Source organism: Nyctibius grandis, chromosome 9 (assembly GCF_013368605.1).
Source record: "Nyctibius grandis isolate bNycGra1 chromosome 9, bNycGra1.pri, whole genome shotgun sequence".
Lineage (NCBI taxonomy): Eukaryota > Metazoa > Chordata > Aves > Nyctibiiformes > Nyctibiidae > Nyctibius > Nyctibius grandis.
The window spans coordinates 15,463,448-15,607,626 of NC_090666.1; the positions used below are offsets into that span (position 1 = coordinate 15,463,448).

General features: G+C 39.4%; 3 protein-coding genes and 1 long non-coding RNA gene across 22 annotated transcripts; 2 read left to right on the forward strand and 2 right to left on the reverse strand.

The window, feature by feature from the left end:
* Positions 1-473: 473 nt before the first annotated feature.
* Positions 474-43,576, forward strand: LOC137667328 (neurabin-2-like). Of its 7 annotated transcripts, none has more exons than XM_068408041.1 (19): positions 474-490; positions 1,221-3,092; positions 14,707-14,839; positions 15,330-15,450; positions 15,964-16,068; positions 16,247-16,367; positions 16,807-16,977; positions 18,817-18,870; positions 20,676-20,905; positions 22,544-22,640; positions 22,721-22,910; positions 23,802-23,953; positions 24,753-25,086; positions 27,893-27,983; positions 29,063-29,134; positions 29,711-29,906; positions 35,485-35,601; positions 40,463-40,651; positions 42,062-43,576. In XM_068408041.1, the coding sequence occupies exons 2-19, from the start codon at positions 1,476-1,478 to the stop codon at positions 42,227-42,229; spliced, it is 4,158 nt and encodes a 1,385-aa protein (XP_068264142.1). In that variant the 5' UTR covers positions 474-490; positions 1,221-1,475; the 3' UTR covers positions 42,230-43,576. The 7 variants fall into 7 exon arrangements, with proteins under 7 accessions (XP_068264142.1, XP_068264140.1, XP_068264143.1 ...); XM_068408039.1 differs by lacking the exon at positions 474-490 and adding an exon at positions 569-681; XM_068408042.1 differs by lacking the exon at positions 474-490 and adding an exon at positions 569-681 and having other exon boundaries at positions 27,896-27,983.
* A 599-nt stretch (positions 43,577-44,175) lies between these two features.
* Positions 44,176-59,043, reverse strand: PDK1 (pyruvate dehydrogenase kinase 1). 2 transcript variants are annotated; one of them, XM_068407830.1, is made up of 12 exons: positions 58,797-59,043; positions 55,421-55,562; positions 53,861-53,932; positions 53,036-53,220; positions 52,673-52,762; positions 52,299-52,376; positions 50,253-50,329; positions 49,439-49,537; positions 48,375-48,485; positions 47,069-47,182; positions 46,780-46,945; positions 44,176-45,005 (listed from the first exon to the last, which is right to left on the reverse strand). In XM_068407830.1, the coding sequence occupies exons 1-11, from the start codon at positions 58,912-58,914 to the stop codon at positions 46,805-46,807; spliced, it is 1,227 nt and encodes a 408-aa protein (XP_068263931.1). In that variant the 5' UTR covers positions 58,915-59,043; the 3' UTR covers positions 44,176-45,005; positions 46,780-46,804. The 2 variants fall into 2 exon arrangements, with proteins under 2 accessions (XP_068263931.1, XP_068263930.1); XM_068407829.1 differs by having other exon boundaries at positions 44,176-46,945.
* Positions 59,044-59,090: 47 nt separating this feature from the next.
* On the forward strand, positions 59,091-84,055 carry LOC137667241 (uncharacterized). 10 transcript variants are annotated; one of them, XR_011048773.1, is made up of 11 exons: positions 59,091-59,235; positions 62,172-62,301; positions 62,940-63,132; positions 65,706-65,762; positions 66,966-67,113; positions 68,959-69,056; positions 70,542-70,639; positions 73,909-73,996; positions 79,884-79,935; positions 82,699-82,744; positions 83,202-84,055. It is a non-coding gene; the product is annotated as an uncharacterized lncRNA (long non-coding RNA). The 10 variants fall into 10 exon arrangements; XR_011048769.1 differs by lacking the exons at positions 68,959-69,056; positions 70,542-70,639 and adding an exon at positions 60,508-60,611; XR_011048767.1 differs by lacking the exons at positions 68,959-69,056; positions 70,542-70,639 and adding an exon at positions 60,508-60,569.
* Positions 64,993-112,298, reverse strand: ITGA6 (integrin subunit alpha 6). Of its 3 annotated transcripts, none has more exons than XM_068407873.1 (26): positions 112,088-112,298; positions 91,044-91,171; positions 90,563-90,642; positions 88,477-88,732; positions 86,840-86,971; positions 85,441-85,557; positions 84,225-84,435; positions 83,570-83,763; positions 83,343-83,431; positions 82,482-82,609; positions 80,882-80,977; positions 80,313-80,374; positions 78,451-78,608; positions 77,402-77,557; positions 76,557-76,672; positions 75,250-75,439; positions 75,082-75,165; positions 74,800-74,879; positions 74,576-74,653; positions 74,369-74,471; positions 73,061-73,234; positions 71,436-71,534; positions 70,960-71,070; positions 70,778-70,876; positions 70,315-70,440; positions 64,993-67,017 (listed from the first exon to the last, which is right to left on the reverse strand). In XM_068407873.1, exons 1-26 carry the CDS (start codon positions 112,246-112,248, stop codon positions 66,859-66,861), a joined length of 3,387 nt encoding a protein of 1,128 aa, XP_068263974.1. In that variant the 5' UTR covers positions 112,249-112,298; the 3' UTR covers positions 64,993-66,858. The 3 variants fall into 3 exon arrangements, with proteins under 3 accessions (XP_068263974.1, XP_068263973.1, XP_068263972.1); XM_068407871.1 differs by lacking the exon at positions 85,441-85,557 and adding an exon at positions 68,725-68,854 and having other exon boundaries at positions 66,929-67,017; positions 112,088-112,272; XM_068407872.1 differs by lacking the exon at positions 85,441-85,557 and having other exon boundaries at positions 112,088-112,272.
* Between the last annotated feature and the right edge of the window lie 31,881 nt (positions 112,299-144,179).

Genomic DNA, 144,179 nt, shown 5'->3' on the forward strand with positions numbered 1-144,179 from the left:
CGGCGCTGCCGCGCCCCCCGCCCGGGCTTTGAAAACAGCGCGCACCTCCCCAGCGCCGGCAGCTCGGCGCTCACGTTTCTCCAGGGACCCGTGGCCCTCCCTCAGCGCTCACCGCCATCACTCGCCCCGGCGTCCCCAGTCGTTCCCCCGGCGGCGGGGCCGGTGAGCTACCCGCACCCACAGGCGCTGCGCCGCGCCGCCCCGCGCTCACGGCCGGCAGGGGGGACCGGGCAGCGGCGGGCGGCCCCGTGCCCGCTCGCCTCCCCGACATGGTATCACCCGAAACCCGTATCCCGCCATGGCGTGGTATATCCCGGCGCGGGAGGCGCTTCCCTCAGGCCGGGCGCGCCCGCCGCCGCCCCCCCAGCCCCTCTCTTCCCCCACGCTGAGAGGAACAAGGGCGCGCCCGCCGCTCCCTCTCTTTGTGTGCGGGCGAGGGAGCGCGCGCGGGCGGGCCCGAGACACGGCGCGGAGGAGGGCGCCGAGCAGCGTGAGAGCCAGCGAGCGGGGCGGGCGGGAGGTGGAGTGAGGAGCGCGGGGCGGCGGCGGAGGCAGCGGCGGGGAGGGGGTAGGGAAGCAGGGCAGCTGGCGGCGGCGGCGGATAATGATGGCGTGGTGTGTGCGGCCGCTGGGCGGCCGGGAGCGCTGAGGGGAAGCAGCCGGTGGGACCCCCGCCCCCAGGTAGGCTGGCTCGGAAAGTTTGGGGCGAGGTGCCGGGGCGGCTCCGCTGCGCGCCCCGCAGGCCCCGCGGCGCCGCCACGGGGAAGCCTCAACTTGGGGCCGAAACTTGCGTCTTCGTCCCTTCCGGGCAGCGCGGGGGCGCCCGGGCCCCTCCGGCCCGCCGAGCCGCAGTGCGTGCGGCGGGGTCCGGCCTGGGCCCAGCCTCCCCCGGGCCGCAGGAAGGGCCGGGCGCTGCCCCCTCCCCCGCCGTCCGGCCCGGGACAGCCGTTGGCGGGAGGGGCAGGCGCGCGGGCAGCCCGGCGCGGCGGGAGCTGCGCGGGGGGGTCCGCCCGCCGCCGCCGCCGCCACATCCCCCGTCGGAGCTGCCCGGTCGGTGCCCGGGCGGGCGGCGGGGAGCAGCTGGGGCCGCGCGTCCCGGCGGACACAATGGGCTTTATCCGGCGGGGAGGTCTCTGGCGGCGATTCCCGCCCCGAGTTTCGGATTCGTGTCACACGCCGGCGAGGCCCCGAGCTGATGAAAACTAACTGTCTCTCTGCAGATGGCTCTCCGGGTACCGCCATCCGCACTGGGGATAACACCCGGCGTGGCCACTTACGCGCTGTGATTTCTTCCTCTCCACGTCTACTCCCCTGCGCTCCATTTCAGGGCGAGCCGGGAGGCTGGCGGAGTGAAAGGCTGCTTTTCGGATCTTCTGTGGGATCTGCTCTGCCTGGTGTTGGAGGGTGGAAGCTTTGTGCCTGGGAGTCGTCCTTCCCATTCTTCTTAAGGAGTCGCAGGAGGTTTCTCTCTGACCATGATGAAAACCGAAGGCAAAGGGGAAAGAACTTTAAGAAGTGCTTCTCCACACCGAAATGCCTATAAATCTGATTTCCATGCTATCAAATGCTCTTTTGATGGCGTAAACAGTTCTGAAAACACTTCCAACAAAACAGGCTTGCATCAGAAGCTAAGCACCTCTTCCAATGGAGGGGGGAATGACCCACACAGTCGAGGCAGAGCTGCCACTTATGGCAATAGAGTACACAAGATCAAAAACATGTTTCTGCAAATGGGAGGCTCTTCTTCCACACCCTCTTGTGAAAGCAGTCCACCTGCTGAGACCAAATTAATCAGCCGGGCCACGGCAGCAGAGTACGGACCTTCTCCAGGTAGCCCATCTTTCCTCATTGTCCAAAAAAATAATCTTCTTAACACAAGTACCAGCCCCTGTGGCAGTCCTGTGGATTCATTGTCTGTGCTTTCTGCTGCTGACAAGGTCATCCGTAGCAATGATGAGGCAGACTTGGACAAAGTTGCTCTGGCAGAAAAATTTTCAGAGACCAGGAAACTATTTGAGAGAAATATAAAACAACGGAGCTCAGTGGACAGGTATTCCCCCAGCAAATGTGAAAGAAGTGAGGATAAGAGGAGACGCAGTTCAGCTTCTGATTGCAGCAATGTGGTGGACCAGTTCAGTTTTAATACAGAAGCGAGTCTTCCAGTTACGCTGGAGAAAGCTGAAAATCAAGGTAAAGAGGAATTGAAGCAACAACACCCCAATAGTGGTTCCAAGTCCTCCTTCCTGAATGCAGGGCCCATTTCTAGGAGGCTGGAAAGCTTTCTGGGTGACAGTGATACTGAAGAACCCAAAGAAATTTCCAAAAATGATAGTCCTCTGAATAAAGACCCTTTGAGAGGCCACCACAGTTTGGATTCTTCTGCTGTTGCTGAAGGATGTCCAGAGAAGTCTGTGTCCACCGAAGTGCCTGTGATCCTCAGAGGTGAGCTGAGTGAGGCACTTGGAAAAGACAAAAGAGAGCAACTGGTACTTGAGAGAAGCCTGTGGGATATGGGCAGTACGCCTGGTCAGGAGGCTCAGCGGAGATTGGATAGTGGTCTCTCCCGGGTTTCCCCCATGAAGGGGACTTGCGCAGAGCTGGTTGCACAAGATGAAACCTCAGGGCATGAAAAAGAAGGTTTGGAGAAAGATCACGTTGTTCAAGAGGATCTGCCGCTCAGACATCAAGTACAGGAAGGGAAGAGAAGTGACTGCTCCTTGGAGGTGGTAGAAGAGATTACGGAAAGCAGCGAGACCAGTCGGGAGGAAGAAAGAGATGGGATGTCTGTGAAAAATGGTTTAGTTACACGAGTTCAGGATGTTCTAGAGGAGGAAGGGGATACTGAAGAAGAGGAGCAAGTGATGGAAAAGCAGGGCAAGAACTTCAGTGCTTTTGGAATAGAAAATGCACCTTTTGATGATGACAGGGATACAGAGCCAGAAAACCAAGGGCCTGAAGGTAAAGAAATTTTGGAGGGAGAGGAGGAGGAGGAGTATGTGTATGACAGTGAATATGAGGAGTTTCCTGGACTTTCTGAAGAGGAAGATCCTGAGCCAGACCGAAAAGTCAAGTTCTCAACAGCTCCTATTAAAGTAAGTACATTTGCATTTTCTTTATTTTTTTTTTATTGTTTTGCAGTCAAAAATACCCAGGAAATACATTTTTGTGGTGTTTTTTTTCAAAGCTCTAAAAACCCTTTAAAAAGTGTAAGTTTATGGCTTTTATTCAAAACTGAGTAAGAGAGGAGTTATAACTTCTCTCTTGTTCAGAAAATTTATAAATTAGTCACAAGTGATTCTGAATTGCAGCAGCTTCATAAGATAGCATAGTGAAACATGTGAGACTACTGGATATTTTCAGTAACACTAAACTTTTAGTAATAGATACAAACACATGACCTTTAATACTTGCCTTGATTTGTTTAAAATCAAGGTATTAGGAAGGATTTTTTCAGTTTTACTTTTTGTACAAAAGTTTAAAAAAACCCAAAACAATAAAAACCCCTATAGCAAACCTTCAGAGTCAACTTCAGACTTGTTTTCAGAATTGTGAGAAAATATCAAATGACTGATTCCTGTTATTTAAGATTTTAGAATTCTCTCTAATAATACCCATATATATTTTGTTTGGTTTTTTTATACTGGCTTGGTGAAGATGCTGTAGGAGTGTAACATGAGCATTTTGGAGTTATGAAGTTGCAGAAGTAGAAGTTACAGGGTAGACTGGATAATGAGGAGCAGTGTAAGTTACAACACTAACAAAAAGATTTAGGTGTCTGATCTTCCCTCACCAAAACAACCCACAAAATACGTCATTCCACAGCTCAAACCGTGTTTACCCAGAGTCTTGTTGCACACTTCAGTTGTTCTAGTCCCTCTTAAAGTTTGGGAGGAGAATTGGGAGATGCAGACCAGGATGGAATGGAAAACTGTCCAGGCTTTCTCAAGCATACTTCTCTTCTTCTACTATTACATGAATTAAAAATATAATCTTTAATAAACAATTTTTACTCTTTGTTAGAGTCAGGACTCACTTTTACTGATCAGAGGGATGTAAAAATTCTGTTGACTCCTGTACTTCCTGCAGCGGGGAGCTGTAATTTCCCAGTTTGCTAAACAGATGCCAGTGCTGTACCCCAGAAAATGTTTCGGGTGTGGCAAAATATGAGTTTTGTTGCGTGTGGCTTTTTTATAGTCTCTCCATAGACAGGCTGACTATATGGCTTGCTCGTAGTTGATGCTGCTTTAGTGGTAACCTGGAGCACTGAAAGAGGGGAGTGCCGCTATTGGAAACTGCATAATGAGTCTGGTGAGGGCTGTGAGAGAGCCGGAGGGCCATCAGTCCATTTTCCCTCACATTTGTGCACCGAGTATCTGAGGAAAGTGCCATGTAGAGTCTACTGTGAATGTGTGTGCATTGAGTGACTGCTGGTTTCCTGCTGTAGGCAGGGTTTTAATGATCGTTGCTGAAATCCTACTGAAGCAGTGGCTGTAACAGACTTTTCCTGCCTTCTCTGTTATGTCTATGCCCCAGACTTAGGTCGAAGCATTAGCGGAAATCTCTGTGCCAACTGTAATGGAAGCTCTCGTGTAGACAAAACTCCGTTTTTGGTAACCAGCACTGTTCAATTACAGCTGCTTTTCTGAAAGCCACAGGAACCAACCTGTACCAGATTATCAATTACACGACTGAGAGATGAATGGTTAGTAGCAACTGTTAGCAGTTTTCCGTTAAAAATAACATAGTTCTTGCCATAGTGCCCCACTGGGGATTGGCAGAATAAACTGTACGTAATAGCAGTATGGTCAGTGAACTTGCTTTTTAAGGCCCTAAAATTGAAGCTTGTCATACTGGCCTTCCTTTATCCCTTTTCAGTGAAACTTTACTCATCTTTCTTGTAATGGGTGTAGGGATCTCTTTTTGTATGTCACTTTCAATAGCTTTTCCCCCCTCTGTTCCTCATGCCTAAGTAATGATTTCTTTCCCCTTGTCCACCTTTTTTTTCATATTTTCTATGATACGTAGTGGGAATGAGCCCTGGTATATGGTTTTTGGCTTTTGTGCTCTGTAAAATAAAGAATTCCAACTTTTTTTGCACTTCCCCAAAATCTTTTTTAGTAATGTACCTTTAATAGCTCATTAACTTTTTAGAAAATCCCACTTCTGCCTCACAGAAGATCTCTCTTGTTTGCCTTTATGCGTAGATTTTGGTGCATCTTAAATTGGAAGAGAAAAAAAAAATCCTGAGTGGTAGCAAAAGATTATTCCTGGTCCCCACCACAGCTTAGAGCAGTGCCATAGTGAGAAGTGTATCCTAGTAGCTTCTCTTTTCAGCTTTATTTAGACTAATAAGTTTGACTGAAATGTCAGTGTCATTCTAGACATCCATACCCACTAGAGGAGAAGGTCTGTGTTTCTCCTCCTCTGAGATGCACCTGAGAGAGGCCACGCTGGCCTTGGCATTTGTGCTGTTTTCCTTCTACACCTCTCTAGTGATTATGAAGAAACCATCTCTGTCTTTTGCAGTTGCTGTTTAGCAGGTGTCTGTGAAGAACCAGAGCTGGAGAATTCAAAACATTCAGCAGGTGTTTGGGCAAGAAAAAGCCCTTTCTCAGATCATCAAGGTTCTGCAGTGATGGAGCTCTGACCATTGTACTTGATGTACCCAAAAGGGAAGTTAGATATGTGTGTAGGTAATGGGTATAACTTACACACAGGCACCTTAAAAACAGTATTTATTCTGCAGCAGCAGAGAGCACTTGATTAATATCTCTGTGGGGAAGTTTCTAGTCAGTTCTAAAATTGGCAAGGCTTTTGACTAAAAGAAGGAGACTGAGGAGCTCCCAGGGGATGTATGAGGTAGCTAACACTGTTAGCGCTGCATCTGACCCATGCTAGAGATCCATAATTGTTGACATCTGTAGCAGGGCTTAAGAACATAATTTGATCTAATAATTTCAGGAAATATGGAACATAATTATGCAAATACTCCATTATTTTGTGTTACCCTGTGCCTGTGAAAATGAGTATAGATTAGACTTTTTAAAATAAACGTTTCAGTTGTGTAGAAGCTGGTGATAAATGACGTCTGGGAAGATTTCTTACTTGCTGTGGGTGAACTGCCACTTTAAGTCCTGCTGCTGTTTGATCTCTGCAGACCTTAAGGAACATGATGTCCAGTTGCTTGTTTTTCGTACAGTAGTGAAGAGAGTGATACCATACAGTTATTAGCAGAACTTCATGGACTGGGTTTGTGTAGTGGTACATGAGCTATTTTTAGTCTCGTGTTGCCACATATGAAGCCAGTAAGGAATGTAAAGCATGCTCAGCTGTCCAAGGTATTTGCAAGGGAACTGGATTTGTCTTTGTCTTGACGTTTTCTGGATAAACTGCATAAACAATCAGTATTATAGACACTGCAAGTAACATCAGGTGACTGTGTTGTCATCCCTTTATATTTCACTTTGCTTTTGTAATGTAGTTATTAAACTCAACTTTCAATTATGTGATTACCTTGAAAGACTTTAATTAACATAAATGTAATGACTGAGTGCTGTTTGACATTTGTAATTTTGAAAGTTTCCATTGGGGAAACAAATGCCTGTTTCCAAATTGACTTTGTGAGATGTTTTTACCTCTGGCTCTGTCAAACTTTGTCCTTGAAACCTTTAATAGCACTGTGACTAACTTCTGCAGTGATTTATGATCCTTAGAAATTCTGTAGCTCAGGTAAACTGAAAAGATAGTACAGCTGCTATTTGCTTCCATAAGTCTGTTTAATTAGCAGGGTTATCCAGTTTATGTTGCATGGGAGTGTCTGTTCCCAGCTTTTTGTGAATAATACTTTCTTTTAAGATGGTTGAGTCAAGAGCACAGTTTAAAAAAAAAAAACAAAACAAAAAACAAACCCCAAACCTTCATAAAGGCTTTACTTTTATATTCATCACAGTTGAGCAGAATTTTAAACTTATTTCTTAAATAAGGAAACTGAAAGCAGTTTTATAGCTTGTGTGTTGTCCTAACCAGCGAAGTACCAGCTGCTTCTGAGAGAATATGGAAATCCTTCATAATGTTGCCATTTGTCTTGCACATCGAAATAGAGCTGTTTTATGTATAGCTGGGACACAAACGGTGATCTTGTTCAGGCTGGCATACTCTTCAGTGTTTTCAGTACAGAACTGCTTACTGTGGAAGTTAATGAAGCAGTAAATGAAGATACGTTTAAATTAGATTTCCCATATAACTGCACATCTGTAAATGCTTACCACTTTTAGGAGATGCATAATTTCTCTAGGTCAGTGTATAGTCTCCTGAACACTGTTTCAACAAAATGTTGCAGAAGAGTGCTTCAGCTTCATACCTCCTCTGATGTTTGAACTGTGACTTCTATACTTAAGACATCATACACAGAAAGGGATACAAAATACGCTAACTGGTGGAAGACACCCAAACCCTGGAGTTTCTTCAGTAATTAGAGAACTGATGACTGCATAGATGGTTTGTCAGCCATTGGTCAAGCACTTCAGTAAAATACTTCTGTGGCATTAAGAAACAAGTATGTGACATGGATGTAGGCTGATCTAGGAAAACAGAGATTCAATTTGAGAGTAGGTTTAAACAGAGTTGACCTGTATGTGGGAAGTAATCTGCTTTTTTTTTTTGGTACAAATAATTTATTTCCATTGTGCTTTGTTTGGGATCTTTTGCAATGACAATTTGTTGTAACTCTGATTTTAATTGTTTTGCAGCTCTGTTTATCACTTGCATTAGCGTTACAATGTTTGTAACTTAATATCAAAACAACTTTTCGTCTTATTTTTATATCAAACTTACACTCTCCATGGTACTTTTCAGTGACTTTTCACAAAAAGTAACCCTGTTCTATTCTGCCTGCATCTGGGAGTATGGCATTTCCTACTGGCTAACTTAACAGTATGAAATGTTAAAAATGCGGACATTAACAGTAGGAAGAAGGTATATATTTTCACACGTGAAAATTTTGGGGTTGTCTGGTTTTTTTTTGAGGATTAAACTCTTACTGAAATTTCAATTTTCATAAAAATTAAATGTTTATTAAGCCTAAATGCATTTAATTCTGCGTGTAGATTTACCTGGTTTTAGAAAGTTCTGTATCTAGTATTTCTGATGCCTTTCTGGTCCTTGTTATCTTTTGATTCCGTGACCTTTGTTCAGCTCACCAGAAAGAAGCACTTCCAGTTCAAGCTTTCTTTGGCATTTTTTTTTTATCATACATCTTCTGTTTTGATTTTTAGGAAAGATTTGATATGTAAGTTTTACAATGGTAGATTGATTTGACATTTCAGGAGTCTTTGGATGAGAGTCCAGTGCCCAGGGTATGGGGCTGTGGAGCAGAAATCTAAAACCAGAACAGAAAAAGCAAAGAATTTATTTTTATATTCTGGTTCACTGCTGGAGCAGCTTGACTCTTTACATTAATATCCCAATGTATTTCTAACTGAATTATTCCCTGAATGCACTTATATGACATACTAGCTGCCCTATTTGTTGTACTTGATGGTGCTATAAAACTGTAGAGAAATAAGAGAACACTGAGGTTATGGATGTCAGGTGAGGTGACAGTGAGGATGACATTATCACCTGCCCGTCCTCATTCTTTTTCAGTCCCCTCAACTTCTAATTTCCTAGCAGTTTTACCTGGATTTGACAGGGAAAAGAGAGATATCTTTAACGGTATTTTTAAATTACTGCTTGGTTTGAGGAAAATTAGCTTCTGTATCAAAGTGGGTTGCAGATTCGTGCCCTCACTGACGGCAGGGCTGCGGCTTTAGTTTCAGTTACTTGTTCTTTTTGACTTCACGTTAGCTGATCACTATGCATGTCCAGCCAGTGCTGTTCTGCTCTGAGAATAGCTGTGGGGAAGAGGAGGGAGGAAAGGGAGTGACTAGGAGGCACTTGAGCGTTTCATGGGACATGTAGTCGGAAGAAACACTTAGGAGATGGTGAAGGTAGGCAAAGCTAAGCAGATTTATAGGAGACAAGTTCATTAGCTCAGCAGTTAAGCTGCTGAAAGATTCAGCATCTTTTTGATGATGATTGCTGTTATGAGCACCTGAGAATACTTAACATAGACTGATAAAGAATGAACAGGCAGTAGCTGAAACATGTTTCTAATTTACCTTGTGAGAGATGGGAAAAATAAAGTATCCCTTTTCATATAATTCTGACATAAAAGAGAGGGTGAACACTCAGAAGGGCATCAGTAAAAAGAAGTGCGCCTTTATTATCTGAGTATATATTTTGTAATCTTGAGACCATTGTTATTATTTTGAAGTTCCTCTTACCAATTTGCTTGCTATTTAGATTCAGTCAGGTCAAGACTTTTGTTTTGGTGAATACTACATAAATTCTTCCAGATTGCCAGGCTTAAATTGGTGGTATCAAGACACTTGTGAAGCTTATGGATGTTCGTAATTGAATTACTTTCTTTGTATATAAAGTCTTTCAGTAGCCAAGATTTTTTGGGGGGTTCCCCTTTATGTGGTATTGTGAGTAGTTTTTGCCTCTTCTGGTCATATGCTATTTATTTGGAGTCTTTGTAGTCTCTTTGTCAATCAGAGAGCAGTGACACCTCAACAGAGATGGTGGTGGAGTACAACTAGGTCACAGTGGAGCTCTACTTCCACGGAGGGAGAATGTGGATCGTCTCTCAACTTCTACTCTGAATGTTTGAAATTAAATAAAATCAGTGCACCGAATCTGAATGGATGCTTTTCTCCATCCTCAGTATTTCTTTCACTGGGATTTAAAAATGAAATACCTGAAAGTGAAAGAGTGTTTCTCCTCCTGGAATAGGTAGCATAACCTGACTGCAACAGATACCATGTTGTCTTTCTTGCTGCCTAGCTAGCTCCAGTGCCTTTGCTACTGCAGTGAAATACAGAACTAGAGAATAAATTTTACTGGTTTCATTGGGAATTAAGCAGAGAATAGTGAGACTGGTAAAAAACTGGTTTATTTATGATGAAATTATCTATATGAAATTGTACTGTAGATCTGAAGCAAGGTTGCACTTACATCTTTATGTAAACTGACTTGGTTGGGATTTTTGATTAAGTCATGCAGAGCTACAGGATCAAGTATGTAAGTGCGCGCAGCCTGCCTGTCTACCTGTTTGGTAACAGAAAACGCTACTTTTAGTGTAATGGCTTATAGTATTAACCTGTTTAACAGTTACCAACCATTCTGAATACTTTTTGCAGAAGAGTAAAAGTGTGTTTTAAAAAAAAAAGTAAGCAAGGTATTTCTGTTTGCTGATTAAAGGATTTGATAGCATGGATTGACTTAAATTAGGTATAGTCACTTTTCATTTAAAATGTAACAAGTAGTGGTAATAAAATACTAACTGTAGCTTTCAGCAACAGAGGGAAGAGTGGGTGGCGATAACAAGATGTCTACTTCAACTGAAGAGAGAGATTGTAAGAGTAAACTGTGTAAAGCGTACATTATACTTCAGTCCTACTTCAGTGCTACTGTTTCAAATGATTATTCATGTTTGCCTGGGCACTTCACGTTTTGCCGGGCTTTGCAAAGGTGATTAATTTGAAAAGCTGAAACTGTTCACTATTAGCTAATTTTCCCTGAGCCGTAACTTGTGTTTTGAATGTTTGGCTTTATTGAGGGTCAGTAAACTCGCGCGTTCAAGGTAGGAACTGTGTTTCAGAAGAAATGTGAACCGCGTGGTGTAGTCATGGCTCGGTGTGGTGCCCAGGCAGGGGTGTCAGTAACACTTCAGTGCCTCTCTCAGGTGCTAAGTGTGACTTTAGTGGCCTGTGCAGGTGAATTTTAAAGTGAGGTTGATATTGCTTCTGTTCGGATTAGTTGGGAGCCCTTCTGGGCAGTTACTGATTTCTTAATCTTACTGTTTTATTACTTTTGTAGTGTTCTACTTTTGATCAGGTGCAAACAAATCTACCTACTAGAAATGCACATGGGAGTGGAGGTCTTTGGACTGTGTTTTATAACTCTGTAGCAGTTTCATGCAAACAGGTGGTAAATCAGTGTTTACCCTCTAACAAAATTAATGTTCTGCTAAAACTAACATAGTTCTTAAGTAGAGCTTTTTATGTGCTGCTGAGATTAAGCAAGGTCGTCGTTGTTTTTCTGTGATAATGCTGTTTTCTGTGATAGCATTAAGATGATGTAATGGAGATTTTTAGTTCTGTGTGGTAACGGGAATTGAATGGTAGGATCTTTTAGACAGTAGGCTGCATTGGGTTTTTTGAGTGCTGATCTTGATGATGTTGATATTAGCATCTTCATAGAAGGAGGCAAAGTGAGTTTTGACTTCAAAAAGTGATTAATTTTCCTGGTGTGAAGAATGCAGTTTGTTCTGTCTCCAAATAAATGTATTTCCTGTCCAAGGACTAAGTATGTATTTGAAAATTTCTGGTTATGTATCTTAACAATTTAATTAAAATAATCCTTAAAAATTCAGCCCTCTGTTAGAACTCTTTTGATTCATATTCTTTTTGTTCATTCTGAAGAAAAGAGGTCTTGAGTGTAAAAAGAAATTATTTTTTCAGATAGCAGGGTTTTTCATCATTTATTAGCTTGACAGGATCCAGAAGTTATTAATGTTATGTTAACCTTCTGGATATATAACAAGCTATGGTAAAAGGCTTGTAAAATTCACATGGTTTCCACAGTAAAATTCATCTGGTTTCTCCTGTGTTGAGACAATAACTTGTGTTTGCTAAAGCTTATCTTTTAAAAATATCACTTGCACACTAATAATTTTACGATCTCTGGCTAGCAGTGGCTTCTAAATAGTAAGATTAGAATTTCTTTCGTCCCTAATGCGTTTGATTCAGTGACTAAACCCTGCCAGACACAGTGCAGGGATGAACTGTGTTTAGCTTTCTCATCAATCTTCTAAACTGTGTAACTTGTAACTTACATTATTTATTATCCACATTTTAACTGTGTTTAATATTACTTCTGCTACTTGGCAAGAAAAACTTGCTGAGCAGTTCTGTGTTTTCTATGTCAGTATCAACAATTTTACTGTTTCCGTCTCATAAAAGACAAATACTATATTATGATTCCACATGTACACAATAAAAATTTCTGTCCTTTGCCCTGGACTCTTTGGCCATAGTTGTCTTAGTGTGCTTTTGCTTTTGTTTTTGTTATTGAAGTGTTCGGCTGCTGGTTATATGTTGGTTTTGCTTTTCCTCTATTCTTTGTAAATTCATGTTTTTCCTCAATATTATCTTTCTGAAGTTGGGGAGGGGGTTTCTTACTATTTTGAAATGGGTCTATCTTGTCTTAATCGTGAGGTTATGGTTTCTAGAATATTACCTAAGTGTTCTTACACACTTGCTATCTGTCACTTTAAGAGAAAAGTATGATTTCTGTCTCTTAGGGGCATAGTCAGAATTGATTTCAGATAGTTTTTTCTTAAAAAGCTAGTGTGCATAAATATTAGTTATCTTCATTTGCGTAGATATGTTTGTGCTATTATTTTATGAGTAACAACTATAAACATCACTGGAGTCTAAGCCACCACTGATTTTAAATTCTGTGATCCACTCCCGGCAGATGATCAATTCCGATGATCAATTTTGTGTCAAAATGGGCAAATTCCATGAGACTCTCAAGTACAATACTATTACTTTCAAGCTGGGAAAATACTGAATAATTTTTAGAAATTCCAGAGATGCTTTAGTGCTGGCAGCCTAAGACTTGCAGCATATGTAATGCTGTTATGATGGTGCAACTTTGCTTCCCCCAGATTTCCAGTGCTTTATAAATGGTTGTGTAAGGAAGTGGTCATCCCTTTGCTAATGTAATTCTTCAGTAGGTAGTGACTACTTGTGTCATCTTCTGCTTTGTGAGTTAGACTGCTGAGTTATAAACAATCAAGAAAATACAGTTGTTTCTCCAAAATGAACTACTACCATTCTCCACATTTTGCTCTTTCATGATTTTTTTCATGCCCCAGTATTTGATTTGTTCTCAAGAACTCAAATATTCTCATTAACAAGTTATCATTTGTCCATTCATGAACTTCCTTTTTATTAGTAGTTTAAAATTAACCTTATTATAACTTGACTCTGTTTTCAGAGAAATTGATTATTCTGTTGGGTTGGAAAGGAACCAAACTAGACTGGTCTTGTTTCAAAGGGAGAATAGTGCTTCATGAAATGCTTCTGCTTCATATCCTAGTTACTGATTTGGGGGTGTGGGTAGTAATTTAAAGAACTTGGCCACCTTTTCCTGATAGTGATAGAATAAGGATACTTGAGACCATTTAGATGGTTTTCTTTGTCTATTTTGCAGATTTTTCTGTAAAGTTTGTGGAGGACAGATACTGTAAATGCAACCCTTGTTGTTGCCTACTGGTGTCTGTGTGATAGTCCAAAGGAGTTTGTTAGTTTGCTTACCTTTATGCAAGCTTAGAAAGAACAACTTTTCAGGAAGGTACTTTTATTGGGGGAAACATAAGACTCCCGAGAGTGGGTTGGTTTCTTCGCTTTCAGCCAAGTGGATCTAATCCTGCTTACTTACTGGACTACTATATGGCCATGTCATGTTTCTGGAGTAGCTGTATTGCAGGATTTGGCAAAGAGTTTGTGAAACTGTCCTCCAGCTGTAGTGAGGGGGTGAAGCAGCAAGCTCCCTGTGGGAAATACCGAGTTACATTAGTTGCATTTTGGTAATCTGTTTCAATGACCATTTTCCTGTGTCTGAGGCTACTGCCATGCAGAGCTAACACCATCTACTAGCGGATGTAAATTCACTGGGAAAATGTTAATTACAGCTAATTACAGTTAATTCTGTCTTATTTACATGACTGCAGTTACCTGTCTAGGTAGTCTTAGTGGGAAAATGCGAAAGTTGCAAAAACTTAGTAAGCCAGTGTAAATTGTGTCAGCACTGTATGTTCTTGATTAGGGAGATGGCTGCTGCAGCTGCAATCCGTAACTGTTTTCTGTCTTACAGTGATGTTGAGTAAAACACTAAGTGCCTGCAAAAACTTAAGCAGATAAACCTTGTTTTTCAGTTAAATGGGGGGTGGTGCATTATTTTTTCTTTTTTTTTTCCCTAACTTATGAATTTAAATACAATTAATGAACACAGTGATAAGTAAAATTAACCCTGTTACATGTAACTCATTCTTCCTTTCTAATTTCTGTCTTAAAAGATAAACAAACAACATGAATTATTTTTAACAGTTCAGAAATTCAGCTGGAGTGATTACTAAAAATAGTAATGTATGTAACAAGGCATTTCCTTTTCCTGGGAAACTGCATGATTCCCTTGCAAAATCAGAAAGCTATGTTTGAAGCACTGCAATTGGCAGATGGTGTGGGGGGAGGGAAGAAGAGAGGAAATAGGATTTGGGGGAATGTAGTCCTAAGAAAACAAAGTCACACTATATCAAAGAGGAGATGACTAATTTCCTTGACTGATTTCTTTTAACTATTTGGTGCGTTTACAACACAAAAACGTTTAAAGAATTGTTTTGAAACTTCTAAAATATTACTTCTGTGCAAGTTGGAAACTGTCTTACAGCAGCAGTATTTATTAAATTGATGGTTGTTTAGAAAATGAGATCTCTAAAAATACCACTTTAATTTCCTTACTGGTTTTCTTTCAAATATATCATGTTTGGAAGGGGGTGGGAAAGAACTAAAAAAAGTTTTCTGTTACCTTTCTTAGGTTTTCAGTACTTACTCAAATGAAGACTATGATAGACGTAATGAAGAAGTTGACCCTGTGGCAGCCTCAGCTGAGTATGAACTTGAGAAAAGGGTGGAAAAAATGGAAGTGTTTCCTGTGGAAATTGAAAAAGGTGCAAATCAAACCTTGAATATTTGCAAGAGATACTATACACATGAAAGAGAAAACAATTTTAAACTGTATTTTCCCTGAATGTAGGTTTTGAATTTTTGAATGTGTGTTCAGGCTTTCATTTGTGGCTAGTTCTGTTGAATTTAGTGAATGTTAACTGGACAGGCCTCTGCTAAGTGCAAATTGTCGTATTTAGTTGAAGTTAGGAAGGGTTACGTTACTGAGTGACAGATCCGCACCAAAATATATACAATTCATAAATCTTGCTGTCTCCTCCAGATACCATGAAGCTTTGAATCTAACAGGCAGTCATAACTACAGAACAAAAAGGCTTTAAGTAGTATCTAGATAGAAAATATCTTTTTTTTTTTTAAAGTGAATTTTCATATCTTTTGTATGGAAGGACTTGGAACACTCTGAAACAGCTCACTGGCTGCTAAGTGTTACATCTTGTGCTATGTGGCTGATGTTAGATTTTTTTAATCCCTTAGGTGACAGTGGTCTGGGCATCAGTATTATTGGAATGGGAGTTGGTGCTGATCAAGGACTGGAAAAACTAGGTATTTTTGTAAAAACAATAACAGATGGTGGAGCTGCTCAGAGAGATGGACGGTGAGTTTTTCATTGAATTGATTATGCTTTTTACAAATTTCTGACTGAGCCCAATTGCTTTTATTGGATATGCTAAATACTGTGAATAAAAGTACAGAAGCTGAATGCAGCTGAATAAATATTACATTCCTGCTTTATGTTAATTTTTTTAAAAACAGGGCGTTTATTTAATATAGGACATTTTTGCAAATTAAGCCTAGATCTGCTTACAGCATATATGAGAAAAGCTTAGAATGTGCCCATGTGTAAAAGTGCCACAAAATCATGTTGACACCCCAGGCCACCAATCACTGTGTAAACAGTATAAAAAATAGCAAGGCAAATACAGATTTTAATTGGTGATCTGCATAGTAGCTGAAGATCAGGGGACTGTTTTTAAGCAATGAATTTCTTGGACTCAGAATTTCTCATTATAAATACTAGTGAGTTTTAAGTGATACTTGGCATGTCAAAAAACTGTCAAGCTAAAATATTTTTGTTGAGCCGATAGCTAAACATGTATTTATTTTGCAGAATTCAAGTAAATGATCAGATTGTTGAGGTTGATGGCATAAGTTTAGTGGGAGTTACTCAGTTCTTTGCAGCCACTGTATTAAAGAACACCAAAGGCATAGTGAGGTACGTATGTTTTCTATGAAAATAATACTTTCTTTTGGTCATTTTTCATTAATGGAGAATACAAAACCGTAATTTGAAAGTTTTACAAAGACGTTGTTGAAGGCAACAGTATGGCAAACGAATCTCTTTGGCAGATCTTAAGCTTTTTGCTGCAAGGTAATTTGTTTTTTTTCTGTAGGTTTCTGATTGGGAGAGAGAAGCCAGGGACTCAGAGTGAAGTAGCCCGCCTCATTAGTGAGACCTTAGAGCAAGAGAGATGTCTGTATGAGCAGCACTATGCTCATGATGATACAGAGCAGGTAAAACATCATACATACTTACATATTTTTAAAAATGCATGATTACCACTACATGCAGTAACTTCTGCAAATGGAATAAATGTTTTTTGAATCAAATTGAAGCAAAAAAGGATAAAACAGGCAACTTGTTAAAAACAGAAAATACAAACTTTGTACATTACTGTTATCAAGGCACATGATTATCACTACTTGTTATACTTCCAATTTATCAATAATCCAAAAGATATCTTTAAGTATCAGCTGTGTGTGATTGTTTTGTGCATGGCTTACTTAGCTCTCTTTTGTGGAACTTTGATGAAGGAGTCTTTAAAACTTATCATAGGTATAAGAAACTAAAAAGGAATAGTAACTAGTTGAGAAAGTTTTGCAACTGTTTGGATTCCTTGATTGTGTGCTTGTGTTACTGCTGCTACCATAACGCAAAGTGTGTGTGTTACAGAATGTCATGATTCTCCCATTTTGCCAGGATGATGACTATGATGATGATGACGATACATATGAGTCACATTTGCATGGAAAGTCTGTAGAAGTTTTTGATCTTCCTGAAAATGAAGATATCGGTTTACCACTGGATATGGATTCGGCACAGTCTCTTCTTAAATTTAAAGAGGTGTGGTAGCAGTTTCTTAAATATTCTTTGTGATGCACTGGGGAGCATCTGAACCTTGTAAGATTTGGATATAATCTCCTTCATGTCCCCCTCATTGTGGTTTTGGGTTTGTTTTCCCAACATTGCCAATAAATCTCTCTGGTAAATGTCCCTTGAAATGTAGGTCTTCTGTAATTTTCTGATCCCAGCTTTCCTATACATATTTATATTAAATATTTTTTTGATTTAAATTAAATTTTAAAAAGCCCTAGGAAACAGACATTAGAACTCAATGTCACTTCCCTCCTTGTTTTGATGTCTGAACATTGCATTAAATAGATACGATGCTTCTCTTCATTCTTCTTTGGCCCATTGGACTTTGCATTTATTTGCTCTATAGTAGAATGGCTTTAGTTGCAGGGGTGGAGCATGGGGGATCAGATGCCTATTCTGAATGGTCTCGAGTGTTGTGGTTAGATCTTCTTCAGGAAGACAAGAAATACACATCTAATTTCTTGCTCTAGTCCCTGAGATCTTCTGGGAAATCTCTGTGTACATAAAAGCATTTGATTCTGTAGATAGCTGTGGTTTTGTCTTGGAGTGTTTTTTCAGGTGATCACTTTTGGGATTTTTCATGGTGTAGTTTCTGGAAGTAATGAATTTGTAAACCCAATAGGGTGTTCCAGACTGTGAATCCCAACTTAGCATAATTGGGAAATTGGGTTCTCTTTTCCCAAGGTTTTTATAAAGAAGTGTATTTGCTTTATTCAGGTCTGTGGAATTTAGTCAAGGATTTAAGTGGTTCAGTCTTTGGCATTTAGGTGTCTGGGCTTCTTTGGTAGATTTAAGTCCCTGTCATTTTCACTCTGGAGGAGAAAAATACACTGCCAAGAAACTGTTTCGTCAGATGCCATTTGTGCATACATCAGCTTATTTTTGTAAAGGATCAGTATTTTGCAGCCCTCCTTAAGTTTGCTGTCTTGATAACATTGATGATGTCATTGAGGAAGTTGAAATTTCAGGCTATTGATCACTAGAGAACATTTACAGTTTTTCTAGGTTAGGAAGCATAGCAGCAGGCTACAGCATCTTTTCATAAGCACTTTTACTTGGGATACAATTAAATTCTCAGCTAGAATCATTACTATGCTGTTATTAACATAATCTAAATAAAGGAGAGTCACAGATTCATTTGTTTGAATGTGTGTTTGGTGCACTGTGACTTGCCAAAAGAGAAAATATCTTCCCAGTGTTAAAAATGGAAAGTGAGATACAAGAACTAAATAATCGTTGTCAAAAATGTGCCGTTTGCGCTTGTATGTGTGCTGTTTTCTTAAAACATGGTAACATTTGGCTTAGGTGTAGCCTTTATCCATTTCTAATAATCCTATGAAGATTTGTGGTGTAAAGTACAAGGCTTAATTTTAAAACAAAGCCAGCACGTTTATTTGTAAGTGCTGATAAGTAAAAATACTAAATTTTCACTTGATCTGTGTACCAGTTGTCATCATAAGTGCATTGCTGACATTTCATTCTCCTGGCACATTGAAACATTATTTTAACCTCCTTGCTTTTCTTAAAGTATAGACAACAATGTGGGATTTTTAACTATAGGTGGCCATATATTCACTTCTCTAGCAAATAGAATACTGTGGAACTTTTTTGGGTTTCATTTGAGTTCAACTTTTTTTTAATAAAAGCTCGTGATCGCTTCTCCTGTAATTGACAAATAATTAAGTTGACTTTATGCTTCTATAAAAATGGTTTGAGGAAGAAGGGAATCATGGACAAATATTTAAAACTAGCATTTCAAATGTCATTTTGTGTGTGCTCATACAATTTTTTTTTTGTTTGTTGCAGCTACAATTAAAACATGCAGTAACAATAGCTGAAGTGAATCAACTGAAGGAGAAAGTAAGTTTTCAAAGAATCTTATTTGGTGGTGGGTGGGTGTTTTATTTTTTTAATTTCTAATTTCAAGAATAGGCTGAATGCAGAAGGCAGCAATCTGTTGTAGGCCTCAGGCTCTGTGTACTCTGTGTTACGCTAGACAGGCATTTCTAAGCTGAAGAGCTGTGCTCAGATTAAAAAACAAAACAAAACAAAAACAAACCCCCAAAAACCCAAACAAACCCAAAAAAACCACAAAAAAACAAACAAAAAAACCCTAACCCCAAAATCCCCCCTATGCCGTTCTAAAATGAATGCTTCAGTATTACTGCTTAGAGTACTCCACTACATTCAGTTCTACTCTATGAAACAAGCTCCCAAACAAATATGAGAACATTTTCAGTGGATAGAACTTGTCTTACTTGAGTATAGATTTGGCACTTACAGCCAATGGTTTGTGGCTGACTTTTTATTACCAGAAAGTTATTTCTGTTACTTCTTTCCCCTCTTTCCCTCCTCAAATTTCTGACCTGCTCTGGGGAGAGAGTTTTTTCCAGCTTTTTTTTTTGGTGAGGGTTGGTTCAACACTTCCGCTTTCTGTGAGAAAGGGTTTCTTGTTCTTCTTGCTGCTTTTTCCACTGATGGAAATCTGTGCATGGCCTTTTTCTAGCAATGTTTGTTGTAGGTGAGCAGTTTCTTTTATTCCATTGCCCTTCTGTGTTGCCTTGCTGAGAAATGTGTACCCTAGGACAAGTTGCAGCATGTCGCTGGGGGAGGGTAGCAAGTGGGGAAGGAATAGTGCTTCAAACTGCAATAATTTTGAGTAACAGTATCTATTGGGGTTTTTCTTGCGCTTTGCGAATGTTCAGAGTGCCAAGTGCAGAGAGGCAAGGCAGCCAAAACTTCTTTGTGTTCTTATGATAGTTCTGATTTTGATTGCCGACAGTGCTCCTTCTCCTTGCAGTATTCTTGAGATATGGCCCAACTGGATTGCTAAAAAGCTCTTTAAAAATGTTGGCATTAGTACAACTTACTGCCTTATTTTTAATTTAAGAAATTTTTGATCATTTCAACATTTCTGTTCCATCAGCAGGTGATATTAACTGGCTTCAAAAGCAGTGATTTCCTCAGTGTAAATGGTGTCCACAAAGAAGGAGGCATGGACAAACTAAATGGTATCCTGCCTGTTCACTCCTCCAAGGCCTGGAGAATTTCACATATTAACATTCCCTTTTATAACGTGGCTGCTGTCAAGCTGAAGGGGCCCCATTCCTTTCCTTTTTTGAGTGAATGGTGGTTTTATACATTAGTCTCAGGAAAGCAAATCATGGGTATATCATAATTTATTAGGAAGACCAATGTCTTATAAAGTACCATGGAAGATCAGCTAGTCTCATTAGCTTTATTCAAAAAGCTGTTGGTAATATAGTAGCAGGACAGAGAGCTTGTCTTATACAGGTTAAGATTCTGTATCTCCAGTTGCCTTTGAAGGTAATCAAAATAGGCCTCTCCAGAAGCATTAAGAGATGGTGAGATCTTGAACAAGTCAACATAAGCTAACAATAAAGGTCTTATTCATTTTATCTCTTTTAAAAGAAGCAATACTAATGAGGAAGTAGTAAAAGGCTCTTGGGCTTGAGTTCTAAACTTACTTGGATTAGCAAGGGTTGGAAGAGTTGATATGATTTCTTTAAAAGTTCAGTGTCTTGTTTTAACATGACTGATAAGTATTTAATTGTTATTAGCTATTCTCTACTTAAACATGTATAAACAACTTTTTTATTTCATCTTTTAGTTTAGATTAATTCCTTAAGTATTACTCTTTTCAGTTAAAAGTTGTTGAAGCAGAAAAAAATGAATGGAAACTGAGTCGAGCCCAGCTTCAGCAAAACTTAGACGAAAGCAAAGAGAAAATTAAGAAGTTAGAGACCTACTGGTTCGAGGCACAGAGTTTATGCAAAACAGTAAATGAACGTCTTAAGGAAACTCAAGAACAGTGTGATGCCCTTGAAAAGAAATACAACAAGGCCAAGAAATTGCTTAAAGATTACCAACAAAAGTAAGTACCCCAAAATACCAGGTCTCTTATTTCTTGCTTGTATGTTTTGTACACTATGGGGAAAACAAGCAGCAATACCTAGGGTTAGGATTTGCTTAACACACTTTCTTTTCATTTGTCAGAGTTTAGGGAAGAGGTGGGCTATGCATGCTGAGTTCTTACATACCTGAAATCACCAGCTTCTGGAAATGTTCTCAAAAAATTTTGCTGCTGCTTTTGATTCTAAGCTTAGGAAAAATTATTTAATATTTCAATAACAAATTTTTAAAACAACTTAGTTCAGAAACTATAATGCATCCCTACTTTTGGAAGAACTACTGGAAATTTGTCATGAGGTATTTGGTAATGCCTTTTGCTGTTTGTGAAAAACCCTCTAGCTTTGACCAACTTAAAGGTTCTAGATAGGGTAGACATCAAAGGATATATAGTAAGAGCCAGATACATGTGATTCAGTCTGAGTTAGGAGTTATATCTTGTAGGGGGAGTAAAAGGAATTCTGAGAAAAATTAATAAGAGTTTAGGATATGTATCTAGCTCATCAGAAAACAGTATCTTCAATCTGTTAACAGGTTGGGATTTTTTAGTAGAGGTAATATTGCTTATTAGATATACCTGTGTAAGACTTGAACACTGTTGTTATGCAGTTGTGTCTATTTGTTCTACCTTCTTTCCTCTTAGCTAAACAAGAGCTAATTGCAAAATACTCGTAGATAATACAGAACACAACTGTTGCTTTTCGTAGTTACTCTAAGCATATTCTCTTCTCCCCAATTTGCCCACATGCTACTTATTTTTAAGGGAGTTTGCATGATCTTTTGCTTCGTAGTCCCTGTCCAGAAATGTTACTTTTTACAGTGCATTTTTGTGCTGTTTGAGCTTTTTAAAGGTCTCCTTTCCCAAGCTTATCCACATGGAAGTTCAAATGTATGTTAAGATGACTGCTAACATGCTAGTTTCCGTTTCCTCACCATTTAGCAAATTCCCATTACTCCTTTGACTGTCCCTGAAGCTTTTGCGTTTTGTGTAGATGTTCTACACTTATTTTCTGGTTTTGTGTGTTATTCCATCTGACTTGTAGGAAAAAAACAGCTTTTATTATTGTTTCCTTCTTGTAATCATTGTTTCTTTTTGTAAAACCCAGCCATTGCAATTTCTGAACCAAGTAGAAACTTGAAATGAATTTATTTTCCTACAAAGAATTTTACCATGGCTCTTGGAAGGAAAAAACCTGTGTGTGCATGTATCTTTGTGGAAGACAGGAAGATGTAATGATTGGAGTTGTGCATGTATTTCACACTGTAAATGTATATGCAACTTGCCACTTTTAAATAAAGGTAGAGAGATGGTTGTAACTTAGTAGAAAAGTGTTGCGACACATCCTTTTTCAGCCCAGAGTAAATTATAGCGTCATATGTATTTCTTTTGAAGACAGCAGAAGCATATAAATACATAGATCATTTTGTGACGTTACAAGATTAATAAATCAGTTGTACCTTACAGACTGGTTTTTTTTTTTTCCAACATTTACTAACAGAATGCTTTTTAGTAACTGCAACTGTGCATATTTCTTTTTTATGTATTTTTTCTACATTTCTATTTATTACTGTTTTATGTATATGTATATATTTCTTTCACTAGAGAAACAGAATTTATGAAAAAAGAAGAGGATCATTCAAGGCTACTTGAAGAGAGAGACCAGAAATATGCAGAACAGCTGAAAATATATCAGGAAAAAGTAATGCAGTATTATATTTTGAAATAAACTCCTGCATTCTTGGAGAGTTGTATCTCACTTCTGAACTTTAATTCTTGCAGATTTCAGAGCTTGAAAGTAAATTAAAAGTATATGACAGAATGCCATATATGTTTGGAGGTGCCAGTTTATTGGAAGATGACTGTCAAAGTCCAGGCCAATATAATGAACAGTCAAAGATAAGAGAAGAAAATGAAAAAGAAACAGAATCAATAGAAGAAAGACTAAATTCTTCAGATATGTTAATTTCTGGTGAGTAGGTTGTAGGATCTTTGATTTGCATTTAACAAAAATTGGGAGGAGTTATATGTGTAATGTTTTTTTGTTGTTAAAACAAGTTAAGTGTTTGCTATTTCTTACTGACTGGGTAAGCATTTGACCGAGACAGTGTGGATATTTTTGTTTATGTCCCCCAACACTTTCAGTATTGTAGTAATGTATTTCTTAAATGCTGTAGGAAAGAGGAGGTAGATGGAGAGAGATCCATCTTCACTGTTCCTCAGATTCTCTATTAGAGAAACCAATATTGTTAGTGGGACTAAAACACTGAGATACATCAGTTAAAATCCTATGGATTTTAAGCTATGATCTACACCAAAATTTGCTATGATTTTTTTATTTGTCTTGTAATTTTATGCCCAGAATGTTACAAAATATTAGATAGTGGCTCAAATGAGAAGCATATTTTAAAAAGACTTGGTTGAGTAAAGAGTTTCTATCTTAGAATTATTCATAGAATGCTTTGGGTTGGAAGGGACCTTAGAAATCATCTAGTTCCAACCCCCCCGCCACCTTAAAGAACAAGGATAGGAAAGTACATTTTAGGCACAAATTCTCATCTATTTGAGAATAAAATTCAATTTTCAAGCCATAATACAATTCTATCCTGATGGATTCTTTTTTTTTTGGTTGAAGAAATTTGGTAGAAATATATTTCAAATTAATTAGAAATTGTTGTCACAATATGTTAAAATATTGTAGTATTATATAAAACAGTATTTTCATATAGTAATGATAAATCAGAATTATTCTACCTGTTAAACTTCTGAATGTTTTCCTGGACAGTGGGTTGGAGAACTTGCCCACCAGTTTTTCGGGTTTTGTTTTTGTTTTTGTTTTTAAAGAAGTACCTATTTGTTGCAGATTTTGATGCTTTTGTTGGGGATACTCCCAGATTAGACACCAGTGCCCACAAAGCAAAAGCTCAACTTGCTTTGAAAGTAAAACGCCAGCCACCTTCTCGATCAAAGCTGAAAGAATCTCTTGGCGCTGGACAACAGACTGCAAATCTACAGGTACCAATATTGGTAGATAATTATGCATTCAGGAGCCTGAATGTATGTTCAGTTTTGTGCTGTCCATGCTTCATTCAGACTGTGCCAAAGCATCATATTTTCATGCTGTATCAAGTGAAAAACCCTGTTCAGGTTCATACCACATATGTGATCTCTGATGTGTTCTTTGTGGCATGGTTAATTTGAAGTTAGCAAAGACATATGCAAGCTTGTTGTATTCTACTACTTACTGAAAGATTTTGATATAGTGACAGTGGTATGTTGTGAAATATTATTACCTATCTTATAATTCCTTCATCTAAAACAAGTTAATTACTGAATTTCTTCAAAAACTAAACACTTTTGAAATGCTTTATTATTCCATAAATAAACATTTAAGTCCACAAAAAGTATACCAGTAAAATGTTCTAGCACATTTCTGGAAAATGGTTGGAAAAATTGTGTATATAGCTGGTATATGAGGGAGCCTATCATAGAGGGAGAAGATTCAGCTACTTCAGTTGGACTGAAAAGTGGCTGGATTGAATTGGAATGGCCAAGATATACCAGAACATTTCTGACTTGGCTAGAGAAAGGTGATTTGGGATGTGCAGAAATATCTGTATAGGGGTGGATAAAGAAAAGCCTATAAAATCAGCTTCATGTGATTTAGATGGTATCTACAAGTCATTAAGTTCAAATTTTCTGAACTGAGGAGGTTTGTGTGTAGCATAGCGTATAATTACATCCTGGTAAATGATCAGATAGTAAATAATTATATGTCGTGCTTATCATAAAATAACTTTTGAATTTGTTGAAGGATGAGGATTCAGAAGATACTGTTCTCAACAGAGAACTTTCCACTGTGTACCTAACGAAGACCTTAGAAACAAGTGAAAAATTAACTCTCCCTCACTTGGATGACATAGATCAAAAGAGTGAAAAGCCTGAGCAAACAGAAAGCACAGAAAGTCCTCTAGAGTCAAGTCCTTCTGCTTCCACACACTCTTCTCCAGTACACAAACCAAACAATGAAAATAGCACAACCACCACTCATTCACCTCCTCCTGAAGAGATGGCTCCAAATTCTCCTCGAGGGTATCCCAAGAATGTTAAGCAAAGAGAAGCAAAAGGGAAAGGGAAAGAGACCAAGGGTAAGACTTAAGGGTTTATTATTATTTTAATCCTTTGGGGTTAAAGTATTACAGATTTTAGATATAAATGAGTATTGATCAATAAACTTATTTTGGGGGAAAATGAATTAATTACAAAACTAATTACCTGTTTTAACACCACTTGGTAACTCTTCAGGAAAGTTTGAAGTTAGCAAAAAAGTATGCAAGTTCATTGTACTCTATTTTTACTTACTGAGAGATTTTGATACAACAGTAGTATGTTCTGAAATACACTTACCTATTTTAATTCCTTCATCTGCAACAAGTTAGTTACCAAATTTCTACAAAAACTCAACATTTCTAAAATAACTTGTAGTGCCAAGAATCTAAAAGGTGCCTGCAGAATAAATGCTGTTTCAATTAAACCGTTACAGAAAGGAATAGGTCTAAGTCGGTTTGCAAAGCTCAAACCTATAAATCTAGAGAGTCTAAATGGTTGCCTTGACATAAGCTAGAGGGGAGCTAAGACATTGACTGTGGATAATCAGTAAAGGTCCTAACACATTTCTGCAAAACACTAGTCTCATAAGTGGCAATGTATCGGAGAGTAAGTTTGACTGATTCAGAATTCAGTGTTGGCTTTGTGCTTCCAGATATTATCGAGGTGTTTAAACAAGATACGGATTCTGAATGTTATGGGAATTACTGCATTATTCATCTTGCCCTCTTAGGATATTTCTCACTAGGAAAAGGTTAAAGGTATTATAATCAGTCTAGTTGCTACTAATCATTATTTGATAGAAATATTTGGCTTTTTTTCTTATGAATAATTGAAAAAGGGATTAGATAAAATATTTTAAATGCTTGATATTTCCTTTAGTCAGCTAGCACAATATATAAAGGCAGATTATACTTGCTGTCTTTTCTATACAGCACAGACAAAACCTTTATTTAATACCCTGAAAACAGGTTTTGTTTTATACTCTCCTCATTCTATGTGTTTCTATAAAGTCTTAAACAAAAATAGTCTCTACCCCATCTTCTGTTGGGTTGGTTTGTTTGTTTTTAAATCTTATCAAAACAAGTCCCTAATATATAAGTGATTTTTTTGCTTTCTTTTCTACAATTTTTTTGTGATGGCTGAAGCATTGCAAACATTTTTTTTAAATTGGCAGAGTCACTGGAAGAGCTAATTAATGCAGTACATCAAAGATGAGGATTAGTATTGAAAGCTTGCTCTTTGTAGGCAAAATGACACTAAATACTACTTTCTGCTAGATTGTTGCTTTCTAACCATGTTTAAATGTCTACCTCTTATTTCATTGAAATAATCCTTTCTATTACCTTCCCATCCATTCATGTATCAGTCTGTATTTTAACCTATTGTACTGCGTTTTAGAAATTACCTCTTTTCTTAAAATATTACCTCTGGGGAGAGAGGTGGAAACAAATGTCAATATTAAAATTCATTCTTCTGGTTTTGTATTTAAGTTGACAGGAGAAATAACCAGTTTAACTGGCGTTTATAATTTACAGGATGTTAACGTGTTTAGAAAGAGTGGTTAACTAATTAGATAAAGTTCTGATGTTGACCAGAAACTACTGATCAGATATGCCAAAAAAAGAAAAACTATCCTGGCTATTCAGCATGTAAGCTTTGAGATAACCATTATATGTTTCAGAAAGGATTATTAGCTGATGGGATGGTGGGGAGTTGTCCTCAGTTTTGTGTAGTAAACATGGTTTTGTTTTTTATGATCCTTGAATGCATCTGTGTACGTTACTTCATGTCAGGAGTTGTCTTGAAGGCAGAGCTTAAAACCTACTTTATCTCACAAAAAGCAGGCTACGTCTCTTTCATAGGCAGTTTGGTTATGAAACACCTGATTTGCAATACGAATCATATTTCATTTATTTAAAAAAAAATAGTAGCCTGAGAATTTAAAAGGAAGTACGTTCAGGACTTGCAGTAATCTGTCACAGTCCATTGGGAAGAGGTAATGTGATGCTTAAGTTTGTCACTTAATGTCACTTAATAATTGAGCAGTTGGAATTGAACATGCTCCCACTGGTGAAAAATTGGATCCTAGCAGGTTGTATTCCAGTTTTGAAAATACCACAATCTTGGAGGAGCTTCAAAGTCCCAATTATTTCTTTAGAATAGTCACAGTTTGTATACTGTTTCCAAGAAACTCAGCTTGTTAGGTTCTGTCTGCTCTCCAGGTACTGGCTATCATGTTAGTTAGGCACACTTTCTCGAGCTAGCACCTTGGATACCTAGCCTGTGTTCCAAGTAGCTAGTCTGAACCAGAAAAAATGCAAAAGGAACATCTTAAAATACTTCAAGTGTAATAAAGGATGATTAAATGCTGTTCTTGCTCAACTGTTGCTTTAAAACTGAATTTCTTTCATGCATCTTATACTGGTTATCTAGTTGGCGTATTTTGAAGCTGATGTTTTGCAAAAGAGAGAGGTACTTTCTTCTAAACCTATCTTAAACTATCTTTTGTTTGTACTTCACTGAAGCCAAATACTGTGGTAAGTTTTATCTTTCTGTAGACCATATAGAATTATTGTTTATCAAAAGCAATATTTTTGATCAGTCATAAGCAACTGTTGTGTTGCCATTTTTCAATGGCACAGCCAGAATGATGGGAAGATGGCATAGAGAATAACTTATGTTGATATGGCTGTAGACACTTCAGCTAGTATCTGCATGTGTGAATGTGAATTTTAAGTTACTCAAGTTTTAGTATCTTTCTTACTTGGAAGCATAATCATAAGTACTTGAAACTTGCAAGTATTTTTAGAATAACATTTTTATTTTTCACCCCTCTATGAAAAGCAGAAGAAAAGAAAAATGAAGACAGGACAGTAGAAACAAATGAAGGAACATCATCATCAGGGAAGTCCAAAAGGAGATTTCCAGATTTTGGGTAAGATTTTACTTGTGTTCATGTGGACATAAGTGGTTTTCAGTGTTACTCTTGGAGAACATCATGTTCTCTAAATAAAAAATGTTGAGGAAATCCAGTAACGCAACTTCATAGCAATACCATTGGACAGAGTCTTTTTCATTTTGAATTTGTAATATTGCATTCATGTTTCTACCACGTTTTTATTTTATTTACCTGTACTTTTTTCCCCTCAAAAACTGAAGAACCCCAAGAAATTCTTTATCTGAATACACAATTTCTCTGTGAATTAAATTGTAAATCCATGCATAGCTTTATGCCAAAATATTGTTGGAGCCTAGACTCTAATGTTACGTCCTGCTGGCATTACAATCTAAAATAGATAGCTGTCTTGCCTTAATTCCTTCTACAATAGAGGTGTCGTTACATAGGGTATGGCTATAGTAGCTGCTCACTGAACTGTCGATTGGAGGCGGGCAGCAGTCATGAGTGGATTTCTGAATTACAATTATAAGATAAGATTGCAAACAGGGGTGAAACAAAAGTGCAAGCTGCATATTATCAGGAAATGCAGTGTGGTAACTGAACTCCAGGGATTTGAGAGAAGAGTAGTTACATTTTGCAGTAAGCCTTGCTTCCTTGGAGGTATAAGCTTGTTGAAGCCAGCTAACATTGAAGACTCAGACTGGTACTGCAACAAATAAATCATAATATAAAAATGGTAACTTATTTCACACATAGAGAATGAAGTTAGTAACTTAGTTCAAGTCCCTCTACATTGCATATGAACATGTATATAGCAATAAAACTGTGTTCTTCCTCTTGGTTGTATCCACTATATGCTAAGTTTCTTGGGCATTTTCTGTGTTTATTTTGATTATATGTGGTCTTTGAAAGGTACTTTCAGAATTCTGTCACGGTTCTTAAATAAAATATGAATGACAGTACTTTTTTAATTGCATGCAAAATCATGCTCAGTGTAACAACATAAATGTGGCTTTTTGTAACTGTTGAAATCAATGTATAAACTAACTTGCTGATTAAAAAGTTGCACTGTGTAAATGTAAATGCTTTATGAAAATTGTGTTTTGTCACTTCAGTGGATTACGTAAATCTGGGGGCAAGGGCAAGAAACAAGAGAAAGAAAGTCTGAGATGTTCTCTGGATAGCAGGTAGTTGTTTTGTTTTATTTGTTTGATACATACATGCTTCATTCCTAAAATCTTTAACCTAAGAATTTCTTTAAAACTGTCATTACTGTTTGACCTTATAGTACATTCAAGTATAACAGTGGCAAAATTCTGGGAAGATTAATATAATGATGTGGAGATGAGATTCTGATCTCATGAAATAAGAAAAATATATAGAATAGTATAGAGGAAACAGTAAAGCAGGGTTACATTTTAAAGTGGCTCATAAGATTAACACATTGTACCCTATCTTAAATATAAAAACTGTATTTTGCTTAGGAAGATGAATGTTGAGTAAATTAAATCAGCAAATTATTTGAAATTGTTAAATTCTTATGTGAGATACTGCAAAAGCTCTTAAATTTTTGTTGTTCAATAACTCAAATTATTCTGCATGGATATTTAAAGGCAAGTATTATCAATTGTGGTGTGAAATGGGTAAAAATGAGTGGTATATTTTGAGTTTGTTGTTGTTTTAGGGGGAAGTTGTGTGTTTGGGGGTGGGGTGGGGTTTTTTTGCTGATGATGTTTAGACACTATTTGATCTACTTATTTCAGGGGTTCCCGAGAACTGTTGGATGACTCTGGCAACAATCTATCTGCATCAGATTCAGATTCCCCTGTTCCTACTTGCATGCCTTTCTCTTGGTTTGGAGACAGCCACAAAGAGCCTCAGATTTCTAGCACCAGCCTGCACGTTACTCAGAGCGGGCAGGACAGTTGGGAACACGGTCAAGAGAAGAACAGAAACAAGGTAAAGATGACTAATTTGTGCTTTGAATATTTAAGCGTTGCATCTTGGTAAAGTAAAAACATCAGTGCTTAGTATGTGGAAGCTTGATGACTTAGACCAGATCACCTCTTACAAATGTTGTTGCAGAAGTTTAAGACTTTACAGCCCTCACAAGCAGAAACTGTGAGTGTTCCCATTCCCTCCTGTTCAGTTGAAGCATCACTGGAGGCTATTCAGGCTGAAGTAGCATCTAAAGAACAATCACAGGGTGTGTTTTTTTCACTGGTTTATAACGCTAAAAGTAACACTAGCTTTAGGAAAGTATAGTTTTAAAAGCCAAATCTGTTTCCCTGTCTAATACAGTCTAATACTTGGAGGAAGTGCACATAAATAGAGGTCAGCTTCCCAGGCAGTTGGCCAACCAGTTCTTACCACGCTGGTATATAGGGGTGAAGTACCAGACAGGTGAAGATAGCATCCGGGTTTTCATTAACGAATTTAGTATTGAAAGCCAAGAGACACATCTGTAGAATGCTCTCTCTTCTAGGATACTGCTTCTGAGTAACTAATAATTTAAAGCCTTTTAACCAGTTCTTAATAGTGAGGCTACACAGTTCAGTCTATAACCATAAAGTTACCATCTTTACAGTTTAAACTATTTGAAAGAAATGGCTGTAAAAGTAAAGAAGTTTAATGTGTGTGCTGTCCAAATATTTTGTTAAAACCTATTTCAATGTAAGACTGTTACTAACGATCTTACTAACATACCTTCATTCTTGTTTCCTTTGGATTTTGTCAGATTCAAAATTATAGCTATTTGAGTAACCTCATAAGCTAGGTTTATTCTTGAGTTTCACACTTCTTCACTTTGGTTGTCTAAAATACCGTTTCACTTTTTCTTCTGTGTTATTCGAGAAAAATGAGTTACAAATCTAGATGAGAAACTTGCCAGGTTGTAGTCCATGAAGTCACTGATATTTTGTATAGATGGCACATAACAACAAGTTGGCTTTCCATGTTTCCAGATGCTTAATGCACTAAAATACTGTTATAATGCATTTTTTTCAATTACCTTCTGTTTTCTTTGAATTTACCATCCCTGTGACAGGAGTAAGCTCTTTGCATACATAGTTCGTAAAAGATACAGAAAGTGGTTTTGGAACCATACAATACCTTACTATAACACAGGAACTTAAGAAGAGTAGGAACTTTTTAATCTCTGAAGTAGAACACTTTACGAAATACTGCCCAGTGTGTGTCAGTCTGGTGTATTTACAGCTCCTGCATTGTTTGCTTCTGTTGAAGCATGTAGTGGCTAAAAGATGGTTCTGTAAATAATCCAAGGATCTTGGGATTACAAGGTCCGTGTTGAAGAGGATGTGCGTACACTTTGGTACAGTTTTTGATTAAATAGGAGTGCGTGGTTGATCTCTTAATAGGCTCTAGCAAAGCTGCCAAGAGATGTTTTCTGTATAGATAAACACTCAGTGGTTTAGCTTACAAAGTCATTGGTTCAGAAGAACCCGTTCACCCTCTCTTCATTCCTCCTTTCTGTCCGATTCAAATAATTTTTCTGAGCATAGTAAAAGTCCCACTGCTGCATTTCTACTATAAGCACCCCTTAATGTGTTTATATAGACACTTTTTTGGCAATCAAAAAGGTATAGATCTTACCAGACTGGGTGCTCTCTTCCTTTCCACATTGCCCTGAAATAATAGCCTTTTCTTCTCATCGTTGTATACTTTAGCCAAGTTGATTATCACTTTAACCTTCCAGCTGGTTTCTTGCCTACTGTTTTATTTTTTGTTTCCTTCCCATGCTCCATTATGTAATTGCTGCTTGCTGCTGTTTTCTTTTCCTTAGTGCCAGTAGCAAACCAGCAGCTGGAAGCATATGTAAGTGTTCAGCTATATTCCTGCTTTGTAAAATGGTAGAAAGCTGACCCTGTTAAAGAACAGATTCTGATACATTAATTGATCCTAAAATCATACTCAGCTTCTGTGAAGTCAGGCTGTTTTTACTTTGCAGTGTTTGAGGTCTTTTATAAAGATGGTAATGTGACTGTAGCTACTGCTTGGAATGACTAATCTTTGTAGATCTTAACCTGCAGTTGATCGTTAAGTTTGCACTACAATAACAAGGCTTTGGCTGGTAGACCTCGCTATGAAAAGACATGAAAACTGAGAAAGAAGTGTGCTTGACCACTCAGCAGTGAGTGTTGTTACTAAAACAACATAACAGCAGGGACAAAATCATCTTCCCAGAATTTAAGGAAAGAATACTCCTTTTTGTTGATGTTAACTCCATAATATTTATTGCTTTTATGTCTGTAGTATCCCATATGATCAGGGGAAAGCATTTCTTAAAGAGCAGGTAAAAGTAGCAACCCTGAAATAAGAACTTTGTCGTGTAAAAATCTTTAAATATTGTACTGAGTCTTTCGCATTGTGTATAATTTCTGTAGTTGTATTTTAATATTGAAGATGTAAGGAATGTAATTACATTTTAACTGTTTTCTGTTTCTGCAAAATTTGCCTCTTAAAATTACTGCACCTGGAAGGATTTTGTTTTCTTAAAATGATGCTGAAGTTAGTCTTAAACTTATAATTTGGCAAATTGAATCAACTTCTTGTTCTTGTGAAAACTAGAAACACAAGAACTAAAATCCTGTGAACTGAGTGTTTGCAGACTGTTTACCCTTATTTCTAAATTACACAGTTCTTAAATTAATTCCCTTACATAATCTGCCCCTTGATTTAATCCCATTCTCTGATACAATATAAACACATATATACTGTTCATATTCATTATTTTTCCAGAGCATTATTTAGCTTCTGTAAGCTTGTATGCAGTGTTTCATTTTTATTGCAAGGAAGAACACTGTGGTGTAAACTATTTATATCCTAGTGCCTTAAATCTTAGGAAGCATATCTATAAAACCTCTTCAAGAATCAAAAATCTTTGCAACTGGCTCTAAATCCTTAAAAGGAAATAACTGCTTCTTTAAACGGAATAGGAGCAGGGGGAGGAGAAAACATTACAACTGGTGCTGGGATGCTTTACTTTTGGCTATGTTTTCTTCATACTTTTTCTAAGGTCTCATTAAATATTTTGCTCAAATATTGCTCTGCAAAGGTAGAAAGAGTGAACTGAGTGTGGCTAAAAGCAAAGCTCCTAAATAGATTTTCAGTTTGGGTTGAAATTAATTTAAGAACAGGTTGATGGACAAAGTATTCTGTTGTTTCTGGTAATACCTTTTACATCTAAAAGACTGAAGAAGTCCCTAAAATATAATGTAATTAATAAAATAATCTCCGTGGTAAATAGAACACCATTTTTCAGTCCTGTACAGTACCACACTCCATGAAAAGGTAGCAGGAAAACTCAAGTTGTGGTTTGGGGTTTTTTTGTTTGTTGGGTTGTGGTGGTGGGGTTTTTTTCTTGCTGTTTTTTGGTTTTCTTTACTTTTTTTTTTTTAAGACTGGAAATGCATATCAGCAATTTAGAGTAAAAGGGAGTGCAAAGATCAAGTATCTGCCCCCAAAACAAAAATAGAATAATCTAGAAAATTTAGAGTTCAGGTTAAATTGAAATCAGAAAACAAATATGTAAGTGCTTAATGAAGACAACTGCAAAAATGTAGTTCTCTTATAGGAGCATAAGTTACTGAAAAAAAAGTCTTTAGCATCAGCTTAATTTAGGGTCTCTGATTATTTATGCATATAGGGATATGGTATGGCATCCTTACAAAGTATAGTTAGTTGATTAGAGATTTAGAGAAAATTAGAAAAAAATAATGTTAAATAATTGCATACTGTTCATAGGCAACAGGGAGTAGTGCTGAGAAACAAGTTTTAGAAAGGCAAAAGTAGGAGGCATGCTTTTGGCAGTATAATTTTTCACTCGCTAAAGTAAAATAACGTAGAGGTCAGGAACTGAGTTGGAAATTGAGGTAATCAAATTAGAAAATATTCTGGGAAGCACATACATTAGTCTCCTTTAGAAGGATTTTCTTACCAAACCTGCTGTGAAGTTTTCAGGTGCAGCATCTGGTTTTTTTCATAGTCTTCAGCTTGAGTCACAGGCTGCTCAGGTAACCTGCCTGAGGGTGTATAAATACTGGCTGCTGGATAAGTTTGAACCTAGATCCTGCTGCTTTCAGATGTTAAGGCAGGTGTACAGATCCAAAAGCTTCCTTTAAACACAGACTAAGTGTAATAACTGAATGAAGACAGTAAATGCTATGAAGATTTTACATTCTTTCAATATGATAGTTCTTACATTGGTCATATTTCTAACCTGAATTTTACTTTATGTGGGGTTTTTTTAATAGTATTTTATTAATTTATTAATAAATTTATCAAAATCTTTTATTTCAGAAGACTTTTCTATTTTGAAAATAATATATTCAAGCTGTCAAACTGCATAATTACTGTAGTTCACAGTGTTAAACCATTTTTGTAAAGACATCTGAGTAATTGTGTAACTTCTAAAATGTTCACCTTCATTATAGTGTTTTTACATTATTTTGTATTTTAAAGAAGATTTTACATAGCTTGATACAGTCCATTTATTTTGGAAGATATTCTAAAGATATTTTACATCTATGTGGTATTTTTCATATCAAGGTGATTTTTTCAGATGACAGGATTCTGTGCCCCAAATGCAGCCACCTCAAAATTGAATCTTGGAATCAGAGAGTAGTTTGGGTTGGAAGGGACCTCTAAAGGTCATCTAGTCCACACCCCCTGCAGTGAGCAGGGACATCTTCAACTAGATCAGGTTGCTCAGAGCCCCGTCCAACCTGACCTTGAATGTGTCCAGGGATGGTGCATCTACCACCTCTCTGGGCAACCTGTTTCTGTGTTTCACCACCCTCATCCAAGGTGTTAAAATGAACATCAATACAATACAATATCTCAAATCAGAATTTAAAGTTTTGGGAAAGCTTGTCCTTAGGCAAGCTCTGTATTCTTTATTCATGAACTAATTTAAATCTTGATCTGCAAGCTGCCAAAAGCTCCTTGCTATTCAAATTCTCAATTTATGTCAGGCAAAGAGAGCCTATATGTTTCGCTGTTGGCTACAGCGGTTCAGTAGTTCTTGTTTTCAGAAGCTTTCTAAGTTATGGGGGCACTTCAGTTAGGACTGATTTTTATCTCGCCAACAGAACAGCACCTTCTGAAGCACATTCATAGTGCTTGTGTAGGTTTCAGTTGAATACAGACTTGGCATGAATAATTCCACCAAATGAATCTTAAATTGCTTCTCCCCAAGTGTGGTGTGCCTGCTGAAAAAGTAACTGCACATATTTCCTTGTGTACTTAAACGCTGTTTCAGGTTATGACTGATTCTCCACACAAGGTGCTCTTACTGGTGATATTGCTTTAAATTTGTTACCGTGTTTTCAGATTCAGAAGTTTAACAAAAACAAGTTAAATGCTTGATGTAGTGAGTGCATTTCATATGTGATCTAAAGATAACTGAGTCATAGTATCTAAACTAATCTAACTAAAAATCAAAATTACGAGAATGTCACCTTATGACCTGCTTTTCCAAGGAGTGAGTTAATAAAACGTTATTTCCACTTGTTTGCAGAGTAGAATTGTCATAGATGATACATACCATAGCAAGCCAAGTTGTGAACTTTCAGGGTTAGTGACAGAACCAAATCTGTCAGGTCGTTCACACACTTTAACCTTCTCTTCAAATGAGGTGAGTTTCAAAGTGTGTATGTGTCTTGTTGATGTTGTTCACACTACAGCATGTTTAATAGAAACAGATTTGTGTAATGTGAAACTAGATGGCTGTTTCCGTATTTGAATGTTGAAGAGCACTGTAAAGAATCATAAGCTGTTTCTGAACTAAGGATATGGACTAGTAGATGCCATATCAGCCCTTGTGTTCTGATCCTAGTTATAGGAGAAAAATTGGAATGAACTCTCTCTGATCAAATTGCAGTTTTTAAATATAACACCTTTTTGTTCCACTAATTTAAAGCAATTTCCTGGGTGAATGAAAACTGCAGCCTTCACATCTGTGCAGGTTTGTTTTACCATAAGATTTCATCTAAATAAAAACAAACAAAAGGAAAAAAAAAGTCAGAATATAGTGGTTCTGATATGTAGGTAGAAACTGGATACCTGAAAGCCAGTGTTCATTGCCCTGGAGAACTAACTCCCTTGGCTACAGCTGAAACCTAGAGTTTACACTTTGGTAACATTCTGAGATACTGTCTCATTCAGTGTTTGACTGATGGGCATCTTTCTAAATTAAATTTATAGACTAGGAGGAGCTGAACACAGTCACCTTCCAGAAATGAGTTAGAGGGCTTACCAAACTAGTAGTGATAATGTTTGAAGAAAAAAATTAAATGGTGGTTCATGAATGTGGGGGCTTGTTAGTAGCTAGCTTAAACCAGGCTTTGATGAAAATCTTAAAATATTCCAGTAATATGTAGAAAGTCAGAACAGTCTTACAAACAATGTTATAAATATGAAATCACTAACAGAAAAATCTGGGGCATCAAAAATCACATAACTAGTTTATAGGTTTCAGTAGTGGGTTAATTTCTTGCAGATTTTTATCAGAGACTACAGTCATAGATACAATGAAACAGAGGAACTCCAGTTAGTATCTGTCATTTCAAGTAGTCCCTGCAGTTTTTGAATGGAATGGTTCATGAATGGAATATGTGTTTCTAAAACTTTCAAGCAGTATAAATCATAAGATTTTAACAAAGCTAAATATCTTCATGAATATTGTTCTTTGATCAGTGTTACAATTTTCAGTAAACTTCTGGTTCTAAAATTCAAATGAAAGTTGTCTATTACTAATTGTGCATATGTAAAGCGACAATTTAAGCCTTTTTTGTTGTAGATGAGTCAGATTCTAGTGTTCTCTCTAGTTCATATGTTGCTTATGCATATGACCAATGAAAGTTGTTGGTACCTTCTCAGTAATTACATTGATTATCAGGGTCTGTTCTGAGGATAATGATAAATAAACTCTGAGCTGGTTTCTCTTTTGGAAAGCAGTATGTGTGAAGAAAAATAGGTAGTTCTGGTTTTGTTTTTTTTTAATTAGTAGTACAATACATTATGGTCTAGGAAAAAATAAGTCACCAATCTTACAACAATTTTGGATATTTCAAATCCTTAACTTAAGCTCTTCACAAGTAGAATTGCTACCTGGTGCTTGCTGTTCAGATGGGTTCATAAATATCCAGGAGGGATCACACTAGCCAGTGTAACAACCCCTGCTTTCAGAGGAATGGGCTACTGCATGCTGCCCTACAAATCCTGGAACTGTTGGTAAACAGGAGATGGAAACACCTCTTAGAAATCTAGACAGGAGCAGCACTGAGGATCCTGCCTCTGCTGGCCAGGTACTCACAGGCAGCTTGGGGAAGTGACTGCGTGGTGAGAGTTACGTTGTTAGCAGCCAGCTAAGAGCAGCCAGTTACAGCCGAGGCACCTCCACTCACAGTTGGTTAGCAAGCTAGCTGGTAATCCCTCCTACCCTTCTAAAGTTTTTAATCTGTTAAATGGTGTGGTGGCATTGGTGTTTTCTTGTGTTTTGTATTTTTATCTTTAGAGCCTTCAGTATTTTGTTACTTGCTTTCTGAATCACTTGCGTTTTTATGCAGGAGCACATGGTTTTCTCATGCTTCCATACCTTATAAGTAGTTTTAGTTCTGCTTTCTGAATTTGCAGCTGATTTTGTGTGTGTGTGTGTGTGGTGGCTGTTTTAGGGACTGTAACCCTGATGTACAAACACCTTAGGACAGTCCTTCTGCCTCTGGAAGGACAGTAAACAATTGCAAAAAAAATTATGTAGAGCTGTTATTTAATGACCAATAAGCATTACTCAAAAATCAGTGTTCTTCATCTTATTCTTCTACACTTTCCACTTTCCTATTAATATTCTGAAAAAAATAGTTACAGATGTGCTTTTCCCTTGTGCAGTAGTGAAAAATTCAAATTATACAGGATTAAATATCTTCCTGTTCACCTTCACTTCTGTGAGGAGATGATGTCTAAGTGTTTTTAACACAGATTCAGGTTTTAGTACGACTTGTCTGGTTTTAAGGTTGCATCTTTATCGATATGAAGTAAGAGGAGTTTGTTAGCAACTGATGCTGAAAGCCTAGACTGGAATTAGTAGCTCAGTCTAGAGGACTCCTCCGTAGTACAGTCTGTTAGCTGCTCTAATCCGTGCTGGTTGGAGGAACTGGTGCAGAGAGCCCGCGAGAGTCTGTCGGGGGACTGCATTCCCCTGGCAAAATGAATGAACCTGGGCCTCTGTTTGACAGGAGTACACCTTCTTCAAGTATTTGTACTCTGAAATTACAGAAGCGAAGTTGTTGCTTGGCTAGCACATATTAAATAAAACTAGCGAGTGAGTTCCAACTGGAATAAAACATTTTACACATTTCTCGGTGTAAAGGAGATAGATATATGTACACACACAGAGCCCCCTTCCCTAAAGGATAAAAGTAAAATATAAAAAAAAAATATGTGGCAATACATATTTTGTTATTTCTTGCTGCTGATAGACCACACACAACTCTGAGATACAGGTCAAACTTGAAATGTAAAAAGTTTCCCCTTTTTTTATGTATTATTCATGAACACTTGCTAGGATGAGACAAAATAAGAAGTTACCAATGTATATTTTGTATTACAGTACCAGGTTGAGGAGTACTGTTATCTAAAATTATTTAAAATAAACGGGCATTTTGAAATTTCTTTAGTAATTTATACAATTAATCTTTTTCCCTGTACAAAGCATCTCAAGCTTGATAGCTTGGATAAAAAACTCACTGTGCCCCAGTTGTCTTGACACAGATGCTGTATAGAGCACTTCAAGCAAAACCTCTTCTAGAGCCCTTTGCTGTTGTTTTATGAAAATCATTATTCTTCTTTTGCACATCAGGAAGGTGGATGTGTTCACACTTGTTATATCTACATAAGCATTTTAATTTGGATTAGGAGTTCACTTTGAAGTAAAACTCCTGTTTGTCCCCACTTGCCTTACTTTAATGGATTGATCTTTGAAATCAAATCATATGTGCTTCAACAGTGTTCCTGGTGCCTTCCAGTTGCTAGTGGCCACTGAGTCTGTGTGACCAGACTAGAGCTATTCGGAAGTGAAAATCCTTTGAAATGCTTGTAGTGTGGATTTTAGGACCTCAGCACAAACTGTTCTGCTCTGCAAACTTTTTCCTATTTATCTGCACTACCTCCTAATGTAACCACTGTCCTTTGTTGCACAGACCAGGGAGAGCAAAACCATTTCTAATTACATGTAGTCCTCTGATACATTGGAAATTTAAAATTGTATTTCTTTCACCTCAGATGTGTGTTCCATGTTGTGCTCTCAGATCAGCTGACTGTATGATCGGATTGTGTGACAGACCTACATCTCACTATCTTTCACTTGCAATTGCCAGAATTATTTTGTAACATTCAACCAACTCTCCCAAATTTTCCATCCAAGGGAGCTGGATTTTGTGAGATCCCTCTGGTTGGGAGCTGTAGTTGTTCACCTGAAACTTACAGGGTCATGTCTCAAATCCATCACTAGAAAGATGCTTATTTCCATGTTTTCTGTTTACAAATGACATGTGTAAGGCTCGCTGGAAAAAGTGGGCATACTTTCCTCTCTTTCGCAAATAACCTTTGATAAGTAGTGGAAGCTGCATAGTGGAGCAGTCTGCAAGTCTAATGCACCTGTACTCAATCATGAGCTAGGGAGAGATCATTTTGGATAGTTAGTAAAACTTAGGTGACTCTGACATTACTGATTCAAGTATCGCACTAGAATTTCTTCCATACAGACATTGAGCTCTGTTTTATGTAGCTTTTCTTTTGTGATGGAGGAATAGAGTGCTTCAGGACGAACAGCAGTACCTTTTTCCCCTCAGAAGCCAGCTGAAACTGAAGTAGGGAGCTTCAAAAGCTCTGTGAGCTCTCAAAGTGTATTTTCAGTGGAAGGCTACTGAAACGGTCTTCTACTAGGCAGACCCTTTAAAATGTTGATATGATGGCATTAGATGAAAGAATAAACAGTCCTTTCTTTCTAGAAATGCACCAAATTTAGTAAAACTGTACATGGAACAGTCACCAGATTTACTGACCACTACAACTGTTTTTATTCTGGATTTCCTTCACTTAACAATAATCAATAATACAGTTGAAGTGCTACTTGATTCTTCTTGATGCTGTGTAAGGCAGTATCTAACATTAGGATTGAGCTACCTTAACCAACTGAGGAAGCTAGTTCATTGTTAGGTTACGCCAAATTTAAGCAAATGCTTTGCTATATAATTTCTTAGAGAAAACCATTTATGTTCTCTATTTCTGACTTAGTTTGTCTTGAATGTTGGAGTGTCTTTTTGTTATAGCAAACTCCTAGGCAAACTGACTATAAACTGTGATCTCAAGAACTTAAGTCCTTTTGGAGCTAGAGTATGTTTAAAAATGCATTTTGTTAATCGGACTCAATTGGCAACTGGAATTCAACATATAGTCAAGTACAACATTGCTTACCATGACTTTTCTCAATTGGTTAGGCATTAGATGATGAATTTACAACAACAGGAAAGCAAAATCAATGGCACAGTAGACCTATTTCTGAATGGACCACCCAGCAAGTATGCCACTGGTTAATGGGAATGAATATGGAGCAGTATATTACAGAGTTCACAGCTATGAACATAGATGGACAGCAGTTAATGCAGCTCGACAGTGAGAAATTAAAGGTATGTGAATATCTCAGGATAGATTTGTAACTGTATAAATTTCACTGCTTATTCAGACATATTTTTAACCTACAAAGTCTATTTTCCTGTTTTCATGGCTTTTTAAGGGATAGAGATTTGCTTTTGTAATACTTGGACCCTATACAGTTAGATGAGAATTTAGTAACTGATTGTACAATTAAAGACAAGCTGTTTTTAATCAGAAATATACCAAGTATTTCTTCCTGTTTGCTTCCTGAAGAAATGCATAAGTCCCCAAAGGGGCTTGATACATCTATCATCAATCTCAGCGTAAGGTCATATCAAAACAAGATCCAGCCAATTCAAATGTATAGAATTGCAGGATCCAGTTTTAGAAATCTGTTTCTTCCATATCTCTTCAAATGGGAAAGCTGAAATCCTATCTGGTGACCTTTTAAATGTATTTGGTTTTTTACTCCTGAAAAAATCTAATCTAAATCTTTCTTGTTAGCCTTTTCTTGCCATTTTACCTCTGGAAGCTGTATGGTATGTACCCCTTATAGTGCTAGTAAACTCTCCATTTTTCTTCCTCATTAGATTATGAGACTGCATTTTGGACAGGCAAGATGTGTGGTTAAAATAAGGTTCATTGGTCTATTCTGGCATAAGGCAAATTATTGTTAATGATCAATAGTAGGATTTGAGTGTTTTAGGGAGAAAAGTATCTAACTTCAGTCTCCGAACTTCAGTCTCCAAAATATACCTGCATTTTAGAATAGACATGCAACACTCAATGTCCTGTATTCTGTTACATAAGTATTTCCTTGGATACAGAGGAAATACCTGTAACTGGTCTGTCAAATGACTCTCTATTAGGGGAACTTGATGTTGATGCTTAAAGCTTAATTCACACCTAATGCCGTTCGGAGTTTCCTCTGGTGTGACCCAGTGCTGTGTGTAACTTGGAATCGGGTACTGCCACCTGCTGATCAAAAATCAAAGTGTACCGTTTACTTACTGAATACACTTTAAATATAATTAATATTTAAATTACTTAATACACTTCAAAATCCTTAATGTTAAAAATTAAAGAGTAGTTACTGAATATAAATTACTTTTGTATAAAAAGAGCTAGAAAAATATTTTGAGACTACTACTTACTATGCTATTTGCTGGAAATTCTCAGGTGTCTACATGTTTGTAAAATGCAACAAGCAGCTGTTACTTCACAACTGAACAAGAGTAGGCCCTTGTTTTCTTACTTACCTTGTTACCCAGATGATCATTTACAATGCTTTTGAGGACTTAGGTCCTTATTTTTCAAATAAACAGACTATCTTGCAGCAAAGGGAATAATACTTCCTTAAACTGTTCATGGACAAGCACTGTTGACAGTGCTCTTGGAAAAATTAATGACGAGGTATTTTTCTTTTTCCCCCCCTTGCAAAGGCTTTGGGAGTTTCCAGTCAAAATGACCGCTCAACAATAAAGAAAAAAATTAAGGATATTAGAAAAACACAAGAAAAACTGGAAAAGCAGAAGGAAAAGGTTCAAAAGAAGGAGAGAGAAGTTCGCAAGACTGGCAGAGTGGTAGCCACTCTTGAATCAAGCTGCTGAAGTCACCCTGTTTTATTTTAGCGCAGACTTGCTTCATCTTGAGGAAGTTCAGCAGATTTGTATATAATTGTACAATTGAGGGAGGAGGGAAAGTGCAACAGTTTAACATGGTAGGTGGTTTTTTACTTTTTAATTATGGTCCCTCCCTATTACAACCCAATAAAATGAAATAATGTTTTCAGTATTTTTATTCCTAGTTGACTCTGCCTGTACTAATAGACAATAATTTAACTTTCTGCCTTAAGTAATATTTGTGCTTCTAAGACCTCACATGCCCTTTTCATGGAAATTGATGTTTGTGAAAAGTAGAATACTGTATTAAAAACCATTCCAATATTAGTCAACTAGCATTTGATAGAGCTGAATCTGACAGAGGGACAATAGAAAAATCCTGCCAAAAAAGTCAGTCTGTGACAGTCTGTTTATCTGTTGCCACTAAAGATGTATAGTAAAAACTAAGTTTAAGAAAACAGTAATGTCAAATTAATTTAAGAAGAAAGCATGTATTTCAAATTTATGGATTATTTTGTTTAAATTCTTGTATTTCTGGGTTTTTCATTCAAAGTTCACTGTAGTAGCACATTGGTTTTTAATTCTCTGTGTTGCAATTTACTGAGAAAATAACAAGAAATATTAAGTAGTTTTCACAAGCTACATATACTAAGCATAATATTAAGTTTTCTGCACACTGCCCGTATGGTGTTGGGACAAGGTTTAAAGCTATAAATAAGATCTTTTTTAACCTATTTTTCCTAAATAATACATAGTTTTATAGATATATGCTATGAGTAAGATCAATTTGCAATACACGTATTTCTCTTTTCTACCTGCTACAAGATTTTTGCGGACCAAATTTATATATTTGCTAATTTTAAACTATACAGTTTTTCAAACTTAAAATACTGAGGGAAGAATTGTAGGAAAAATTATCACTGAAGCACTGGGTTTCTGCATTGTATTTAATGTTCGATTGTAGACTACAGATTATTTCTCTTTAAAGGAGGATTTGATTCTCGAATAGTTTAGAACATGAATTGGTGTTTTATATATTTACAAACTACTTTCTAGAGATACTACAACAGCACTTCCTTTAATTAGATTATTCCAGAAACATAGACTAGTTTAAATATCAATTCCACCATAGAATGGACTAGAACAAAACTTACATAATTTGTTTATGTGGACCAAGTTCTCCTTTAAATCTGTGGACTGTTTTTCATTTTAATTAAATGAATGAACTTCACTGTTGATGTTTCACAGTTGTTATTTTTTTGTATAAATGTCTTAGGAATTTCAGCAAAATGACTGTGTGGAAATGCTTCTGCACACTATGCATTTCCAAAATAAAGTTTGAAAATCTTGGTAATAATTACTTCTAAAAAGAGGTTCAATTTTCAGTTTTGTGCATTACAAAACAATTATCTGGTCAAGATTTAACTTATTTACTTTGTTTTCAGTAGCTTTGAGTTTGTACTCCAAACTTATAGACCTTGAGCCACAGAGGAATGCTGCCCTACTGATAGAAGGGAATGAGAAGTACAGAATGATCAAATGCTTAGGATCCCACACGTAAAACCACCCTGCGATTAATTCAGTCAAGGAAGTTTATTTCTCAGTTAAGTGCTTTCAGCTAGAAAAGATAATATTGATACAACCATGTTTTACCTTTTTCCTTTAAGCCTACTGAACTGAATGTTGCACCCTGTGAAGAGTTTGTTTCTCAGGAAGGAGACTAGTGGAAGTAATGGTTTCAAAGGTGTGCCTGTGTGCAGAGCTGTTGGAGTTAAATGGGGGCCATAGCAGGGATGATAAACTCACCTGGCACCTGAGCATAAGCACATTGATCATCACAGACCACAGCATTTAATATCTGTCAGATGCTTAACGAGAAGGCTGGCTCCATGGAACTAGCTTAATACCAAGACACAAAATCACCCAACTCAAAGTTTAATTTTTAAAAATAGTTTTAATGAATAAATGTAGTGATTCTTTCAAAAAAAAAACAGTTAACACAAACCAAGATTAATTTTGCAGTGCAAGACTGAGCTCATTTGCATACAAAATTATTAATTTCTGCATTTTGATAGCTGAGCTAGTATACTAATTTTCTACAGTGATTCACTTCAAATTAACCAGTATGCTAGCAAGGACTTCAGTACAGTAATGAAAATATTAAACACAAATTATCTTCTCAACTTCTATTTAAATCAGAAGTGATCAAAGACCAAACCTGTAAGTAGGGTTAAACATTGTAAACCAAATGTTACTACATTTGTGTTTTCACCACAATCATTCAGGGTGGCGGGTGAGCAGATAAGATACAAATATAATTGCATGGCGAGTTGTTCTAATCATCAGAATTCAAGTGGTAGCTAGCTGAGAGCATGAAAGAGGTTTTATTTCAATACCATATGAAATACTTCAACAGACTTTCTAGAAAACAAAGTGTATTAGCTTTTCTGCAGAAACATCTCTTGTAGTTCTCATATTACTAAAATCAGTTCACTTTAGTTAGTTAAACATTTAAAACTTAGTGCAAAAGCTAGAATGTTCAGCTTCAGAGTTGTTTTTAAAATCCCTTGCTGTAACTTTCAGCTTTATCTTAGCAAAAGCGACAGCTGCAAGCATTCCCTTTAACTTCTGTACAGGCTCCATTTTACCATATGTGGAATTTTTCACATACATCCTCTTGCAAGGTTGAAGAATAGAACAGCTATAGATTCTCCTCACTTGTAGCCATGCAGATTGAAAGGTATGCCAGTCACCACCTCACACCCTTGTAAAGAAGAAAAATAGGGCCCTCTCAAAGTGCCCGCAAGGTTGAGTGGAGCAGGTTAACTGTACTGTTCTGGTGGCAATTAAGCTAGATTAATCCTCCCTCTAGAGTGTCAGTTTAACTGCATATATAGCCCATTCTGTAAATCACTCCTGTTAAAGTGACCTACATGAGCTTGACCAGGGAATAAAACCATTTTATTGTTTTACAGAACTAGGCTAGGGAGATAGGTGATGATCTTTAATCTGGCTCAGCTACAGCTAGAATAGCACGACTTCAATTTCTAACATATCAGCTATTCCCTTCACTAGTGGTATCATCTCACCTTCTGCTCTGTGCAGAGCTAGTAAACTAGCAAAATTTAGGCTTATTCTTTCTGAGAGGGATTACGCATGTCTGCTACAGAACAAAAATCACAGAATTACACGCAATGAATTAACTGAGAAAAGAGTTACTCTCAGTGTCTTTAACTGCATCACTCCTAAAATGTTCAGGAATGACAGGGATCGAGGTGCAACACAGATGTGTATGATTTGAACAAAGCTGGTGCCATAGGTATTAAAAGAAGTTGAATCCTTTATTAAAATAAGGACTTTGTACGTGAAATGTAATACTCATTCCCCTCTCTATCTTTCCCAGTATGTTTTGACAGTTTGCCTTTGACTGATAAACACATTCTGCTTACCTTGTTTACGTTATAGTGTGACTTCCAGTTGCTACATAAACAAGGCCAGAAGCACATCATAAATACAAAGGTATTTTCAAAAACTGATAATTCCACTTTTTCTTAAATACTCCTGAGAAAGTAGTTTCTATTGGCAAAGTAATAGAGATGCCCTATTAAGGGCAAATTTTAAAAATCTGTTTATTAAAATAGTCTCCATTTACAGCTGTAACCTGACATACCAGAGTCTCAGATCTTACTAGGGCTAGAACATTGATACCGCGTTTTGGTATTACCTACAGAACTATAAGCAAATGCAAGACAGCGTATCTTTACTGTACACAAGCCAATACTATTTGCTAATTTACAATGATCATGGCAAGATGAGTTTTTCACATGTATTAAATATTCACATTACAACCAAAGACATATGACTGATACCACATACCTGAGATACATTATACCAACGGTAGCAGCTAGAACTGATTTTTTTTTTTTTTTTTTTTTAATCCCTACAGACCTAAGTGTGATTTCTACAGCTGCAAAAATCCTTGATGTAGGCAAGGTGTGTAGGCAACATCTCTAACTTTGCAAATTAGGCTTCAGCATGCTTAAGATAAAAGACTAGAAAGTGCCATACAGGTGCAAACGTATAGCAATGAGCTCCTCAATATTTCTTACATGAGTTTTTCATTAATCTGTAATATTGTATAATGGAAAAATGCTCTGGTGAGCTTTTTCAATAGTAGTTCTATTAAAATAATTTTGTAATTATACAAATTAATACATTTCTCTCCAGATATGAAATAGATTGCATTGGTCCCTAAAAAACCTGAAATCACTGCTCCCTTGATTTAGCTACTAAAAGTAGTCATAAACAGAAAGTGGAACAAATTAAGTGTGACCTTCTCACTTAAAATTTAAAAGTTAGGTACGGGTTTGGGGGTTTTCTCGGGTTTTGTTTCTTTTGTTTTTAATTCCAGAAAAGAGTAATTACATTAAACTTTATGTTACTCCACTTAAAATTATTTTTGCATATCAAATGTGGCTCAGCATCTTGGTGTAAATCAAGTCTTTTAATTTTTTAATTCCCTTTACAGATATACGTACTTCTTATGAACTGTTGAGAAAAAAGCTATATACTGCGAAAAGTGGTCATGTCCTTTGGCTCACTGCTTGGCACGCACCAATCATCTGCTTCATGGTTTGCTTTATAATGTTTCCAGGCTGCTTTGTTATATACAGGGAGTCTTTCAATTGATTCTGTTGATAAGGCCTGTAAGTAGAGAAAACCGTAGCTGACAATTCTTTTTAATCAAAATTATAGTAACAGAACAAGGAGTTCCATTAGCAGTTAGAGTTGCTGATAAATTAAAAATGGTAAAGTGTTACATCATACCTTTATGTAAATAACTGCATCTGTACCATAGCCTTCTAAGGAATACAGTTTCAGGTCTCCTTGGAAGTACTGTGCATACAGGCGTGATATGGGTAAGCCATAACCAAATCCAGCCTGATCCAGGACAAAAGGTGTATTTTCATTAATAGCATCAATCAGTGGTGGTTTTTGTTTTAACTTAATAGGTAAATAGACAAACTAAGCATGACATTTGACAGTAAGAGGAGGAGTTCAAATGTTACTATTATGCCCCCCTCCCCCCCCCCGCCGCCGAACTATTATACACCCCAGAAACGGAAGAATGCATGGATGATTGTGATTATGAGAAAACTGTTTTATTCCTTTGTCAGACAGGGCTGCTAGATAACACTTCTGGTATTATGGTAACTTTTTCAAGAAGACATGACACCATTAGAGAAAACTGTACTGAGTCTGTCTTATGCCTCATGGAGCTGCTAATCTTAAGAACACTGAGTACTTAAGTCAGATACATTTGATCATCAGTATATATAAAAAAGGTCCAAGAAGCAATGTCTATGAATTTGTAGCTTATACTGAAATTCTATCAAGCCCTGTCTACAGTAGCAGGACATAGGCCTTCAGTGGTAAGTATTTTTTTAATGTCTTTAACTTTAGAGGTAATCTCTCAATGAACATACACAATACTTCTCTGTAAAGATCTAGTGTTTAATGAGTTGCACAGTCATCTAGAGGCAGAATACTGTATACATTTATAAAACACATTTTGAATGATGCAATGTGAGAGAAAAAAATTCAGGAAAGCTGTTCAGAGCTTCTTACTCAGAGCTAAGGCTTTATTTCTTGTGCATCTATTAAGTTCACACACGACCAAAGTAGATTCTTCATACGCCATGTCCCACGTGTGTACCTTCATCCTTACCAGGGGATGGTACAACTGACTACACAGTACAAATGAAACTATGGACTTGATCTGAAATCATTGCTGTAATTATTTTTCCTTTCATTCAGTCACCACAAGAAGAATTCAGAGTCCTGTCCTTACTGCAGTACATGCAGCATAGCTAAGTGTTCTGCTTGAGGTAGCTGATCTTTATATTTGGTAGAGAAAAACAGAATCTTAAACAAGTTTAAATAATTTTTAGTATTTTAGGATTTTATGCAATTTTCCAGTTATTTTCAGAAAAATATTTGAATTAAGCTATAACATCCAAATGGTGATACTCATTGTTATCTATAAAATCAGTACTTCGTAGCTTTAGTTAAATGCTTTCTTTTGTGACAGTTAAACACATCCAAGATGACAAGGTATAAAAGATTCGCGTACCAAAGGTGTAGCTCGTGACGTCTCAACACGTGGACGTGGTGCTGTTGAATACATGTAGTTGAATAGTCTGTCAATTTTCCTCATAGGAACACCTCCACCACGATCACTCATCTGGAACAAGACGGAACGTGTAGCATTATGTCCTTGAACACATTTTTATAAAAGACAGCTTCTCTCAAACAATGACCCAGAGAAAGTTCAGGTAAAACATATATAAAGTTGTCCCTATTAAATTATGGGTTTTCTTAAATTCTCATCTCTAGCTACAGCAATGACCAGAGAGAGATGAATCCTTCCCCTTCATCCCTTATCTAAACCATTTAAATAAAATACTACTGTAAGAAGCCTTCATAATCTTTTGGAAGCAAGAAAATTCTACTTAAATTGTGCATTGGTTTTATCTTGTTCGTAACCCAATTTTGTCTGAAGTAAATATCTATACCTTTTAGCAAATGCCACGTTCTGTGTATTTTTATCTTTATTCCTCAGGAATGCTGCCAATTAAATACAATCTATTAAAACCTATTACCAAAGGAGTAAGTCAGAAGAGCTGTTTTACTACAGTTAGTTAGACCTATGAAAAAGCCAGTGCTTGCAGTTGGTCTTTGAAATCCAACATAGATGTTGCACGGAAAAAGAAGAAATCACTCTGCAAACTATTTCAGGGAGGTTTGATTTGCATGGAATATACAATGTTTATTTCCCTTTTTCAGTTGTTCCACACCTGTATAACTCTGTCATTTGCAGGTACAAAACGCTGATACTACAATTGTATAAAGATGCTACTTCATTTTTAGTCATGGTTGCTTATAAGCTAGGCAAGACATGAGTGCAACTAAAGCATGGAATTATATTGCAGAGCCTTCAGTGTGACTGTGCAACCTCCTCATGAATTTCCTACTGATGCAGTATGTGAAATTCCATAATGGTCTTGTTACTACTACATAATCATGCACAATCTATTGTTGGAATTGGATCACCAGCTAAAGTTAGTAATATACTACCTATGCCAGGGAAAAAAAACTAATCAAAATAACCTTCAAAATAATCCAAAAAGTGGGTACCTTCACAGTTAAATCCTCATTTCCCAATGTGATGTGTACATGAATTGGAGGATAAATGCATCGATCTGCATTATGTTCCATGGTGGCTCTCATTGCATTCTGCAATTTTAAAGTACAACTTAAATACTGTTCTTACCACTTTATATTTTATCTTAAAACATCAATTTAGGAAAGTTATTTTTATCACATATTTCAAAATCAGGACAAATGTATATTGTCTTAGAATATTTTTTTTAATATTTCTGGTTTAGTCAGTATCAGTATTTATATAGTTTATTAGAATACCTAGACTTCAAATATTTATTTTTTTTTAGAACAAACATTTGAATATTTTAATGTACAGTTTTATTTGTAGAATTCTTTATAATGCATAGTACATGCAATATGACACAAAGATCAAGAAAAGTCTAGGACTGAACTGCTTGAGGAAAGCTCTATAGGACCTGTTACACATTATAGCAGATTTGAAGATGTCCCAGAAATTGTGTATCTTATTCTCACTTGCTTTGTTAACTAATGTCTTTATACATTTTAAGATTTTTTGACAAAGCTGTCTACTCAGAAGGTGTGAGATGTATTCAGTGGCTAGGAAAGGAGATAGATCGATACATCTTCCAAAGCTGTTCATTTTCTATGCAGTTACTGTTTGTCTAAATAGTACAATTTAGGTATCTTCCTGCAGTCAAATAGTGAGAGGTTTGCCCTTGCAAAAACACACTGCTATCTAGAATTGGTTTAAAGAGTCAAACAAATACAATCTCACTAAACAAAGATGTATAAGAGAATTGTGTAATGGTACAGAGGTTTCACAGACCTTGAAAAGTTCGAAAACCATGTGATAGAGATGTGATGGCACGTACACCACTTGCATGGGCTGTCCTGGTGATTTAACTGGAGAAAAGAGAGTCTAGATAATTAAATAGCAAACTAGGTATCTTTTATTCATTCCCGCAGTAATTCAAAATGTATGTTTGTATTGTTGAGAGAATTTACAAGAGAAGGGAAATTTGAACAGAAATCTTTTGAAAACTTGTATGTTACTCAAAAGTCATACTCAAGATTTTCAAATGTGCTTGCTGTTTAGAAATTAATCTTAAAACCCGCTGTGGCATCACTGATTAGGGCATATAATGGTTGCTTTCTAATACCTATGAGGAGGTTATCATGAAGCTAGAGTCAGGCTCTTCAGGTGGTGGGAGAACAAGAAACAGCGAGTGTAAGATGAAATAACAGAGGTTCAGGCTGGGTATAGGGAAAAACTTTTTCACCGTGACGGTTAAGCATTCAAACAGATTGCCCAGAGATGTTACATAGTTGTCCTCCTTGGAGGACTGTAAGATCAAACTGGATAAAGCCCTGAGCAACCTGGTCTGACCTCACAGCTGTCCCTGCTTCTAGCAGGAGGTCAAGGTAGAAACCTCCTGAGGTGCCTCCCAACCTGAATTACCTTACGATCCTATAATGCACCAGAAAGTAACTACAGCACATCCTATTCTTGGATTAATTTAGAAAATGCTGATTTCTAACAAGAAACCTTAACAAAAATTATATAGACAATTCTGCCTATGAAACTGGTATAGTTTCCAAATCTTTTTAAAGAATAAATTCTAGAAAATATATTATGGGAACATGTTTGTTATATCAAAAATTAAGGAAAGGTTGTTCAGAAAATTCTGCTGGCTCTTAATAAGGTTCTTTCAGTTCAACAAATTAATGATTTCTCACCAGACTCTGTTAGTGACCAGTGCTTTATGAACATAAATATTGAAGACTAGTAATGTCAAAAGATCTAGAACAAATTATGTACCTAGCAAAACTAAAAGGGACGGAGAGGGAAATCACACTTTGAAATATGTCAGGTTCCTGTCCTCAAGTTAACCACTTCCCTCCACCTCCAGATCCCATGCCTACAGTTTAAATAATGATCTCCACTCAGCTGCTGGCAAGGAATGTGCATTTGGCCTGGGTCAGGTTTAACTCACCTTCACAATTCACTGAGCAAAAGGTCACTCCTTTTATAAAAACTGAACTATTTGTTCCGGCTTCTGGAGCACATGCAGTATTAAGAGAAGAATTAGCTAGCGTGACTGACTGATACAGAACGACAGGTTTTGTACAGTTGGAAGAAGAGATCTGGAATGTGTAGTCAAGGCCACACTTTCTTTGCCTTTAGCTTTATAGGCCAAGTTACTGTGGTTGCACTTTGGCTTTCACAATTACTTATAGAAGCAATTCTGATTGCTTGTGTTTGTAGGTCCGTCCGAACTTGGCGTTTAGTATCTTGAAAAGTACTGTAGTGAGTAGTGTCAGAAAGGCTCTTTAGCATTCAGCAGGACTATGAGGACAACAGCTGACCTCTGAGTTCATAGCAACACAGTTGTAAACTGTTTTTTCAAGTCACAGCCAATGCATTCAAATAATTTTTACCACGACTTAAGTGTACTATATCTAATTATAACTACAAGAACATGATAGCTGAATAAGCAAGAGAAATTAGAATAGAATGTTAAATATAAATCTTAAGCATCACAAGAAATGCAGAGAGGGTGAGATGCAATAGACAGCACAAGGTGAAGACATACAAGAAACTTAAGGTGGCTGCTAAAATCTGTTATATCAACAGCTGTAGTGTCAAAAACTTTTCTACTGGTTTCAGTTTTCTAATTAAAGGGAGGAATAGGGAAAGCTTTCTGCCAGGTTTTTAAAAAAAAAAAAAAAAAAAAACAAACACACAAACTATGACAGTAGATATAGAGAACACATTAACTATATGAAAAGTGGAAGGAGAACATTTCACCACCAGCTACTTTAGAAGAAGCCATCATTACATTCAAGAGTGCCTCATCCCATATTCACTCACCATTCAACTCTTCAAGGATGAGTTCTGGCGAGCTCATGTAATATAAATCACAAAGTCTCTTGGCGCTTTCATAGCCATCTATAATGAAAACACAGAAAGTTACATTTCCCCCTCCACTTTTTTTCTTTACAGTTTGCCAAAAACAAAAATTGAAAACACTGTGCACTGTCAGGGAGATTTTGTATTTTCTCACAAAAAAAAAAAAAAGGGGTTTATTGGGAAGAGTGACAAAACTGTATTACACTTTAAATGAAACCTTCTGCTCCGGGTAGGAAAGAACTAAACAGTATATGCATATCAAGATGTGTATTGGCTCTCAGTGTAGACATTCATGTAAGTTTTCAGTATTCTTGTTCTTTATCTGCTGAATTTACCTCTAATAACTTCAACAACATTGCAGCTAGGATCAATGCTTCCAATGTGTTTTGGATGAGCTGGATTAATTTCCCCACCAAACAGTAAAGCTGCAAAAAAAGAAAATATTATTTAATATCCAATATAATTTTATAATTTTAGTTTGTGTCCTCAATCTATAATTCCAATGTTCACCATACTTGAAAGCTTACTATTAATAAATATTTTAAGAATTGTATTATTAAGAATTAGTTTATAAATAGCAAGGCCAATAGTGTACTCCTAAGAAGCATTTAAGAACATATTAAGCACTTAAAAATGAAAGGAAAATATACTGACATAGCACAGGTATCGTTTCCCCTCCTTTCAACAATGGCACTTACAGTGTTGATTAAGGAGCATTCTAATTGAAATGCGACTCATGTAGAAACGGTCTAAAAAATACTGCACGTTCTGTGAGGTCACTGGATCAATGCCAAAGCTTTCCTTGTACTCTATTACTCCTTGAGCCATGGTAGGAATTACATCATTGTGTCGATTCCGGATTTTTATCACAGTATCTGTAAAACTAAAATGAATACATTGTTAGTATTTCACTTTCAAGTGAATTTAGAACTCTGACAAACAGAGCATCTGACTACAAAAATGAAGACCATTATGTACAGAAGTATCACAGGTCTGCTTACAGCAACAAGAAGACAGATCAGTCTTTATAGCATATTTCAAGTGACTAGCATTGAAACAATCAGTAATCAACCATTACTGATTATTTATAAAATTATTATTTCTTTATTATCTTGATTACTACCAAGAAAAAAAGAGAAAACTGTGCCAGCCATTTTCATGCAGATCATCCCATGCCAGTCAAATGGAAGTTAGGGTCAGCCAACGATGACCAAACCTACTCTACAGGTGAAAAGTTCCATACATCAGTTCCAACATGACAAGTAAGGAACTGGTAAACATTTGGTCAAGGTTACTGTATTCATAGCTTCTCCAGTGTAACAAAAAAAGCCCTGACCAGAATGATACAGCATAGAAGTGCTTTGTGTTTTAATGTACCCTCTTTTTAGGGACAGGGTGATGTTACTGCAATTCTTATGTAAAGATTTGAGATAGCTGAAATTTTTCTTAAGCTACTCTTTTTCTTGCCAGTCATTCTACATAATATTAACATAATATTAATACATATGACAGCAAATCCTTACCTGTGAATAGCCCCTGAATCTTCTGAACTTTTGTCTTTAAAGTCAAGGATCTCCTGAAGACTTTGGACATACCTTTAAATGAAAGAAACATGACAAAGAGCAATTCTAATATGCCTCCCCAGATCCCTTTGTTTAGCAATTTATGGTCTTCCAAGGCTGCTTGTTTCCAAATCATTGTATCTGATATATCCCATTGACCTATCCCCTGTGAGTTTTGTTAGGTCCTTTTGAATCTATTAATGGTGTTTTCTTCCAAAATATCCAGAGCAATGAATTCCACAATTTAATTAGAATGCATAAAAGATCTTCCTTGTGTTTTAAACCCAGTAGGTGATCTCTTATTTGCAGCCCCAGCTAGTTCCTGTTATTAGAAAATCTTCCCAGCTTGTTCATGATTTAAGTATTTCTGCTATCTCTTTCCTTAGATGTGTATTTTCCAAGCTGAAGAATTCTATTTGGTTTCTCCTCATGCAGAAATTGTTCCAACCCTCTGATTATCCCTCTTGGTCTTTTCTGTTCAGGATGGAATGACTAAAACTGTATGCAATTCAGAGGAATAATGGGCTAACACAGTGGTAAAATTATATTCCTCCCCATTTGTTACTTAGTTCCTAATATTTGCCTTCTTGCCCATCAACTGACATATTCAGAAAAATATCCCAAGTAGCATCAAAATTTCTTTTTCCATTGTAAGCAAGCATGCATACAGGGACAGGAGGTTCCTCTCTGTGCTTTGCTTTGCATTTGTGCAAGTGGAATTCATTTTCCATGTGATCAATGTCATTTAGTATCGTGAGAATTTAAGCATTCATGTTTCATTAAGAGCCTTCATCTTCATTGATAGCTCTTTTTATATTCAGTCATCTAATCAATCCCACTTACTCACTGGCAGATTTTCTGTTCTCTTAACTTTAAAAGCCTTTCCAGATAGCCATGTGCCTTTAGCAGTTACTAAGCAATCGCTTTGTTTTGTTTTCATCTTACAAAAGTTTATGCTTAAGTTCCTTACTTGAACACAAATTTTACTTTTCAAAGGATGTCCTTTTTTATGTTAATAGCCTGGTATCCTTTCTGTTGTTCTAATATTTTGGCTTTGGGAGCTTCCTATTGCTTTTTTTTTTTTTCATGTTTTCTACACCTTTACTCTCAGTCTGCAATAACCTGTCTTTTAAATGGTTTATACTATGTTTTGCAAGCATTTTGTGCATTAGGCTGCTTCTGTTGGTTTCTTCAACTACCTTCTTCATTTTAGGTAAGTTCTATATTAAACATTGTTCTGGCGGATTTTTGTTTTTACTGAATTCTCATACACGACTACCTGCAATACTTAATGATTCTTAATTCCCATGTGGGTTCTCTAATTGCTCCTAAAGGTTTTTTTTCCAAGTCTGTAAATTTAATTTCTGATTTATGTCACATTGGGATATTTACTCAGTCTAAATAAGCAATGTTCATGTAACAAGCACATGAAATGTTCTTTCTATAGAAGAGAATAAGTTGTTGCTCCAACTTGTGTATATGCAGGTCACCCTTAAAGGTATGAAATGATGCTGTTCTTACCAGCTCTGCACCAGCTGAACTGAAGGTGTTCTTAGGAGGTTGTCTGGAAGGAGGCTTATTTCCTTCATTATGTTTGCCAGTCTCACAGGCAACTCTTGTCGCAGAAACATAAATGAAGTCTTTTCACAAGCATTTTCAGACCCTAAGACCAAAATAAATATATGACAACATCAGAATAAAGTCAGTACTTATGGCAGAGAACTACACAAACTCTTACTTTCTGCATAAGAGGTCTGTGGTTTGGTTTTAAAGTTGACTCAGCCAGTCTGGTAAGCCAATGTTTCTTTCATGGCAGCAGCCCACTTATATTTCAAACTGTAAACTCACATTGAAACCTGCCAGCCCTGTTGTGATAACGAGAATCTTCAATATATAAAGAGTAAGTAGTGCAATAGTTGCAGACCCATACTACTAAACTTGAAATATCACTTCTATCCGTGTAAATTGTTCATTTTATTTGCAGCAAACACTGACTGGAACTAGCACTGATCAAACAGTATACGATTCGGAGCATGCTAGAGAGGCAAATTAAACTAGCACAGGAAACTATATATGGGAAGGATGCTTGAGAAAGTATCATGGTCCCGTACACGCTGCTTGATCACTGATCTTACTGCATTACCATAACTCATATTGGAACACTTTCAGAAAATAAATTCTGTAATATTTATCTCATTTTCAGCTAGATCTATTGTAGTTTAAACAGAAGACAGATGAATGAATTCACTTGAATACTGAGAGAGAAATGAAAGTAGGGCAGCTACTGTGCCTTAGTCATTATGATAGTAGTTCTCCCATACATTTGCTTTTTAAATTTTTTACATTTTTAAAAGGTAGAAGGTAAATTACTGCACCTGTTGACAACTGACCTGTTCTTTCATAAAGACAGGTGTTATCTGTGTGGGTGTCAATTAAATGTGGTTATTAAGATCAAGACCTAAATTTACTCCCACATGCCTGTGGAGCAGGTGAGAAAGGAGGGTGCGGAGTGGGGAAGAGGCTAAGAAATGCTGTACTTTATTCTCACCCAGACTTCTTTCTAGACTTCAAGAGTGTCATGTAAACAGCATCTGAACTTACTAACCTGTTCATCTGCTGCAGTGAAGTGCATAACTCTGGCTTGGTGTTTCACAACAGGTAACTCCTAAAAATTAACTCTGGTGTTTCTGCTCAGTTCACTCCTTCCATTTGGCAAGGGGGAGTTGGGGAAGAAGATTAAAGGAAGGGATATGGAAAAAAGAGGAAGCTGGGAGTGTTTTAAATAGGAAAAATCTTTACCAAATTGAAATGGAGTAGTTCAGTGTAATGCATCCACACAGAGACGTCATAAACTACACTGATGAGAGAATGTCAGTTAACTTAATAAAAAGTGAATAGCTTACAAGAAATTCCTCCCAGTGACACTTACCAGTATTATGCATTGTCTACATATGACCTCTGCCCTGAAACCTTTCATTCTTCTCCCTAGTCAGATTGCATTTCAGGCATGACTGCTACTGGCCCTTCCCTGTTCTCAGGTAAAATTCCATTAGTAAGTCAGATTGAAGGTATTAGAATGTAAAGATAATCTTCAAATGCCTCATACACTCAGCAAATGACATTCCAGAAATTAGTTTTGTATCTGGAAGCCATATCTTTGCAATCCTGGGTCAAATACGTAAGACAGCTTAGTGTAAGCAAGACTTCAGTGAATGGGCAAATGACTTTGTTCCCCTGTGCAGCTATGGTCTATGCAAAGAATGGATAAGACTCCTACAGAAAATACTGTGGTCTTATAACCCAAGGTATGACTGATGTATATGATCCAGACCTAAATTTGCTTATGGAATATTTCATTTGCTAGATTGAAACCTGGAGGAACTAGAAGCAGACTTTTTTTTTAAGTTAGCATTACCAAATTTTATGCTTTCCTCTTTGACTGCTCTCACTCTAGTGAAAGGAGCCAAAAAAATCCCCAGTGAAAACACCATCAGGTTATAATGGCTACAGAATGTCTTACAGACAAATACTGTCTCAGTGTTGCACTCTTTTTTTGCCTGTTATTAGTTTTTACTATCTGTTATTAAATCCTTAAGCAAAAGAAAGGGAAAAAAAAATCAAAACCCAGAAAGTTTTCCAGATTATCTTTTCCTTATGTTCAGGTACTAACAGCAAAAAAGTAGCCTAACTTCTGACAAGAGGAAATACTGTGCCTTGAAAAGATTTGAAGGTAAGCATTATTTTATTGGTATTTTAGTGGTAAAATAATACAGGTCAAAGTGAACTCTGAGTTACAAGGTTCTTCGCTTAAAACTATGGTAGCAACAGAATATATGGTGGGGTTCCTGTACAAATCTGGCATTTTAAATATTGGATAAGTTTTATTGCAATAGATGGATGAAGTGACAGCGGATAGTTAAGAGAAACTTTGTAAGTCTTCCTACTTATACAAAGTCTGGGGTTCTAGGGTTAGTTGTCAGGTATGTTTTACTTACAAAAGCATAAAAAGCAATACAACTATTAACTAGTTAAATGTTTTTATACATTTATGTAAACATTTATGCACTTGAGAGTGCCTTGGGTACAGAAACAGAAGGTATTATAGTATAGCTCCATCCCCAGGCTTTGAAAAGGTTTCTCTGTGTAGTCTTTGCTTTGAAGCTGAACAGAACAATTCCTGTGATCCCTCTTGTTTCCAGGCAGTTACTCAAACCTGGGAGCCTTATGAGTGGTTTTAGTGCGGAGTGTAAGACTGAGTATCCTGTTACCAATTTACTCATTTTCAAAGCTAGATTCCCAGTCCTCCAGGACGGCTCTTGGTGTTTGCGTCCTGCTCCTTCTCTCACCATCCTTTAAAACAACCTTTGGGTGAGGTGTTTTTTGTAGAGCAGAGACATGTGACTGAGAACCGATGATTGTTTCAGCTCCTCGGTGCCAGCTGAGGCTAAACGTTTGTGTTTGGTATACCTTAAAAGGTTGCGTGCTGATAGCTTGCAAAAGGCTTAACAAATCTCACCTGAGTCACTGCCCTAACAGTAACAATTGCCGTAACTACTCCCACCCTCTCCCCCAACACTGCAGGTTTTGCAGGAAAAAAAACAAAACAAAACAAAACAAACTACTTTTGGGATGCCAAGAACTGGAGTTTTCAGCAGAATTTCAACCTTGCCACAGTTCCAGTCTCGGGGAAGGAGCCAAGCGGGCTCCCTTCTTCCCGAAAGGAAATAGAGCCTTTTTCTGCCAGAACGGCCGGTATTCAGAAGCGATGAGGAACAGCGGGGGAAGGCGGCGGCACGAGCGTGGCGCGGGGCGGGGGGAGCGCGCGGCACCGCCGGAGCCGCCCCGCCCCGCTCCTCACAGGCACCTGCGGGGGGCAGCCCGGCGGGGGGGGACTCACCGAAGTCCAGGAACTGCTTCATGGAGAGCGGCGAGGGGGAGAAGCGCGAGTAGAAGTCCACCTGCTGCGGGATGCTGCCCGGGGAGGCGCCGCGCAGCAGGGCGCGCAGCAGCCTCATGGCGCGGCTCTCGTCGCCCCTCAGCCCGGCCCGGCCGCCATTTCCCGCTACGCCAGCTCCCCCGTCCCCTGCCCAGGCCGCGGCCTCCTCCGCCGCGCGGCCGGGAGGAGGTGCCCGAAGAGGTGGGTGTCTCCTCGCGGCCCAGCCCCACGCAGCGGCGACGGGGCGGAGGAGAGGGCGGCTCCGAGGGGACGGGGCGGGGGAGCAGCCCGGCCCCGCGGGCCGGGTCGCCCCTGAGGGGGCGCTCCGCTGCCCTTGTTCCTCGGTTGTTCGCCGGGAGGAGGCGGCGCTCCCTTCCCGGAGGAGCCCAGCCTCGGCCAGGTACGGTGGTGGTACTCAGGGGGGCAGGTGCCGCCGCCTTCCCGGCGAAGGGCTGTGGGGTGCTCGCCAGCCGGGGCGGGAAGCCGTGAGGGGACCGGAGGCAGCGGCGCCCCGGCGGAGGGGCGGTGACTGGGACCGGGGGGGACCCTGCAGCGGGCAGCGTGCGCGCTCCCGTAGCGAGGCCGAAAGGCGCCCACGGCCGTGGAAGGGTCTGAGAGGTTGGCCCGTTCGGTACCGGAGCGGGGCGGCCCCGCGCTCAGCCATGCTGCCGCTTCCCCTCGCCGCGGCCTGGGCCCGGCCTGGGGCGGGCGGGGGGAGCCGCGATGGCAGCGGGGACTCGGCTCCTGGCGTCGGTTACCCGCGGGGCTGAAACGGGAGGGGGCGGGACCCCCCAAAAACCGGCTTTGTTCGTACCGCTGCCGGCCGGCGTGAGGGCAGAGCCCCCGGGGGTTAGGCCCTGAGGGAGCAGCTGTGTGTTGTTAGCGCGCCTCGTGCCGGCTCCGCGGCGGGGTGGGAAGGGCCCTGCGGCCTCTGCCAGCCCTGCGCGCCCCGCGCCGGGTCACAGCGTCCGGGTGAGAAAAAACGGGGGGAGGGATAACTGCTGTTTCACTTATCGGGAAAAAGAGAAACAAAAAAAATACAGAGGAAAAACAGGGCTTCTGGCTTTACGGATATACCCCGGATTGGTCAGCAGTGAACACAATACATGTCTTTATTGGTACTCGGACTGTATGTGACACCAAATCACTTTACTGGCTGTTAGGATGCTAATGCAACGTGTGAGGTACCAAACAGTGGTATTTAGTAGTTTCTTGTCCTACTCGGGTGGAAACATCCAGAACATTAACAAAAAAGGCAGCTAAGAGTGTTTATAAGCATTTCTGATAAACTTACTGAAGTGTAGATACTGAATCCTGTAATTCAAAATTGGAGATACTACAGTACAATAGTGGATCTGGCCCTATATCTTTTGCTTCTTTTATTGGGGATACTTGTATTTGCCCCATAAACTTATCTTATGAAATCAAATTTTAAATGTTGCTTGGCTTTCTTTAAACGTGCCTTGTACCTGTGGCTTATCCATGCCCAGATAGCAGGGATGGATATCCATCCAATGGCCTCCATTAGAGTGGGAGTGTTTTGCTATTTCTATGACATTAATCTGTTCAGTGCTTTGGTGGATTGCTTGGAGCCTCCCAGTAGAGAAATGAAGATACCACAATGAGTTATGGGCTTTTTTCTTTTTTTTTTTTATGTCGCATTGAACTACAGAAAACATGGATTCAGTCTGCCTCCAGAGGCAATTTTCTGAGCAGTAACTGCACCAATAATATGTAAGAATGAAGCAGTAGTTCAGGATTAGACTGTTTCATCTGGTTTGTAATCAGAGCGTACCTCCGTCTTGTGCTGAAAAATGAATGGCTTGTTCTGTTCTGGCCAGGGAGTGGGGCTGACAGGGTGAACTAACAGCTTGTCTGTCTCTGCAAGTCTTCTACAAATATAGGTTACTGACAAGTTTTTGCTTTACTGCTGCTTGCAGGCCACCCCCAGAAGCACCAAATAGTAGCACATGCTACTCAAGTTTGTAATGGTTTGGGACTCTACTTACAAATTGCTGTGCTTAAAATCATTTTATAATGGCCTCTCAGTTGTGAGCCAGCACTAGTTTAAAGCAGTGCCTGCAAGCAGTAAGTTGGATATTTGTAAATTCTTGCAGTTTCTTATGATGGCTCTGGATTGGCTTCATCTTTTATGCCTGTATGTTACTGTCTTGATGTCTGATGTTTCAGCTCACAGGCATGCCTTAAAAACTGGCCTACTGCCTAATGTTATCTTTGGACATCAGTCCCCAGCCAGAAGATGTGGCAAAGGCTGTGAGAGGCTAAATAAATCATTGCACTTTGTAAGCTAGAGCTCATTCTCAATAATGTAAACAGTGAGCACTTATCTCAGGGGAAAAATCACGCAGGATGGGCAGTCACAGAAATAACTGTGGATAAGGAATTGTGGGTAATTCTTTAAATGCTGTGTTCGGAGCAGAACAAACCCTCTCTGTTTACCTAAAGGTGTTTTCTTGGTCTTGTTTAAACTGCTGATCCAATACTGATACATGTAAACATGTTCTGTTAAAGTATTGGAGAATATTTTGAATTTTCTTTCTCTCCCTGCCCCCTCAAATCCCGTTTTAAAACCTGTTTCTCTCATTGATGATCTTCTGGGGGCTTACTCTGATCTGATCCAGTGCGACTCTAGCTGGAGTTCTGGTGTGCCAATTTCTGTAAATTCTTAGCGCACCAAAAAGGAGAAATGTATTCTTTTCGTTATTTGGCATTTTTATACTCATATTCCTGCTTATTGGTGTTTCTGAAATTACAATACATCTGGATGAGTAATTTAAATGGGATAGAACAAATCACACTTCAAGATAATTGAAAACATAGCATTTAGTTTTAACCTGAGCAATTACATTTTAATTTTTGTTTTAAATTTAAAATTTAACGTGGCGTTTAAGGTTTAAGAAGGTACTTGGAAGCATAGCATTCTTGCAGGGTGTTCCATGGAAAGTTCTTGGTTTGTTAAGGTATAAATATCCCCTTACTGGAAGTCACCGTTGTTGGTTGCTGCGTGTACTAGTGCTTTCCCTGCCCCCCCCACCTTTATTTTCCTCCAAAATAGGTGCATCATAGATTAAGAAAAAAACCCTGAAGTTGCCACCTATGGCTATCCATAGAATGTCTGTCTTTTCTTTCAGTGGTTTATAATGCTTTGCTATGATGCCTGCACAGTCTCTGGTCCATCCGTGTCTCTCTTCAGCTTGTGTACTTAACTCTGCACAAAGGCTTGTCGTTGTTCTTAGTTTTTTGTCAGTAAAGTGCTATACTAGAAAATTTTCTTAGAGTTACATTGGTTTGATGTGTCTTTCGTCTCTTTTGTAGGAGTAGAAATAAAGATACAAAAATAGCAACAAAATTGATCCAAAATACGGAGAGGTTTCTGTATGAGTTACCAAATTGTAGTAGGATCAAGAAGGACATACAGATGGGCTTATGTATTTCCAGTGTATAAGTAAGTAAACTTTGGAGTTTGTGAATTTTTGCCATGTACAACTTTGTGACTCAGGATCAGAAGGCAGTTGGAGAAATGTTGTAATTATTATGGATGCCTTTTTTCCCATAGGAAAAATATACTACATAGCTACTGAAGCTGAGCACTAACTTTTTGTGGGAACAAGAACAGCGAAGTATCACCATCATGCTGATTAACTATTAGCTGTTGTCAGAGGTGGGATGCTGATTCAGGCGGATCTGTGGTCTAGTCCAGGATGGCTGGTTTTATGTTGTTCATCCTTGCTAAGCCGGAATCAATCCCCGGCTGTCTTGTGAGCTGGCTGGCAATGATACACTTCTCAGCTCTGTAACATTAACTGGTGGTGTTTCCCCCACACACACCCCTTCAAGAAACCACGCAATAGCTCACAAACATTTATTTTAATTAACTTACCAGTTGCATTTTTTTCATATGCTCCTACCAAAAGTATTTGACTTTTCTGTCCCTCCCCTGAAGACACTGAGATAGATTGAGAGAAAAGAGGAAATAAATAGCACTGTATATTGATGGGGGGGGTATATGTTGTTCTGCGATAGGTAACCAGCAGCAAGGACACCTCTGCTTGTTAAATACCGTTCTCTGCTTCTGTCTTCTAGGATCTTTGAGGCAGGTATGGCCCTGAAAAAGTGCTGCTTGCAAACAACAAATTTGCAGCCCTAGAAAATGAAGGAGGAAAGGGGTCTGTCTTTGAGCGTGGAAAATGCAAACTGCAGGTCCCCCACCCCTGTACAGTGACACTACTGCACCCTGGCTGGGGATTAAGGCTGATTTCTGTGGCGGTCTCTCAGGGTAAGGAGTTGTTACATTTTTTTTTCTCGCGAGGATCGTCATTAGGACTCCAGCAAGGCTTATGAGGTTGTAAAAGGTGTATAGTATTAATTATGAATCCATGGCCTAGGAAGACAAATGGACATTTAAAGATGTCAGAGGACTGGGGGTAAAAACTGAAGCAACTGCTTACACAGCCACCATAAGGAATACACTGCTCGCATTCTTGTCATGCATGGGTGCATTGTCTGGCCAGTCAGCCGAAGCATGGCCACACACCTCTCCTGGCTCAGGGCCCTGGCTACAGGGGCCTGTTTGTTTCACCACAGTTTGTTCTCCTGGGTTTTGCAAACCAACTGCTGACACTCTCACCTACTCTGTGCTGGGAGAACTCATTTCAGTTGTTTGTACATAAGCAGCTTTCTGTGTAGTCTGTTTATTTTAGTTCAGATACGCTGCTGCAGTGATGGTTAGCATTGTACCCTGGGTGCTCTGGGTGGGGATTGGAGTTTTAGTGCCACTTCAAAAGCTTCCCTTCACCTTATGTGCCAATGCCTGACATTTGCATCTGAGCACCCTCTTCTGTCTCTTCTTCCACATGTAACAACTTCTGCACAGGTGGTCATTGAAACTACGCTGTGATGGCCCTTTATATTGAAAGCTGCTCTCATAAGCTATGTCTCCTGTGCTGTGACAGTTAAACATATGTGAAGGTATTGCAGTTCACTAGCAGCCTCTTTATGTAATTTAGGCTAGATCTGAGAGAGAGTGTGTGTATTTTATATATACATATACGCATACCACACTCTCTCTATATAGCAACTATAGTACATTAGGTTTTATATGTGCAGGTATATACATAGGTACTATATACATACACTTATTATGTACTGTACTACTGTGTATATAGTATATACTGCATCTAGTACTGTATGTGTATAGTATATATGAGCATATATAAAACCTAATAGACTATATTGTACTATACTTCCTATGATCAGCTACTTAACTGTTCTCCCAGCCCATATTTTTGTCTTGTTGTGGACAAATGTTTGTGGGTGTAGTTATGTAAATAATTGTTTAATAAAAGCAGCCTGAGTCCACGTCATTGATGTGCTCTGAAAGATCTAGCAGCATCTTCTGGTTCTAGTCCAAGAAGTTTCTTGGCTGCAACAACAAAGACTGGTCTAGCATGTATCGTCCTAACCCAATCTTCAGGCTTTGCTGCATCAAAAGGTCTTTCCTTTCAGCAAAGGTGAGCAAAGCATCATGTGAGGGTTAACATCTTAAAAACGGAGATAAACCACAGGTTTTCTGTGATGTTGGGTTTTTTTCTGCATCTTTTTGGCTTTTCTGGGGTTTTTTGTGGAGTTGAAGCAAGATTGTACCCTGCAATCTTGTAATTGACTGTCAGTATCAAACTTCTGCTGCTGAATACAGATAGGTATGTGAAGTCCTTGACTGATTTTGGGGGATGCATCCATCTCCCCACTTACAGAAACACCTGTCTGTCAGAGCTTTTAGAAAGCAGTACTCTGGGTAGCATGAGTGAAGCGTGGAGGGAGAGGGTAGCTCTGCCCCACAGGAGCTGACACTTGGTGCTTTGCCAGACTCTTACCAACGCTAGAAGGTGCAGCAAGCAGCAGTCCACCTGTGAGCATGAGATTGGGTGTTATCTCCTGCAGCTGCGTTATCTGTCCCTTTGCAGGGGGGAGGGCATTGAGAGTTATGGCAAGACTGAGAATGAGACAATTAGTTAAAGCTTGGAACTTTCAGCTCACTCTTCTAGTGAACTTAGTTATGGATACCTCAGTTAATTATGGTAAGAAACCACTATTATCAAAACAATGATGTTTACTTTAAAAAAAATTTATTTCACACTTCTATACAAATATCCACAGGTAATTTCTAATCATGGAATGATGTAGCATTGCTAGCTGGTATAAAAAAAGTTTGAGCTCAAAGTATACCAGTGACATGACTTATTTTTCAAGAACTTTCATTTCAACACTGCTAAGACATTCATGCTCTTAGGTGAGGGCCACAATCTGCTTTTAAATCCAAGGCTATTTGTCAAGCTGCTTAGCCCCTGATTAGCCTGGCTTCTGATGCTGCTGAGCCTTTCAGCAAATAAGCTAGAATTTTAAAAGCTCAAAAACTGGGTAACAGCTAAATACAGGTGTAAGTGTTCATAAAATCAGGGTCACGGCCTACTGACATTATTTAGTGGGAGGAAGAAGAGTCTATTAAATTAATGCACTTTCTATAATGATAACTTTTTAGGTGACCACACCTTCCAAGAAGGTATATTCAAAGTTAGTAGTAAAAATAAGACACTTGACAGCTGCCCTCCTAGCAGGTTTTTACCCTATGAGAGGAAAAAGTACCAAGAGGTTTTTGCATAGTTCAAATTACTAGCAGTTAACGTGCATACTTTTTGAGCAGAATTTTTTTTCATGTGGAATAAACAACTGTGAACTAAATCTTCATTCTTAAATAGTACCAATGCTTTAGAACATGGGTAAAAAAGTAAACTCTTTTCAATAGATTACTGATAAACACAACATTGTGGTTCTACTTTTATCAACATTCAGGTATTCAAGATGATTCAGTAGTCTCAACGTGGATCAGCTGAGATCCCCGTAGTTAAGGTAAGTTAGGCATTTATAGCCTCCTTCAAGTGCTCTGTAACAGTTGCAGTAGTCAATGCCTTTTGCAAAACAGGAAGTCCTTAGGAAGCTGGAAAGCTGTTTCCAGAGAACCTCTCACTTCTTGCAGTAAGTATAACACTGTATCTAAAAACCCTACTTCTGCTTCCTGTCCAAGTCCTTAAATAGTCTGAAGTAATACACAAATCAGGTTACAAGACCTGATAATTCCTATTACATAAAGTTACAAGTATCAGGGAAAAACAGCCCTCATACACATCACTGGAATATTTACATTTTTAGAAAGCATTGGCACCTTCAGTGATTTATTAAAATGCAGTGAAAGCCTCAGGTCTCATAATCTGAAGTTCAAAAACACAGTGGATTTGAAGGTTCAGTTAAGTCTTTGGCCTAACAGTCAAAGACAATGATTTATAACAAAAATAAATACAAAATGACTAAAAAAATATATATACAAAAAGTACATCTAATATTCAGGCCTCTCTTTTAAAAAAAACCTGTGTATATTTGTTGTGAGCAAGAATCACACAATCTGATCTTAAAAAAAAAATTTAGCAACGTGACCTATTGCACATGTAATTTAAGATGATGCTTTTTGTTAAGCCCTAACTACTGCAGCAGGCAAAGTTTATGACTAAAGTAGATTTGCTGGTCTTCAGATTATACTTGAACAAAGGGTGTTAAGGCCACTGTGTGTTTATAATGGACTATGCATTGAGGGAAGGATGGAGAACCTGTCTTGACCTTAACCATGCATTCCTTGCATACCGAGGAGGAAGGTTAGGATCACAGGAAAAGGTCTGCCATAGTGGTTTTGCAGAAAACACCCCAAATCAACACAGCATCTTCTAAAGCGTGAGTTAGATTTGAAGGGGAGAAGAGGCAGTCTGGAAATTAAATAATGCAAATAAAGTCTGTTGAAGCCATTTTAACTGTGCAAACAAAAGCCTTGATATAAGTAGTAATATCTACAATCAAATGGTGAATGTCCATAGTGTTGGTAGGTCTGACTCCATCAGTATTCCATTAATGAAAACTTTACCCTCTATTTGAACTTTGTGGATGAAAACAATTTTCCCTAAGAATAACTTTCATTTTCATTCCATTTTGTGAACCACTGTTTTGTCTCAAGGTCTTTGCATTTCCCATCTTTGATCTGTCGCTCTTCTTTTCGAATTCTTACAGCATGATATCGAGGGACACTGTCTTCGTACCTAGAACGCTGGAAGAACCCACACTGGGGCAGAAAAGAAAAAGAACAGTTTAGGTCAATGTTGCTGCCAAAGTACTACAATTATAGAGCAGTAAACTCTTCCTTTGCACAGACATACAGGTAAGAAAATTGAAAACAAAAATATGTAGGCCAAACATGTAGCATATGTAGCTGTAAAACTGCGAGCCAGCAGGTCCACATTAGTTGTTCCAGCAGCAGTTGAAGACAAATGGCATAGTCTGACTATCCAGTAATCTAATACCTTAAAAATATGCCCTCCACTAACTTTCTAAATTTGTTTTAAAAGTCTTACAAGTCTTCTTATAAAGCTGTTCATTCATATAATGAGAGAATTTAATGCAACACAAAGAGGTAGATAAGAGTTCAGGAAAGCTTGCTTCTCCTGAATCAAAGGTAGGTATGTACTTCAGTATCTTCCTGTATGGTGACGTGATTTACCTTTAAAAAACCTACAGAAGGATTTCCGGGGCCTTCAAGGAAAGTCACACCAGGGCCTTGTTTTTCAAAGCACCATCTCAACTGTCGTCACCAGAACTAACTACACGTATGCAGTGTTAGAACGTGAGTCGTGCTTAGTTTGCCATAGGATAAAAAACAGGCATAACTTGAAAATTTTGTAATGTGCCACGACACAAGTCTCCCTAGATGAAATCTAGGACAGCTTAATTGTGCCCTGCAATTAATTATTCAAAGTCACTGCAAAAACTGATTTTAACTGTTGAGTGGACTGAAATTAATTTTTAAAACAAAATGTGAGTTATGGCCACAGTGTTACAAAGATGATGATTGGTAGACACTCAACTTTACAAACTTATATGAGTCACTGATGTCAAGATTAAGGTTAAGAGACACTGTGCCATCCAGCTGTCATTAGATACTCTTAGGAAAAAAAAAATTAAAGTGGCAAGGTTTTGTTCATAGTGTTCGGGGTGGCAGGCTTTTTGGTTTTGTTTGTTTTTGATTTTAAAAAAATAGTATTAGAACTTGCATGGAACTGAATTTTTTTAAAAATCACATCTAGGCATAGACCAAATCTTTAGCAATCTCTTCGTTACGATTTCATTAAACATTGTTTTGACATATTTTACTTAAGAATTTCTCCCCACCCCCTGATCCCAGGCATCACTTATTAATGTACATGCATGTACTATCTTAAGTTGCTGGAAGCATAAATCATCATGCATCTAGTAGCTTCAGCAGAAGAAAGTGTGTTCCTAGAAAAGTATACCTGAGAACTGAAGGAAAACAGATGTTTCCACAGCAATTAAATTCTCATTATGAAAACCCCTTTCATTATAAGCAACATGTATCTTTTGGCATGCACTAAAGGTTAGTAAAGCAAGTTTCTCTATTGTCCACGTAGTCTTAGCTTAAAGCTTAACTCTGCAGTGCTGACTACCATCTCTCAAGCTTAAAACTTAGTTGTGCTGCTAAAACATACATTTAAAAAAAAAAAAAAAAAGACTAAAAACCATTGCAACAGATCAAGGTGTTTTCTAAAGTAATAAACAAGAAGCTTTTTAGACCAAGGTAAGCACCTGTGTTTGTTCACGTGCACCAGAAGCTGAAAATCTATTGACAGAATGAGCAAGCAAGTATGATAGTTTGAAATCTAAAAGTTAATAGAACATATGCAGTAAAAGCTTCATAGTTAGCCACCGCAACCATAGCGTGTGCCACAGCTAAAAATTAAAAAATATCATCAATTACCAATTACAGAAGTAGATCAATACTATGCATCAGAAGTAAGCCTCTCTTTATCAGATGGCTGAGCATGGATCTCAGCCTTGTGATATGTGGCATCGTAATGATCTTTCTTATTTCTCTTGAAGAAACCACACTACAAGGAAGCAAGGTATTTAGTCAATTTTTGTGGACTGGAAGAACTCAAACCTATTAAAACTGACTTAAATTTGAACTATCTTCCCATTATCCCCTTCACAGGCCTAAAAAACAAACAAAGAAAAAAACACAAGAACTCAGCTGTTTCTAGATCTGAGAACTTCTTGGACTAAATCTGTAAAATAACAGAATAACCTGAGGTAAAAAATATTATTTTAGAGGCATTTAGATAAATTTATAATTCATCCTTTTTTTTTTTTTTTTTAGAAAAGCTACTATAAAGTATGACCATAGCAACTAAAACTGGCTGTGATGAGCAGAATGAAGTCTCCACAGAAACCTGTTTGTGGACTAGTGCACAGGATAGTCAAAAATATAGGGCAGAACAATGAGTACTGCTTTGACCTGTACAACGCAAGCATTTGTCTTAAACCAATCATGTTACTGTCTTTGAAGTATCATGTTTGTCCCTCATAAGATGGCACAGTGTTTGTTATCAAAAGAAGCATTTTATGCTATGTGTGCCTGTGTGAAAACGTGTGTATTTTCATGTGCAGTAAAACACTAGCGGTTAAAACCCAACAGCCCACCCAAAGTATTAATTCATCAGGAAGATTTGGAGCAGGGGCTGGGCATTTATTAGAAAATAAGGAAGTCGGAACTATCCTGTCAGAAGTAACCTGCAGCAAATAGTAGCTCCTCAGCAAAGCCAATTCTGCAGTGACAGATAGGATATTCTTCTTCACCTCTTCTTAATAACCTTCTGCTGTCCTATGACAGCAAATACTAACTGCCTATGCCTGTAAAAACTAAGAATAAAAGGACTGCCCTGTTACACCTGGAACCACAATTAGTTGTAAAAATGCCACAGGTAGTTAGAAAAATAGGTACTTGATTTTTTTTCTTTTGCAAATTGTTAACCTTTTATTATACACACTTATTTACTCCTTCAGGTTTTCTAAGATAAAAAGCCAATACTACAGAAATTCACCAACACACTTGGCTATGTATTATTTCTGTACCTTTTGGTTATTTTCATCTACTATCAGTTTAATGGTATTTCTAATGTTATGAGAACAGAGACCTGCTAAAACATTTGTCAATAGTTCACATGAAGTTTTACACCTAACTGCAGAAGCCCCAGTTAGCTGTATCCATCCGTAGCACAGTAAGTATGGTCTCTGAACATTTGTCTCTAGTGTTGCCCAGAGCTCGAAATACTTCCTTTTGAGGATGTTGAAACAGAAAAATTTCATAACAAGTCTTCCCATGTAACCATTTTCATCCCAAATCTTGCAAACCTGAGAAACTGATAAAGGTAACATATGGTTTGGGCAGTTTTGCTCTATTTTGAGTCCCAAATACAAATGAAAATACTTAATCATGTGCTTAAGTAGTTTGCTGTCTTGTCAGTTGTAGACGAGGAAATGTAAAATAACCAGATGAATAAAAACTCACCTTCCATAGTAAGAATACCAACAGTGCAAGCATCAGTATTCCAGCAAAAATAGCCACTGAGATGATCCACCAAGGCACTCCTGTATAAAGCGCTACTGGTTTTGCAGGGAAGACAGTAACACGCACCTAAAGAAAAGAAAATAGGTGAAGATGGAAAGAGCTTTTCAGAAGCATCCATGTTTAATATAAAGCTGTAATTTACACAGTCTTATCTCTTCTCTAACCAGGACATCTTCTCTCTCTTCTCTACAAAATGTTTTTGAAGAAAAAGTTCCTGCTGGTATCATTTCAATAGGGTAGTGAATTTTTCCAACCCGATTAAAAGGTAAAATGATCAATAATTCAAAACTCAATTAAAAAGCTAAACTTTTAGCTACTTTTAATTTTTTTTTTCCTAAGTCTTTGAGATAAGCTGGAAACATCACAACCATAACATATAGTTAGCATTAAACGTTGAACCTACCTGAGCAACTTCATTTGTGAGTTTAACATTCTTAGCTGCAGCAGGAACACTGATCGAAGCCCTAACAAGAACGTCCAGGTAGTTCATTTTGGAGTATTCCTGTTCCAAAATAAAATATGGACATTGGACACAGAACAGGAAAGAACTCTGACCTTCCAAAACTGGCAGGTAAGAGGACTTACTTCTAAGAAAGTGCTGTTCCACAGTCTGGAACGCAGCACAATAGACGCCTTGCTGTCTAAACCCTTCAGGGGGCATTTTATGTCCACACAGCGTGCATTCACATTGCAGTCCTAAAATTACAAATTTCTACGTGTAAATAAAAACACATCCTCACAAACTGTTTAAACCGTGCCCCCCCCAAGATTGAAAATTGCATTATATGCATCCTATTTATGTGCAAGAACCAAAATCTGTTTGTACTGACAGCAATAGGAAAACACAAGATGCTATTACCTGTTTATTTTAATGTAGATAACTATGCAGAAATTCTTCCCTATTTCTCTCTCATCAGTGGATAATCTAAATGGTCAAATTTTAAAAGCATCGATACTTGGATTTAAGATAAAAACAAAGCAAAGAGATACATTCTTTCACCCTGCCAAATGAGTGCAGGGGGAGGTATCTGACAAGACTATAGTTGGTGCAGTATGCTTACCAAGGTCTTGTATTTTCTTTCTGAGAATAAAGAAAATGCCTTGCTGTCTGTAATCTGCTTCTCTGCAACCTCACGCTTCCTTCTTGAGTTATGGGATTCCTAAAAGAAAAGACAAAAAAAAAAAAAAGTAAGAAGAGTTTTAGTAGTTTATCATAAGTATCTCTTAATTCTGACTCCATACAAGGAGAGAAACGAGTTCAGTGAGTGTTTTCTTGTTCCAAGATCAGCACAAGTGACATCATTATACATCCCTACTTACCTACATTTATTGCTAATAGTACAGTCAGGACAATTATAGAATTTGAGATTACCTAAAGAAAGGTTGTCCTGGTTTCATGGGGATAAAATTTACAGAATCCAGTTTCTGTTACATTTTGTTTCAGTATTGCCAGCTGTGGTAGGGTGATCAAGGCCATTAGCAGTTAAATCCAGGGCAGCTGACCCAGGCTGGCCCACAGGTGTATTCTGTAACATTAACGAACATCAGGTTCACTATAAATGGGAAAGCTGCTGGAGGAGGGGTGGGGTTCTTTTTGCTCTGCTGTCTTCTGCCGTCCCTCTTTCTCCTCCTTCTCAACTGCTATCCCTGGAGCGACTTGCCACCACTCTTATAAGCTAAGTATAATTCTCTGTGTTTTGTATTAGCATTATACTGTTTTTCATATTTTATTACATCTGTTTAAATTTTAACCCACGAGTCTCCCTCCTTTTCCCAGTTCCCTTTCTTGGTTGGGGAAGGGACACTGGGTGATAGAACAACTGCTTATTGTTTAGCCCCGGGTGTGGGCTAAACAGAAACAAAGGTCAACTGACTACTGACTTCAATAGGTCAAGGGGGTTTTAGATTTATAAAGCTTTCAATGCTATTTCCATCTTTTTCTATATAAAGGGTATTAATGTTACTATGCTAAAAGAGTAAAATTGTACTAAGGTCAGTAGATGCCTTTTTTTTGAACTGTATGCTAATTACACTCACTGAAAGTTTTATTAACTAATGTAGTGATCTGATGAGAATGGGTTATGTGCATGCAGTATTAATGGTGAAAATTAAAACTCCTCCCAAATGATCTTAAGATTATATGAAAAAAAAAAAAAAGAAAATGAAGGCTCGGGGTTTAGGAAAAAAATCTTGCTGGATAGGCACAATGAAGGGCTGTGAAACTTTCTTAAGAAATTCTATTTATCATATTTGTTGTAAGTAAGTAAATTTAAGTACAAGCCCTTCCTCTTTAAAAAGCTACATGGAATTCCCTCAGGCTGGGGAGATGTTTAGAGTTGTTTATTGTTTTCTGTGTAAGAACTCGATCAGATTTCAATAATGCTGATTAAACTTGTTAAAGCAGTCAGCAATTTCATCCTGTAAGAGCATGTGACAACAGTGCCCATTGCAAAAACGGTCACCACGACACAGCAGCTATCCTTTAGCATATTATCCTCATTAGCTGTTATGAAGTCTGCTAATAAGCTTAACCCTTGATACATTGTTCATCTATTGTGCTTGTGAGCTGCTTAAGACAAAAAAAAAAAAAAAAATATCCTTCTGGAGGCAAGCTCTTATGCCCTACTGTCGCACGCTGCAGTACTTACATGTTGTACTAATTCATGAACAGAAGACGGTAACATACCACAACATGCAAACTATTGATTTCCTTCTCGGGTTGACAGGAGACTTTTTCCAAGCCTTTGGAATCTATTTTCATCAAATAAAGCAGCCATTTGCCATTGCTAATTTCTTTTGGCCATTGGATGTCCAGTGAAGCGGTACCAAATGTTTTCAGTGGTCTCCCCAAGTTAGTTACCTGTTAAGACAAATATTCTTTAAACTGTGAAACACTTTTTTAAAGGATTTTCTCCTCAATCTAAAGTGTTATTGACTTGCGCAACTTTAAGCATGCAGCTAACAGGAAATTTAAAAGCAGATGAAAGACAGTCGAAACTGAGCATAAAGACAAAGTATACACTAAAACTAGCACACTTGGATAGCCAGTAAATACTGAGTTTAAACATGTAAGGATTAAAATTCCTTAACATGAACTTTAAGCTGTGGATTTTTAGAAATCTACCTTCATGAGAAACAACAACTCCTCCAATTTAGCGTTAACAGATCATTCAGTTATATAACTGAGGCAAATTGCAAGTTTATGAGGAACTCTGAGACAGAAAGATAACCAGCTCTTGCCCTCATCAATCTGGAAGTTGTTCCCCAACCTATTTTTTGCTTTCTTAGTGTTACTGTTCATATTAGCAACTTCTAAGACAGATACGCTAACTGCTTCTACTTTAATGCATGCGTGCAGGCACAAAAGGAAGTAAAGGACTGACAGAGATGGACTTCAATCCTGACAAACTACTATGTACAAAGACAGCGGGGGTTGCATTAATGTTGTAGAAAAAGCAATACTTTTGCTGATAAACCAAGATTTTAGAGAACCAAAATTGTCTCTCTTGGCTTTCTCCTTGATTTATTAATTAGGCAAAAGACCAAATGAGTGAAATAAATCCACACATTCAAAGTGGCTCCTGCAGCAGTGTCGTCTTGTGCCTACTCCATCCTGCATGCAGTAAGTACACATACTCACTGTTTGTATGCATCAGCTAACACCTGGGCATGCCCCAGTTAGGGCTCTGGGTTCAAGTTTTGATCCCTGCCTGCACAGGGGTTTATGCTGTACAACTGAATGTGCATGAACTGCTTGGAAAAAAAAGCGTACAGCTGGCCTCAGGCCACTTCCTCAAAATATGATCATAAAACATCAAGGCCTAAAGAAGCGCTAGTCCGCAGTCAGAGTGCATGTTCTGATCAGAAAGTCAGGATTTTAGGACAAGAAAAGCCAACTTTAAATCCAGCAACTTTTCAAAGTATTCATATGCATAAAGAGAGAAGCTGTTCATTTAATTAAATGCAGCTGTTGCCATTAACCTAAATTACTCACTCTGAATTCATACTCTATGAGGTTTCCAATATGATCTTCAGATTTCATAGCACTCTCACCAACGATGTTACCTCCAAAATACACCTGAGAAGGCTTAGCAACTCTGTTCACGTAGGGGTGGGGAAGGAGAATAATCAGATTTTAATGAAGTCTGCAGCAAAGCTGTCTTCCCCCAGCCCTCCCATTTGTTATGGTATCAACACTTACCCAGTGAGTGATAAAAGCAATTCAAGAACCACTTTAGCACTAGCTGTAATTGGAGTTGAATTAACTTGAGTGCTTGTTCTACGATGAAAAGGAAACAATGCTGTTTATTTTACAAATTTAGCCGTCTTTGCTTTACTATTAAATTGCTTTTGTGAATCAAATTAATCCAAAATGTTTTACAACTGTATATAAAAACATAGCGCATGCACGCAAAGAAAACTTACGTTTCCAACTTCAGATTAATGTCCAAGTCTGTTGTGTCAACATTAACTTTAGTGGTACTTAAGATCAGATAAAATGTTACCTAGACAAGAAAGAACATCCATGAAATATGTAAACATTTTATTAAATACATTAATATATGCAATATTATAGAAATACACCATCAAGTTCTAGAGTTAAAAAGACAGATCCAAATCAAATTTCCAGTTATGACACACAAAAACTTTGGATGACTGCAGTCAGGCATCAGATTTTATAACTCAAGTAAAATAGGTGCAACTTACGTTGGAATTTCTTTTGAAAGGATTTCCAAGTTCACACTCTGCTTGAGACCCATTTTGGTTAGCACCACATGTTAGCTGCTTTTCCTGATTAAACAGAATAGATTTAAAAGTAAAAATATGCTGAAAATATTTTAAAAATTGAGTATCTTTTCTCTTAAAACTACTTACAGGATAACCCCTCATCTCCCTGAAAGCAGAATATGTCAGACTGTCTGGAAAAGTTGCGATTAGTTTAGCTTCATATGCATCTTCACCATCTTTCTGTGGGTTTTTGGCATCAGATGGATTGTTTGTCACTGTTATTTCCAGGGCAATATCTTTCTGATCTTTCAGGACAAGCACTGGAATGCCATTTTCACTACAGAAACAAAGTATACAGGGTTGTGTGCATTAGGATAACAAATGTGTATGAAAGTTTGCTTCTGACTATGGCTTACCCAAATGTAATTCCCTCTATTAGGGAAGAATTACTTTAAGACCATGAACACATGAATGGTCGTAGTTTTTTTTCCCCAGACCAGTATTTTGTCACTGAAAGTGGCCAGCAGTTAACAGGAGAGAACAGACTGATACACCCCTCAAGGAATCAAGCGTTTATAGTATCTCTGAACCAGCACTTGCATCTGGCTCATGTTTAATAGTGATTAATTTTCTCTTAATAAATCCACTGACCTACTTTCTTCTTGTAAAGTATACATGGTTCTGGCTTGCGAGTCAGGTTGTGGCACTCACTGCTAAAGGTGACTGACCGGTGACAGTAAGCAAACGTACTTCGTGTTGCTTGTTTTACACCTCTTTTCTATTTTCACTGTCCCTCCAGGGAGGAGGGATGCAGTGAGGTGTTAGGTGTGTGTTACCATGAAGTGCTTTCTCTGTTCACTTCTCTGTAACTGCTTGTCTTAGGCTACTAGACTATAGTATATCAGGCTGTCATACTCACAATCACATTTCATCTCAAAAATAGTTAACAGTATCACACACAATAAATGACTGCAAGGCTGGTTTAGAACCTCATTTCTCCAGGGGTTAGAAACTTCTTTTCCCTAACTTTTAGCCCCCACCTGCACAGCTGCGGCCACTTTGTAGCCATCTGACTCTGTACCACTGCTCTTCTAAAGCTCCCCACTCCCCCACCTTCCTCACTGTCCTGGTTTGGCCTAAACCAGGCCAATTTTCCTTTCAGTGATTTTTACTTTCCAACCCGGAAGCCTCTCTCCCTTTTCCTTTTCCCTTTCCCTTTGGGGGTTGGGGGGGGGGAAGGGTTAACAGAGAGCATCTGCCACAGGTTTAATAGCCGGCCCAGCTTTAAACCGTGACACTCATCACCCTGACAGATCAGTACTACTGCACAGGGCTGTGTTTGCCCAACTAACAGAACAAAGCTGCTCTATCTATCTCCCAGAACCCTCTCCTACAAGTTCTTTTAAGCACTTGTTAATAATTTTAATTTTAGCAATGCATTAATCAAGGCTTACATCGGTAAGTAAGTAAACCTGTCTTCATTTCCTTCTCTACTGCAAAACCGGTACTGAAGTTTCAGATTGCTGTGACATTCATTGTCTTCTCCACATCCTTCTTTTAAGAACTCCACCTAAATAAAACCAAAGCACTTTTACTGCATGCCACATGATGCTACCTTAAAACAAGATTTCTGATGTGCACTGCATAAAGCATATACAGGGAACTCGGAGACACTTCCCTGGATATAGTAAGATTTTAACCTGACTCTTCTTGCCTGTCAAGAGAGTTTTTCTTTGAGAGACATAGCCCTTGATGCTGATAATTTAGAACTTTAAATGTGACTAAAAGGCAGAGTTAGATAATTCTAAGTACTAAGTACTTCTAATGAGGAAAAACATCCTTAAGGCAGGTTCTTCAATGAGTGTTGAGGAAATTAGATCTTTTACCCAAGATACTCCCTCTCTTTTTACATCACTGCTGCAGAGCTCTAACGCTGTTACAGCATCCTAACCACAGAAGAGTTAGGGTGTGTATTATTTTGTGATGTGGGACAAGTGTTCACAGCAGGCGACTATGGATTTCCATTTTTAATCAAAAGTACATTTCCTCCTAAACTTGGGGAGAAAAAAAAAACCTGGCAGCTATACCAGCTTCACTTTTGTGGCAAAAGAAACACAGGATTTAGTTCATAATGTTTTATAACAAGTTCATAACAAAATATAAAATATAAGCCCGCAGTTACAAGTCCAGTGCCACCCCAGTTATTTCCTCTGGTCATAATTCAGCTTTCTGCAGTCTTCAAAATTCAGTGACTTATCGAAGTGCAGATTTATGAGAAAATGTGATATCAAAGGCTTACTTTTGTGGTCTTTGTTTCAGATTCATTTGAATTTAGAATCGGTATAAGATCCGGAAGCGCTCTCTCTTTTCTTGTGGACAGTGAGCTAGACTCCAGGCCAGCAATTTTAACACCGACTGATATGGGAATGGGTCGTAGCTTATCTTTAATTTTTTCCTGTTAAAATATTTTAAATGGCATCATTAGTGTGCAGTGCAGAGAAGAAAAAACAGCACAAAGACTAGCTTTTGATATACACTTTAGAACAAGCAGTAAAGCAAAATCGTTTCTGCTATGTTTTGCAGTATTAAAACTATTCACTGTATAGAAACCCAGCATTTTCTAAAACTGCGCAGAACACGAGGAGCCTAGCCCTACTGCCTTTTCTTTTGGCTTCCCGATCTGGTGATTTTCTCTCACCATTAAAAATTCCTAGGAACAACAGATGGTAACTCAGGCAAGTGGAATTCACACTGTAACAGTAAAATAATACACTTCCTCCCTATTGCGTAAGTTCAAGCTCTTTAATTTGCTGTGGTCAAAAGGAGCCCTGGAGCCTGGCTCATCACTGCTGAGCTACAGACAGAGCATTTGTTCAGCTCCTGGAGCAGTGCCGCCTTTAAGGGCCAGTGTAGCGGCCAAGTCAGAGGGCACATACCAAGCTTTCTTGTCCTGCCCATTCATCCCCTCCAAAACCCATGGGTTAAAATTCTTTTTCCTAGCCAGTCACACTGTTAAATTCTATAACAATTACTTCTGTTGGAAACAGCTCGCCACTTTTGGCATTTATTCCCTCTCTATTGTTCTAAATTAGTTCAGATCTATTGACCTCTAGAGCACGCTGCAGCAGCTACAACTTCTATCCATACTTTGTAAGAAAGGCAACAGGAAGAAGCAGCGTGTGTGCAGGGAATAGTAAGGTACTACTTAACTATGGTTGTTTTCTAGTTTTGAAGCTTTATATTGCATGTGACTTAAGTTATATATAAGATACCATGAGGCTGAAAAAAAGAGCATGCTTTTGTTTTAAACGGATCTAAATTAAATAAAAATAAACCACTCTGCCTTACCTGCAGTACAAGCTTGGTTGTCACACACTCTTTTGTGTTCTGCCCCCTTAGAGTTGTACTTGCAGTAAACTGATCGGACAGGTGGTCTTTAAACCGCACCCTCGACGGCAGGCCTAACTGCCTCCTCTCGTTTTCTGCTTCAAATGTATAGTTGATCTCTATATGAAGAAATAAAGTAGGTCACTATAAAAAAAGAACCCTTTTCTTATTAAAAATAACTTTAATTTCTCCAGGCATGATCTTACAGCATTATTCTAGAAGACTGTTTCTGCCAGTGCTGGCCTTATAGAATCATAGAATGGTTTGGGTTGGAAGGGACCTTAAAGATCATCTAGTTCCAACCCTCCTGCCACAGGCAGGGACACCTTTCCACTAGACCAGGTTGCTCAAAGCCTCATCCAACCTGGCCTTAAACACTTCCAGGGAGGGGGCACCCACAGCTTCTCTGCGCAGCCTGTTCCAGTGTCTCACCACCCTCACAGTAAAGAATTTCTTCCTAATATCTAATCTAAATATGAACAGAACTACTGAAGACATTACATTATCTCCTTCTGTCTGAGAGTGTAATGTTTTCTTACCACATGAAAGATTTTGGGGAACTTTCTCTGAATCTCAGAAAGTTCCTCACTCAGTCTTTTTCTGGACATTACAGAATAGCCTGCTGTTTTCATTTACAAGGCTTCTCCATTTGTCAGTTCTGTCCCTCTCCAGCTGAGGGCCAGGTACCCTCTGCATGTATCTAAAGGAAACTTCTAAACCAAATCCTGTCATTCCCGAAGTCTCCCATTACTACCAGCACGCAGAGCTGGCTGGGGGAGCTGTAATGGCTGCTGTGGAGCCAGCAGAGGGCTGAGGTACAAATTTTGTACATACTCCAACTCAGCTGTCCTTGATTTCTGTCTTGCCCCAAATAGCACCCAAGCAGCCAGCAGCATTTTGAGGTCACAGTACACTGTTAATTTTAACACTGAAAGCAAAAGTGTGACTAGAGCTTTCTAGTTGTAGCTGAGGCATGTTTTGATAGATCTGAACTCTGTGCATCTTTTAATCATCTCTGTGTTCACCGAGCTAATTCAATGTTGCAAGGCTGGGAACAGCACCAAGTGTGCCAGGCCTCGGGTACGTGCAGACGGGCACATCTGAGCTGCCTCAAAGCTGGATGCACTTGACCTGCTGAAGGACCAGGACCTTATTCACCTATGGATTTTACAAGTAACTGAGAAACTCAAGGCAACACAGGAGGAGAAGGAGGTTTGGGCTTAAAATTCTAATTTCCTCTCAAAATCCTACAGTGTTTTCTGAGGTGTAGTAAAAGCACCATTGTAACAAGAGAAAAAAACAGGGGACATGAGAAACTAATGCTTTACATTTTTAACTATATTTGTGGCACAGTCTTTCAGGCTCCTACTAATACAAAGATTTTTTTATTTCAGTCACTGATTTCCACAAAACCATTTTCATGGATACAGAACACTGTTTTATAGGGTAAGTCTCCAATAAGAAATATCGCTTACTAATGATATACAAAATGGGCTTTTAAAACTATTTTCTAAAGCAGCAGCAACCTAGAGAGGCAAAATGGTTTTGGTCTGTATGGCAGCCATTTGCTCACTGGCAGTTATATTACCCAGAAAGCTTCAGTTTGGTCTGCCACCCACAGAACTTCCTAACACACCAGCATCACTCTAAATACATTCAGTGCGACAGCTGATTGACCTTAGTGCTGAGTCACATTTTAAATTTGACAGTCACAGTCTGACATGAGTCACTACAATTGGAGTGCTATTCTTCCATGATAACGCTCGAAAGAAAAAACAAACCATGTGACAAACGGATCAAAAATATTTATATTCAAAACTTACTTATTCTCGGATTTAAATCACTGGGGTTTGCAGTATATTGAAAACAAGCTTTCACATCCATCCTGTAAAAAGTGCCAAGAAATTAATATTAACTTTAATAAGGTATGGTCCAACAGACTGAGAAGTTTTAATAGTCCACTACTGATATTATCAGTCTTATGACTGTGGTTTTCATGCTAGAACAGTAATTTGCTGCTTACAGAACTGAATTACAAAGCAAGAAAAAATGGTTAATAAGCAATTAGAAAAAATATTTTCTGGCATTTGTTCTTACATCTCTACTCATGAGAAAGCTGTTCAAGTTAAGACACTTGTGTTAAAAGTCCTAAGTGGCAAAGTGAAATTCATTTTCAAAAATGGACACGATGAACAGAACATATTCCACACCTTGTCTTTAGCACGGTAGTCACAGCAAATTCAGGAAGTCAAAATAATCACAAGTAGATACATTTGTTTAACCTGCATGACTGTCATATCCCTTCACTTCAGCATCATCACTGGCTGAACAAATTCTAACAGAAAACTCAATACACCAAGGCTTCTGATATAATAATTTTTTAAAAATTTACCATATTTCTCTGGGGTCCTCAGAGTTCTTTTTCTTTAGATCAATTCTGTCAGGCTGTACTGTAATACTTCTTCTAATGCTTATCACAGGCCGAGATCTTCATTTGAGGGAAAAATGGGGAATGAAAAGAAGGGGTAAAAAAAAAAACAAGGAAAAGTTTCTGTTAAGATTAATGAAGTAATTCATGGCGTTCCCAAATGCCCTCCATGCCTGCACTGATGTGCAACAAAGACACCCCAAGAAACACAGAGTTTGGCTTTGATAATTCAGTCCCTGTGAACAACAGTAGGTACTACAGTTCACTCAGAATAATGTTCACAACAGCTTTAATGTAGAGCCTGGGTGGCTGTCGGAAACAATGTTTTCATTTCTTGACTCCTCTGCCTGTAGGCTGTAGCCTGACAACTTTTCCTTTCTCTTCCTTTTTTGGAAGGGACAAGAAAAGTCAGTTCATATGAACAACTGAATGAGCTGATCCTGCTCTCCTGGAAGCCTCTAAGGGTTGTTTGAAATCGCCAGTAAGCCACCTTCTTTTCTAGCAAATGGCTTTTAACTGGGCCAACCCCTTTCACTGTTTGTCACCGTAAAGGTTTTTGCTTTCAGCTTTGTAGAACTTTTTGTACTGCCCTTATCAGCAAATGATTAAAGCTCCTTTTGAGTAAGCAGAACACTTAAATAATCTAACCAACTTCCCTTCCACAAGCAATATGAGTTGCCTTTGTTTCAGTGTTATTTAAGAACATTCCAATTATGTGCACAGATACTATACACCTTAGAGATGGGATCATCAAAAAACTGTAGGAAAGGCCATTCTGCCTGAAAGGTAGAGTTGTTTTCATCCCCAAAACTGAGATAACCAGTTTTGGAGTTTCTGCTCCTCCTCCTTTGGGACCTGATAGCAACCACCAAAGGCCTGAACTTTATGCAGCATTCACAGCTCTGATGAGGAGACCATCCTCTTCCTGCTCACTACTAGTGATTCAGCTACACAGGACATTAAACTGGAAAAAAAGCAGAGGTCTTCAAAAGACCCTGACCTCATCCCTAATTAAGGCATGTCCTACAGAAATCCAAAAGGATCCTATCTGCAGGGCTTCCTGCTGTTTCGTGGACCCCACTGCGACCTCAGCAAGGCCGTACGCCTCACTGCTTTTGGATCCTCAGCTACAAAAGAGGGGTTTGGTTTCGTTCTATCTTCAATAAAGCAGGATTAGATTTATGTATCAGTAGCAAACAAAAGCTCTAGCAAATGTATCAGTTAACTGCTTCTTTCTTAAGGCAGAAGAATTACTTATCACCCTTAATTCCATCAAAGGGCACGGGCATCCCAGTAAGTTACCACAGGGCAAAGCTAGGGTACAGATACACTACGCACATCAGCACTCCACAGTAACTGTATTGATTGCAAGGCAGCTGCTCAATGAGAAGAGGGGGATAAACAAACCAATTTATGGATTTTTTTTTTTCCCCCGGCATTGCCAGCTTCTAAAAGGAAAAATACACTCCAGTCCAAACAGCTTTTTGGGACTTCTAAGCAGTTTGTTTTTAAAAAACTAAAACCAAAATTTTGGTGTAATTAGTTACAGTTCTGTATGTAATACCTGAACACAGACACAGAATCTGAAAGGGAACCAACAGCAATATCAGGGTAGGAATTTTTATCCAGGTCCATGTTTCCAGCAATAGAGTAACCAAAGAAATTGGTGCCTGTTTTTTCACCATCAAGAATCTAAGGAACAAACAGATTGAGGGAATTCAGACATTTAAAAGCTGTAAAAGTGAAATAAGTAACAGTGAGCATCATTATCTTATTGCCAGGGAGAGAAGAGAAGAGACACAAGGAAATAGGACCTCTGGTGTTCAGGTAAATGACACTGAAGTGCCAAGATATTTGCTTTTCTTCCAAGAAGTTACTTTGCGATAGCAGTGAGTACCAGAAATAACTGTTTTGCATAGAAATGTTGCCCAGCTTATCTTTATTTATAGTATTTTCGCAGTATAGGCACTTGAAACTGAAAAAGTATTCTAGAAAGTATTCTAACAGTATTCTAGGAATTGTAACCAAGTTTCATTCTCACGCTGCAAACTGAACAGTGGTCCTCAAGAAAAAAAGAGGCATACACATTTTTTACTAAAAAAGTGAAGTAGCAGCAGTGAAAATGAAGAAACTAATTATTTTCAAATCCCCAAATTTCTTTTAAAAAACCAAAACTTGCACATCTACATGCCTTTTTTCTTCTCTACATATTGGGGACAAAGGACTGCCCCAGAAAGAAAAATGTGTAGTAAAGTCAAGAATTCCTAATCTTTCTGGTCAACAGTGCAATCTTTGAAGGGTCCTGGGACTTTTCTGCAGACCCACCACCCCACTAACAGTAACGGAATGGGAGAAGATGGATAGCCCTGTCATTCCTTTCATTTTGTGCAAGACGCATTATATATAGTAAAGGTTATTTCATTACCTGTGCTGGTTTTGTGTTTATTCCATTCCTGGATCCATGATAAATGTATGCTTTGCCAAAACCATCATATGGAGCCCCTACTGCAATATCTGTTGAAAATAAGTTGCAACATCTAAAATCATTCTTACTCCTTCTGCAGCTTGCAATCATGATAAGGGTAAGGTGTTCCCAGTCTGGCATTAGCAAAAAAGTCACATGCATTTTTATTGTAATCATTTTTCACTCACCTGGATATCCGTCCTGGTTAATGTCCCCAACATTTTCAACTGCAAGACCAAACATGGAGTCAGTGGTTCCATTTAAGCGAATGGGTTTTACTCCTTCCCATTTGCCTTGCCGGTTAATGTAGATGTACACAGCACCACCAATATCTCCACTTCTGTCAAAATACTGTGGGGCTCCAACAACAATGTCTTGCCATCTTAGAATTAAAAGAAAAACAAGCCGTGCTTTTACAGAAGAACTGTGAAAAATACCTCATCAGACTGTGGTCTCAAGGGCAGCTAGCCACAGAACTGCTGAACAAAGACTCGAAAGTACACTAAACTGGCTGAGCAACAACAGCTCCACTGATGCTACAAGCAGATTAGATTCCTGTTATGACATGCAAGGAACTTCCAGGGCCTGCTGCTCTGGGTATGAGATTTGTTTCTTCTTTCTTTGTTTGCTCTAATTGTTTAAATTTAAATAAAACTCTTTCCTGTAATTAAAAATGTAGGCTGTGTCCTGACTGGTTCTCCAAGATGTGCACCATTTCCTCCAGCACAACACGGAAGATGAGATTTGCCATTCCTTGTATTTCTAATGTGAAAAACCAAAGCAGAAATAAACCAGATTGCCATCCTTCATTATACAGGCAGCTGGAGCTAACCTAGGCCATACCCGTCACTGTTGAGATCCACGACAGCAACATCATAGCCAAAAGAAGAGGCCAGCCCTTCTCCTTCAAACAGGTGCTCCAGTGAAAGGGCTCTCTGATTTTTCTCTTTTTTCAGTAAAACAACTGCTCCACTGTGGTTGGCTCTTGGGGCACCAGACACAAACGTCATCTCATCTTGGGAGACAATTCCTTTACCAGAGTCCAAAGAGAAACCTTTAACAGAGAATGAAATAAAATATAACCAACCAACCAACCAGCTTCTATTTTTAATAGGAAAAATAAATCCCCTTACTATATTAAAGTGGTATATTGAATAGAAGTTTTGTCTAAAACGGAGTATGAAATACTGGGAATTCTCCATTTCTATTTGGACTGGTGGACGCACGTTTACAAGTCTACGCTCCTCCATACATGACATTTAAGTGTTGCCCCCACAAAACATATTGTTTCATTGCTCACTCAGATCTACTTTTCACGGACACCAAACACAAGATCATTTTTAAACAGAGCAGCTTAGAAATGACTACCCCTTACCACTTGAATATAGCTCGAGTACTTCACCTCTGGCAAAATTATTATAAAACTTCCTAAGTACAAGTCAGTGTCGTTCTGTTGCAGACATGCACAATGTACCGCACAAGGACAGCATTTTACATGAATGATGTGTACAGTATTTGAGAATCGCCTTACACAGTAATGGTGAAATTGGCAATTTTGATTTAATGCAGCCCTAAAGGGCATGTTCAAATTAATTTAGTCCTACATATTCTTTATAAATGTCAATACAATTTAAAATACATTAAACACTGAGTTAAAAGAATATACGGCATATACCAACATCTCCAATAAAGGCCGAAGCAAAAAATGACACACGTTGCAAGGAAGAAGGAGACTAGCCAGCAGAAGAAATCTCCCTTCTGAAACACTTCACCACTACTATGAAAATTCTCAATTACAGCAATTCACAATGAGACAGTTTCAGAAAAATTCAGGGAGTCCCATCTGGGGGAGGGACGAGAGGGGTTGGAGAAATGCATGACAAATCAGTTTCTCTGAAGCCATGTTACTTTGCAAGCTCCTCTTCATCTGAATCCTTGTTTTCACATGCTTTTACTTGCAATGTGTTTGAGATGAGGGGGGGGATGGAGGGGAGAGGATAATGTCCAAGATCTGGAGATTATGTCTGACCAGATGCTGCCACCTCAAGTGGTCACAAACCTAAGTAGCTATTCATCATTACATCCACCGATTTTTCCACCTGTATGCCGGGAGGCAATGTTTTGTACACAAACTGATCTGGATGAGCATCAGATACAGCTGTCAAAAACAGAAGACCTGTGAACAGGAGTGAAAGATTGAAGAGAAAAAAATAGTAGTTAAGCAAAGCAGCTCTAACTGTGTTTATTTACTGTCTAAGCAGAGGGAACAGCAATGCCAGTGAACAGCAGGCTTGCCTGGAAGTGGGTTTGACTGTGACGAATCAAAGGCAGCATTTACATTTAGGAGATAAACACATTTTTTATGAAACTGCAAAAAGTCAATATTACTCTGTTCACACTAAAAGCCACCTCCACAGCACTCCTCACCTTACCAATTATTTCCCCAGAAGAGATCAGCTTGTCTTTCTAATGTAAGCTCTTATGAGGCGTTGTTTTTTTGGGAGGTTTGGCGGGGGGGGGGGTGTTGTTTGTGGGTTTTTTGTTTGTGGGGGTTTTTTTGGTTTTGTTTCATTTTTGTTTGTTTGTTTGTTTTTACACCCAGTAATTAATGCCGATATTTAACAGCAGTTTATGTGCTTGTGTCTTCTAACAGATACGTAGCTCTAAGCTGGCTCTTTTCTTTACTTGCTTTTACTTTTTATATTAGCAATGCCCTTCGCATCTGTTCAGTGTTCCACCACTCACACAGAAATTCCAGTTTGAAGTTCCCAGAACTGTATTTGTTGTTCTGTACACTTTACCCTTGAGGCCTTTCCAAAAACACAGCGTAGCCTTTTCTCTGCACCAACATATCTCACTGGTGTATAGTAACATCCGTTGGCCTAACAGCATATTTCTGCTTTCACGCACGCACAAAGTGCAAGACACTCACCTCTTGCAACACACACTTAAAAATGTAAACACTAGCCATATTACGGTATTTTAAAGGCCTGTAAAAAGGCCACTGGAGTTCTAAAAGCTTGAAGAATAAAAAAAATCGCACTCACCTACCAGGAGAGAGAAACTGCAGTCTTAACAGTCACATCTAGAAACTCAAAGTTTGATAAACCAACTGATACCACATGGCAGAGACCTAGTGACTGAGGCCTACAGATCCACACGCTGTACTTAACCATTAGAGCAATTATAATCACTCCCTGAGAATCTGCAGGTCCTCATCACAGTTCTTAAATCTCCCATTACATTAGCAGCTCTTCTAGGTACCTCAGCAGAGTATCATCTTACACTTAAAACTGGCCCATAAACGTGGAGGGAGATGTGAATTATCCAAAATGGTTAACATGTTACGGGGTCCACAGATGAAGGATTTTCTGCTCCCATTTTGTATTGCTGCACCCGGCTGGGATCACAAATGTTTAAGAAGCCTAAAGAGATTTACCGTATGTACTTAATCCTACCTAAGTAACTGTTAGCTGGAACAGGAACTAGATTCTTATCTTGGCGGCTCTCATCACCAACTTCGTAAGGCCCATCATCAAAGATACCCAGATCATAAAATGTCTGATTCTTTTGCTCTGCACGAACCACCCCTGAAGAAATGAAATGATAAAATAAAAGCAAATGAATGGTAAGGGAGAAAAGTAACATAAATGGTTCCCAACTAACATTAATTACGATGAATGAGATAGTGACTGCTGTTTAAATGGGACAAACGCAGAATAGCGCACTGGGTGAAAACATTTTCAAAAGGCAATGAATTTCTAAGTTCTATATGTGTGCCAGAATCTCATGCTGCTCTACAGAGAGGCCATGCAACGATCTAGAAAACACAGGATACTACAAAAATTCTCAACAAAAACATGGGACCAACTTGGTCAGGAAACACCCTCATCCCACAGTCCTTAACCTCATAAAGCCTCTCTTAACAGGGAGGTAAGTACACAGGAACACACACAAAAAATATTTACTGTTCAGCTATGACAAACACCGGTGTTATATTTAGAAAACATTATTTAAGGGGAAAAGAGCTATTGTTCGATAAAACACGTGCTTCCCTTTTATCAACAGGCATATTTAACATTTTGGCAAGCACAAATATGTTCTTCCATGAAACAGAAGAGTACTCTTATAACTGATCTACTGTCGTAGCACTTCTCTGCAATAAAAGTAAAACAGTGTCTGAACTCAATATGCTGTTTCAGCTTGGTCAGATTTTGTTGACAGATACGTGGAAGATTAAGTTTTCACTAAAGTACACCTTGTGCCAGAGCTTAACTCAAAGATTTTGCATGGTTCATATGGCAGGCACAGGTGTACAAGGGGAAAAAATATAATGGTTTGAGGATCAGATGTTCTGAAGAGGGAATTATTTACAGCTGTTGGTGTAATGAAGTGTGACGGGGAAAAAACACTTTAAGAAGAAGAGCCAGAGCTAGCCATTTAGATGCTTCTCAATATAAACTAACAGAGAAAAATCTATGTTTTCGCTTAAGTTTTGGAATATCTCCTAGACGATATAGAGTACTTGGCTCTTAGTCAGACAGATTATCCACGGAATGGAATCCATGGATATCCATGGATTTAGATATGAATACATGTAGTATTGCTCTGTTCAGTTATCCTCCTGCAATCCTCCAGTATTTAATTTGGGAAGTACTATTTTCCACACACTTCATAAAGTGCACAATAGTGCAGGATAAACAAAGACCTCAGTGCAGCTAACATTTGCTCCAATGCAGGAAAAATGGTTGGCCAAATAACTTTAACATAATTTAGTAATTTGTTCCAGTATGGAAGTCTCAAAGGAAGCACTCAATCCCACCATAAGATTAAGACTAATAAGGGAAAAATTTGCAGTACATATGTGCAGAGTTCCATTATCCATTCGTAAGTACTCCCTTAGAGATATTTAAAGGGACTTCAGTAAATACTTTTGATACAGGAGCATAGCATTTTGTGAAAACAGGGTAAAATCATTAGATCCCTACTATCCCCTCCCACCCCCCAAAAAAAAAAATTAAACCTTAGGATGCAACCCTTGTGAGCAATCCCAGAGGAAACAGGAAGGGTAGGCGGGAAGGAAGCCAGGTCCTACCTTTCCAATTGTAAGTGCCTGGGGCACCAAACACAATATAATGATAGTCTCTAGTAAAAGTAGCAGCAACACCTTGCTGACAGGAACCAAACTTCTCATGGCCTCTTAAACGACCGTCACAAAAACTCCATACTCCATTATCCATATCATCCTTAATAGTGAGATCCTGGCTCAGCACATAGCACCTTCCAATGATATCCCGGGTTTCCTGCACTGTGTTTACATATTGCCTTTTCTCATAGCGATGTGCACATGTCTGCAAGACAGAAGAAATAATAAGTGATGCTTTCTGTATGTTTGTATGCAAGTCATCAAAGAAGGCTGGTCTCCTTTAGCAATACTTCATGCTAGCAATGCTGTAAGTCAGTCACCTTGTAGACACATCCATGCGGCAATGCAGAGAGAGTCCACTGTTCCCTGTGGGCAACGTATGGGAAAAGCTGGGCATCTATGGATACAAATCAGAGCAACCAGCTTCATTGTCAAGGAAGGCCACACACTTAAAGCTCTTCTCTGTGGGCCTTTGGGGTTTTAGCCCTAAAGCCTTCCCTGATACCTAATCCTTCTCTTTCAAGAAGTGAGGAGAGAACCACCCTCTCTCTCACAAAGAAAGAAGTGCCTGTGTCTCCCCACAGCTGTCAGAGTTAAATGACACACACTTGTGCAGGACATGAGAAGCTCATTCAACTATCATCTACCTGAGACTATTCAGAACTCACACCTTCCAGAAAAGTGCCACAAAGCAGAGGCTGAAAGCTTTTCCAGTGAAGGAGAGGGAAGTTGTTCCTACTTCCTACGTTGGATGTTCGACTTATGGGATAACCGTCACTGGGACAGAGCAGCAGCCTGAGCACAACCTGTTCCTCAACCTTTTAGACTGTTCACCTGGGAACAAAATTCTCATCAAATATTTAACACAAAGGATGAATAGCCACTTGGTTAAGTGGTGTAACCACCAAACCATTGTAAAAAGAGGTGGAACAATCAAAACCCTTTGCCAGCAGTGGTTTTTGCAGAACTAGATGTAGTAGGTGTGTGAAGAGCACAAGCAAGCCAGGTTTCTCAGCTGACATACCCTTGCTGTGGTTCCTATCAAGGCTTAAATATTAAGCAAACACCCAGCTGCTCCACACTTAGTGCACGGCACTACTGCCCTGCTGCACACTGACCTTCAGGCTGCCCACACCTTGTCTAATAAGTGCATTTCCCACTTGTCACTTACAAAGAAAAGTTCCTTCTCAGAAAAGACAGCATTAGTTGATGATTAATTATTCAATGAGCAGGACTCTCTCCATCTGCTCTTCCCCCTCCTTGGGTTCTGAGGCAGACTGAAGCAAGTTATTACTGCCTCAATATCCTTAAATAACTCCAGATTTACACCCTGAAGTCACCTGCCTCCAGTTTTGGAAGCAGTGACATTAACCTGCAAGAATATAATTAGATGGCGAAGCTTCACTGCACACCCATTTTATGATGTAGCTGGTATCCTGCAGCACCATGAGAGGTTTATTTAACTGAGAAAGAGCTGAAAAAGTAACATTCTCTGGTTAACTCCTGAAAGCTTTTGCTCTCTGTACTGTATGAAATAAAGAGTATCTCTGTATTGTATAAAATACAGAATAGGTAGTACTCTTCTGCAGTGCAATGGTGACAATTTATAAAGGCAACTCAGCCAAAGTCCCTGATGAAAGTTAAAGTGAGGCTGATCACCTTGGAAAACAGGCTGATGATAGCCTGCTACTTTTACAACCTTATCACACTATTTTTCCCTATTTCTGTAGCCAGTGGTATTTATAAGAAACAATGTGTGTATCACAAAAAAATAAGCAGACACCCTGAAAATTAACTGTTCATCCTAAGTTGTTGTTATAAAGAAAGGCTAACTCAGAGTTTGAAAAATAATTTAAAGCTTTTACAATCTCAGGTGTCTTACTTTGCTAGGGAGACATTTAAGTCCTTACTTCCAAGAAATCACAGAAGTAAACATAGGAAAGTTACCTTTCGGAAAGCTGCACAGAAACGCAGACCATTCAGAACATTTACCACAGACCCAAAATGTTTTTGTAAGTTAGTGCTTTACACTTACCACCACATTTCCTCCTGGCCCCTGACTTTGGACAGTTACACCCATCCATTGGTCTTCTTTACTCTCCATCTTCGGGTCAGCTGCAGAGTATCATAATACAGCTTCAAATAGTAACAGTTAACCACTTTTTTTTCTTTTTTTTCTTTTTTTCTTTTTTTTTTAAAGTCCCTTCATACAGTACATGAGACAGTCTGCAGGTGGCAGTGTCTGTACATTTTATCACTGACAGCATCCATTTCATTAAACACTTCTAGCCTATTACTTCATGTCGCATTAATTTACAAAAGAATATCCAAATCTACCAAGATTTAAGCATCTCATGCTATCTTAGCAATTAAGCTACAACATATTCCAATGAAAAAAACTTATGTATAAATCCATAGAAGCAACTGTCTGACACACTGTCTTTGGAAAGGACCACATCAAATAAGAAAAATCAGACAACTGTTTCAATCCAAAACAAAAGCACTGAAGAACTCACTCTCCTCATCAAATATGACACGTGTGCAGCGTGTATTTGGAGATGTGATGTCACAGCTGTACAACCCTCCTGTTCTGTTGGCTTGTTGGGATGGAAAGGCCTTTTCCCGAGGAGCTCCAACCAGCAATCTGCAGGGAAAGAGAAAGAATTTCAAGGGATCTGCAGAGGTAATATTAGAAAAGAGGAAGGCAACAGACTCAGGAAGCGTTTTCACCATGTTGCTAGAGGTTTGATGTGCAAACATTTGAAGATGGATGAAAAGCTACATCACAGCCCTGTTCCTTAAAAAAAAAAAGGGGGGGGGGGGGCACACTATAAACTAGTAGTAGTTCTGCAAGCTACTGCAAACCGGTAACTGTATTGTTATTACTGCTATTATTGTTGCAGTGTTCACTGAGAGTGGTTGATAAAAAAGAAAAAAAAGCAGGTGTCTGCCGGTTTTGAAAAAAACATCCTTCTATCAGGAAGTCAAGTGGGGTACTTTTTGCCCCTACTAGAAATCGTTGGTAATGGAGGGAAAAGTATTGTCACTAAAATGACCACAAACCCCCAAAACAGTGAATGCTTTCAGGCTTTCTTCTAGTTTTATGCCAGTCCTGTGCCACTGTTTGGCTGAATTTACAGGCACCTAATATCTCTGACCTGTGAAGCAAAGCAAGATCCCTCCTGGCCCAAGCAAGTGTCCACTGAACTATTCCAGGCTCTGTGCAAACATGCACTCCCCTTCTCCACTCCTTTAGCCAGATACTGCATTTTGAAGCTGAACATGTTTTTCTCCAGCAAATCCCCCATCAAGAACAGGCCATTCCCACAAAGGACTTATTTCACCTATAAAAAGGCCACTCTAATGAGCCTTCCTTAGACACTGTTCTGGTAACCAAATGTGAAGGTTCTTATTTTAAAAACTGAACAAAGCAAATTTTTTTCCTGTGTCAACTGTCCCCCATGAGTATTATCACAAGATCACCAGTAGACGTATTTACTTGCAAAATAAGTGTTTTCAGCCAAAAAAATTCTTACGTTGTCTATTTTTCTTTGAAGTGTCACACACACACAAAGCACAGCTGCCTCTCAAGCTGCTAACTAGTAACAACCAGTATGCAACAGTTTGTGGAAGAAACAAGAAACATCATGCTCAACAGAAAAACCAAGGATGAGAGAACAGCGTGTGGATAGGTGCAACACAGCAGGTATGATGGATGGATGGATGGATGGATGCTGAACCAAACTCCATGTGCTTCCTGACCCTGGTACAAAACATTTGACAAAAGAGATCCCTGACATTACAGTGTCACAGAAGGCAAAGCTGGGACTATAGTTGGATCCACAAGGCTCAAAGAGGAACTCGGACCCTCTTTAAGGCTTCAGCTATAGAGTTTTGCTCTTGAGAGAAAAGCCCTTCTCCATGCTTTATAGTGGCAGTGGCACAAAGCACAGTGCTGTCCCTCCGAATGCTTTTCTTACTAAAAGCAAGACTCGCTTTTATTCATATCTAACAGTTACGACTGGATCAGTTAAGATCAATACATAGTTTTTGTTATTAAGAAAACATTTATTCAATGTCACTAAAGAAATGAGACACAAAATGAAACTGATGTATTATGAGAAAACACACTTTTTAAAAAACAGAAAATTACACCTGTATTGTGAAACAGCCAAATTTTCACCACTTCTATCGAAAAACATTCTCCCACAATCCATAATTTGCCCTCATGAAGGTAACTCCCTGAAGGTGAAACCTTCAGGTAAAATATTTGCTTTTGACTGATATGTATATAAAATCAGGACACACAGTGTGGGTGGGTTTTGGTTTAAAGTCTTTCCTTCTTTTCCCCCTACATACGTCTGGCATCTTTTTCAAAGATTTTTTCAGAAACGTAGCAGTCATCACAAGAGTGTAATCTAAACAACCACGCTTTTAGAAAGGCCATTAATAACTTTGTTTTCTAATTTTGGAAACAATGCATTTAAATCTAATCTCTTAAGAGTAATTCTTTTGCAAAGCATCTGTTTCTGTGCTATTCGTAACACGGGAATAGATACATTTTCTCCTCAGTTCCCCCACAGAAAGACAGATGAGGGGTTTTTTTTAAACATTAACAACCATAAATTGAAGCAAGCAGAGGTACTGATTTCCTAATGAATAGAATTTTTTATTATTTCTACTTTTTCATTCAAAGCTTGCGGGGTAAAAACGAGGTATTGAATTTCACTTACACGAATTTGATCAGAAACCTTTTGTTTCAACATGGTGAACATATCTAAAAAGCTTCTGGAATTGAAATACTTAATTTGGTTTAATTCATCCATCTGCAAACTACTGACAGCAGCGGTGCCAGATCAAGAAAATTACAACCCTCTTCTTTTCTGTGGGACAGCTAGACTAATCCTCTCCCTAGCTAAATGATACTTTTTTACAACGTACCACAGGATGCGACCATAATCTTGATGACAATTCAGACAGAGGGAAGACCTGCGGAGGCATCAGGGAATAAACAGCGTAGCCAACAGAAGACACAGTGGAAAGATGTGCCACATGACATAAGGTGCCCCAAACATTCAATGGCATCTCAAACAGACACCTATTCAGATCAATAGATGAAAAATGCCTTCTTTAAAAAAGTGTCAATCCAACATGATCTCAAAGGAAACAGGCGACCTTAGGTTTTTCCCAGTGCCCACACCCCCTGTCCAAATCTTGCATAAGTTCTTTTCCTCTAATTTTGCATAAGTTATTTTCCACTGTAAACGAAGTATTTCAAAGCAGACTTATTTAAAACCCTCCAGACTTCAAAGAACTTTTTTCAGAAATCCTGTCACTAGTCTTCAAGGCTGATCAAACACAAAAATCTTGAACCCTGTTAGGTACATCACTGCAAATCCTTGTTCACAACACAGTTCAACAGTAGCACACAATACGAACAGGCGCTTGCAAAGGATTAGATCAGTTCAGGTAGATACTATGGCAAATACTGAAATGTATTTTCAAGTAGCAGCCAAAGACATATTAAAAAGTGGTGTAACTCCTTTGTGCTTCTTCACTACTTATCTGCCCCAAAGACCACAGCAGAGAAGACTTAAGCTATGTTTCCCAGTTCTGCAAGACAGGTTACTAAAGATAATAAGGATTACAAATGTTATAAGGATTATCAACATTATTAGGAATGTAAGTAAGAAAGTCACGTGCATCTAATCTTTGGTTGAATAAATCAAGCAAAACATAAAAATGTCTTGTTAAGCACATTGTGACTTGTGATCAACAGAGCTGCTATTCACCTTGCCTGCTGCTCAAGAGGTACATTTGAAAAATCAGAATTCTATTATAGAAGCCAAATGAGTTCAGCTTAAAAATAAAACGGTGCATGAAACTAAGTAAGTATGACACAGACCATGCACCAGTGTGAATTTCAGCATGACTGCAGCAGTCCAAATGAATCAGCTTGTACATTGAGCTGTGCTACGTGCTCAGCAGAGCCCTTCCACACTGAGGAGACATTCCAGTCATTACTGTATGGCTACTTATTCAGCTGTTTTAATAAAATGATTTTAATCAAGTTTGAGCTCATTATGCCAAAAACAGGTTAGGTTTTTCTGCAGCTATGCATGCTCCATTTTAGCCTTCTCCGTGGCAACCAAAACCCCTTTCTGTAAAAGGAACGACGTAAGAGGAGGTGCTCTCCTAGCTATCGCTATCTCCTTATAGTGGCAGATGAAACACCGAGATTAAAACCAAAGAACTTCCTCTGCAAACAAAGACTGACAAAAATAAGTTCTTCATTTCTCTCCACCCATGATCACAGTATGATTCATTGTACTCACTGGGACTTCTCCCTGAAGGTGTACGAGGGCTACAGGCCTGTGCTGGTTTGGGCTGGGGGAGAGATAATTTTCCTCACAGTAGCTGGTATGGGTCTCTGCTTCAGATTAGTGCTGGAAACAGTGCAGATAACACAGGGGTGTTTTCGTTATTGCTGAGCAGTGCTTACACAGAGTCAAGGCCTTTTCTGCTCCTCACACCACTCCACGAGCAAGTGGGCTGGGGATGCACAATAAGTTGGGAGGGGACACAGCTGGGACAGCTGACCCCAGCTGACCAAAGGGACATTCCATACCATAGGATGTCATGCTCAGCATGTAAAGCTGGGGAAGGAAGAAGGAAGGGGGGACGTTCGGGGTGATGGTGTTTGTCTTCCCAAGTAACCGTTACGCGTACTGGAGCCCTGCTTTCCTGGGGGTGGCTGAACGCCTGCCTGCCCATGGGAAGTGGTGAATGAATTCCTTGTTTTGCTTTGCTTGTGTGCACGGCTTTTGCTTCACCTATTAAACTGTCTTTATCTCAACCCCCGAGTTTTCTCACTTTTACTCTTCCGATTCTCTCCCCCATCTCACCAGGGGGAAGTGAGTGGCTGTGTGGGGCTTGGTTGCCGACTGGGGTTAAACCACGACAAGTCACTACTTTCAATTCAGGACTGAACACCCAAAGCTAGGCTCCAGAATCCATATTTAGATACCAAAATAACACCCCAACTGTCAAGACTACCGAGTGAAAGATGAAAACCCCAGAGACTCCAACATGCAGACATTTTACTGATTTTCCATCCCATGGCAAGTTTGCAGCAAACAGAAGCTCAGCCATACAGTATACTGAACATAAACATGCCTGAGCAAGAGTTCCTGTTGGAGCCTTAGCTTTTTATGATTTTAGTTATGATTACTTAGTATCTAATGCTTACCATATGAACTAAAAGTCAGACAAAAAAATTATCATTCCTCATGTAAATTCCAGAATCAGATGCTCATACTACTTGAATCCTGATTTTCCCCATTCATCTTGCTTAAAAATATACTATAAACTGATTAGGTTTTCCCTGAGCCAATCAGACTGCACAGGTGTTAAATGAACTTCTATTAATAGCTCATTACGTTACATTTCTATAGATTAAAAGAAATGTCTATCAAGTGACAATGTTGGAAAAACATCAGAATTCTCTCATACCCTGGCACAAAGCTACAATGCTCTTTAGCTCCAGCTATATCCCATAATTAAAACATGTGCCTTCCAATTTCAAACTAAAATTCTGTTTTCAAACCAAATAAATCAGTCCTGTTGCTCTACTGGTTAAGATTAGATTAATTATTGCTTTCTCTCAATCACTTGGAGATACATGATACTGACTGAAGTCCCACTGCCAATTATGAGTATCTGCTGGCTTCCAGGGAGATTTACTCCCTTACAACCCTGCATTCATGGCCAAACTTGAGATAATCCTATAGCATTAGAGCTCCGGGACTCGCACGTAATGCCAGTTTAACTAATGGACCTCTCTGAGATGTGATTTTGGCTCAGGTGGATGGTGCCTGCATTGCGCACATGCCGGTGAACCCAGCTGTATCTGCATGTAGTAGGTGCAACCACAATCTGCAACAGGGACAGGCATGAGCCCCCCCTCAGGAGATGGACTCACATCCCCCCACGTAACCCTAGGACACAGCTACACCCACCCTACCTCACTGCCATATTACATTATACCTGAGCAAAACACCCGAGGCAAGAAAAACTCCATTTCATCAGTTACGCTGAGCACTACTCCAGCCTCAGAAAAGGCATCAAGACACCTTACTGACCTGATCTAGAGCTGAACTACACCTTTGGATAACTGTACGACGAAAACATACTTTATAAACCCACACACATTTCAAAGAAGTGAAAAGAGGTGGGAACTTGCTGCCCACATCAGGCAGGCAGGAAGCCTCAGTTTCTCAACTGCTGTTGACCAGTATTCAGCAAGAACAGTCCACTGAACATCAAGAAAAAAGGCTGTAACTTAATTCAACCAAAAGTAGCCCATCAGAGTTACTAAAATTGAAAGCAAAATACACCAGAGGTAACTTTCCATTTTAACAAATATTAGAGAGTATTAAGCAGTGGGGTGAAGATTTTAAAACCCTCCCTGCCTTCATCGGTAATTTTTGAGAAGTCTAGTAGGTGGCTGTGGCTCCTTCTCGACTAATGAATACAACAGTGGGAACTGGGAGTAGTTTCTGCTCACAGCTATCTGAATTCCCTCCAACATTGCTCATGAAACTACCCTGGTCCCTTCGAAAAGGAAAGTTGCAGTTAAGATGAGAAAACCATATCAAAGGAAATCCAGAAAACCTCCAAGCTCCTGGAAGTGTTCCCTCACTCCGCAGTGAAATTCTTTTCCTCACTTACAGCCTGGAACTGTCTAAGGACAACATACGATTTTTACAACATACTTCAGAGAAGAAAAACCATTGGCGATTCATTACAGTTCTATTTTGGAACAAACACTCAAAAGAAATCAAGTCAAATGAGGGAGAACATTTTCAACATTTTTCAAAGCAAAACCTGTTCAAACTAAGTGGCTTCCATTGAGTAAATTACGTTTTGATTTAAACAAACACAAAAAATACCACAGTCTGCACTGAGCTCAGATACTCAGCTATCTCCCAAAGCTTTCTCCATTCCTTAAATTCTTTCTTTTTCCATGGTTATCTTCTACCCCAAACAAAGCATCACCTCCTTGCCATCCTTTCTTTAAAATTAACAGCAACACATCAATAGTGGCAGCTCCAAGCTTTAACAGACTGGAGTAGAAATCACTAAAAGTGTTTCCTGGGTAACAAACCATTAGCCATTTCCACATATAGGTGGAATAAAATAGTGGTGTAAGTAATTTCCCATTTTGCAACCTTCATTGAGCATAAACGTCCAATTTACGTTGCTGTTCCCACATAACAATGCTGCCGCTGCAGACTTTGCACTTCATTGTGTTTTCAGAAAGACTCCATACACACAAGGGGGGCAGACTGGGAAAGCGATGAAGCTAAATGCTATGAAACTTCTTCCATCCCTGACTAGACAGATAGACTCCTGCATCCTTTTCCGCTCACACTCCCAGTACTTGCTTGCAAAGAGTTTCACTGGATTGAACAAAATGAAGAAATTAGAGTTAACTACCACTAATTCATATTTAGATTAAATTTTACTACCAAATCACCAGTCACAGTCACTAGTTGTGTACCTAATGTTTAAAACCTCCAGGCAGAGAGCCCTGATCTCAATGTGGTATCTGAAGACCTCCATTGGAGATGTATCTTCAACATTCTGCACTGGTTTGGTCTCAACAGTTTTTAAATTTGATGAAAGGGGAGGACGGGAACATCTTAACCCCCACAATATTTCAACATAACTAAAGTCGGTCTATCGGACAGATGCTGTGTTTCAATACTGGTGGCACCTTCTCTGCTTTGAGCCTGGATGTGGCCTCTGGCAACAGAAACAAGTCACAAGACAGGAGCATCATGGACTAATTAGCACAGAGAGATCGTCCCTCCATACAATCGGGCTTCTAACAGGAACTGGAGCCGAACCACGGGACTGGGCTTCTCCAAAAAAAATCCTCTCCCAGCAAAATACAGCCAGTAACTATGTCAGCAGGGAACTTGTTTGTGACACGTTTTACAGAGATACCCATCGCTGCCAGCCCATGATTAACAGCTATTGTAAGTGACTGACGATTCTCCTAATCCACTACTCCACAGTTACATTTTCCAACTACCGCTGCAAAGCCATGGCCAAGTACACCATTAATCTGTTGCCCAGAGGCTTGGCACTTGAAGGATTTTATTCGTTCAGCCTTTTTTAGGAAGAGGATTATGACAGAGGCTGGGGAAAGAAGCCAAAAGCAGCATAAGGACTAGGGCAAGCTACTACAAAGCAAAACTGGAACTACAAAGATACCTGTTGTTCTGGAAAGGCCACTTATTATCGACTTTCTGAAAGTCACATGGAAAACTAAACCCTTTCCCCTCACAGTCCAGAGCCCAGCCTGTATGAATTTAAAATAGGTTTTGCAGATCTCATTTTCATCAGTAGAAAGCATTTTTCCTACAAGATACAGTCCAGACTGCTCCGAAGTCCCATTTCAAAATACCGTTTTCCATTTCAGACACCACTCTCTGGCTTTAGCCAGGAGATACCTCACATTTTTTGTATTGTCAAATAGCAAGTGAAACCTGTATAATACTTAAGAGTTTTCATTTCTCCCTTACAAGCTATACAGTCCTTCAGATTTAAAAGAAAGAACAACACTTGTGCCAGGAACAGATCTGAGCATGAAGTGGTACTGTAAAACATGTATTAGACAGTTTTATAATTAATTTATGATAAACTCATGGAAGAAATAATGTTAAAGGGACATTCACTCAGATTTTCTTACATGGCAGTGCCTGTTACTGGATGAAATCCTCTTATAACAACATGGGTTTTAGCTCAAGAAGTGACAAGTGCACCATTTCAAGAAACAAACGTGGGAGCAGCAGCCCTAGGACTTCCAGCCCAGCCCTGCCCACAGTCACCTGGTCTGCACGAGGCTCACTGACACCCCGCAAGTCCCACCACAGCCAGGTGGGCACAGCCCAGCTGCTCTCCGCTGCAGGCAGTGATGGCATGCTAAGACGCAGGTCCCAACAGCAGGAGCACAAGCGAGCAAGGGTGGGGGCAATAAAGCAGGGGTGACCCAGCAGTCCCCAGCTACCTGCAAGTACAGGAAGAGTGAATTGTCCCACAATCTTGCTCTCGTGCCAACAGCCCCCACACACCAGGGCCCTGGCCCATCTCCTCGCCCAGCGCTGCTCCAGCTCCTGCGGCAAAACAGGCTGGTAAAGAAGCAGCTGCTGCGGCACCGTACAAAGTGGTGAGCTAGCGCTGTGATCAGTGTTCTGTGGACATGCTCACTCCACAGGCTCAAGTAAGCGAGTACATGACAGAAATTACTGTCTCCTGCACCTGGGCTGCTGGCCATTCATGCCATAGAAAACCTCTGAATTCAGATTTAAACTTCTTCGTATTTGCAGGGCTTGTCTTTGTAACCCCTACACATGCCTTCTCCATTTGAAGTTCATGAAAAATGAAGGGAGCATCACATCATCTACTAGGTACATGTTTTAGAAAGTGGGCATGGAAGCAATCAAAATACAGAAACAGTCGCTCAGACTTTCCCTCGCCTCACAAAAAGCAATCTGAAAGTGCAGTGCTCCCAGTCAGTATTTGAAGGTACCACTTGTTAGAGAGGTAACAATGGTAACAGGCACATACTGTTCATCAATATTCCAAAATCCATTTAAAAAAAAAACCTGCAGGAATTTTAATACCATGCAGAACAAATATTTGGGTTGAAATGTCATTCCTCTATTTCCTTCACTGAATGAAGTACATCAGTTTTCTTTATGACTATAATTAAACCATTAAAAGGCATGAAAGAAGTACAGTAAGAGGGACGGACATTTCACAACAGAATCAATGGGCAATATAACATGCCACAGCAATTAACCCCATAGCCCTGCAGTATTTGAAGAGCAACTGCTCCCCAAGCTAACCCAAGCCGTGGTTCCTTCACCCGCACATCCAATTTGTGAGACGACTCCTGCTCCTTCTTTTCCAGACTTATCACCTTTCCCTTCTGAACTGTAGGGAGAAAAACAAGACAGGTAAAAACCTCTTGCACTACATACACCACCACAGAAACACTAATATGCGACTTTGGCAGATTCACTGTCTGAACAAAAGTAGCTCATCACATTCAGCTAACACATACCAGCTGGAGCCTGAGTGGGAAGCTGACCCACACCAGACCAACACTGGCACTGAGCTAAGCTGTGCCCTCCCACCTGCCAACCTAAGCCCACAGCAGCAGAGAGAGGTACCCTGCGGGAGTAGGCTAAAGAACTCCGTGTGTGTAGAAAAGGCATGTACCTTCCTGATACGTAATCTCCAATAAATGTTTCAGAGAACGAGTACACAATCAGCCAGCAAACAAACCCTTCGACAGCCAAAAGTCACTTGCATGCTAAAGCACAGCTTTCAAAATACGTCTTCAGTCTTAAAACCATCATAGCCCTGGGTTAAATGCATGTAACAGGGTCCACAGTTTGAGGAAGGCTTTTCTTCAAGCCATAAACCTCGTCACAAAAGCAGATGTGTCCCTGGGTACATGTACTGACACAGAATCCCCCCACTCCTTCAGATTAACTGAAAACACAGGCATCCAGATCACTTGGAAGAACGTCACTCCAATAAGGTATTTTCGTAGAACCAAGGTGAACAAATGCCCATGCAGTTCGGACACTTAAGGAGCCTTTTTTATGTTCCATGCAGATACTGGAACACTCATCAAATAAATCAACAGAAATAAATCATATATTCACACGAAACCTCTCCATATACGCATTTGTGGAAGAAGCAGCAATTCTATTTTACTATGAGTAGGAATGTACAAACTCGGAGAATTTCATCCAGCTTGCAAAACCTACGAACAAGATTTTTCTGTTTGCAAAACAACTTGTATTTGAGACTACGCCAAGAAACCCACTGCATTCCCTTCCGCTATATACTGCTCCCCCTCTGCACACACACATGCTTAATTTTTACATGCCTCCCCTCACACATACTTTTTTTTCCATCTTTCACCACTCCCCACATTCTCACTTGAGCAGAACCTGGAATTAATTATTTGTTTTCAAGTATTTTTAACACCCAGTGTTCCTGTAGGCTGAAAGTTGTGCAAACAGTACTTCAGCTTTTACTAGGGCTGGATCCAACCTGACAACAACAAAGTATTCTTCCACTATATGCAGAAATATAGTTTGGCTGGAAAGAGACGAGAAACCTCCCTCTTCAGCAATATTCTGGGGCCACACTACATAATTATCAAACATTTCTTTAACAGAAACATAAGTGGATGAAAAGTTTACAGGGACTTGCACAATTATGCCATATTTTTAGTAGCAGCTACAAGAGCTGGCTATATAAGAAAAAAACATACCAAATATATTTTAGCATCTTTGGCCAAGAAAATACTGTGTTTTTCACTTAAGGTTTGTTTCACACTAAACAAACATGGATAATTAAATATAAGCTGTGCTCTCTTTCCACACACACTGCTAGACACGGCTAAGGTCTAAGAGCCAGCAGATTTAACCACTATGCAGCTTCAGCAGCACCAATGACAAAGTGCAAGGCGAACCAGTCTTTACAATTCCCATACAAGACTAATGTGAAGAGAGCTCTGAGAAAAGAGCAATGCAGAAAATTCAACTGCACACAACGATAATGTGCTTGCTATCAGCAACAGCTTGTTGCCACTTTTGAGCGCTTCCAGGTTAAACATGCATTTCCCTCAGACCTTTGACCCACGCATGTGCCGCTGAGCAAACAACCTCAGGCATTACAGAGGTGAGTCGTTCCCAGCGTATCTGCAATCTTGCTTTGCTTTGTTTTTTAAAGATATATTTCATAGACCTAGTTTTGAGGAGAGTATCAATACCAGCTGAAGCAGGTAGAAGCTAAGCACATTCACCTCCATTTGAAAAATTGCCTTTGTCATCTTCACTAAAAAGTAAACAACGCTCCATCTCTGTAAGAAAGCCTGCCATTCCTACGGACGCTACAATGCTGATCATTCCTATTTGCTGTTCCTTGTTTATCAAGGATCTCCAAACTCCTTGAAAACAGAAAACAAAGAAGAATACAGCTGAAAATTAACCTAGAAGCTTGCCAGCTGACAGTGAAATCCAGCGCAGGATCCATACATGTTACCCTGGAGGGACCAGAGTACATTTTTATGCTGTAGGTGGCACCTAGACAGGGAGCATCCCATGAACCCCTCTTGCTACTGTTCTCGATCCTGCAGACCTTCTCCCTTCCAAACAGTCATAACACCCTCACACACATTAGTACAACTGCTTAAAGGAAATCAGTATTAGGAAATGACATATTTTTAGATGCAGTTCTGTAAGAAGAAACGAGAAAAACAACCAACGCTCCCAACAGAGCCAAAAATGGTCAGTCTGCACTAGCAAATGCTCTGACAATCACAATGCAAGAACCAGTACTTTTTGACTTTTACTATCAATTCGATACAAAATCTAATCTCAAGAACTTCACAGTGGAATACATCTGGCCTGCTCTTTAAACTAAACCAACATAATTGCAATTCTCTTTTCCAAAGCAATCATTAGGGAATTCTCAAAACAGTCTTAGAACATGTGATACTCTCGATACCTTAAACCCAAGGGAAGTGTGTCTTACCAAGAATACAGTACATTTGATGCTAAGGTTATGAAGGGAGCTTTATTAACCTATGGTTCACCTCACTTATTTTTAATATACTTAATAATACCCTTAAAAATGGAAGTGAGAGGGGCTTTTTCCACATTCATGTTTGCTCTTCTAGGCTATATTCTTCTGCCATTACTTTCAAAGCAGCAACTTGCTTATATATATCTCAATCAACAATATCCAATGCTAATACATGAATCATTCAACATTTTCCAAACCATTTTGTATACTTCTTTCTTCAAATATTCCTGTGTCTCTCACCATACCTACCCTTGATAAATACCACTCAGGTATTAATTTTCTAACTAACATTTCACAGTACAGACCACCATCTGCTCATTCAATAATACGGATTTTTGCTTACTTGTTTTTAAATAGCCATTTGCCTGATAGCCTAATCTCTGTCTTATCCTTTCTGCAGAGTATGTCCCCAAAACACATCATTTTTACAGTTATGGCTAGAATGATTCATCCAGCCCCAGGATGGTTCTGAAAGATTTAAACAACAGCTGATTTTAAACAGCAGTTCTTGTGAAATGAACAAGGTATCTCCTATGGAAACTTACCAGACTGCATTCCATACAAAACTGACAGTTGCTCAGGCACACGTGGAAAGGGTTTTGGGTAGAGTTTAACAGAAGAGAAAAGAACGGCCCATGCTGACTGGTGAACAATTTACTGCTGTAACATGCCAGGCAACCCAATATACTAATGTTCTGTTTTATTTTGTGGAGAATCCAGACAGCAACAAATTAGATCAGTAAACCATTCTTCTCTGCTTGTTATCCTTTAAAAAAAACCATATATGAGAAGCCGACCTACCTGTCCTGCTTCTGCCTGTTTTTCTCTGTTACTTAACATATTAACATTAGCAGCATTAGTAACATATAGTACACAGGAAATTGCAGTCATCTTAGCGAGCACTGTAACAGTGATTTTGTGCTCCTCTTCTTATTTTACAGTTAAAGAAATAGTATCACTGTAAATTACATTAAGATTTTTCAGTGAAAGAGCCTATACAACTGCAGAATACTTATTAAAGGGCAGTAGTAAAGAGACTTCTCAGAAACTTAAATAAAAATTGTTTAGTTAAATAAAAACACTTGACAGTCATACTATAAAGATTTATATTTGTCTTGTACAGTTACAGATCAGATCCGTCAGACAGTCCAGGTTTAGACTGATAGGGTTAGCCAGTATTTCTGAAGAAGATACAACACAGACTATTTATTATATCCTGCCACGGTACAAGACATTTTTCTACTAGATCGTAACAAAAAAAAGGGATGAATTAGGACTCTCTGCACAGGTGAATGGTATTTTCAACAGTTGACAATACAGTACATAAAACTCCACATCTGGATGAAGACGGATCCACACCTGACAGTAGGGTTGCCTTATGGTTTATTCTTTAAGTATACGCCAGCTTAAAGAGTCTTATTGACCATCAAGGTAACCAGCACAAGAGTGAAACTGATACAGAAATTATAGTATATCTTCCAATAATAATTCTGATGCAGCTGCACCTTCGTGCCCAACACTACCAGTACATCTCATCTCTCTGTGCACACCTGTCTGAAAGCTCTTTGCTGCTCTCAAGATCTCAGAAAATTTGGAAAATGGAAACAGAAACCAAAGGAAAACTATCCTCTCATAAAAACGCTAAATTTTAACATTCCAGCTCATAGCTAATGCAGTGATACAGTGCTCCCTTTAATGACCCTGTTGCAGAAGGACTCCTGGCACGCATATCCCAAATCCTGCTGCTTTGGAACAGAGCAGCACAGAGAAAGCAGGCCTCGTGTCGTGCGTGCTACGTACTTCAGATACTTGAATGGTTCACTCTACACTCACCCTGCATCTTGATCAATATTCTCTCTGTCTTCCTCACTTTCTACCCTTCTGTAGCTGATGCGGTCACATTTTAAGACTCAAGAGCACCATACATTTTCTTATGCCAGTCAGTCCGTAAGATCAGGACAGCAATGAGCTTCAAGCAGCTGCCTGCCAGCTGAAGCTGTCCAGGTGCCAGCGCCGCAGAGCGCCTTGATTCTTCGCTCAACTCCAGCCCACACAGCTGAGAGCTGGGCCAGAGCATGCATGCAGCACGCACGCCCCAGTCAGCACCCCAGCACCCCGCCTCTCACTGCATGAAGGGAACTGCAGAAAAAAACGCTTCTCCACCTCACTCCCACCTCAGGTTTTAGCTGATAAGCGGTTATGCTCTTCAAACACACTTTAGCCCATCCAACTCACAACTACAGTTCTCAAACCAAACTATACATCAGACTAAGAGGGTATAGGATGATTTCTTCCCCCCGATATTTAGAGACAACACAGTTAAGGACCACAACTCCTTTTCACAATGGAATACCTCACAGACAGCTTCACTGAAGGCTTTATGTCAGATATACACACAGTCTACTTTGCCCATCTACATGTGTCTACATCAGCCTAGTTTGAAAAGCAAGAGAATAGCTGCCGGTCTTTCCAACTGTGAGCCCTCCCCCCAACACTTTTCTGCCCATCCTTCAGGCATCATTAAGCAGAGTTGTCAGAACCCACAGCCCCTGCTCAGGAACACACCACCTTGTCAAGGAGAATGCTTTCCCTTTGTCCTTAACTCATACGTTGTGCAGTTCATTAGTTTTCATTCACTTTAGTCAAGAGAAAAGCCTTTCTCCTCTTTCCTGAGATCAAGGTCTGTCCTTGCCTGCATTGTGTTATTTTGTTCCAGTTACACTATTTTAACCTTGCTAGTTTTAGAGGATGCAAGATTAAGTTTTTGATCTGTTTCTGAGATGCGTCTAATACTTTGGCCACAATAGAGCTTGCTGGGCTAGCATATGCTGTGTTCATCAGGATTGATTTATATCCTAATATTATTTAGTAAGAACTACCTGGTATAAATGCCATCCTTTTAGAAAGGGATGAGTACAACACACTTGGACCAGAGAAACTTAAAGCAATTTTGGTTAATTGAGCCATCACTTATGTTTTCATGCTCTTGGAACGGCTTGGCAGGTCCATGTTTTACAGAGTAACAGCTTACAGAGCACTCTTCTCTCTCCACACAGCCTGGAGAGAGAGGAATTTGTGCCTCCACAAATTTCCATTCACACCTATTAAGACATTTTAAAATAAGAATGCATAAGCCAACATGCTTCTAAACCTGTCATCACCTCCACCCTCTAAATGTTATGCTCTAGCAATCCCACCAAAGACATGGCTCCTCTTTCATTAGAAACTGATCCATCGATCAGGCTCAGCACAGGTGAAAACAAAAAGCTATGAAACCAAGGAGCTGTATCAGGTACAAGCATCTTCCAGTAAGAGCATAACAATTTTATGAACTGTAACTGAAGCTGATAGCCTAGGCTGTTTCTCAAAGCTGGAGTCTGCACACAAGGCCATTTATCATCACTGCTGACAAAAGGCATATGCTACAGTCCTTACTCGTGGAAGGCTCCCACTAGCACAGCAATGAATTTTGTTAATTCTTAATAACACCAGCATAAGTAAAATAACACATCTACCACTGGGTTACTTAAGATTCTTATGCGCTTACAGGTAACCATAGAAAAAAAACGTTATCTGAAAAGTATATGACCTCTTGAAAAACAAGTTTCTCAAGAGGATGAGGGACTGGGATAAGAGGTTTGCCACTTACTGTGTGGGAAGGCTAGCTTTTCTGTCACACCAGTTAACGCAGCAGTGAAGTTGAACCTGCGAACTCACACAGCTAACAGCAAAGGACTGTACTGTAGCCTATCTTTCCTGACACAGCCTTTTTAGAGCCACCTGGACTAAACTGTCCTGGCAGAAGCACATTTTTGCTGTATGACCTGTGACTTCACTAGAGCCTTGCAGAGTCTGCTCTTTGTCTACACTGACGGAAGGAAGTGGTTACACTAGTGCAACTTCCTAGTGTGTATCAGCTCAATGCTCCGTTTCATCCTTCTTGCCTTAGTGGAGCTCTGCAGGACTAAGTGCACAATTCTTTCCTGTTCCTTTGAGGAAAACAACAAAAAAAACCCCAAACACCACAAAAATAAAGATGTTGACCTCTTCTTTTTCATCTGCACAAATGGGAGTCAGATAGTGACAATTATATGATAAGAGTTTCCAATCTTTTGTATACCTGACCTGTAAACCTGTCAGCTGTGTCTCTGCCACAGACAACTCAAAGGACAACTCTAACTTAGCACTGGGAAAAAACTTACTTCCTACGGTTTGACTCCACCTATAGCAATTTCACATCCTTCCCCCTTATGCAATGTAAATGTATTTTCTCACTTCTTTCACCCATGATATTAGTATGATGGATCTTCTTTTTAAAAATCTTTCCCTTAGCACTACAGGGAAACTCTTAAACTACTCCTCCCTCCTCCTTCCCAAGTTTATTTGATCCTGACCTTTGCCCCAAGACACCTATCTCAAACATAGACAAACTCCTCTACTATCACAAATTAAGGAAGTAATCAAGCATGCTAAGCAGGTTATCCAAGAATAGCTTGCATAGACAAAAACAGACACACACTCAAGAAAAAAAATAAGTGCAATGAGACAGCAAGGACGCAGTCATTAAGGAAAAAAAAAAAAGAAAATTAATAACAAATCATTTTTTTAATTGACAGAAGCACTGAAGACCAGCATCATTAAAGCATTTAAAACCTGAAGATGTAAATATTCACTGTTATTAATTCAGTCCACTTGACGCTTGAATTACACTACACCACCTCTGCAAGCAGAAATTGTCATTTTCCACTGCAGAGCAGCATAATCCAGCTCTTTTGTTGCTGGAGCAAAGTGTCTATAAGCACAAGTCCCCAGACAACACAGAAGTACTGGCTAAATGCCACTGAGGATGCACTGCAGCAGTTACAGTGATGTCAGCAGCCCTGCTGACCTAAGGCAACTCTGCTATGTACTGGCATAACAGCTCACAGCAGAGATATGCAGTATCAGCAAAACCTGTCACAAGTAAAAATTTCAATAAGATACTGCAATTTTTAGGACTTTACGGCTGCTAATGGTCAGTGCACTCTTGACATAAAGTACCTATCCACAGCTTTCAACCACACAGCTTTTCAGCTGATGATCTTGAATCTTGATTACTACAATCTCATTCTTTTTTGCCTTAGTGATAACAAGAAACCTACGTGAATTCAGCTCCATACTTCCACTGAAAATAATATCAGAATTACTTGCAAGTAAAGTCATACATAAATTTAAGTATTCTTAGGGCTTGTGTTCTAATTCAAGATATTTGCTTAAATCATTGTGAATTACAACCAAAAAGGACTGGAACGGACCTACTGGACATCTGACATGGAGTATGTATACATATATATGATTTTTATATATACGCTATGCATATAAAATTTACACATATGTGACTACACTATCTATACAGCAAGTAGCTAGTAATAATGTATTTATTATCATAGTAACATATTTATAATATATAGTAGCTGATACATATATATCAGTGTAATCCCCATTTACAGATGGTAGATACACTCACATTCTCCAAAATTTTAACGATGTTACTCCTATAGCTATGTTGTCCCGACATCTCAGGCCCCTCCAAGTTACAAACCTTCTTCCAGTTTGCAGACTAAACGCACTGCTGTTGTGCCACCACCCCTTCGCAGAAGCAGAACTCCCTTATTTTCGTCATGTTAACAGATTAAAAATTGAACAATCTTATACAGGGCAACAAGCCCAGCTCTCTCAGAGCTCCATTAGCCTTTTCTGCTACCTGATTCACTGTGCTTGCCAATGAACCACAACTGCACACAGAAATCCAGGCAGGCTGCCCTTAGCACGTCCAACATTAATGCCCCCCCGATGCACATTAAGATTGCGTTTGGCTGTCTTTCACGTCCACATGCCATCAGCAGTCCACTTTCAGTCACTGTGAATTAAGTTTTTCTCCTCTCCAACTGACAAACCTTCCAACTTTTCTCACCCAAAGACATTCACAAAGAAAAACAAAATCCTGATACTAGTCCATAGCCTCATACTCAGTACCATTGACAACTAAGTCAAAGCAGTTGAACAGTCTACCCATGCTGTTGGGAGTTAAGTAATTCCTCATTAGCGAACACGGCATTAGTATCTAACACTAATAACTTAAAAGATTGCCATTCAAAGCTAATGTGCAATCCACAGTATCCTGTGACTAAGAAAAAAGGTGATCAAAAGCAAACACCATGTTTAATCAAAGGCTATTTCAGCTGTACCTTTATTCGTCACACTTCCTAGACATTCTCCACCCTCATTTTTACAGAGGATTTTCGTAAAGCTTAACACTGAGTTATCCAGTGTGAGGAAGAGGGAACCATTTCACTTAAGAACCGCTCACGTGAGGCAAGAGAAAAATTACACATAATTTAGTTTGGTTTACCAAGCCTTGCTCTACGCCACAGACTAAAACAGCCCTTGAATAGAATTCATGTATTTCACCTTCTCTCATTTACTTGTTTTTCCAAGGATTGACTGATCTTGCACATGTCGGTTGCAACCCATTTCTAATTTGTAAAACTGGAGGGGCAGGAGGGTGCTCAGGTTGGCAGGTTATTTTGGAATAGAGGTCCCTGCCAGATGAGAACCCAAGTGTAACTTTCAATTAAGTTTCAATGATGAAATGTGGTTTGTGTATTTTTGGCAACTACTTAACAGTGTTCACACTCAAACTGTAACTGAGCTTTGAAGTTAGCATCCATTTGAGAAGAAGGGGTAAAATAAAGACTCCTATCTAAAAGATAGCTGTACATAAACCCACTTTTGCAGTAGTGATAAGACACAGACCTAAATGCAGTTGAGAATGCAGAGCTATTGCACCCCTGAGAACAAACTATTAAGACTCCTGCTGTTACAGATAATGGGCAGCATAAAGGCATTGGGCATACTTGTTCCTCAGTAGGAGACCGCCGTATAGCCTCCATTCCCGTAACTTTCCACCTTCACTGAGTATCGGAACAGCAGACACCGTTTGTTCCACCTATAAAGAGTCAAGCTATTCAGAATCTGCACGTGGTTTCTGTGGAACAGGCCACACAAATCGTTCGGTATTAGTTCAACATCTCTCCTTTATCTGATATAAATACGCAGCCTAACATGGGAAGCTTCACTACAAGTTTCCCCACCAAAACTCCCATCTGTTTCACAAGACAGAACTTACACCAAGCAAGCTAAACACACCTCTGTCCCTACGAGAGGTAGTTACAGTTCAGTACGTTTAATGTCTTGTTCTCTTACAACCACACACCACTACTCTTACAGATGAAAAAATGATGCTCAAAGTGACAATAACATGCCTGTGTGATGTAAAAGGTTTAATTCCAAGACTACTATCCAGCAGCTACCCAGGGTAGCACTCAAATTCTTTACACTACAACTCATTAATAGATTATAAAAATGGCCACGACATCTCATGCTCAAAAGTACATACCACCATAAAATGCAGTTTCTCTAGCCTTGGTTCTGTCTCTATTAGAGACCCTTACTTCTCATGAAAGCCTGGATTCAGAAAGCCATGTCAAGGCAGATCCCATCTGGCTCTGCTCTGTCCCCAGATTTGGATTGCCTGAGGAAGCACTTACTATACATACAATACAGAACTTTCATGCTAATAATTTCTGAAGCATTTCAGGCAAATATAACAGACTAGCTACTGTGACCCCTCTTGTATTTCTACTGACTTCTCAGTAATTGGCTTTCCATCTCTGCCTATTCTGACACATTCATTCTACCAGTACTGATGATACAGTGGGAAACCAGCAAGCTTCAGGAACTGCTTTCTTAGTAAAACTAAAGTGATACCAATACAAGAGTAATCCTGTCAGGACTTAAGATAAAGGCACCTGAAAAGGAGCTCACAGATTTTTATTTCATTCTTCAGGATACCATGGGTCATTTTGCCTACGAGACGGCAGACGGAATATGGGTATATCTGTGATTTATACGCCTTTATACACTGTATTTTCTATGAAATCACACAGAACACAAGCGTGACCAAAATGGGCCCACAGGACTTTTAAGTAAGTTTACCAGCTAACCTTATGAAGGATACAATTTCTTCCCAGTTTCCTCCTCCCATTAACTCTATGAATTATGAGCTCATCTTCTCTTGAATTAAAACTAAATATTTGGGGAAGGGACATTTATTTAACAACAATGCCTTATAGACTACACACTCCATCCAGCACTGCTGGATAGGGTGGGGTCAGGCACTGCTCAGATACTGTCATGAAGAGGCAAGGAGCCTTACTTCGCTTTCTAAATTTCCCAAAAGGAGTTCCTAGCTTTCACCCACATGCCACTAACATTGATTTATTCTTCCCGTCTTCCTTGTACCACCTCCCACCTGAACGGGCAGGTTCCGTCTTGAACAGCAGACCCTGTGTTACCGGGTACACACAGGCAGAACAAATCCGAGAGCCTGGACAGGCACCCGCAGCCCCGGGGCACCGGCGGAGCAGGTCGGCGCCGCCCCGGGCTCCAGCCTCCCCGCGGGCACAGCCTCGCCGCCGCTGGGACACCGCCGGGGGGCCCGCGCAGGATGTCGCTGTCGCGGCTGAGGCGGGAAGGTTTCCCACGGGGGCTGTTGCTCGCTTCCCCCTCTCTCTCCCCGGCACGTCCCCGCCGCACGCTGCCTCCGGGCGGCCCGAGGCACCGCAGCCCCCGCGGGCCGCGGCAGGTGCCGCCCCGTCCCTCCGAGGGCCCCTCCCCGGCCCCCTCCCCGCCGGGCGCCCCGCCGCCACAGGGCGGCCGGCCACCAGGTGGGGGCTGGCGGCCCCGGCCCGCCGCCAGCGGAGGTTTCCCGGCGGTGGAAGGGAAGAGGGTTCCGGCGGGCGGCCCGGGACGGGGCGAGGCAGAGCGCGGGAGCACTTACAGGCGTTTCTCCTGCGGCTGCAGCTGCCGGTGCATGGCCAGGGAGAAGCCGAAGAGGCTGCCCGGCTCCCCGCGCCGGCTGATCACGTTGTCCGTGTCCAGGTTGAAGGCGCCGGCCAGCCCCGGCAGGAGGGGCAGGTAGAAGAGGAGCGCGGCCGCCATCTGCTCTTGCCGGCCACGGGAACCTGCTGCCGAGCGCCGCCGCCGCTCCCCGCGCTGAGGGCGCCCGTTGTGCCCCGCCGGCTCCGCGCGCCGTGACGGAGCCCGCCCCGCCCCGCCCTCTGCCGCCGCGGGCTGCCCGGCCCCCGAGCGGCGGCTCCCCGGCGAGGAGCCCCGCGCCCCCGCCGCGGGGGCAGCGGGCACGGCCCAAAACGTCCCCCGGGGCCTGGCCGCCTTCCCCCGGGAAGCGCAGCCGAGGGCGCCGCCCGCCCGCGGGTAGCCGGCCGGCCGGCTCCCGGGGCCCGCAGGGGAACACCGCCTCCTACGCCCCCCACCCCGGGTGTCTTTTGCTCTTCGCAACTGAAAATAAATCCGTGCCGGGGGCGGGTCACGGCCGCAGGTGGGGGCCGGGCCGCAGGCACCGGCCGTGGGAAGGGCAGAGACCCTCGCTGATGGCGCTGTGGGTGATGCTCAGCGACCATGTGCGTAACACTGTTCTGAAATGCTCTAAGGTTGATACAGAGCTGTGGCCAGCATGACCCCCGTGTACAGGTGCTTCTCGTACTCACTCTGTATTCCCCAAACAACACACCCATGAGAAAAAAAAAAAAAAGTGAATATGTATCTCTGTTTTTCAGACAGCACATGAGGACAGAGACTCAAGACTACATACAAGTCATCTTTAAACTTGATTCCTCCACCATCACCTATCTCTAAACAGATCTGAAAACTTCTTACCCCTACTGTTTAATTGTTTGAAAATGACATGTGGTTTTGGATCCCAGGTCATTTTGTCTCATGCTTTCACCCGTAACTCCAAAAGGGTACTTGCAAGCATACCTTGGCGCACTCCACCTGAGAGAGAGAGAGAGAGATTTCGGTCTGTTTGTAACAGTCTGGGTTTAGTGCTCTGCTTTAGGGAAGGGGATGCAAGGTTTTAAAACTTCACGAGTGCCAAGCAGCATGACAATACTCTGTTTGTCTTCTCTACCGGTATCTAAGATATGAAGAGAGAAGCTTCTCTTCTCACACAAGAGATTCCAGAAAAAGTGAGAAAAGAACAATCAAGACAGAGCACTCAAACATGTTGATACTCCAAGTAACTCCTTCTGGAACAATACTCTGCTCCAATGGAGTTAATCCAGGCTACTTTTTCCAGAGTAATTATTCTGGGATAACTCCATGTATAGACAAGTCTCTGGCTCAAGTCCAAAACACCCTTGATCAAAAGAGAGGAGAAAGCACACCAGGAACGTGCATGTACTGTGGAAACAAAACATTGTGTTAAATTAGACTCCCAGATATTTACTGCTAACAGAGTCCCTCCCTGCTTGCTCTTCATGCCCAACTCATTCAAAGTCTTAATCCAGCATTCAATCACTTTACAGTCACTGCCACGGCAGAAAACTGTACTGGCGTGAACACTGCCCTACGGTTTCACTAAAGGACCTGTAAGAGGGAAGGGTCCCGGACTAATTACAAGAAAGCAGGCTTACTACAATCCACGTATTTCACAGTAATTAGTAAAGATTTGAAAACAAGTCTTTTAAAATAGCGTTGAGGTCTGTAGCAAAGCCTTAGCAGTTCGCCCTTCAAGACCATTCAAACTTGCATGCTTATAATACTCAGTAACTTGTGTAAGGAGTCACAGAAATACTTTCATCCAGAGCCATCTGAACAGTACTGGCACATTAGGTTCATCTGACTTCGCCCTCTCTCCCTCCCTCCAGCTAGCGCTGCCTGGGCATGTTGTACCTGTTTGTTGTTATCCACAGAGGCTGCTGAGGGGAGACAGAGTTTTCTCATATTCAGATGCAGTAACAAGCATTCCAAGACATAGTTATATTAAAACCTGTCTCAAGTGACCACAGCAGGAACAACAAAAATAGACTGTATACAGGATGAGGCAGAACTGCACACAAACAGCTTAGAGTCACCTTGGATGGTCTCTCATCATTTTGTACTATTTTCATTTGCTCTAGATGAGGAGAGAAAAAAAAAAGTTTTCAAAAAATGCCAGTTTCCTTCCTTTGCTCTTCCTCCAAAACAAACACGCTGTAGGTTATCTATAACTAACATGTACTTCAGGAGTTCCTCTTTTGTACCATCCCTGTATAAAGAGGGACCAAGATTAGGTATGACTACCGATTAAACGTGAGCACTCTGCTATGCATAATAATGGGGCGATTCTAAGAAAGGCAGTGGCCGGATCAAAGATGTCTCTCTTTTATAACAAACACTCCGCTATTGCCGAGTTTTCAAGCTGTCTGCTTATGAATGGTGTGTTGATACTCGGCCAAAGGGCTACAAGGTGTTTGCCTGCTGTCTCTACATATTGAGCAAGCCTTACTTACTGCCAGCAATACTTTCCTCCTCCATACAACCGTGTAGCTAATTACAAAGGGAAAAAAAAAATCTGGAAAATAGAAGAGGTGGTATGGAAAAGCTAGAGCTTGGCAAGACATTTTAGGCTTTCCCTAGAAGGAAGGCAAGGCACAATGCTTTACATTCCTGAACTTCTATCATTTACATGAACAAAACATACTACACAAAAAAATATACAACTTGTGGATACTCAGCTGTGCAGCTTTAATGCAGCACATCAAATGGTCCTGAAAAGCCAAAATACATAAACAACCTCTTCCCATTTCATTAAAAAAAAAAGGGCTTGATTTTATAATTGATGTAATTCCAGAGGAAAAAAATCATACAGACCCAAAAGGTTTGGTTCACTATGCAAGTTCTAAAGCTACAGTTGTTTCCATTCAGAAACATAAACTACTTTTAAGTGTTGGTAGCCTGGATCAACCTTCTGGATGGTTTCTCCTGAACACAATACAAATACCATTTTTAGAACTGTGTGTTCTCTTTACATTTACTGAACAGATGCATCTCAACAACTACAATAAACAGTTGAATTTTTATGCAGCCAGGCTATCAGACTGTTTTTGCCAGTGAATCCTCTCTGGCTGTTCTTGGTTCTCTGTTAACAACGACATTAGGACTAGCAAACAGCAACACAGGAGATAAAGATGCTTACAGTGGTAAGGGAGACAAACTGCTCAACATGTAAGCACAATGTTTTGCTCTGAACAGTCTAGAAAACAGAGCGTTAAAATAGTTATATTTACACACTTGCTATTCTGAATTATATTTACACACTTGCTATTCTGAATTATACAGCACTGACACTCATTGGATTTATGTCATTTATAAATGAATGAAGAATGTCTCCATCTCTCTTCCTTTGCTATCTTTTCAGAAAGATTCCCAAAAGGCAGCATTTTTACTTGTTGCTATATTTAAATCAGATTAACTACAGTTCCAGATGAAGATACTGCTATGTTCTTATAACTTTTCTTTTTCTCTTTGATGTCTAAAAGAACTATAGACATCATTCTGCCATTCTTTAGGTTTAAGTCTGAGTTTTTAACATTTAGTGTCATGGCTTCAACTTAATGTTTCTATATAATATACAAAGTAGTACACAAATAAAAATATGAGTTGAAAGAAATATTTCAGTCCACACTCAGAATTTTGGCAAACATTGTCAATAGTGTTATATAGCAGTTCTTTAAGTCTTTTACATCAAGAAAATATTTTTCCACCTAAGTTGTCAGGTACATTCCTTAAGTAGTTTCAGAATGACCAGCCTGAACTGTTTGGAGAGTAAACATCTCTGTAAACATACTTGAAGGCACTTTATGAGCGTAGTTAGGCAGAGATCAGAGAAATGCTGGTGACAAATGGCAACTAAACACCCATAGTTTGGATTGCTGTGGAAGGAATTAAGGACATTCCTTCAAAATTACTGATAACTGAGGCATAAAACTGCAGTCATTTTGAACATATGCCTGTATTCTAATTCACTAGTTAACCACTATGTAAGATTCTCCCCCCACAAGTAAGGGCAGCCTAAGCTTAAACATCATTATACACATCATAGGCCCCTTTGCAGCCCCATTTTGTTGCACTCTCAGCCAGATACATCCCCAAATCTTACATCACCATGGGTGAAACTGGTAGCACTGACTGCGTCACAGACCTATCCATACCATGCATGCTCCTTGATCTACAACACTGTCCTGCATGTGAAACCTTGCTTATCTTGTACCATTGTTCACCAGGGCAGAGAGACATAACCCAATACCAGATGCAAACTTTTGGGCAATTCTAGCCAACTCTCCTTCAATGTCTGTCTATATGTGTATCTTCCAGCCAGTTTAGGCCAAAGCAGACAACCATTGCTCATAGGCTAGCAGAAGAGCTGAAAAAAGTAAGCAAAGTATTTCTTGAGTAGGTTCTGGCAGGGAACAGGGGAGGAAGGGAGGTTTACAAGCAAGATATTCATAGGATTTCCAAGGAGACTCTCCCCAGGAACTCAGGAAGCAAGATGAACCTTCATGGGACACATTTTAACTCCATCAATAGCCAAAAATAATCATTGTTCAGGACCAAACACTTCTGTTCTAGCTCACAGAAACTCTGACTAAAAAGACTTCGGCCATCACCCAAAGCACAACTCCACACAAGCTTGATAGCACTTACCTCCAAGAGCTTCACTGGGTGCTGGACACACAGGACCTGGCCCTGGGACAGAGTCTGCAAAGCACAAGGCCAGGAATTACAGTCATTTGAGGAATCTGGTCTCTAGGTCACTATCTAGCTTATTGTAACAGCACAGCATAGCTGAGACCCCCAGCTCCCCTTGCAGCCAACTAGTGGAAGCAGCTGCTTGATCATTACCACACTTGTTACACCTGCTCCCCCATCAGGTCCCGGATCAGACCCAGCTGTGAGGGCAGCCAGCTGGCAGTTCGGCTTCCATGGAGGAGGTAAAGCTCAGTCAGTTTGCACAGATGTTTCCAGTGATTGACAAGAACCATGCAAATAAATCTTTCTTTTTTTTTTTAAACATATTTAAGTTTTTTTATAGTCACTGTCTATAACAATTTCACAATTTTGTTACTACACCACCTCATTCACACATGCCAACCAAACAGTGTCTGCCACCGATTCAACAGGACCTGTGTTCAAAACATGTTTGAACGTGGCTTTCAGACCACTACAGACAAAGCCAGCAGAAGCTGCTTCTCGGGTTAAGGTCTAAAGCTAGCAGCCTCAGAAAGATGCATCCTCTACTTTCTTTACTTTTTCTTTGCTAATAGAAGTCTCCTCTCTTTTCTTTTTTAAATAAAAATAAATCTAACAAATGTAGTCACTCTTCTCTTTGGATTAACATCCTGATTCCTGAGGAACAAACTGGACAAGGTAGAACTGAGCACCACAGTCATCTTTTTTACTTTGTTTGGATCACCATTTGAAAATATTTCTTTTCTGGACAATATATAGTTTTAATTAATCTTAGTCTTTTAAATCAATCCATAATGAACAAATCCAGTCTTTTGTTATATTAAGTCTCACTTGCTAACATGCTCACTAGCAATGATTAAAATGTTAATTATGCAAAGGCTGTAAAAAAAAAAAAATCCTAAATAAAGTCTGTAAAGGCCCAGTCCACTCAGGTTTTGAGCTACTGTCTGAATGAAAATCAGGTTGTTCTCTCCCCCTGCTTTGCCTGGATATGAAGAGCAGTTATGTGGAGGCTGAGGACACACTGTAGTTCTCATAAGCTCCCTGCTGAGCTATGCAACCTTTAGTTTCTGGAGCTAAGTTATTACACAGAAACAAAGGTTTCTTCTATCTTCATGCCAATCTACCTGTACTGCTATTTCACATGCAAAAATTGTCAGATACTTTCACTTTCTCAGTCCAACAAATAAAGAAATTAAGAAAATCTGTTATCCAAGGAAGAATTTTTAAAAATACCACTTCTTTATCCAACCACTAACCATTTACATCCACCAAAGGAAAAAGACTGAGTATTGTCTACATATGCAGTATTTTCCAATTAACTGCTTCTGTTTAATTATTAAACAACTACATTAAGCTTAACAGGAAGAAGATTTTTTTGTATTCCAGAATAAGACTGCTCACACATGAGTTAATCAGGAACAATTTCATGTTTAAACAAGCACTACATAAGTATTCATACAAAAAAAAAAATAGTTCCTCTGCAATTCCAGTTTTAGTCAATGAAAAGATTAATTGCATGATGCTGCCATGACCAGGCAGGCTTTGTGAGTGAACTGCAACTCTAATCAGTTTGGCAAAGGGTTTTATGGAAGCTGCTGTGTTGGCTTTGCTGAGTTCAAGTGATTTGTTCTTTCGTTCATTTGTTGTGAACAACTAAAATCTGGGGCAAGGAAGGAAAGGTCATTCCTTAATTATGAAAGTGAAAATTTTTTATATTTTATTGGAAAGGTTTCAAGTGCAGTTTTGAATTTTGTATTCATTGTGTATTCAGTTTTCTCATTATTTTTCCCCCATCTTTCTATACATCTAAATTTCAAGTGCCCTTCCTAGGAAAAGGCAAAATGACTTGTGCGTTGTAGGCAATCAAGATTTAAGGCACTGAGTTTTAAACAATTATTCCAATAACATCTTTGGTAAAAGATTTATGGCAAATACACTTCCACATTTCTATATGCTGTAACTACTCTAATGTTTATGTTCAGACCATCACTTGCTTGGTCATTCTCTCCAGATTAACTCTGTCAGGAGAAATTTTCTTTCTGAGAGTTCTAAAAATCAGGTTTTGAACTTTTGTATGTATTCACATTTAAACAAGGCCAGTCTTGGTGGTGGTGATAAGTGGAACTACTCTAAAATACACATTATAACAACTACATATATTTTCTTCAACTGCAATTAACAGTCCCTGTGTGGGTGTGCTGGGAGTTCTCTGCCTTGTTTATTTACGTGTCCCACACCAGCAGTCTCAAAGAGAACACCCCAAACCCCTCCAAGCTCATTCCATACATCTGGGAACACAAAGAACTGAGGAAGGTAAGATGATACAGTCAGGGATAGAGGTGTTCTCTGTTTTCAGTAGGGCTGTACCTTTCCTGTCATTTCTTGCATGGCACACATATATTGCTTTCTTTACTTGTGGATGTGTGGTTTTAGCCCATACCAGACAAATAGTATGTTTTCCCGCATACAAGTAAGTAAACTTCTGTGAATTTCTGACCACATTGAGTGAAATACATGCATCAGTTCCTATTATTAAACTTTTTCTAAAGTCAATCAGCATCTCCAAGGATCAAGGTCCATTTTTTAAGCAATTCAGCAACCTAATTGGCAGTTAGATCAAGGCGTGATTATTTGCTTCTTGAATGCAAATAAAGGTACACTGACCCATTTTACTGCATATCTGTTCTTAACATTAATCAAATAAAATGCAGTTATTCTACAATAATGATGTTTTCCATGCAGAACATAAAGGACTATCTCAAAGTTTTTTCATTCTTCCCCTGTGAGGTATAGCAGTATTATAAACTCCAAGTGGAGAAGATTGATGGTCTGTCTACTTAAGGGCAAGAGAGTGCCCCGGTATTACAAAGGAAAGCTGCAGCAGAACCCACAGCCAGATCTGGTTGCTGGATTCTCCCTCCTCCTCTGCCTTTTCATAAAAGCCCCGTCTAAATCTGAAGATTCACAAATTCACTTCTGCACAGCTATCAGCTGCTGAGCTGGGATACCGGATCCTATGCACATTTGGCTGACAGTCCCCATCCTTTGAGTAACACCCTGTGTTAGTAAAAAGCATGCTTCATTGTAGGGAAGCACTAATGTCCCTCATGATGCTTTCTGACTCTCCATCTCTGGGAATTTTTGCAGCACAGTGTGGGTTGCAGCTGTACTTATCAGAGAATGAGTGTTCAGTGTCAAAAAATTCCTTCTGTTCCACTTCATAACTTCATTGTCCTATAATATTTAAAGACTCCAGGAGTTCTCTCTGTTCCACTCCAACCTTCAACATGACAGTTTTCAAGCCCTTTACTGTCACCCCTGGAGCTGACTGGCCATTGTTGATAGAAGGAACTGATTTGTCTGTATTTGTGGAAATACAACTACCAGATCCGCCAGGTGTGCAGCAGCTAGAAAAGAAATCTGAGCAGATGAGTGTTCTGCAGACAATAAACAACAATCAACAGATGTTACAAGTACTTGCTGACCAACTGCACATGGCAGGGCAATCACCACACAGTGGGATCAGGCCATAGTACAAGCCTGTGCCTGTCAGCAGTGACTGCAAGCCCTTTGGATCCCGTGTTCCTGAGGCTGCACGCCAAGTTTATTTCAGCCTCAGGATGCCAAAATGACAGCTGCTTTGAGAGGGAAGAATCAGGGTATCAATCTTACAGGGAAAGTTTGCATCACTCAACAATCTGGTGTCAGAAAAAGAAGCTATTACAGGAGGTAGTCAATTTGCAGATATGCATAACCATTAACCATAGCCTGCATGCGGAAGCACAAGTATGGATAAAGCACAGGAATTAATATTTAAGTCAATTAAGAAGGCTTCCCTAGATACGTAGGCAACAGACTGGCCCTATCTAGAAGCCAAAACATAAAAATACTCTATTGTAGATAATAAAATTTGAAGTACATTTGAAATAATAGTCCTATAGCATTATGTAGTCTTAATATCAAATTGCCACATTGCTTAGCAGCAGTTCTACTACTTCTCAATAAGTTTGTTGTACATGCTTAGTATTGCTGGGTACGTAGCCTTATTCCAATTTTGTTTTCATTGTAATAGAAGACATTTGTGATTTACTTCAATTTGAACAGCAGCTTTTTGTTGAAGTTTATGATAGGGAATGCTGCATAGTTTCAGCGTATTCATTCTGTTATTTTGTAATTCTTGCTGCATGTACATAATCATAAGGTGATCTGCTACTTTCAACTACAGTTCCTGCTCCCTATCTACCATGTAGTCTGTTGCTATTTGAGGTACAAAGGAGAAAAAAAAGCAGCATGCCACAGCCCACTGGGAAAGTTATTTTAACACAAGCTTGATTTGTAAAGTACCCGAGTTCTTTCATCTTTTGTGGATAACATCACACAATGTATTGAAATAACTTGGGTACCTAAAAACAGTCCAACCATGGCAATATATGTATATATCTCTTTACCGATGCCACAGTGAGCCTGCATTCCAGTACCTCAAGCTAGGTCATGAAGGTATGTTAAGTATCTCCACCCTACCACAGACCTGCCCTCTGTGAATCCCTCAGAAGCTTTTCCTTGCTTTGCTGGCCAAAGGTGCCTTTTCCTAAGGGGCATGGGAACACACTGTCAGCTGAATGTTGCTGGTGTGCCCCAGACAGTACTGGACTGCACTCTGCTCAGAAACAGCAGCTCTGACAAGGCTGCCACAGCTCTTGCCGCATTTCCTGACATATTTCTTTATCCAACACTTCCTCATCCTTTCTGGAACATCTGAATAATCTTTATTCCTGCAGAATGCCTACACCTTGGCCTTCCATAGACCCGCAGTGTAATACTCATAACAGGGCACTTGCAAGAGAAATATTTTCAAACACTGTAAAATCCAGAAGTCCAAACATTGTGACTCAGAGCTCCAGAGCTCCGAAACGTAACCAGAGTGGGCTATGTCAGTGGTATTATGGAATAGTTGCTGGAGAGCTGTTTGCAATATCATCATCATAATATACTGATATGACAACATCGAGGTAATGGAGCAGAAACACCTGAAGACTGGAAGCATTATTTTGTCAGACCAGCATAAGCTAACAGTTGTTATCAGCAGGACATAAAACTGAATGGTAACACATTCAACAGAAATAAACATCTCTAGTAAGACTCCGTTGTAAAACAAGCGCAACACTCTTTTGCAAAAGAGTTTGATTTCTTCCTAATCTTTTGTAATAGCAATAGAAGAAGAGTTTTTTTGCAATGACACTTTGCTAAGGGGGCAAAAAAAGAAAAAAAGTGGGAAAAACCTAGTCTAACAAATAGCCTCCTTGACAAAATACTTTAATATAACCACATCTGTAAATTTTTACTTTAAGGTACCCTGAGTCAGGGAAAAAATAAAAATAAAAAACTTCTAAGTGTCAAGCCTCTTTATTATTCTGGTATCACAAAACACAAGACTTTAAGTTCTCAGTGCAAGGAATGTTTTACTCTGATTAGCATGAGGTTAATACCCAGCCAGATCTTTCTTTCTTTTTCATTATTATTAGTAAGTCAACAGCAGCTTTTAGTAACTTGCAAGACAAGTTTCAAAAAAGCTGCAGTATGATTTTTTTCTGTTATTAGTAAATCAAGACTAGAACGTATGCCCACACACATCCTCCACAATCAATTCACAAGAGGGAATATGTTAGCAATCTCTGTTACACCATTCTTTATTTTTATCCCAAAGATCAAGATCCAGTAAGAAACAGGGAGCACGGCCTGTGAAGAAACTAAGAGAAGGTTTCTTGATTAACCCCAACAAGAGAGAGACTGCATTACCTTTGCCACAAATCACCCTCTGCAGGGATTTTCACAGTATGGAGGCATTCAAGAGGTAGCCACAGCTGGGAAGGTCTCATTATTCACTGGCAACGCAGCTCCAGAGGTGCAATGGCAGGAGGCACCATAATGTTTTAGGGAGTCACAGGTGGACTCTTGGCCTTCTCCAAATCTTGAAATCTGTGAAGTTCAAAGTTAGAGCTATGATTTATTGAAGGGACAGGGCAAATATTCACTTTTCTTAATAGACCAGTACTGAGGAAAAGTCTCAAGTGGACTCTGGCAGACTTTCACCAACTGAAACTCCCCTCCTTCCCCAACAATTATAACATTATAATTGTTGGTTTTATGAAATAACAGACATACTGACTCAGAAAAAAGTTCAGCTAGCCCAATATCCTGCCTAACAGTTGTCAGTAGTAGTCACTTGAAAGAGTGTGTAATAGAGTGCTCCCTCTCTTACTCTTTCCTGCTGGTATGCTGCAGATTACAGGCTTTGTTTGTCCATAGGTTCATTCAGACCACTGTATTTATTGACAGTTTCTAATTTATATAATCTAACTTACATTTATATTATTGGCCTCTACAGCAACTGTGGAAACAAGATACGCCATTAAATTGTGCACCATGTGAAAAGGGACTTTCTGCTTCAAACTGCCCTGCCCAATAACTTCAGTGTGTGCCCACTGTATTATATGATCATATATGAATGAACATTCCTTAGTCATCTTATTCATTATTTTATAATCTTGTGACATACCCCACTTCAATCATCTGTTTTCACACAGAAGACTCCTTGTCCAATTCATACCTCAAATAGAAATCATTATACGTTTCTAAACACTTCAGGCATTTTTTGTACCTTTATCATTTCACGACATGCTTTTGAGACAGAATTGTCAGAACACCACACAACATTCAAGATGCAGCAAAAAATATAGACTTACAGCAGTAGCATAAATATACACTGTTTCGCATGGCATTCCATTTGTAATTCCTAATTTTCTAATTCTCTTTTTGACTGCTACTGAACACTGAGATGATAGCGAACCTACCACAGGAAGACCAAGATCCTCAATGGAACAAATTATTTCAGAGTCTATTTTTTAGTTCAAATATATTGCTTTGTACAGTATGGACTTTAGTCTTGCTATTTTATTTCTCAGTCATTTATATAGCAAAAGTTTTCTTTAGAGCCAGCTTTAGTTTTGACCTGCAAATAATTGTATAGAGGCAGCAAACACTATATCCGTATATACTCACATCCCTTCTTAGGTCTTTAAACATGGCAAACAGCATACATCCCACTGGGATCTCTCTATGTGAAAAATATGTATGCCTCCCATTTGCTTCCTTTTATTCACCCAGCTCTACAAAAGGATCTCTCTGTTGCATACCAGTTTAAGTTTTCAAGGGCTCAAAGCAGCTTGACAAGGCAAGGAGGTTGTGACAACTGACTCATCTTTTTATCTACAGGCTCGTTGCCTGCTTGAAAGAATTCCAAGAGGCATGATGTCCCTTTGCAAACTCCATATTTTCCATGTATCTGCTAATACTGTTCTCATTACAATTCCTATCATGTTCCTGGCTTAGAATTCAGCTTAGTTTCTATCATTCTCCCAAGGACCCTATTTCAAGCTGTTCTTAAATGTGCCCCCCTTTATTCCTCTTGGTATCATGATGATAAATGACAGTTAAAACTCCATTTTGGGGGAGTTCAGCAATTTCATACATGCACTCCTTCAAATCTCAAGAACAGTAAATCCATATAAAACTCACAATTAAGAAAAGACTGAATCAACTGATGATGCACTAAGCAAACAAGATGAACACACACACACACAATCTTTACTTCATGCTCATAATTATGCACTTAAGTGCTGTTGGAACATGTGCAATTGCCAAACTAGAGCCTAAAAACGTCAGGCTGCTATCTGTTCCTTATACCCAGTCTTATCAAGTTGTGACCTCAGTAACTGAAGAAGAATCACGAACCCAGAAGTCACGTCTGCCCTTCAGAAGGTTGCAAATACCTCCTCCTCCCCTCACCCTCCAAACTACCAGCCAGGCTGTAAGTCTCCCTAGTATAAATAATGCCAAATGCACCTATTCTTTTGAAGCAGGCTGCCGGTAGCAACTGCCTCATTGTTACAATTCAACTGGCAGCATTAAAATCCTCTTAGAAAGCAGGAATCCATGAAAATCCCTTAATTCCTTGGGCCCCTGCTCATGTTCCAGCAGTGACATCAGTAAAAAGGAGTCGTTTTTCAAGCAACACCAATTTTCTGAATTCTCCACAGTTTTTCATAGCTCAGCGTTACTGTCTTTTCATGTCCTATTTTGTGATGAGAACTTGGGCTACCCCTGTGCGCTTGTTATTCGCATAGCGCCTCAGAAGAAAAGCACTTCTAAAATATTTTATGAAAAGACACGTGTCTCTTTCGTGTTAAGGAAGCTGCATGACTACAGTAAGCCAACACCTAAATATGTGTGCCTTGTCTCCACATGCCTTCATTAGAGACACATAACCTCAGGTGTTATTTATATGAACACACATTCATAGCTATAAAATTCTTGGCAGTTCCATATTATCATACTTACGAACTGTGTAGATGACTGCAGACTCCTGGTTGAGCAATAACCTTCCAATGGATCAACCTCCATCACAATAGAAGGAGATTCTCAGCATAGATTGTTAATCTCTACATAAACAGGTAGGGCTCTATGCTTTTTCTGAGACTAGGCAGGTATTTCCCTCGCACCAAAAAGGATGGCACTTAACCATTGAAGTTCCACTGTGTTGTTATCTAGTCAACATACTTCTCATTCTAATCCATAATATCCAACACAGCATTTCATCATAATCCATAACATTCAGAAACTGCATCCAACAGAATGAATCTGTACTTTAAGCAGCACATTTCCACTTGCAACTTACTGCTTTTCCACACACTGCATATTCGACCCTTTTAAACTTTACAGCACTCAAAAATACATTATGCAGAATGGAAGTTCATTCTTCAAAGGTATAAAAAATAACTTTATTTTTTAGCTCAGAAATGTAGTTTTTAACTGTATAAAAACTGAAGATTTTTCCACAATCTACTAGTGGAAATAAAAGTGGAATGGGTTTTTCAGATCTAAACAGAGAGGATGCTTATATGTTTTTAAGGAATAACAAGAAATATGAGCTAGGACAGAGGCAACAGAAAGTACTTTAGAAAGCATTTTTTGCAGTAGTTGCTGCAAATAATTTATTTTCCTGAAAACTGCAGTTCTAGAACTTCTAAAAAAATAAGATCTGTTTTCTTTAAGGGAAAATACAACCACCATGGTTTTCTAAAACCTGTTTCAAGATCTGCATTTGTCAAAATCAGAAAAGGCACATTTGGAAAGAATGAAACACTGGCAGTGACAGCACTATGGTGATAGGTTTTTGGATCAGCAGCTAAGTTTCCCTCCTCCTCCTTCTCCCCCCGCTTCCCTTTTCTCCTCTATAAAGCAGTAACTGGTGTGATTCTTGCTATAAAACTTAATTTCTTGACTACTTTATTTTTTTGTACTCATTCATATTATTTAGCTTGAATAATGAGGGAACAGTTGAAAAGATAAATGAACGATTTAGTGATATTTAAGCCCTACTCCTAAAGATGCACATATGCTAACTTTATTACATGAGTACTTCCAATAATTGTAAAGGAAGTAACCATTGGAATATAATTAGGCATATGAATAAATACATGGAAAACAGAGGGCCTAGTCAGCTGCTAAATATAGGAATTTACTCACTTTCTTATTTAAAACAAACATGTTCAAAATGAGATCTGCAGAGCTCTCAAACAAGGCCTGTGGATGCCTGACAATTAACTTCTGGACAACATATTCCAAAACGCCCTTTTCAGAGACATAGTTTGACATGCTGAATGATGTGGACGCAATCTCAACTCCTGCCCAGCGTCCATCATATCGTTTGAGAGGTACACACATTAACACAGAAAACATATGGCTGCATCTTCCTTCCCTCCCCCTGCTCCTTCCCAAAACACACTCGTCTGGTGCAAAACCGTGCAAAGCAGGTGCTCAGCATCGCCACACGTGGACACCCCAGCCGGCATGACACTGCCACTCTGTTGTCACCTTTTGTGTTTCTTGTTGTGTAACTACCACTCTGCAACTGTGGGACACAGCCTGTGGCCAGGGTGGTGAGCAGGAAACCAGAAATTAGGGCTTTAAAGCCTTGCCAGTGGGACTTTTGGTTTATGCCACTATCTTTCTTTTACCCACCCACATATGTATATTTATCTTTATTTTCTTAATATCCATTGTTACTCTTTACACATAAGAGAGGCTCAGAATTACCTCCTCTGAACAGAGCAGAGCACTGGCCCTTTGGTATTTGAACCGTGCAGGCTCCTTCTCAGAGCAGAAGAGTTCATGAACATATATGCTTATCACCTAAGGATGAAAGAGGCCCTGGTTCTCCACCGCCCAGTTGTACCTGCAGATACTTATGCCTCTGAAAATGTAGTGTAAAATTGTATCATAATGACTGTCATTCCAAACAGGCATTACAATGAAACCCCCTCAAATGTTAACCTGTTAGTGATGGCACATTATTTTAGGATTAAACCAGCTGCCTATACTTATCCATTATGGAACAATGCCTTGATCAGAACCCAGTTCATCCTTCTGCCTTTCTAATTTGACCCTACTGACTTCTGTTGTCTGACTGATTTTGTATTTACAGGAGTACAAATTTTTTGCATTTTTATTTGTCAACTGATCTCTCTAGAATAGTGTCTGAATGATTGTCCTTTTGTTTCCAGAACTTCATTTGAAAGTCACATCAATGCATTTGAAGAGCTTTTAAAAGTATCTATCTTGCACTTGGAAGGCAAAACTACAAAGTAATATATTATATAAAAAACTTATTCTGTGAAGAGTAAGTGATCTTGGTTTGTTGTTTCCTTACTTTTCTTTCCTGAACACACAGAAATACTGTGAACACCCCAAATGCCAATGTAAAGTAAGAACCTGTTCAGAAATTACATCTCATCTTTGCTCTTAGCCTAAGGGGCATTATTTCACCTGCAGCGAGAATGGGATCTGTAACAAATAAAACCTTTGTATAATTCTGCAAGGCAGAAATTAGAACAAAGTTTTCAGGCGTCATAAAACTGAATTGTGAAGTATAAAGTGGCACACCATTTTGATTGATGTGAATTAGGGCTAAATATGATTTCAGCTTTTATATAAGCAACAGAAATAAGAAATTAGGCCCTTTGTTTCAACTTGAGAAACATTCAGTTGTAGTGAACAATTCCTTTTGAAGTGATTTTTGAAGTCATACATTGTCTTTTTCTAAGATGCCCTAAAGCCTTATCTTGAAAGCCATTGCCTGTGATCAGCCTGCACATGAGCAGTTCCTGCAATTTGTTAAGTTTGTGTTCGTTTCTATTTTTACCTTTTATGCTACAACTGTCCTAATGCAAGTGTCCCAGGAATATTTTACAAGTTATTTCTGAAAAAAATGTTTAAAATTATACTAACTTTTCCCTCATAGGTTACGAAGTCAGAAACTGACCCTTAGACTGAAGCTTTCCATTTCCTCGAGTTAGCTTTCCAATAAAGGCCTGATTTTTCCCCTGGAATCCATCCTCAAATCCATCACGAAAGGTCAACCTGTTACACCATTGCTTAACAAACCCTAACAACTTCTTAGAAATACAAACATACTGAAATAATAAAAATGTTAACTCAAACTGATTTTAGCCTATACGGCTCAGATCTATATATGACCACCATTATTTAGCAACAATAACAATAAAAATTAGTCTAGTGTTAAGCTATGATAAAATTTTAGTCATACCAGATCAACTTCAGTCTGATACTCGCACATTTCAATGACAAACTGTAGCAGACATTCACCTATACAAACATATCTTTCCAGCCCACTGCAGGATTGTGCTGGGATATCTAGGTTAGATCAAGAGCAGTGAATCTGTCCATGCAACACTCTCACTAGCCCAAATACCGTATTATTATAGCAGGGGTGACGAGAGAGAGACTGGAAGGGAACTAAAAAAGTTGTAGCCAGTGCCCAGCCTGGCGCCTCTGGTGCATTAAATCCTGGGACATTTCAACTAGGAGATACAGGAGGTAGAAACTTCTGGGTCACCTGCTTGGTGATGCTGGTGGCACCATAGAAGCCCTCCACCTCTGCTCTAGCCTTCTTCCAGAAAAGGAGACTACAACACCCTGAGAAAGATTTTTCGCTCCCCCAAATAACGTGCCGTATCATGAACCACAGAAATGCAGCTTAGTCCAAAGAGGGACAAACCCCACTTTGTTTTCTAGCAAACAGCAGCAGTCTCTTCTTTCTCTTCTATTTGACATACCAGAGCTTTGCTTCTGGCCATATTAAAATGCAGAGTTTTGAATCCACAGTCGTGTTCTTTCTGGAAGGATATGTTTTCTTTTGCATCTTGTCTTTCCTTCCTCCTCATTATTCTGATAACTCAGCTTTTTAGGTGGTAGTTGCATGTACTTGGCAAGTTTTACCATCTTTACATATAGCCTAACACTGCTTTCATTTTCTATTTAACCTTGGACAAGTCTACACAAACGGATGAAACCAAAGACCCAATTTCAGGGTGATACACAGCTCCAGTTCTACAGTATTTCTATCCTGTGAGGTTAGCTTTTAGGCACTTTAGCAAGCTTTGGATTTCATATGCAGAGCAGAAACAAATGAACTGTCACAATGCATCTCATTTCTAAGCCACATCATATAATCCATGAGAAGAATTAATAGAAAGAAAGATTTGTTTCAGTATTATTATGAGCTCACCCTCACCTGTTTTATAGAAATAGTGGCAGGTTTTGAATAGAAATATGTGAAGAATGTGCAGTACTCTTGTGATGGATATAGCATTTCAGTGATCTAATTTTAAAAGAAACTAAGTAAATGAAATGTAGAGAAGAGAAAACCTGAAGGAAATTTCACCAAAGCACAATTTGAAAAGGAGAGCTCTACAGTGTACTTTGAAAAGAAATCCATTATTGTACAATTTTCAAGCCACTTTCCCTATTATTTTCAGTTTGAATGAGAAGTTGCTATGCTACAGTATTGTTTGAGAACATATCTATTCTGTGCTAGAAAAGTGAGAAAAAGTAAACTGAAATTATTTATTGGAGTTTGTCACAACCCTCAGGTCTTAGCAATACACACCAGGAGATACCCATGATCCCAGACCCAAAACCTTTTCATGGTTTTCAACAGAACATTTCAGATTTTTTTTTCAACCTTTGTCACTTATTTCCTGAAATTCCCAAGGTTGAATGGTATGATTTCTTATCTGGTCTGCACAATGGTATGGAGTGCACAAAAAATTTGGCTGGAAGCATCTGACAAAGATAATCTCTGGCAAAGAAGTGGGACTATGCCACTCCTAAAACAGTACACAGGAACTTTGTTGCTGAATGGCTCAAGTAGCAGCATGAAAAGGCTTTTTAAAGTTGTCCTTCAGACATATGGAGAAAGTCTGGATTATTTATTTTAATCTTACTCTTCATTTTAATCTCAGAAATATCAGAGTCACAGGCCCAGATTCCCTGATCACAGCAGAGGAATTTCTTAGGAAGTTTTAGATATTTGCTGGGTCAAAATTTTGTTTAAATTATACATCTTTTTTTCCCTTCCAGAAGCTAATTTTAATGCACTGGAGCTAATTTCCATTCTGTTTATTCTTTGACACTTAATATTTAAAACACTGAAAATCACAAATGTAGCTTAAACAAAACACGCCAGCAGCCCACCAGTCCATGAACAACAAGCATAGACCACCTCAGACCTTCTCTGCATAACTATGCTTGAAAAAGGAGCATTCTCCAGGCTTGGCTACAAAACAGGATGGGTGAAAAACAAAGTTATGACACCGTTGGCACTCAGTGGAGAAGCAAGAGGGGAGATACTATGCAGCCACTTCTCCTCTCCGCAATTCCTAGCATCCATTTACAGCCATCACCCCCTAATCGCAGGCAGTAGGAGGCTCCCACACTGTCCTTTAACTGAGAAGACAACAAAAGTTTTCACCTCTCCTATTTACAGCCTCAACCAATCCATGCCCCATCTCACATGAGAAACCTTTTCCCCACAGCTGCTCTGCATCCTCCCACACAAACACCCCTTCCCAAAGGGGACCCCTCAGCTCTGGCTTTTCCTCTTTTATGTTTGTAATTACTGTGTTTTTTTTCATTACTTTCACTAGTGTAATTGAAGGTTTCCTCCTTATCTGTGCCTCTCTGGGGTGGCAGACAGGCTGGGGACCCTCCTGCAGCTGCTCGACATCTCTCGTTACTGAGGGGACTGGATCCAGGAGGAGCGCAGGGACCAGCTCCACATTGCTGCAGGTACAGAAGTCTCCTGGATAACTGTGCTCCTCAGGTAGCAACAAATTTCTCCCAGCATTCATCTCAGCACCATCAGCATGTGCCAACAGCAGACTGCTGGCCTTCCTCACCCTGTGCCTTTGGGTCAAGGTGCCCAACACATGCCTTTCCTCCCAAATGAGAGCAATGCATGTGAAAAACAAAACACCTGGTGCTCTGCTCTATCCCAGCACAAGACATGAATGAGGCACCTCCAGGGCTGTCAGCACCATGGCTCTTCACCACATACCCCTGAGTACTGGGAGCCAAAAAGAGGGCAGTGGGACAGGAACCAGTTCAGTTCGAAGGCCGACTTCATGGTCTGCAAAGTCAGCGGGGGAGTAGGGGATAAGGGAAAAGGGCAGCAATGCAGACAAGACCGAGCAGCCTTGATGCCTGAAAAATCAAAGCCAACTAAGAGCTTCTATTTCTCAGTTCCCCCTCCCTATTGCTGGGGGCCCTGCTTGTGGCTAAGAGGTGACAGCAGTCCTTTCTGAACAGAGGAACTGCTCCTCTCTGACTTCCCCCAAGCTACACCAGCCAGGGAGCTGGATGGGGGAACCCGCAGGAACTGAGCACTCTGGCCGGGACCCCACAGCTGCTGCACCGACAGGTGGGAAAGGCACACAGGCAATCCCTGCCGCCCTGGGCTGCACGGGGGAACTGCGCTGCACAGCACCAGCCAGCTATTAATAAATACAGGAGTGAAACCAAATGCCTCTGCTTCAACTTCTTTAAAAGCCCAAACTTAGCCTCCAAATGGGTCTATTTCTGGCTGTCCATCCGACCCTCAATTCCAGTGCAGGAGCTCCCCCACCCAGGCATACAATTGCTGCTGATTTAGCAAGCTCGGTGTTACAGCCACAGCAAGATGTGGGATTAGACAGTCTGAGGATTTAAAGTGAATTTTGTTGCTGTTCAAGACATCGTGTAACACATGAAGGGACTTGCACAGCAGTACCTTACCCACTAACACACCCCTTAGGTTTTTGCATCTCTGTCTGTCCTCCAGTCCTACTCAAAATACAACTTCATATCTGATACTTGCTGACCCCCCTTTCTGCATTACAGAAGTCCCTGATCTGTTGGCTTACAAAGCCCAAGACAACAGACCTCCTCCCTGAGTCTGCACAGACCACCTCTGAGGTCAGGAAGGGTTTGTATGGACACAGCAGTCTGGCTGCGAAAACCTGCACATAACCACAAACACCGTATTAGATACGCACTAAACATGCAGCTAAGGCACGAGTCCTTGTAAACCAACCGACAAATAAACCCCTCAACATAACAAGGATTTAGGGGAAAAGGCTCTATTGTTTGTAAAATAGAAAAATGACATTCTGAAAACTGATGACATTTCCCTGTTTTCTGCAGCATAAGCGGAGTTTCAAGTCTCCTCATGAAACTCTGCAATAAATATTCTTTATTATTTTGCCACCTTATTAGGTATTTTAGGGACTGAATTACATGGAATATTCCACATATAATGTCTTGTTAGCAGCTAGGAATTTTATAAAACTCCAGTGCAGTCCACTGCCACATGGAGGTAAACTCTTACAAACCAAACACAATAGTTGGCGTTACTAGGATGTAGAATAATCATCATTCCATTTGATGCAAGAGAAACTCTTAAAAAGTTTTACAGGGAGAATAATCAGTCTTTGTATTTGTTTCACTCTTTAGAGGTTTGGAGTTGCCTTGTTTCCTTTTAAGTGCCCAAAAACTCTAGAGGGGAAGCAGTTGTTTCCTGCATACCAAGATGCTTTGTCATTTACCCAAAAAAACTGCCTGAAATAGTTGCTAACATTTGTTTTCCCCTTCTCTCCAAACAAAGATGTAAAGATGTAAAAAGAGTTGGTCTGTCTTCCTTCTCCATCTTCTCATTCACCTGACACTGATCAATCCACTTTCAGCAGCCAGCGCTCCCCTGGACGGCAGGAGACATGTCTTGAATTTCCAATGCATGTTCCAACTGTGAAGCTGCTCCCTCCTCCCCACACTGCATTCAGAAGAATATGTTTATGGGTCCTTCTGGGAGAGCTGAATAGCCTCTTTAAGGAGTGGCTGGGGCCACCAGAACACAAATGCCACTGGCAGGAAACTTGTGTCGCAGGAACTGTGTCGTGGAATCTCCAACATGGCATCAAAGAGTGACGCAACAGGGACACTCAAGAAACTGCTCAGAGAGCGGGTCAGTTGATCTCTTCTCAGAAATCACTGAGCTCCAAGAGTGGTGCGTTAGCAGATATGACTGGGTTTTGTAGAGATCAAGAACATGATGGAAAATATCAGTAAGAGTTTTTCTTAACTCCCAAGGGCACCTTCTGCACAACCTATCATCAGAGAGGAGGGAAAGGCTGCCCCTCCCCATGTCAGTCCGACCTTACCACATCCTTATTTTGTCCTCACTACCGGTTTTCACTGTTGATACTAGGTGTGCTCCCCCGTTTACGGACCTTTGCTAGTACCATGTGGTAAAGCAGATACAGCCCTCAAAGCTGCAGGGAAAACCCTGAACAAAGTGGAGTTAACCAGGTACCTACTGATGTCATGACACACCATGAAACCCCCAGGCGCCACTTTTCCATGAACCCGAGATGTCACCTGAAGTACTCTGCTTTTTATTCCTCTGCTCTTTCTCTAGTCTCACTGCATGCAATGCTCATCCAGCTGCACCCATCCTTCATAAATCCTAAAATAAAATAACAGAGCCACAGCAACTGACCAGCAGGCAGCCACTTGGCTATGCAAGCATGCAAATTTCTTGGCAGAGCTTAGATTTCAGCGTGCAGCTTTACTAGCACAGAAAGGAATTGTAATAATTCTATAAACTGAGATTTTCCAACAGCTACTGGGAACTGCTGGCTGGTGTCTTGGAACAAGGACAAAGCAGCATTTCTTGCAGTGGCCACATACAGCACCATTACGGAGGCTCGGGTGACTTCAGCACGCTAATGCTGATAACGAGCTTGCGACATCACAGACGATCACACATGGAGGAGCATTCAATTACTCACCCCGTGGTTAACACGCAGTGAAAGCAAAGACTATAGCCATGCAGGCCTCCGCGACTTTCATTTCATAATGCACCATTAAATCTCCATCAAATAATGACAGCTTTGTTCCAAGGGCTGAGGCTGAGCAGGGGGTGGCCCATCTCGTTTTGCAGAGCCCACAGAAACCCAGCTCAGGACTTCACCCGCTGATGCGGGGGCACCACCGCCTGCCGCAGGCAGGACCTTAAGTGGTGACTTCAAGATGAAAATATTCCTACTCCATTCCCTGCCCCCAATATCCTCCCAGCCTTATGGACTAGCTGCAGTTACTGTAGCTCAGCAGCCTCAGAATAAAGAAATCCCCCTTGAAGTACTGAAATACTTTTTTTAAATTTTTTTGTTTGTTTTTTAAGACCAAGTTTGAGGGATTGGCATTTTTATCACACAGATGTGAAACATTAAGTGTAGTTGGTGTGGGAAACTTTTTGTAATGGAACAAAACTATTTCTAGCACTTTTGCCACAACCTGTGAAGCTACATTTAAAAATTAATTCAAGGAGACTCATGGTTAAACATACCATCAGCAACAGCTCCGCTTCCATGTGAAGACGTGTCCTTAGAAAAAATGGTATTTTCAAGGATCCTTATGTGTCTAAATAGGCAGATACGTTATTTGGAATGTTATAACGTTATTTTCTTTGGGACTAAAATGGGGAAAGAGCTTGAAAACAAGCTAAACTTAAAATAAAAGTTAAGATATCCTAACGTTCATGCACTTTGTAAAATGTGCTTTGAATCTGTCTGGATATTTAAGCACGTCTATATATTGAAAACATACCATCTCTCCAGTGTAACTATACTATACCTGTGGACTGTATTCTTAAAAAAAAAAAATCTTACTGCACCAAAATCACAAACCTGAAGACTCTGTCCTCACCAAAATGAAGATTAATGCTATAAGTTCAAATACTACTAACTAATAAATCAGGTTATTATTTTTAAAAAATAGCACTGAAAATAATATTTTCACTGATTGAAGAGTATATTCTTTAATTTACTAGGATGCGGTTTTCTAAAAGTAAAATCATATTTAAAAAAAATAACAACAAAACAATCCACAAATATTTCTCCTAGATTAATTCCTTTAGAGTTAGTGCAAGCCATCCTCTAAAATTCTCTAAGCTTTGCCATAAGAAGTATTTGGGGAGCTAGCAGAAGTGTGACACACTCAATTCACTTAACTTCTGGGCATAACTTCTGCTCCTAAACTGTGCACTAAATCCAAAGTGGAAACAGTTTCCACTTTGTAACTGTAGGTAGGCTGCCCTTGCCCTGCTGTAGAAATGAACCCAGGCACAACCCTGACCTGTGATATTTGGAACCAAATTCTGTCCTTCAGGGCTGTTGCTATTTTGTGATCCACAAAAATGCAGGTGCTTACATCAACCCCCGCATAACTATTTCAGCATAGTATTTGAAAGGGGCAAAGTGGTAGACAACAATACAAAATTAGCGCTTCCAGCGTCTTGTCTCAGTCACTTCTGCAACCGAACCAATTTAAGATGAAAACTTTCAAAGTACCACGTTTTTCATGAAGAGTTCACCACCAGCCCTGCCCAGCTCTGTCCCAGGAGCTACAGGGGGCAAGTGTGGATGGAGAGTTACACTTCGACTCATCAGGGCATCATCTACATGGGAAGAGATTTTCTAGTGATACGCACACAATACAGTGACATCCAAAACCTGCTTTATTTTCCTTGCACTTAAACCCCTTCCCAGATGACATAAGCTAAATTGATCCTTTTAAAGCTGAGATCTAAGTGCTCACATGAAAGCTCATGTTATGACAAGAGCAAAGCCTGGACTGTATTGGAGAAAGGATGTGGACCAGCTGACCTGGGCGCTGCCATGCAGAACCTGCCCATGAGTTTCCCAATTTTTAAACTTTAAAATAGAGAAAAATGAGCACTGCAACATCAGTTACCATTGGAAAGATGTTTTCTACATTGTTTTCGAAATGAGTAATGTAGACCATAAACACAGAATATAGCAACATTTCTAGAGAGCAACTATATTGAACTCCCGTTTTCTAACTGAACCTGAGTACCCTTTTTGAAGGCAGAAAGGTGCCTGTCCCCCAGCTTAAAGCACAATCTGTGTTTTCTTAACCATAGAGACAGCATTGTGGCTAGTACCATTACTAAAAAAAAAAAAAAAAAAAAAAGAAAAATCTTCAACTACATAGTTAAAATCCGAACTCAAGTTTTGCTTGGGACCATCCCCACATCTGCAACGTCATAGGGAAAACCTAAAACAAAGGTAAAAGGGACACAGGAATCATATGCATGACAATCCAAACTAGAATCAGCAGCTTCCTTCCCCCCAGTTTCAGCATGAAAAGAAAAAAAAAAAAAAAGTATTTGCATAAATACATTTTGTATTTGCTGATAAATCTTTCACAGCATTGCAGATACTTTTAAGTAACAATATTGTCACAACGGTTGTAGAACTAATTTGCGACTAAACAGATAAAAAATCCTACATGCCTGCGAAGGACCCAGCAGTAACCATTTAGGGAATGGATTCCTTGGAACTGAGCATTCATAATCCAGTGCCTACTGTGCATTCACGCCCTTCAATGGCTATGGTAATTAGGTTGTCTCATGTTATTGTGACCGACAATCTATCTATGGGGACACTCCAGGGGAGCTCTGGGTCCTAAATCTACTAATTTCCCATTTAGAAAGACCCAGGCATTACAACAATGCTGAATTGATATGCAGAACATTCAGATAATTTTAAACACTTGAATCATTGTCCTCAGATGTAAAAAGATCAGGGCTTCCTCCAAGCCCACATTGTGCAAATGCACTGGGTGTGTCACGTTACACTGAAGGGATGTTTGCTGAAATGCAACTGGGCCATGGAAGTGGTAGTTGATTAAGTGGAAAATAAGGAGCCTTGAGCACAATGACCTCTATAAACCACGCACAAAATTTAAACTGACATTTACAGCAAACTTTTCTGGTCAGTTTTTTCTATACTAATAGAAAATAAGGTAGTAAACCAGAGCATACCGTTAGTTTCTTGCATAAGTTACAACCTTCTTATGAAATTCTGCTCAATCATCTAGCTTCTGGCTTTAGCAATATAGTGCCACTTGATCCAATCCTAATGAACAGTCCAGACAAAGCTACAGTCTAGTAATACCATCATGTTAAATAGTTCCTCAGTGCTTTAGTATTCGCAATCCTGGATGACTTAATAGTGTGGTCTCACTCTGCTCATACATTATAGCTGAATGGGTAATCATAGGGAAACTTGGCAAACAAGCTTCCAGTTTTGGGCAGAGCATCAACCCAATCAGACAAATAACCTACAGTGTAATTCTGTGTGAGAGATTTGGGGGATTTTCCTACCATCTCCTTCACTCAAATCTAACCGAACTGCCATTTCTTATAGACAGGTCATTACAAGCAAATATTCCCTAGGAATTTCTGGACGTTGACATATGAGCTCCGGGGAGCCTTGCAGCAGCTGCTCTTTAGGACACGGCTAACGCCACCTTCCCAGCCCTTCACCGGCAGCTTCAGTGAGTGCCGTAGCCTGGGGACTGGAGAAGGGAGGCAGAAATACACATTTCCCTTCTGCCCTGCCAGAGAATGGAAAAAAAGAGGAGGGCAGACACCTAGAGAGAGAAATGTCAAACTGCCTCAGCAAGATCTGCCAGATCTTCCAGAGCTCTTATTAATGCAATAAATTCATTTTTGGGAGGGTTAAAAAAAAATTCAAATCACTGCCACAGTGAATGCTTAAAATTACATCCTATGAGTTAGATTGAATACAAAGTATATACAGGCTCTCCACTGAGAAAACTGAATGTATTTCTTTTTAATTGAATCTAGCCATATAAAATTATCTTGTTAAGTAGATCAGAAATCTGATGTACTGGGCCCCCATGTGGTTTGCCTTTAATATTTGTGCACTCAATTACTGATTTTGAAAAGCAGGAATTACTCATTGCAACCCTAATGCTATATTTATGCAGGATTTAGGAATATTCTAAGATTAGAGCTGACTTAATTGTACCAAACTATCAGCAACGTTGGAGTCAGACTGCTGAAACTCATTATCATATATCTGCCTGATATCTGCATTCTGCAAATCTGTGAAGAGAATACTTCCTCTTGCTACTGCTGGAATAAAATTAGAGGATGTCTGGGGAATCTGAAAAGCAGTTTTATCCAGATGCTCCAGTAAAGTATTTATTTTTTTGATGAAAAAGTTAAAACATGAAAACTGTTCTAATAAAGATGTATGACAGAGGGAAAAGTCTCAGTTACGTCTCCCTACATAATTCACAGGGAAAAAATAACTGTAATAGCAAGAAGGCATTGCAAGAATACACATCATGGACTAGGAGCTCACATCAATTGCTGCACACAACAGGCATTAGGAAGAGGTGAACAGTCAGTCACTCCTATCTTTTCCTTGCAAAAGATTCACCGACATCTTGGCTAGATCTGCAGAAGGAAGGGCTGCACTTCCAGTGCTTAAGGCAGCTCTGCAGAGATCAACCGGACACTGCCCATGCCACGAGTAGAGAACAGCCCTCTCCTCTCACCACACAATGCCGTCCTTCAGCTTCATCAGCAGTTCCTTCACAACAGCAGTGCTCCTCTCAGCTTTTGCAAGACCAGGCAACTTTAAAAGACTAAAGGAAACACGGTCAAAGGACCTTCAGATTTCTATTACACTGTCACTATTTCTGCATTTATGCCTTAAATGTCAACAGCAAATAACATCTATATGCTTGCTTTCTAAATCACTCATTATCAATGTTCTTTGTTTAACCATTAGCTAAGTAAGCATATGTCTGGACACCTACTTATATTGCTCCCAGCCTGCCTCTTCCTCACTCACATTGCAATTTCTAGGGAGATTCCCATCATGGTTTTTGGAAAAGCCTTCTCAAGCATCATGTTAAAGGTCTTGCAGAAATCCTAGCCTTGACCTCGTTCTAGGTGAAAGGTACTGCAGAAGTTCATGTGGTTCTAACTCTGGAGCTTTGCAGATTATATCATCTATCTAATGAAGTTGAAGTGTTACCTCAATTTTTCAAAAGAGATTAAAGAACAAAGACAGGAAAAGATACAATTCCTAGGAAAACATTTGTTTTTATCAGTCCATAAAAGAGTGCTGTAAATCTGCACTATATTTGTCATGGAAAAAACAGTAAAAAGATAGTTACTAAGAGTCTGGTTATGTTTCCTACATGTATAAAATGACCATTACTTGTAAAATCAGTGTTTTGCATAGATAAGAGCAGGAAATAAACAGTCACCATAGTTTTCAATGCAAGAATATATATGCTTTCATAATATAGAATAAAACCTAATATAAATAAAAGCCTTAGACTCTAAAAAAAGAAGCATCCAGAGTGCTTATAGCTATATATTAATGGACTTCTCTATCAGAGGTGAGTAATGAAGCTAAATGGCCAAGTTCAGACCTTACTTGTGACAACTATAATACTGTTATGCATCAGTTTAAATCAGTTTCAAAAAACACCACACCCCAAGCTTCCAATTAGACTGACATTTTTAATATATATTTTTTCTGAGGATTTGCGTAGTGTACTTCCACTTAAGTTCTATAAAGGAAACAAGTAGGCATTCTTTCATTTACAGCATACAGACAGCACTATGCAGAGTACCTTAACAATAAGAAGGCATATAATATATCCTTGTGTCCCCCAATATACAATGCCAAGGAACTTCTCAGTTTAATTACATACATACGGCATTTTTTCAGAAAATGTTTGTAATATAGATCAAAGATGCAAATGTTTCTATTATTTGGTTTGAAAAAAAAAATAAATCAACTTCAAGGTGTTAATTTCTACCTTACACAGAACAGACGATGCCAAAGAGTCCAGAGACTCCATTACAAGGTGGTTGTTATCAAGAAAGAGGTATTCTAAAAATGTAGAGGCCTCCAATGGTTTGTTTTGATTTTGAAAGACAATCTGTCTGAAATTCTAGCCAGACGCTGAAGTGGAGTTGAAAAACTTTGCCTTTAGGATTTATCTTACATGCAAAATAAATGTTTATTGTGAAACAGTTCTGTAAGGTATACATGAGTCATTTTTAACCACAGTATTTCCCAGATAAGCACAACTGCTGTGCTTATAATGAAAATTAGTTCAGTTACGTAGATAGCTCAGTTCATAAAACATCTGACAGAATACAAGAGGTATTTAACAAGCCCTAACTGGTAGTTTTTCTCTAATCTTTCAGGTACTTTTTGCTTGTGAAAGGAAAAGCAATGAAAAGCGTATGCAGAAAGAGAAAACTGCTTGGAAACAAAATCCTTTCCCCCAAAAGCTGGGTGCAGTTGCAGGGATCTGCCAAGGAAATCGGGTAGAAAAAACCTGCTTACTCCTGTGATCAAATCGCCACGACTGGGCCCAGTGGTGCTTATTTTCATATAGATTATGAACTAATCTCACCCTTGTTTAACAAATTCCATCTGACACAACAGAGGGTCAAATCACACAGGTGTTCATTTCCAGGTGTTTCTCATATATTGCCATTACCTAATGATTCATTCACCTCATTCAATGAGGCTCTAGGAGTTGGAGCCAATCACTCCCATTCCTCTGAGCTCTTTTAAAAACCTACCCTGTATTTTCCTCTCTACGCACAAGCAACAGTATCATGTGTCTCAGAGAATAATATCTTGCACAGAAGTAGCTGCCACCTGAGTGTCTCTGCACCCAAAAGGAGCACAATGCAGAAACCAGGAAGAGAAACACAAATTTGAGTGTGTTCCTGTAGTCACTAAACTTTAAAAATGAACTGGATTTTCAAGGAGAAGTTTGAAGGAAAAGTGGGTAGCTAACATGTCAAGACAAAGAATGGAGTTGCTGCTAATGACCTTGACTGTCTCTTACTGCTTAGCGAGCTAATTATATTAAAAAAAAAAAAAACAGAGCAGAGGAAATTAGAAGGCATGTTGATGTTTCTGTTCCTTCCAAATCAAAACAGTAGCCAGCATGATGTCGGAAAGCCCCTTCAGGTTACATACACTGAGAAAGCTATTGTATATAGCATACAAGCAAAGCCAAACAAATGTTCTAAGTCTGCTTTGTTTTTTAATAGCCAAAGGCTATCCCTGTTGTGGCTATGCCCTCATGCATTACATATGCTCTGTAAAGCAGAAATCCACCTTTCATGTCAGACCCTAAAAGAATATTATAGCTAAAAGAACATTATGCAGTTGAAGTGAAGAACAGAAATTACCTTCTGGAGCCCAATGTGTTTGACAATCTTGGAATGAGTAATAAAACTCTTCTGCAACACACAATCTTTTGGATGAGCTTTCAATAAGTCGTTTGGAAGGAGCTATTTTCTGAATTTGTATCACAAAGCTACTCGTTAGTAGTCATGGTTTCTGGTAAAAAGCTATTTGCTAGTTAATATCCCAAAACCATGACTTCTGGAGCTTTACAAGAACTATGCAAACTCTGTTGAAGTAGTCCTGGGCTCACAAGTACGCCCAAGCTGGCAGCTGACACAGCTCCTGCTAAACACTCCCCCAGGGGGACAGCAGGGCTCCTGAAAAGCTGTATGGTGTAACATGTACAGACAGCACATGCCTACCCATCCCTGCTTGTACCCCGTTCTTGTGGTGTGAGCATGAAACCACTCTTCTAACAGAAAAAAAACACCATGGTATTCTTTTGCTGAAGTCTGATGTAAAAGATGGAAAATAATCTAGACAAATAATTAATTTTAAATTAGAAAAGATTTAAATTAGGAAAGCATAACCCTTTTGGGATGGAGGAAAAACAAGTGGCCTTTTCAGCACCAGCTTAGTGGCATGATCCCAAGCCTACTAATCCTGTTTATTTACTGTACCTCCAGAAAAACCTACATCCTGATGGCATAGGTAGCCTGGAGACCCACACTCTACAGTATGCAGTGACCTGACCAGAGCTCCTTATGCATTTAAAGCTATGCCTGCCTGCCACAGCTAATACAATATCACAGCCAATAATTTAATTACACAAAGACCAGGAAATTCAGAGTGTGACAGCTCCCATTCTCATGCACAGCGCTTATCTCAAGGCACAAAGTCAGCATCAAGGACTATACGTGCACAAGGAGATTTATTGCTGCAAACCGGTCTATCTGAACATAGCACTAACACAGCAGCACTCTGTGCTGAACACACAAACTGTCAGGTATGTAAAACGCAACAGAAACGTCTCAATTTCTTGACACAAGCAGAAAAGCCAAGACCAGCGTTTCTGCTGCTATAAATTGCCTTCAGCAGCAACAGGCCAGCTGGAATACCATCCATGCTTCCCTTGGGTTTGCCACACCATGAGATTCCCTCCAGCCCCTCCTCAGGTCTGCTGGACCCTCTGACTCCTCCATGCACTCTAGTGAACTCAAGTGCAGCCTGGTGAGCAAGCTGTGCAGATTTTTTTAAGTTACAAAAACTGTGTCCAAGTTTGTCAAAATCAGTGACCTACATTTAAGTAAAAGATTAAAAAAAAAGGGGGGGGGGGAGGGGAAGAGAATCAAGCTGTTTTTATTATTGTAGGAGATTGATCCTTTCTAATGAATATAGCCCCTGCCAAGCACTGCATTGAAAGCAGCTGGCATGTAGTACAGACAACAAGCAGTGATCTGCAACTGGAGCAGGGACAACACAGATGGGAACACCTAGTTTGCAGGTGTTTTGTTTTATGGTGCTAGTGAAACAGCACTTTATCAAGCAGCTACTCCCCAAAATCATCTTCTGCTGAAACACTGCTGTTCTAGCTGCTTTGGGAAATGCTGCTCTCCTCCCTTCCCCCACTCCCACAATCCTTTTTCAGCTCACGCAGGCTCGATCTGCAATGCTACACAAAAGAATTAGTTGTTTCAACTTTTCTGTTTTCCTATTTCCAAATAGCCTCAATCGTGTCTCTTTTGACTGACCTCAACAACACTTTACTCAAGACTCCCCCCACAAAAAAAGTAACCAAGCAATTTGGCTTGACATCAGTACAGAATCAAATCGGAATAATGAAAATACACATTAGTTTTAAATGCTGCTTCCGTAGTCCTGCATCTCTGAACTGAACAAACGTTTTATGCACCTTAACCTCTAGACACAGCAACACAGGAGAATGTGCATTAAAGTGAGCTATGAAACAACAAGTTTTAACACCGTTACTCTTTTTCCTGGATTTACCACTGCAATATTCTGTGATCTCAGACAAATCATTCAGTTTGTACCTCAGCTTTCTTAACTGTAAAACAGGTATAATGCATGCTAAATCATCTTAGAATACTTTAAAAGTTTCAAAATTGAAAGAGACTTTGAAAAGACTGTCTCTAAGTACCAACTATTATTTTAATTGAATGCAGACTGCACTACTAAGGGGAAAAAAATATCTTGACCGCATAATCACATTTAGGACAGTGGCTTGATATATGTGCTAGAGTAGTTTCAAAGGAAATGTAATTTTTAAACTACATGTGCCACAACCATATTTAATAGAAAGCCATCACAAGTCTTTCGGTGCCATGAGTCTTTGTAATAAAAGCATTTGGTTTTGTACTAGGCTATAATGACTCTGCAAGAGCTGTCAGGATTTATCACATCAAAAATCCATGCACTAAAAAAGGAGTGGTTGCCCAAAGAGGGTTTGGTACTTCAGACACATTAGAATCTATTTCGTTAATAACACATATTTGTGCACTTGGGTTTTGTGGCTTATCTTGATCATATTGCAATATTGCCCATTCTCTCCAAGAGGCTTTTGCTGTGGCACTTCAAGGGCAGGTCCACAAACAACAACACTAAGTGTTCAGGAGCAGCCAGATGAGAGAGGCTCAGGTACCAGGAGCCCCATCAAGCCCCAAAGCCGCTGTGACATGCCACACAGTGGGGAGTTACAGCACATCAATGTTTAGTTGAATGTTTTGTGTCCAACCTGATTCAGTAGCAAGTTAAGAGCGTGAAATCATGCAGTATCCCAGGCTCAGAAGAACTGTTAACTGACAACAGGGCTTTCCACTGTGAGGTTGTCCAAGATACCAGCAAAAGACATCTGAG

Coding starts and splice junctions, on each gene's coding strand:
- PDK1 (XM_068407830.1), bottom strand. CDS start 58,914: ATGAGGCTGCTGCGCGCCCTGCTGCGCGGCGCCTCCCCGGGCAGCATC. Junction 53,933..55,420: donor GTTCAGCTGGTGCAGAGCTG/GTAAGAACAGCA, acceptor TTTCATTTAAAG/GTATGTCCAAAGTCTTCAGG. Junction 52,763..53,035: donor AATGCTCCTTAATCAACACT/GTAAGTGCCATT, acceptor CTTTTTTTGCAG/CTTTACTGTTTGGTGGGGAA.
- LOC137667328 (XM_068408041.1), top strand. CDS start 1,476: ATGATGAAAACCGAAGGCAAAGGGGAAAGAACTTTAAGAAGTGCTTCT. Junction 3,093..14,706: donor TCTCAACAGCTCCTATTAAA/GTAAGTACATTT, acceptor TACCTTTCTTAG/GTTTTCAGTACTTACTCAAA. Junction 20,906..22,543: donor CTTAAAGATTACCAACAAAA/GTAAGTACCCCA, acceptor TTCTTTCACTAG/AGAAACAGAATTTATGAAAA.
- ITGA6 (XM_068407873.1), bottom strand. CDS start 112,248: ATGGCGGCCGCGCTCCTCTTCTACCTGCCCCTCCTGCCGGGGCTGGCC. Junction 83,432..83,569: donor TAACCAGGACGGATATCCAG/GTGAGTGAAAAA, acceptor TATTTTCAACAG/ATATTGCAGTAGGGGCTCCA. Junction 76,673..77,401: donor CTGAAACAAAGACCACAAAA/GTAAGCCTTTGA, acceptor GGTTTTATTTAG/GTGGAGTTCTTAAAAGAAGG.